At 46.0% G+C, this 135,192-nt stretch overlaps 3 protein-coding genes and 1 long non-coding RNA gene across 21 annotated transcripts; 3 read left to right on the plus strand and 1 right to left on the minus strand.

Annotated features, from left to right (window-relative positions):
- The first annotated feature begins 15,035 nt into the window (after positions 1-15,035).
- TM9SF4 (transmembrane 9 superfamily member 4) lies at positions 15,036-70,125 on the plus strand. Of its 5 annotated transcripts, XR_014073792.1 has the most exons (19): positions 15,036-15,066; positions 35,098-35,211; positions 39,961-40,060; positions 45,573-45,741; positions 45,841-45,970; positions 47,188-47,311; positions 48,610-48,728; positions 48,833-48,944; positions 50,211-50,281; positions 56,604-56,736; positions 57,494-57,575; positions 57,671-57,746; positions 60,422-60,505; positions 62,303-62,478; positions 62,928-62,991; positions 64,179-64,298; positions 65,069-65,158; positions 65,308-65,562; positions 68,142-70,125. XR_014073792.1 is itself a non-coding variant. In XM_081559575.1 (18 exons), the coding sequence occupies exons 1-18, from the start codon at positions 15,052-15,054 to the stop codon at positions 68,289-68,291; spliced, it is 1,929 nt and encodes a 642-aa protein (XP_081415701.1). In that variant the 5' UTR covers positions 15,036-15,051; the 3' UTR covers positions 68,292-70,125. The 5 variants fall into 5 exon arrangements, 4 of the variants coding, with proteins under 4 accessions (XP_081415701.1, XP_081415703.1, XP_081415702.1 ...); XM_081559575.1 differs by lacking the exon at positions 65,308-65,562; XM_081559577.1 differs by lacking the exon at positions 65,308-65,562 and having other exon boundaries at positions 45,617-45,741.
- Positions 70,126-77,728: 7,603 nt separating this feature from the next.
- Positions 77,729-88,744, minus strand: PLAGL2 (PLAG1 like zinc finger 2). Of its 9 annotated transcripts, none has more exons than XM_081559586.1 (5): positions 88,652-88,744; positions 85,683-85,815; positions 83,624-83,683; positions 83,120-83,492; positions 77,729-79,783 (listed from the first exon to the last, which is right to left on the minus strand). In XM_081559586.1, the coding sequence occupies exons 4-5, from the start codon at positions 83,377-83,379 to the stop codon at positions 78,553-78,555; spliced, it is 1,491 nt and encodes a 496-aa protein (XP_081415712.1). In that variant the 5' UTR covers positions 83,380-83,492; positions 83,624-83,683; positions 85,683-85,815; positions 88,652-88,744; the 3' UTR covers positions 77,729-78,552. The 9 variants fall into 9 exon arrangements, with proteins under 9 accessions (XP_081415712.1, XP_081415708.1, XP_081415713.1 ...); XM_081559582.1 differs by having other exon boundaries at positions 87,542-88,725; XM_081559587.1 differs by lacking the exon at positions 88,652-88,744 and adding an exon at positions 86,683-86,751 and having other exon boundaries at positions 85,683-85,831.
- An 88-nt stretch (positions 88,745-88,832) lies between these two features.
- Positions 88,833-113,691, plus strand: POFUT1 (protein O-fucosyltransferase 1). Of its 6 annotated transcripts, XR_014073794.1 has the most exons (10): positions 88,833-89,084; positions 90,685-90,806; positions 95,239-95,421; positions 96,575-96,687; positions 103,587-103,656; positions 104,457-104,649; positions 106,056-106,298; positions 109,672-109,906; positions 111,041-111,177; positions 112,960-113,182. XR_014073794.1 is itself a non-coding variant. In XM_081559592.1 (8 exons), exons 1-8 carry the CDS (start codon positions 88,952-88,954, stop codon positions 109,695-109,697), a joined length of 1,083 nt encoding a protein of 360 aa, XP_081415718.1. In that variant the 5' UTR covers positions 88,833-88,951; the 3' UTR covers positions 109,698-113,691. The 6 variants fall into 6 exon arrangements, 4 of the variants coding, with proteins under 4 accessions (XP_081415718.1, XP_081415715.1, XP_081415717.1 ...); XR_014073793.1 differs by lacking the exon at positions 103,587-103,656 and having other exon boundaries at positions 109,672-111,177; positions 112,960-113,691; XM_081559592.1 differs by having other exon boundaries at positions 109,672-113,691.
- A 13,982-nt stretch (positions 113,692-127,673) lies between these two features.
- Positions 127,674-133,533, plus strand: LOC145533072 (uncharacterized). The gene is made up of 2 exons (XR_014073795.1): positions 127,674-128,886; positions 130,276-133,533. It is a non-coding gene; the product is annotated as an uncharacterized LOC145533072 (long non-coding RNA).
- The last annotated feature ends 1,659 nt before the right edge of the window (positions 133,534-135,192 follow it).

Below are 135,192 nucleotides of genomic sequence, written 5' to 3' on the forward strand. Positions count from 1 at the left end.
CCAGGGGAGAATCATTCCCTTGCCTTTTCCAGCTTCTAGAAGCTGCTCATGTTCCTGGTTCCCTTCTGGTCATCACTCTAAATTCTGTTTCTGTCATCACATCTCCTTCTCTGACTCCGACTCTGAGGCCTCCCCCTGTTACTTGTCAGAATCCCTGTAATTACACTAGACTCACCTGGATAAGCTTTGCTGATAGCACAGTTGGTAAAAAATCTACCTGCAATGAAGGAGACCCCAGTTTGATTCCTGGGTTGGGAAGATCCGCTGGAGAAGGGATAGGCTAACCACGCCAGTATTCTTGGGCTTCCCTTGTGGCTCAGCTGGTAAAGAATCCACCTGCAATTTGGGAGACCCGGGTTTGATCCCTGGAGAAGGGAACGGCTACCCATTCCAGTATTCTGGCCTGGAGAATTCCATGGACTGTATAGTCCACGGAGTTGCAAAGAGTCAGATACGACTGAATGACTTTCACTTTCACCTGGATAATGCAGACTAATTTTCCCATCTTCAGTTCCTTAATCACATTTGTAAAGTCCCGTTTGCCACATCAGATAACATCTTTGCAAGTTCCAGGAATTAGAAGGTAGACATCTTTTTTTTTGGAGGGGGACTATTATTCACCTGTCACATTGGATGGGTTTTTGTCTCCAAGGAGCTGCATGTGCCAGGATGACAAGAATGACTTTTCATGATCTGGAACAATGACTCTCCTGCCAAGCCATGTTTTTATGCAAATTGATTGGTTTGAATCTCCCTTAGGCTGGGGGCTGCCTATAGTCCCTGCATTTCCCATGGTCCAGCAGCCATCACGGTTGTGATGGAATCCTACAGTCCTACAGTGGAAACATGGCTGCTGAGAAGTATCTGCTACCCTGAGTGGGAAGCTCTCAGAGGAGGGGAGGGGTGGGGGGAGAGGTAAGAAGGAGGCAGAGAAGACAAGGAGGCAGTGGGGTCTTCCTGCATGTTGTCTTAGTTGAAAGTCCCCAGTGGTTAGCCTTGTTGTAGATGGAGTGATAGGAAGAGTTGGACCATGGGATGGGGAGCAAGTGATACCCTTCTATATTCTTGTATCTCCTGAAGGATCTATATCCTTTTGTGATGCACCCACCAGAGTCCCATGAAACCCTATACCGACTTGATTCTGTACCCCGAGTAGCACAGAGTCTAACCTTAGGCACTGGGTGTAAGAACAGTGGAAAATAGAGTGTTTTAACTTATGTAGCTTATAACTGAATTTCTCTCTTGCTTCCTGGTTTGGGAACACGTCTTTGGGTCTCTGAAAGCAGAGCCCAGGGTCCTGTGATAGGAATTTGCATATATGATTGGTGGCATATTAGATTGCTGTTCAGTAATCCATAAGAGGAGTTTACGTCCCTCCCTGCCCCACTGGTGTTGAGTTTGGCCATGGACTTGTTTTAGCCAATGGGATGTTAGCAGATATGATTAAGCAAAGGCTAGAAATGTATTTGTGTGGCTAGGCTTGCCCTCCAGCCTTTTGACCTGAGATGAACAAAGTCCAACAAAGATGAGCGACATGTGGAAAAGATCTGGACCCAACCTGCAGCTTGGATTTAAACCCAGCTGAGCACAGCCTCGATCAACTGAAACCCAGCTGCCCTGTGGACATGTGAGAGAGAAGGAAACACTTATTATTATAAGCCTTTGAGTTCTGAGGACTTCCCTCATGGCTCAGATGGTAAAGCGTCTGCCTACAATAAGGGAGATCTGGGTTCAATTCCTGGGTCGGGAAGATCTCCTGGAGAAGGAAATGGCAACCCACTCCAGTATTCTTTCTTGGAAAATCCCATGGACGGAGGAACCTGGTGGGCTATAGTCCATGGGGTCGCAAAGAGTCGGACACGACTGAGCAACTTCACTTCAGTTCACTTTGAGTTCTGGGGTTGTTTTGTTATGCAGCCTTATTATAGAAATACATGACTGAGACATGATCTCAAAAGGTGAAATCTAAATGGACAAGATCAAGGGATCAATTCCTGCCTACCTGCTCTTTCCATTTATACTGCCCTCTGAACCCCACTAGCCTACACTCTGCTTTATCCCTTTGGTCACAGGAAAGATTGATGAAAACACAGGGATAGGCACAGCACCAAAAGTATTCTCCATGAAAGAAAAAAACTGATAAATTGGAATTTATTAAAATTAGAATTCTGCTCTAAAACATTTAAAGAAAATGAAAAGCTCCAGTCTGGGAGAAAATATTTGCAAAACACATATCTGGTAAAGGACTGATAGCCAAAACATACAAAGAATTCTTTAAAAATTCAACAATAAGGAAACAAACAACCCAATTAAAAAAGTGGGCAAAAGACCTAAGCAGGTACCGCAAGAAGATAAGCAGATGGAAAATAAGCATATGAAAGATGCTCAACATCATATGTCATTCAGTTCAGTTTAGTCGCTCAGTCGTTTTCGACTCTTTGCAACCCCATGAATTGCAGCACGCCAGGCCTCCCTATCCATCACTAACACCCGGAGTCTACCCAAACCCATGTCCATCGAGTCAGTGATGCCATCCAGCCATCTCATCCTCTGTCGTCCTCTTCTCCTCCTGCCCCCAATCCTTCCCAGCATTAGGGTCTTTTCCAATGAGTCAATCTTTCGCATCAGGTGGCCAAAGTATTGGAGTTTCAGCTTCAACATCAGTCCTTCCAGTGAACACCCAGGACTGATCTCCTTTAGGATGGACTGGTTGGATCTCCTTGCAGTCCAAGGGACTTGCAAGAGTCTTCTCCAACACAGTTCAAAAGCATCAATTCTTCGGCACTCAGCTTTCTTCACCGTCCAACTCTCACATCCATACATGACCACTGGAAAAACCATAGCCTTGACTAGACGGACCTTTGTTGGCAAAGTAATGTCTCTGCTTTTAAACATGCTAGCTAGGTTGGCCATAACCTTCCTTCTAAGGAGTAAGCATCTTTTAATTTCATGGCTGCAATCACGATCAGCAGTGATTTTGGAGCCCCAAAAAATAAAGTCTGACACTCTTTCCACTGTTTCCCCATCTATTTCCCATGAAGTGATGGGACCAGATGCCATGATCTTAGTTTTCTGAATGTTGAGCTTTAAGCCAACTTTTTCACTCTCCTCTTTCACTTTCATCAAGAGACTCTTTAGTTCTTCTTCACTTTCTGCCATAAGGGTGGTGTCATCTGCATATCTGAGGTTATTGATATTTCTCCCGGCAATCTTGATTCCAGCTTGTGTTTCTTCCAGCCCAGTGTTTCTCATGATGTACTCTGCATATAAGTTTAAAAAGCAGGGTGACAATATACAACCTTGACATACTCCTTTTCCTATTTGGAACCCGTCCGTTGTTCCATGTCCAGTCCTAACTGTTGCTTCCTGACCTGCATACAGGTTTCTCAAGAGACAGGTCAGATGGTCTGGTATTCCCATCTCTTTCAGAATTTTCCGCAGTTTATTGTGATCCACACAGTCAAAGGCTTTGGCATAGTCAATAAATCAGAAATAGATGTTTTTCTGGAACTCTCTTGCTTTTTTGATGATCCAGCGGATATTGGCAATTTGATCTCTGGTTCCTCTGCCTTTTCTAAAACCAGCTTGAACATCTGGAAGTTCACGGTTCACGTATTGCTGAAGCCTGGCTTGGAGAATTTTGAGCATTACTTTACTAGTGTGTGAGATGAGTGCAATTGTGCGGTAGTTCGAGCATTCTTTGGCATTGCCTTTCTTTGGGATTGGGATGAAAACTGACCTTTTCCAGTCCTGTGGCCACTGCTGAGTTTTCCAAATTTGCTGGCATATTGAGTACAGCACTTTCACAGCATCATCTTTCAGGATTTGAAATAGCTCAACTGGAATTCCATCACCTCCATTAGCTTTGTTCATAGTGATGCTTTCTAAGGCCCACTTGACTTCACATTCCAGGATGTCTGGCTCTAGGTGAGTGATCAAATCATCGTGATTATCTGGGTCATGAAGATCTTTTATGTACTGAACTCTACACTCAATTTTCTGTAAACATAAAACTGCTCTAAAATGAAATTCTATTAATTAAATAAATATGGGGATAGATTTTGGGACACCAATTTTATGGGAAAACTGCATGCACTCCTCCCTGGAAGATGTCAAAGAAGGCACAGGTAAGATGCTCTTTCTAAGATAGTCTTAACTTGCTTATATTTTCTCTAGTTGTAGCTTTGAGTTTAAATATAGAAAAAGCACTTGTTTCCCCTTGTGATTTGTAAAACTGCCTCTCCTCATTCCCTTACCGGGGCCCTCAATTTTGTCATGGATCTGTCCTCATCACAACAGGTCCTACTATAAGGATCTACCAGTTTTCATTTTGTTTGCATCCTTTCCCTTTCTGAGGTCGGCAGTGACTGCTGGTTGTCCTCATATCTTATCCATGTTCCCCCTCCTGCTAGAGGAATAGAATTTTATCAGGGACACAATTCCCTGGAATGAAGATTACATTTCCTACTCTTGCAGCAAAGTATGGTAGTGTGATTAAGTTATGATCAATGAGTTGTAAGTGGAAGTGTGGTGTATCATCTTCCAAAATCCTTTCTTAAAAGACAACTAACATGGGCTCTTCACCTCTTATTTTTCATCTCTTCCTCTTTCTGCCTAGAATGTACATGTGAAGGCTGGAGCTCTAGCTGCCACCATGGGCTCTGATGAAAATGAATTAATTCTAGTGATGGCAGAGCTGGGTGAAGCCTGAATCCCTGAAGATGTTTTAGGCACAGCCTCCACATCAGCTAAGACAGTCTTCCCTAGACTTTTCACCTTGGTGGGTGTGACATGCACTGTTGGTATCCTTACAGTGGACTGAACTTCTAGTTGTTGTCATCTGCATCACTGTGCCTGAGAACTCTTTTTCTAAAACTGCAAAAAGCTTCAGCTGCCAGTGTTCCCAGAAGGCCCAAAGTACCAAGGAATTAACACCCTGTGGGATCAGTCTGAAACTAATGACCTGTTCCCTCGCCTTCTGGGTAGAATAACTCTGAGGTGTGTGTTTTGCATTGTTTCCCAAGTTTCCCCACAAGATTAAGCTTTTCACCACGGTAGTAACTTGCTTGACAACATATGCTCTTTAAATATAGTTCCAAGTATTCATTCCAATGAATGTGGGTTGACAATGTCATGTATATTTATGAATCAGATGAACATGAAATAATGAAGGCATTCATATGTCAGAACTTCACTTGCTAGACAATGATACAAGCAACTTCTTTTTCTTTTTTACTGGAGTATAGTTGCTTTACAATGTTGTGTTTTTTTTTTTTTTACTGTATAGCAAAGTGAATCAGCCATACATACACACATATTCCCTCTTTTTTTGGATTTTCTATCCATTTAGGTCACCACAGAGGATCAAGTAGTTAGAAAAGTGTTATTCTAGGATACATGTACCCCAATCTTCACAGCAGCTCTATTTACTATAGATAGGACATGGAAGCAATGTAAATGTCCCTCAACAGAGGCATGGATAAAGATGTGGCACATATATACAATGGAATATTACTCAGCCATAAAAAGCAATGAAATGTGCCATTGGCAGAGACATGGATGAGCAACTTCTTTGCTGAATAAAATGTGTCACATTTTTGTGCTGACCACAATGTTTAACAGCTACAAACACATAGCTGTTAAAGTTTAATCTGCGTTATTGACACTTGATCACTTTAAGTCTAAGCTGGGGTTTGGCAAACTAGATTCTGTTGGAACACAGCTCACTATTTATTGTCCGTAGCAGCTTTTGTACTACAAGGCCCAGTTGAGTAGTTGTAACACAGTCACATGTTCTGTAAAGCCTTCAGTATTTACCATCTAGCCCTTTACAGAGAATGTTTGCTAACAAAGCAAAAATTCAAGCCCTGATTTGTAGCATTTGCTCATTTCTGTGTTGTAAATATCCCCACCAGGGCCAGTTTCAGGCTGCCATCCAGAACTGCATTGTTACTTTCATGGGCTTTAACCAGTCTTGTCTTTGTAGGACTCTTCCTCCATAAAACATACATTTCATAAATATCTATACAACTACTTTCATTTATAAATACAAATTGAAGTCAACAGCTGCATTGATATAAAAATGAATATACTGGGAATTCCCTGGCAGTCCAGTGGTTAGAACTCAGTGCTCTCACTGCTGGGGCCCATGGCCAATCCCTGGTCAGGGAACTAAGATCCCACAAGCTTTGCAGCATGGCCAATGGATAAATAAATAAGCTCTGGTTTTAAAAAGCAGAGTGCTAATATTATATATGAAAACTTTCACTTCAACCCCAATGTTTATTTTTACCTTCTGATTTTAAAAGAAATTATTTCTTTTAAACATTTTCATGGCCACTAAAAGTATGGTGGGCCTTGGGCACTGTACCTATTGTGTTAATGCATAAACTGGCTCTGCTACAATCCAAAGCCACTGAACACAGAGTTGGGAAGAGATGTGTAGTAGCACATGAATTAAAAGCATTCTGTTGTAAATATAAAATAGATGTAAATAAAATCAGGAGCTTAGGGAATAGTAAAATTATTAGGAAATGATGAGTTTTGAATGTTTCATGTGTGTGTGTGGGTGTGTGTGCTCAGTCCCTCAGTTGTGTCTGACTCTTTGTGACTCCATGGACTGTAGTCCGCCAGGCTCCTCTGTCCATTGGATTCTCCAGGCAAGAATACTGGAGTGGATTGCCATTTCCTACTCCAGGGGATCTGCCCGACCCAGAGATCAAACTCGCATCTCTCGTGTCTCCTGCACTGGCAGGAGGATTCTTTACCACCGTGCCACCTGGGAAGCCCTTTGAATGATTCATACTTTTGTTTTTAATACCATTTATTTAACTTTAAATTAATTTAATTTTCAATAATGCCCATGTTCAACAACTGGCTCACAAAATTCCTGAGAATTTAATGATCAGTTTTTGCAAACAGGAGCTGGCTCCTCCAAATGACTGCCCTCTGGTATCCCTTTCCTTCCTTTTAATTATTTTAAATTACTCCCTTTAAACTACTCTTGCTTAGACAGCAAAAGAGACATAGATATAAAGAATAGACTTTTGGACTCTGTGGGAGAAGGCGAGGGTGGTTTGATTTGAGCCAATAGCATTGAAACATGTATATTACCATATGTGAAATAGATGACCAGTCCAAGTTCTATGCATGAAACAGGGCACTCGAAGCTGGTGTACTTGGACAACCCAGAGGGATGGGTTGGGGAGGGACGTGGGAGGGGGGTTCGGGACAGGGGGACACATGTACACCCATGGCTGATTCATGTCAATGTATGGCAAAAACCACCACAACATTGTAAAGTAATTAGCCTCTAATTAAAATAAATAAACTTTAAAAAGTTACTCTTGTTTGAATCCTTGTGTCAGAGTCAGCTTCTGGAGGAAACCAAACTAAGACAGAAAAGTAAGCATCTATTTTGTTAAGCCACTGTTGTTTTGGGGGGGTCTTCCTTATAGCCACAGCTGTTCCCAACTGATAGAGTAAGGCCTGAGATTAAATCATAATGCTAGTATTTTTTTGAGCACATACTTAATAGAGACACAGTTGGGTACACCACAGACCCAGTGTAGGCTTTCTTATTGGAAGAAAAACAATAAGAAATAACCAAAGTATCTCTCCCCACCCCCAATCCAACCATCTGTGTGTGTGTGTGTGTGTGTGTGTGTGTGTGTGTGTGGCAGGTAACAACTCTCTGAGGTGACAGCTGAGCTGAGACCTAATCATGAGAAGCAGCTAATCACACAAAATATGAAGAGTATTCCAGGAAGAAAGGTCTGCAAGTACAAAGGCCCTGAGGTGGACATGAGCCTGGCAAGTTTCCTGGGAGGTCTGTGTGGCTGGAGACTTCTGAACAAAGGGGACAGTGTGGGAGTCAAGGCCTGATCATGCAGGCCCTTGCAGGTCATGGTGAGGGCTTCAGATTTTAACTGGGTAAAGTTTTAAACAGGGGAGAAACACAGTTGATTCTTGCTTTTTAAAAGATGATTTTGATGGTTAAATGGAGAAGAGAGATGAGAGGTGACAAGAAAGGCTATAAGAAAACAAGGTAGGAGGCCATTCCAGATGTCCAGGTGAGAGATGGGAAGGTGGCCTAGGCAATGATGGAGTCATGGATTGTGACAAAATGACCGCCAATGAATCATGCCTCCTTGAATTCATGCCTTTGTGTGGTTCTCTCTCACTTTGACTCTGGATTGATCTTGTAACTCATTTTACCAATAGATTGTGGCAGAGCTGATGCTATGGGATTTCTGAAGCTTAAGTCTTAGGAAGAGCCTAGCAGCTTTTGCACTCACCCTCAGGGACCCCTGAGACCACACTGTGAAGAAGCCTAAGTTGCCCTCCTTGAGGATGAAAGACATGTGGAAAGAGAGGCCCTTTTGATAATCAATACTAACCTTCCCAGACACATGAGGCACTTTGGATCCTCCAGCCCCAACTGAGCTAACAGACGAGAGTGTGTGCAAGATCCATCAGAATTTCACAGACGGTCGACTCACAAAATCAAGAGAAATAATAAATCACTGTTGTTCTGAGTCACTAAGTTTTAGGATAGTGCATTATGTAGCAATAGATAACTGACACCAGTGTGAGAAGGACACAGATTAACATATCCTACCCTGCTCCTTGGAGATATCTAAGGATCAGATTGCTTCCTTTAGGTCCAGCCCCACCTTTCAATTTTCCTTAGAGAAGCACTTTTGCAGGAGTCTGCAACTACGTCCATCTATATTCCTATAAGAACCCTTTGGTCTGGGTTTGGTTTTGTCTGTCTGGATATACACAGAGGCATGGACTCGACTCAGTGGATTTGAGTCAAGCCTTATCCTCCTTCCAATTATCTGGGTTACCTTGTCCAACTTCCTCAACATCTCTTATCTTAATGTTTCCATCATTCCAAAGGTAAAAAGGCTACTGACCTCAAAGCAGTCATAGCAAACATGCACATAGCACTTACCATGTGACAGGCACTATTCTAAGCTTTTGACATATATTAGCTTATTCAGCCCACATAACCATCCAATGTGGTAAGGTCTTTCAATGATCTGTGCTCTACAGATGAGGAAGTTGAGGTTTAGAGAGGTTAAACAACTTTCTCGTCTTCACACCCATTAGCATGGTTGTTATTAAATACAACAACAATGACAATGATGGAAAATAGCAAGTGTTGCTGAGGATGTAGAGAAAATAGAACCCATGTGCACAACTGATGGAAATGTAAAATGGTACAGCCACTGTGGAAAATATAATAGTATGCCAGTTCCTCAAACAGTCAAAGATAAAATTACCATATGATTCAGCAACTCCACTTTTGTGTGTATACCCAAAAGAAGTAAAAGCAGAGATTTGAACAGATATGTGTACATTCATGTTCAAAGCAGCATTATTTACGATAGCTAAAAGGTAGTCTTTGTTGTTGTTCAGTTGCTAAGTTTTGTCCAGCTCTTTGCAACCCCCATGAACTGCAGCACACCAGGCTTCCCTGTCCTTTACTTAATTTCCCAGAGTTTGCCCAAATTCATGCCCACTGAGTCGATGATGCCATCATCTCATTCTCTGTCATCTCCTTCTGCTCCTGCCCTCAATCTTTCCCAACATCAGGGTCTTTTCCAATAAGTCAGTTCTTCATAGCAGATGGCCAAAGTATTGGAGCTTCAGCATCAGTCCTTTCAGTGAATATTCAGGGTTGATTTCCTTTAGGATTGACTGGCTTGATTTCCTCGCTGTCCGAGGGACTCTCAAGAGTCTTCTCTAGCACAATTTGAAAGCATCAGTTCTTTGGTGCTCAGCTTTCTTTATGGTCCAACTCACACATCCATATGTGACTACTAGAGGAACCATAGCTTTGACTATATGGACTTTTGTTGGCAAAGTGATGTCTCTGCTTTTTAATACACTGTCTAGGTTTGTCACAGCTTTTCTTCCAAGGAGCAAGCATCTTTTAATTTAATGGCTACAGTCACTGTCTGCAGTGATTCTGGAGCTCAAGAAAATAAAATCTGTCAGTGTCTACTTTTTCCACATCTATTTGCCATGAAGTGATGGGACCAGATGCCATGATCTTAGTTTTCTGAATGTTGAGTTTTAAGCTAGCTTTTCCACTCTCTTCTTTCATCCTCATCAAGAGGCTCTTTAGTTCCTCTTCACTTTCTGCCATTAGAGTCATATCTGCATATTTGAGGTTGTTATTTCTTCCGACAATCTTGACTCCAGCCTGTGACTCATCCCGTGGGCATTCTGCATGATGTACTCTGCACATAAGTTGAATAAGCAAGGTGACAATATACAGCCTTAACATACTCCTTTCCCAATTTTGAACCAGTCCATTTTTCCATGTCTGGTTCTAACTGTTGCTTTTTGTCCTACATACAGGTTTCTCAAGAGACAGGTAAGATGGTCTGGTATTCCCATCTCTTTAAGAAATTTCCACAGTTTGTTGTGCTTTCATGTAGTCAATGAAGCAGAAGTAGATGAGTTTGTTTTTTTTTTTTTATTTTTTGGAATTCCTTTGTTTTTTCTATGATCCAACTAATGTTGGCAATTTGATTTATGGTTCTTCTGCCTTTTCTAAATCTAGCTTGTACATCTGTAAGTTCTTCATTCACATACTGTTGAAGCCTAGCTTGAAGGATTCTGAGCATTACTTTGCTAGCGTGTGAAATGAGTGCAATTGTGCGGTAGTTTGAACATTCTTTGGCATTGCCTTTCTTTGGGATTAGAATGAAAACTGACCATTTCCAGTCCTGAGGCCACTGCTGAGTTTTCCAAATTTGCTGGTATATTGAGTGCAGCACATTAACAGCATCATCTTTTAGGATTTAAAATAGCTCAGCTGAAATCCCATCACCTCCACTAACATTGTTTGTACTAATGCTTCCTACTGCTAGTTTTCTGAATGTTTCGCATCATGTGAAATGCCGGGCTGGATGAAGCACAAGCTGGAATCAAGACTGACAGGAGAAATATCAATAACTTCAGATATGCAGATGACACTGCCCTTATGGCAGAAAGCGAAGAAGAACTGAAGAGCCTCTTGATGAAAGTGAAAGAGGAGAGTGAAAAAGTTGGCTTAAAACTCAACATTCAAAAAACTAAGATTATGGCATCTAGTCCCATCACTTCATGGCAAATAGATGGGGAAACAGTGAGAGACTTTATTTTGGGGGGCTCCAAAATCGCTGCAGATGGTGACTGCGGCCATGAAATTAAAAGACACTCGTTCCTTGGAAGAAAAGCTATGACCAACCTAGGCAGCATATTAAAAAGCAGAGACATTACTTTGCTGACAAAGGTCCATCTAGTCAAAGTGATGGTTTTTCCAGTAGTCATGTACAGATGTGAGAGCTGGACTATAAAGAAAGCTGAGCATTGAAGAACTGATGCTTTTGAACTGTGGTGTTGGAGAAGAGTCTTGAGAGTCCCTTGGACTACAAGGAGATACAACCAGTCCATCCTAAAGGAGATCAGTCCTGAATATTCACTGGAAGGACTGATGCTGAAGCTGAAACTTCAATACTTTGGCCACTTGACGTGAAGAACTGACTCCCTGGAAAAGACCCTGATGCTGGGAAAGATTGAAGGCATGAGGAAAAGGGGACGACAGAGGATGAGATGGCTAGATGGCATCACCTACTCCATGGACATGAGTTTGAGCAAGCTCCGGGAGTTGGTGATGGACAGGGAAGCCCGGCATGTTGCAGTCCATGGGGTTGCAGAGTCAGACACAACTGAGCAACTGAACTGAGCTGAACTGACCCACTCCAGTATTCTGGCCTGGAGAATTCCATGGACTGTATAGTCGATGGGATCACAAAGAGTCAGACAGGACTGAGCCACTTTCACTTTACAACTGGTTATATCTTTTTTTTTGTTTGGGTTTCCCTGGTACTGCAGCTGGTAAAGAATCCGCCTGCAATGCAGGAGACCCAGTCTGATTCCTGGGTTGGGAAGATCCCCTGGAGAAGGGAACGGTTACCCACACCAGTATTCTGGCCTGGAGAATTCCATATACTGTATAGTCCATGGGGTCACAGAGTCGGACACAACTGAGTGACTTTCACTTTAATGGGCACAGAGTTCAGTCTAGGGTGATAAAAAGCTTCCAGAGGTGGTGGCGACTGCACAGATGGTGAATGCATTTGACACCAATGAATTGCACACTTACAGGTAATAAAAATGGTAAATTTTATGTGATATATATTTTGCTGCTGTTGTTTAGTTGCTAAGTCACGTCTGGCTCTTTCTGACCCATAGACTGTAACCCGCCAGGTTCCTCTGTCTATAGGATTTCCCAGGCAAGAAAACTGGAGTGGGTGGCCATTTCCTTCTCCAGGGGATCTTTCTGACCCAGGGATAGAACCCATATCTCCTGTACTGGTAGGCAGATTCTTTACCACCAAGACACCAGGGAGATGATGTGTATTTTACCACAATTTTAAAAAAAATGTTAAGAGAAAAAAGAAATTTGCCCCTACCATGGAGCCAGTGGGTGATGGAAATGGAATCTAAACCCAGGCAGTCTTGCCTCAAGATTCTGATGTATGCGTGTTACTAAAGGAGACTGGGTCATGAAAGCCTTTTGGGAAAAACAGAAGATATGAAGGGGAAAATGGAAATAAACAAGGAATAATATACCATTCATGGAGCTTCGTTCCTTATGATTCAACCCTCTTTTGACTCCAGAAATGATAGGAAACACCCAGGACTCAAGCTCCAGAACTGGTTGCAAGTTTAGAACCTGTGGCTTACTAGCTATGAAACTCCAGGGAAATGCTCCTCCTGCTTGCTTAAGTTTCTTCTCCCTTGGGAATTTATCTGTTGTGTTCCTCTTCAGGATGGTTGTATGAGTCACAAGAGTTAATAGGTGTGTGTTTTGTTTTAATTGCCTATTGCTTCATGAGAAACCACTCCAAAATTGAAAACAACTGGGCTCAGCTGGGCAATTTTTTGTTGTTATTCCGTATGGTGTCAGATAAGGTTATGCATGTAGCTGCAGTCAATTGGCAGTTCAGCCTGGGTTAGCATGTCCATGATGACTCCATCCATATTTTTGGTAGAAAGCTGGAATTTCTAGAGTACCTGGAAATGTTGGCTGGGCCTCCCTCCCTCTCCATGTGGCTATCAAGCCTGGTAGCCAGACATCTTTAGACCCAAAATGACAGAAGCAGAAACTGCCAAGTCTCTTGAGGCTTAGACCCAGAACTGGCAGAGTCATTTGTATCACATTTGTTGGTTAAAGCAAGTGATGTGACCAGCCAGACTCAAAAGGAGGAGAAATAGAGTCAACCTCTTGGTAGGAGAAATAGTATGCTCATGAAAAGATGGAAAGATCTGTTGGCAGCCTTCTTTGCCTGGCAATCAACCATAGCCCTGCTCCTAGGTGGGGATCAGAGTTCAGCTGCCCCCTGCTAAGAGGTAGGACTAGGCAAGAGAGCCTTATGAGTAGTTTTGCTGCTGCCGCTGCTAAGTTGCTTCAGTTGTGTCCGACTCTGTTACCCCATAGACAGCAGCCTACCAGGCTCCCCTGTCCCTGGGATTCTCCAGGCAGGAAAACTGGAGTGGGTTGCCATTTCCTTCTCCATGATGCTAAATGCTGCAGCACACAAATGTTCAATACGTGATATTAACCATTATTAATCTTTCACAACTTTTCCTAACAGTTGCAGATAGCACTGGTACTGTATCCACTTTACAGTAATACATGGACCATCTGAACTTTCAGATCTCTCCCAATTTTAACACCACAACTTCTTGAGTCCCCTTTTCTAGCTCCTGGAAACAGGCTTAGGAAGGTGGAGTGACTCAAGTCACACTCTCAGGTAACCAGCACAAGGTGAAGTCCACATTCAAAGCTGTCTGCCCCCCAACTAGGCTCCAAGATCAGTGCAGATGGCGACTGCAGCCATGAAATTAAAAGACGCTTACTCCTCGGAAGGAAAGTTATGACCAACCTAGATAGCATATGAAAAAGCAGAGACATTACTTTGCCAACAAAGGTCCGTCTAGTCAAGGCTATGGTTTTTCCAGTAGTCATGTATGGATGTGAGAGTTGGACTACAAAGAAAGCCGAGCGCCAAAGAATTGATGCTTTTGAACTGTGGTGTTGGAGAAGACTCTTGAGAGTCCCTTGGACTGCAAGGAGATCCAACCAGTCCATCCTAAAGGAGATCAGTCCTGGGTGTTCATTGGAAGGACTGATGTTGAAGCTGAAACTCCAATACTTTGGCCACCTGATGTGAAGAGCTGACTCATTGGAAAAGACTCTGATGCTGGGAAAGATTGAGGGCAGGAGAAGGGGACGACAGAGGATGAGATGGCTGGATGGCATCACCGACTCGATGGACATGGGTTTGGGTGGACTCAGGGAGTTGGTGATGGACAGGGAGGCCTGGTGTGCTGTGGTTCATGGGGTCGCAAAGAGTCGTACACGACTCAGCGACTGAACTGAACTGAACTGAACATTAGTTAATTGGATTCTCATCATAAACCTATAATGAACGTGTTAAAATAGTCTCCTTCCCATTTCACAGATGAGAATGAGGCAAAGCAAGGTTAAAAAAAAAAAAAGGATCGCACCCACATAGGGATCAGAGTCTTTTGGAGACAATACTGGATAGTCAAGTAAATAATTAAATATATTAATTACAAATCATTCTGCTAATGGAACCCTGGTACGGATCCCACTCCACCAAATCAAGGGGCTCAGGTAACCCTGGCAACGGATCTTCCTGCCAGTAGTAAAGATGGAGCCCACAGAACAAGCACCTTTACGCACACCGCTATTACCCACAATGCAGTGTCAGCCAGGGAAGGCGAGGGGCCTGCCAGGAGTTAACATGGTTTCCGTAGTTACACCACCCTGTCTTTTCACCTAATCAGCGACCTAACTGCCCAGACCAGGCTACCGATCAGGAGCTAAGTCTTCTTTGCGCCTCCACTCACCGGGACCACAAGAACGATTGAAACAGGGCAGCACCTCGCGGAGGTAAACTCCGTAACCAAGGAAACACTACTTCCGCTGACGTCATCACGGCGACACGTGGATCCAAGATGGCGGCGGCGATGGTGAGTGAAGGAGACTCCGGGAGCCGGAGATGGAGCGGGCCGCTCTGGGGGAATCCCAGGACCTTTTGGCGTCCCATGCCTGGCCCGATCCACTGCAGGGACCCCTAGCTCAGGCCTGAAGGACATCCCTGATTGGGCTTGTCTCCCCCAAACTCCCCGTCCCCGGCCTTTGCCCCGCACTCAGGCTTGTCAAGGCCCGAGGTTTTGGGGGAGGCTCTGGGTCGGAGGAAGGGTCTCAGCTACCACCCTAACCGGTTCCTATTCTAGTCTTAGTCTTTGACTCCTGTGACCCCCATTTTCCAATTTTCACTTTGCAATCCTCACCCCTTCAAAGAGCCCCCGTTACTCCCAGTTTTGCTCCTCCCTCTCACGTCTGTACCCTGCTTTCTCCGCCTCCCCGCCTCCCCACTATCTTGACCAGTCCGCAGATGCGTCCTCACCTCTCCCAGCCAGAACCCTGTCCTCACGTCTACCGTTAGTTGTCCCCACTGCGCACCTGTCTTGACTGCCGATACCCGGAAGCATGCCTTTACCCACCCACCCCCCGCCCCCATTGTCAATCCCCAGATCCTTCGCTAATCACGACTCCTCTTCTCTCAATTCCAATTCCCTGCCTCTCTCCTAGGGATCTTTTATCCCACTGGTTGTCAAACTTTCCTGTGCATAAGACTTGGGGTGTGTGTGGGGAAGCTTGTTAAAAATACAGTTTCCAAAGATTCTAATTCTGTTGGCCTAGGAGATGCCTAGGAATCCACACTTTTATAAGCACTCTAGTGATTATGATGGAGGTGGTCTATTGTGAAAAGCACTATGCCAGTGCTGCCTGGCCCGCTCCTCTTCACATGCCCCTACAGGGCTACACAGCTCTTTAGGATAAAGCGTTTGTGTGGATAAGCTGTACCCGGAAAGTGGGTCAGAACTTGCTGGCTTCTGGTATAGAATGCTGGAAGTAGATCTGTGAAAAACTAGCCCTTTCTTCTTCCAGAAGGTCGGCTCACATTCTGTTTGTCAAGAGACCAGAACCAAAATTGAAGTCACTTAGGCCAAAGTGATTTTGTACTGTTCCTGTATGTTGTGTCCTCAGCAGAAAATTTCATCCTGGGAGTGCACACAAAAGACATTTGACTTTCGTAAAGGAAGATTCTTGTTTCAATTCTTTGGTATTGATTTTTTCCGAACAAGGATAGGTTACTGGCTGATAACAAATTTCCCTCCTTCTATTAACCAACTGATAAATTATCCTTTTTGTTTAATAAGGGATTCCTTATTTAGAACCTCAGAGGTCAGGTAAAAGACTTCACAGCCTTGCCTGACATCTGTGGTCTCAGACCACAGAAAAAAATCCCAAAAGTGGTATGTTGAAACCAATTTTTTTTTCTGGACCACTTTGAGAACAAGAATGTCATAAGAACTTAACATGAACAGGAAAAGTCACACCCTCTTTTGCCACAGGGAAGGAGTTCAGTAAAGTGGCATTTATAGCATTGCACTGGGAAATTCTTGCTCTGTTCTGAGGTTTTAAGAGGTAATAAGTTAACATATTTCTGGTACACATTATTTAATCAACAAATACTTGAGTGCCTGCTCTGTGCCAAGACCTAGGGATGTACTGGTGAGTTAGAGGGTCAAGGTCCCTATGCTTGTGGAGTTTTTCTAGCCTGAGGAGACAGTAGGTAAAATACACGAACAAGGTAATGTCAGATAGTGTAAGTGTGAAGAGGGCAAGGTGACGTGGTAGTAATTGGGGGGTGACGGGGTGGTGCAACTGCTTTGGATTACATGGTCAGAGAAGTCTTTTCAGAGAAAGTGACGTGAGTTGAGACCTGATTAACAAGAAGGAACCAGCAATGCAGAGAGTGACCCAGGCAAATGAGATGGGAAGTATAAAGGACTAAGGTGGGAAAGAGTATGTTTGAGGAACACAGAAGGCTGGAGGGGCTGAAACACGGTGAGGAGTCAGGGTTGGGGGTGGGGTGGGGCAAAGAATAATACAAGATGGAATCAGAGAGAGGCAGGAAGAGCTGTGTTTCTAGAAGCATGCCTGTAATTGTGGGTTGTAGTCTACAGTTTGTAAGCTGTGGATTGCATTTTGAAAGACTGTTCTTTTACAGTGCTTGCCCTTCCCACACTTTTCAGAATGTTATGTTAAGGAAGCCAGCTTGTTCTCAGTCTGCAGAGAAACCATGGAAAGGCGTTTGGATTTTATTCTAAGCACAGTGGACAGCAAAGTGATTTTGTGTTTGTTGTATCCCCTGGGAGTATCATCCTCTGCTTTCATGATGAATACTATAAACTGATTTTCAGAAAGTGAAGGTGTAATGTATACAGGGACCCACAGAGGCACTTTTAAGAGGGCACATGAGCAGCTTCATGTTTGATGCAATAGTGAAAAGTCACGGAAGCACATATATTACCAGGGGATACGATGTGTGACTGGCTGGGTGGGCAGATAAACTTGAGCTTGATCTGTGTGAAGCCCCTTATTTATAGGGAAGTCAGATCAGTCCCCGCACCCTCGTACAATAAGTTGTTTCACAACTGCTGGGGATGGAAGTGTGTGGGTCTGCTTTGGGTTGTCTGGGTTTCTGAGGCAAGTCATACAACCAAAGAGGAACCTAGCTAATAGATTCAGCGACCGTGGGAAACATGCTGGCTTTTGGTTTATTCTTTTATTTTGAAAGTTAGGGTTGTGGGTGCAAGTTTCAAGTGATATTTATGGGTTTTTACCTCCCTCCCTTTCCTTAGTGATTGGTTCTTCTTTCCCAGGGGTCGGCTGCCACCTCCCAGATCTGTGTTAGCACAGTGAGTGTTTCCTGAACTTCCCCAGCATAGGAGTAGATGGCTGGTGTAAACTGAAGTTCTCTGTAGTTTTCCTGCATTCTTCCTGCCCTGGATTTAGGTGACTATAAAGTTAAACAATACCAAATTGCTCTAGCTGGGTCTGAGGTGAGGAGCAGGCCCATATCTCATCCTTTATAGAACTGTTGAGCATATGGAATATGCTTTGAGGAATATTGTTTTGGTGGAACTTGGGAAGTGTCCATTGAGGACATTTGTAGACATCTCAGGAGTCTGGGAGAAGGCAGTGGCACCCCACTCCAGTACTCTTGCCTGGAAACTCCCATGGACGGAGGAGACTGGTAGGCTGCAGTCCATGGGGTCGTGAAGAGTTGGACACGACTGAGCGACTTCACTTTCACTTTTCCCTTTCATGCAATGGAGAAGGAAATGGCAACCCGCTCCAGTGTTCTTGCCTGGAGAATCCCAGGGATGGGGGAGCCTGCTGGGCTGCTGTCTATAGGGTCGCACAGAGTCGGACACGACTGAAGCGACCTAGCAGCAGCAGCAGGAGTCTAGAAACCTCTGTTGGGAAGATAAAACTGTGTGTATTTCTCTCACACATTGTTCATGCTGTTTGGGGTTTTATGTTTTTTCCTTTTTATTGGATTATAATTCATATAACATAAAATTCACCCTTTTAAAGTTTACAGTTCAGTGATTGTTAGTATATTCACAGACTTGTGCAACCTTCACCACTGTCCACCTCCAGAACATTTTCATCACCCCAGTAAAAAAATCCATCAGCAGCCACTTCCCACTCCCCCTTCCCTCCAGTTCCTGGCAACCACTAATATACTTCTGTCTGTATTTTTCTGTTCTGGACATTTCATATAAATGGGATCAAACAATATGTGGTGTTTTGTTATCTGACTTTTTTTTAAACAAGGTGTAATGTTTTCAAAGTTCATCCATGTCATAGCATGTGTCAATATTTCGTTCCTTTTTATGGTCAAATAATATTCCACTGTGTGGATAGACCTCATTTGGTTTACCTTTTCATCTATTCATGGATTTGGGGATTGTTTCTACTTTCGGGCTGTTATGAATAATGTTGCTGTGAACATTTTGTGTGCAAGCTCTTGGGTAAACATCGGTTCTCCGTTTTTTTTGGTTATATACCTAGGAGTAGAACTGCTGGGTCAGTTCTCACTGTTCTGAGCTTGAGTTTGATCCAGTCCAGAGGCAGGGGAATGGTCTGAATGACCTCTAGGTTCCTTTGATCAAACGAAAGCCGTGCTAGCCAGTTCCTTCCTCCCACTGTCCCCTTGCCCCCGGGCCAGTCAGAAGCACAGGAATCGTGTTTTGTGATGGAGTCTGGATGATAGAGGTCTGGGACAGAAGGCAGGAGGCCTGGACTCTGCCAGCACTCCTGTGTTGGCAAGTTGCTGTCTCCCCGGGGCCTCACCTGTGGGTGGCCAGCGGCTCATTGAGGAAGAAGCAGCTGGGGCTTAGTCCCAGCACTGCCACTGGTCTATCAGGCGGCCTGGAGCAAATTACTTGGTGTTAGTCATCTGTTTTAGCACAGGTCATATGTGAAATGAAGATTTAGACTTGAGGATTTCTAAATTCTTCAGTGAAATTTGTAAAATCTTCAATGAAATTGAAGATTTCAACTTGAGGTTGAAAATTTTGTGGCTTAGAATACTTGCATTCATGGTGATTTTTGTTAATATGCCTATAAAATCAGGTTGATTTTTTTTTTTTCTGTGATCTTAGTCACTGGGGTCTTTCCAGGCTGCTGTCTGTTGGTTGTATTGACTGTTCTCTCCACTTGCTCAACCTGGCACGTGTGTTCTGTAGGAGCCGCTGTGTCCTTAGAAGCCGAGGCGCCAACACCAGTCCTTGGTACAGATGTGTTTCTCTGAGAAATCCGTTTAAAGGAGTGCCCTTAATCCCCCCAGGAAGTCCAAGGAAGGCAGAGGTGGCATTAAGTTGCCTGTTGGTTTCTCTTTTACAACTTGGACAAAAGTTTCCCTTTGATCTCAGTGAAAAAGAAGCAGGTCACAGAATGTTGGAGAAGGTTGAGTTTTGATCTCTGGACACTGGCAGGAAGGTGGGAAGGACCCAGGATGAACAGAGCCATCTGGCCATAGGTGAATGGTAGGAGCCACCTACCGCCCCAGACCTGCTTTGATCTTGAACCATTTGCTGACGCTGATAGTTCTCAAGTGGGACATGGTTTCGGACACTGGGACTTCTCGGTTCAGTCCCATTCTTCTTCATTGCTTCCTTCTCTGCTCTGTACCATGACTTCTCACCTATCCCCAAGCATTAAACTGACAGACCTCCCAGGGTTTGAAATCTGAAGGTTTTGTATTCAGAGGGTATGCTAAATGCTACTAGCAGTTCTTTAGAAACAAAATCAAATCACAAATTGGAGCTGAATTCGTAAGCCAGTTTAGAAGAGAGTCTGGGTGCCCTGGCCAGTCACTTAGTATCTTTGGGCCTCGGTTTCCAATGAAGCAGATCTCATGCTATGAAGTGACAGTTTATGGAGCACATCTTTACATGGCTTTGATTGGGGTTGGGGGGCAAGGAAGAGAGGTTGGCAGGCACAGGACTTTACGTTTTTTTCCAGTTAGTTGCCAATATTTAATAATTGGGAGATTTCACATTACAAAAGTTCTGGATTTTCATTTTTTCTTGAAAATTTGGGCCCAAATTTCCCATAAAGAACATTCCCTGTGCAGGACCCAGTCTTCCATACCTTTTGGCTTATTCCTTAGCAGCGTCACTCAGTAGGTAATTTGCATGGCCTTTCTAGGGGGTTGAATTTGCAGCCCCTGAATGAGGTGGTCTCTCTATAAAAATCTTCCTATTTTGACATACGGATTCAAAAGCAATATTTAAAGTTTGTGGTAATCCCCTAGGTTACCTAACTTTGAGGGGAAAATTTCTGTTCACAAGATACATGTCAGCTGATAAACCATATGTCCATCCGTTATTCCATCTAATGTTTACAAAAGCCCATTTTACAAAGGAAGAAACTAAGACTTAGTCTAAGGACATGGGCTAGAATCTGACACTGATTGGTTCTGTGACTTTGGGCCAACTATTTGCTTCTTTAAACCTGTTGCTTAAAACAAAATCTTTTTTTACTGTGGTAAAATAGACATAAAATGTATCATTTTAACTATTTTACATGTACAGTGGCATTGCGTGTACAGTGGCGTTAAGTACATTCACATTATTGTGCAACCATCAGCACCATCCATCTTCAGAACTTTTTTGTCCGGATCAGTTTTCTTATTTTTAAAATGAGGATGAGACTCTCGAAGAGTTGTGACGATTAAATGAAACGTGAGATGAACACTCTGTAATGGTTTCCTACTCCAGGGTTTGAAGTCTTTAGGAGATGAACTATCTAAGCCTGTTGCTTGGGCTAACAGAGTATTTAATAAATACCCAAGGTGTGAGGGAAGTTCCGTGCATTTTTAATGTTTTATTTCTGCACTTTCTGGCCTCAAAGTCTGGGTCTGGATGTCTTCTGCTTGGTGAGGGTAGTTATTAGTTTCACCTGGACTTTCACACAGCCTGCTGTTGGTTGTTCCCTACCCCCAAAAAACACTTTTGAATCTTTTTTGTGTGTCTCTGCCCAGTAGTTACTTGATGTCTGTGGAATCTGAAATAAAGGCTACATTTTCAGTCTCTCGTGGCTAATTTTGGTTCTGGATTTGTTTTTCTTCCTGAGGTCTTTAGCTCCATGGAGGCTGCTTGGTAAGTGGTCTTTGGCTGTCATTAGCTTTCCTTCAAGTATGGTTGAATTCTTAGGGAGCTTTAACTGATTAGGTAATTGATTTCAGTTAACTGTTGGCAAACTGTGCCCCAAAGTCTTTTTCTTTCTCCTCCCTCCCCCCCACGCAAATCTGGGGAGCAGTTACTGAATGATCTTGAAATGATGATTTTATCTTTGAAAAGGAAAAAAAAAGAATCTAACTTACTTTTAAGGGAAGGTGCAGCTTTTGCAGCAGGAAAGGCATGGAATAGGAACCTGGAAGGCTGTTCAGATTGGCCACACTCGATACTCAGATGCTGTTTATGGGGAAGAAGACAGCAAGGCAGAGGGCTCCAGAAAACAAAAGGTTAACTTCTGGCCACAGAGAGTATGAGTGAATGAAAATTTTTCAGTTCTCAGGGGAAACTTCCTATTTTCTTTGTAAGATGTTAATTGTTCATACCTTTCAAACTGATTGGTGCAAAGTTGGGTGGGGGGGTGAAGGGTACTTTTGGGTCCTAATAGTTCTTCATTTGGCTGTTGTTTGGGAGAAGTTTTTCTGTGTGCCCAACCCCCAAGAATAAAATAGATAGGGAGGGCAAGACCTTGATTCTTAGGTCTCTTGAGCTTTATGACTTTCCTAGTCACCTGTTTGCCAGAGATGGAGTGTTAGATTACAACACAAGGGCTTTTAGATTATCATCACCTTGTTCCTTGACATCCTGCCTCTGCAGTCTTGTAATTTGGAAACCAAGTAAAGCAAATAAATTGAATGGACTGGTTCACCTCTTCTAGGACTCCCACTCCGTTCATGGGTCTAAACATGCAACAGATGTTTGCTAAATACTTAACTGACTTTTCAGACAGTCTCATGCAAGAGTTTCTGGTGATCAATTAAAAATTAAAGGAAGATATAAAGGGATTTCCCAAGAAGCAGGTACTTTGCTTCTTCCTAATTTCCTTACAGAAATGAAATAAGTGTCAAACATCCTCTATCAGGCTGTCAAGGGCTACAGAGGTAATTAAGTCAAATGATCACAAAAAGTTAATATGGGATCCAGTACAGAGTTCTTTAATCAAGGGCCTGTGAACTTCTGGTCCTTTGATCTTGTTGGACTCATACGGCATATTCTGCATTTTGGAGTGTTTTTTCCTGGGAACAACTTCTGTAACTTTTTAAAGATTCTCAGGGGGATTTGCAACACTTTCCCAAAATTAAGAATGACTGATCTGATTTGGTACAGATCACACACCTGGCTCCAGAATCTCCACTGAATCATTCTTATCTGTGTGTGTGTGTGTGTGTGTGTGTGTGTGTGTGTGTGTGTAATAAAGTTTTATTAAAGTATAAAGGAGACAGAGAAAGCTTTTGACATAGGCATCAGAAGGGGGCAGAAAGAGTACCCCTCATTCTTACCTTATAGCTCCCATTTTCTGCCTGTCTTCAGGGGAACTTGCCCAAATGCTTTCAGAGGCAACCTTCCCCTTCCTCAAATGTCAATGTATGTATTTTAAATATAGGTTATCCATATACATGAAAAAAAGCATAAACGTTACAAATGAAAAGAAAGTCACTCAGCTATCCCCTGTCCACTCATCAGGTGTACTCTTTGATTTTTTTAAGAAAAATATTTCTCCAGAACATTTTTATGTACATAAAACATCTTTTAAAAAAATAATCTGCTTTTTAAAAAGTAGATGTTTTATGTACATAAAAATGTTTTTTTGCTAGCTTTTCTGTGTAGGTCTGTGGTCCATTTTGTTAATTGTTGTACATTATGTCAGGTTCCTTTTGCACATGGCTACCAAGTTGTGCAAGCACCATTTGTTGAAAAGACTGCCTTTTCCCTATTAAATTGCCTTGGCAACTTTGTTGAAACTCAGTTTACTGTAAATACAAAGATTTACCTCCAGACTTTTAATTTTGTTCCATTGGCCTTTTATGCTTATCCTTATCACACTGTCTTAATTACTGTAGCTTTATAATTGCTTAGAAATTGGGTAGTATAAATCCTTTAGTTTTGTTCTTTTTTAAAGTTATTTTGGATATTTTGGGTCCTTTGTGTTTCCAGGTAAATTGAAGGATCAGCTTGTCAGTTTCAATAAAAAAGCCTGCTGAGATTTTGATAGGGATTGCGCTGAATCTATAGGTTAGTTTGGGGAGAATTGCCATCCTAACAGTACTGAGTCTTGCATTTCAGTATGGAATGTCTCTCCAGTTATTTAGATCTTTTTCATTTTTCTTAGCAATGTTTTATAATTGTCAGGATACAGGTCCTTTTTAAAAGCATATTCCTAAATACTTTATTCTTTTTGAAGCTACTGTAGATGAAACTTTTCTTAATTTTATTTTTGGGTTGTTTGTTGCTAGTGTATAAAAATACAAGTAATTTTTATATATTGATATTGTAGTCTGTGACCTAGTCCAACTTGTTTATTAGTTGTAGTTGTTTTGTGGGTTCCTTAGGATTTCTTGATACAAGATATGTGATCTGCAAATAAAAGGACTTTTTTCTTTTTAATCTGGATGATTTTATTTTTAGCTTAGAGCGTATCATTTGCATTTATAGAGCAATGTTGACTAGAAATGACAAAAGTGGACATCCTTGCCTTCTTCCTCATCTTAGGAGGAAACATTCAGTCTTTCATCATCAAGTATGATGTTGGCTGTGGTTTTTTCAAAGCTACCATTTATCTGATTGAGGAAGTTCTTTTTTATTCCTAGTTTGCTTAGAGTTTTTATCATGAATATGTGTTGGACTTCATCAAGTGCATTTTCTGCATTAATTGTGATGATTGTGTAGTTTTTGTTTTTTATTTATATGATGTATTACATTATTTGATTTTCAGATATTAAGCCAACGTTGCATTCCTGGGCTAGAACGCACTTGGCTGTGGTGTGTAAACCTTTTTCTGTATTGCTAGATTCAGTTTGCTAGTGTTTTGTTAAGGATGTTTCCATTTGTGTTCCTGAGGAATATCGGTCTGTAGTTTCCTTTTCTTGTGATATCTTCGGCTTTGGTACATTCTTTTTAAAAGTTTATTTAGACAAATGAGATTATAGTATACATTGATGTGCATCTTTATTTTCTACTTAATAATTTACGTTGGCAGTCTTTCAGTAATAATTCTACCTCCCAATTAAGTTTATATTGTGCTAAATTGCTCTTCCCAAATTTACCTATATCTAGTGTATTCAGATTTTTTTTAACTTTTTGACTCTGATAGGTAAAAAAGATGTCATTATTTTCATTTGTGGTTTTTAGATTATGAATGATGTTGAGCATCTTTTTGTGTCTGACCATTTGAACCTTTTTCTCTTTAATGGCCCATTCTTATTCTTTTGCGTTATTTGTCCTTTATTGGTTTGTAAGAGTTCTTGGTGTATTGAAGAAATTAGTGCTTTGTCAGGTGTGTGCGAAATATTTTTATTCAAATTGTCGTTTTCTTTTTTTACAATGAATTTTTTTTCATTTTCTTCCTTTCTATATATTCTCTTTCTCAGTAGCTTCTGGATTTTGTTTTCTTCTTAGAAAACTTTTCATATCAAGATTGTGTTAAAGTATATATATTTTCTGGCTTCTCCAAGCCAGGCTTCAGCAATACGTGAACCGTGAACTTCCAGATGTTCAAGCTGGTTTTAGAAAAGGCAGAGGAACCAGAGATCAAATTGCCAACATCCGCTGGATCATCAAAAAAGCAAGAGAGTTCCAGAAAAACATCTATTTCTGCTTTATTAACTATGCCAAAGCCTTTGACTGTGTGGATCACAATAAACTGTGGAAAATTCTGAAAGAGATGGGAATACCAGACCATTTGACCTGTCTCTTGAGAAACCTGTATGCAGGTCAGGAAGCAACAGTTAGGACTGGACATGGAACAACAGACTGGTTCCAAATAGGAAAAGGAGTACGTCAAGGCTGTATATTGTCACCCTGCTTATTTAATTTACATGCAGAGTATATCATGAGAAACGCTGAGCTGGAAGAAACACAAACTGGAATCAAGATTGCTGGGAGAAATATCAATAACCTCAGATATGCAGATGACACCACCTTTATGGCAGAAAGTGTAGAAGAACTAAAGAGCCTTTGATGAAAGTGAAAGAGGAGAGTGAAAAAGTTGGCTTAAAGCTCAACATTCAGAAAACTAAGATCATGGCATCTGGTCCGATCACTTCATGGGAAATAGATGGGGAAACAGTGGAAACAGTGTCAGACTTTATTTTTTTGGGCTCCAGAATCACTGCAGATGGTGATTGCAGCCATGAAATAAAAAGACGCTTACTCCTTGGAACCTAGACAGCATATTTAAAAGCAGAGACATTACTTTGCCAACAAAGGTCCATCTAGTCAAGGCTATGGTTTTTCCAGTGGTCATGTATGGATGTGAGAGTTGGATGGTGAAGAAAGCTGAGCGCCGAAGAATTGATGCTTTTGAACTGTGGTGTTGGAGAAGACTCTTGAGAGTCCCTTGGACTGCAAGGAGATCCAACCAGTCCATCCTAAAGGAGATCAGTCCTGGGTGTTCATTGGAAGGACTGATGTTGAAGCTGAAACTCCAATACTTTGGCCACCTGATGCGAAGAGCTGACTCATTGGAAAAGACCCTGATGCTGGGAAAGATTGAGGGCAGGAGGAGAAGGGGATGACAGAGGATGAGATGGTTGGATGGCATCACCAACTCAATGGACATGAATTTGGGTGGGCTCGGGGAGTTGGTGATGGACAGGGAGGCCTGGCATGCTGCAGCTCATGGGGTTACAAAGAGTCAGACATGACTGAGTGACTGAACTGAACTGAACTAAATATTTTCTTCTAATATTTCTCCTGTTTCAATTTGTACATTTCTTTCCTGTCTTCTTCAGTGCCAAACAGGTTGGATAGCTCTGTATTTAATATTTAGTAGAATTAGTCTGCCTTCAAGTAAAAGATAAGTGTGAAACTGACTATAGTGATTTGGTTATTAGTAGAAAAGCATTGAATTGGGGGAGGGACAAGGAAGGCATAGTATTGAAGAGGAAAAGAATTAGAGAAGGAGGGTAAAGGGAGACAAAAAGCAGTTAATCTGTGGCATCAAGTTCTTCTTTGGACACCTCTAATCATGACCTAAAATTATCTCTGAGCATGGCTCTCACAGTGGGGACAAACTTCTGATCACCCCGCTCTGCCAGGTTTGGTAGAGTTGGACCTTCTTTACTCTGCAGATAACTTGCTGTGTGACCAGGTCACTTCCCCTCTCTGGCCTCCTGATTATGTGACCCCGTAGGGACTTCCCTTGGGGCTCAGATGGTAAAGAGTCTGCCCACAGTGCTGGAGACCCAGGTTTGATCCCTGGGTTGGGAAGTCCCTTGGAGAAGGAAATGGACAACCCACTCTGGTATTCTTGCCTAGAGAATTCCATGGACAGAGGAGCCTGGCAGGCTACAGTCCATAGAGTCACAAAGAATTGGACATGACTGAGCAACTACACTTTGACTTTCAAGTTCTTCAAAAGATGTATTTAAGGAACCCAACTCGCGGTGGAACTTTGCCTTGTTTTGTTCTACCTTGAGGCAGCTTGGGTTGATGGAACGTCCCACAGTTTCAAAGGAATCATGAAATACTTGAGTTTCCTGGGAGATCATAAGGGTTCTGATTCACTTTCCTCACTAGGGTAGGGATATCACCTTCCTCCTCCTTCCTTGTCACCTCTTTGTTTAGCTCTGATTATGGCCTTTTCCTTAGCTAGGTAACTCTCTTGTTGGAAGTTTCCTCAGAATGAGCATACATCTTCCTCCTTGCAGTGTGCTCGTTGGTCCTGCCTTCCAGTGCAACCCGGAGCAAAGCCACTCTGCCTTATCAAGCACACTTAATGTGGGCTGTACTTAGTCCTTACTACCATCATCACTGTAGCACCCTGCCATGAGTTTAAGTATTAGTTTCCTAGTTTCTTATTACAAATCAGAAACCTGAGACTCAGAGTTTAAAAAACTTGCCCAAAGACACACAGCTCGGAAGTGATGGGTCAGGACTTTGCTTTCATATCTGTATGACCCCCAGAGCCTGTGCTTTTTCCACTACACCCATGGTTCTCAACGTGTGATCCCAAGACAAGACCAGCAGTTCCAGCATCTCCTGGGAACTTATTAGAAGAGCAGATTCTCAGGCCCTGCTCCAGAACTACCAAAGAAGACGTTCTGGGAGGTTAGACCCAGGAATCAGCTTGAATAATCCCTGCTGGTGATTTCCTTGCCCGCTCAAGTTTCTGAACCACTGCCTACCATTCTGCTCCCCCACCTGGCTGCTGCTTCTATTCACATCTGACCAAGAATTTATAGGTGACTTCACTTATTCTTGTTAGTTGTCATATCTAGGGCTGGGTATTACAATGTCTCTGGAGCAGAAATGTGCTGCACACACAACACCCTCCCCCCAAACACATACACGTACTCGCTTACCAGAGTAATCTTTACAAATGCAGATATTCCTTTCCTCCTTAAAGTTCTTCAGGGTCTCCCCAGTGCACGGAGGACAAACCCCAAACTCCTCAGTGTGGCTTTTGTGTGATGTATCCCTTATGTACCTTGCAGCCCCCTGTCTGCACAGACCTATTCATGCTTGCTGCTTACAGGATGATCCATGAACTAGAAGTGCTGTCATCACCTATGAGCTTGTAAGAAATACAGAATCTCCACCCCTACCTCTAGGCCTGCTGAATCAGACTCTGCATTTTAACAAGACCTCCAGGTGATCTATATGCACGTTAAAGTTCAGTAGCACCAACCTACACCTCACCTGCCAAAAATTCCTTATGGTTGCCTCCAGGCCTTTGTGCCTGTGTTTCACTCTTTATGGAGCAGTTTCCCCTTCCCTCTCCTTTCCCTTGGAGTAGACTTGAATTCTTGGATTGACACCCACCCCTCCAAGACTGGGTGGGCTTGTTGCTGCTCTTGTGTACTCCTTAGCCTCTTAGCTGCTAGGATAAGAGACTAGGCCCTCCATAGCAACTGGGAACTAGCATTGCAGTTGGCTGATGATTTATCTGTCCCCCAACTGGCTCGTGGGGGTGCATTCTGTGAGGCTGGCACAGTGCCTGACATATAGTAGGTGCTCAGTGTAGTGAACTGATTTCTGTTCTGGTTAGAGCATGGACCTCGAAGAGAGACTGCTTTCATCTCTGAAATGAGAACAGTAAGAGTCTCTGCCTCATATGGTTGTTGTGAACATTAATTGTGTTGTTGCATGAAAAGAACCTAGAACTGTGCCTGGCACATGGTCAGTGTCCAGCAAATGTTAGCTGACATTGTTATCACTATCATCATTACATGTGCATCATCTTATAATGCAGCTCACCTTCCTGAAAAGAGTATGCTGTTTCTCTACATTCAGATCTTGAGCAAGTTATGTAATCTCTGGGTCTCGGGTTAACTGGCAGTCATCTGGGAAATGGTGATAGAAATCCCCAGGTAGTTGTAGTTGTGAGAATGGTGTGAGTCAGTGTTTGTAAAGTGCTTAGCACAAAGTGGGGACTTGGCACATGGAAGAGGCTGTACCACAGTGCCTTGTACTTACTTTTAGATGCTTAGTGACTCTGTGACTTCTTGTTACTTTTTAATGTTGTTTTCCACCAAGGTGAGTATTTTCCATCTTTTTGTTTGTTTGGTTTTTTTGTGTGTACTTGCTCCATTGGTTTGAGACTTTGGAATAAAAGTATATGAAGTCTTTCAGGATTTGCTTTTCATTCTTCTGCCACCTGAGGTCTCATGGAGCCCTTCAGTTCCTATGGGCAGTGTCTCTCTGCTGAGATTAGAGGAGTCTATTACAGAACTGGAGTAACTTCTTAGATTTAATTGGCTTAATAGCCATAAGAGATTGTAATCGTCTGCCCTGGCCTCAATTGACAGCTATCAGATAAGGCACAGAGAAGGCAATGGCAACCCACTCCAGTACTCTTGCCTGGAAAATCCCATGGATGGAGGAGCCTGGTAGGCTGTAGTCCATGGGGTTGTGAAGAGTCGGACACAACTGAGCGACTTCACTTTCACTTTTCACTTTCATGCATTGGAGAAGGAAATGGCAACCCACTCCAGTGTTCTTGCCTGGAGAATCCCAGGGACGGTGGAGCCTGGTGGGCTGCCGTCTATGGGGTCGCACAGAGTCGGACACGACTGAAGCGACTTAGCAGCAGCAGCAGCAGGTAAGGCAGATCTGGTGTTGAGTTTCCTAGGAAGGGAAATTTAGAACACACACACACATACACACACACACATATATATTTAAATTTTGTTGAAGTATAGTTGATTTACAGTGTTGTGTTAATGTCTGCTATACAGCAGGGTGATTCAGTTATACATATATATTCTTTTTCATTATGGTTTATCACAGGTTATTGAATATAGTTTCTGTGTGGTACAGTGGGACACTCCCAATCCTTTCTTCCCTCCTCCCCATTGGCAACTACAAGTCTGTTCTCTATATCTGTGAGTCTGTTTCTGTTTTGTAGATATGTTCACTTGTGTCATATTTTAGATTCCACTTGTAAGTGATATCATACGGTATTTGTCTTTCTCTTTCTGACTTACTTCACTTAGTGTGATAATCTCTAGGCCCATCCATGTTGCTGCAAATGGTATTATTTCGTTCTTTTTTATGGCTGAGTAATATTCCATTGTCTGTGTGTGTGTGTGTGTGTGTGTGTGTGTACGTACATTTACATATACCACATCTTCTTTATCCATTCATCTGTCAATAGATGCTTATGTTGTTTCCATGTCTTGACCATTGTAAATAGTGCTGCTATCAGTATAGGGGTGAATGGATCTTTTTGAATTATAGCTTTTTTCTGGATATATATCTAGGAGTGGGATTGCTGGATCATAAGGAAACTATTTTTAGTTTTTTGAGGAACCTTCATACTGTTTCCCATAGTGAGTGTACCGATTTTCATTCCCACCACCACCAGCACTGTAGGAGGTAGAAGATATATGTTTTTGATTAGCAAGAAATAATGATGTTAACTGTGGGCTTTTCATATGTGGCATTTATTGTATTGAGGTAAATTCCTTTTATGGGCTTCCTTGGTGGTTCAGACAGTAAAGAATCCGCTTGCACTGTGGGAGACCTGGGTTCGATCCTTGGGTTGGGAAGATCCCCTGGAGGAGGGCATGGCAACCCATTCCAGTATTCTTGCCTGGAGAATTGTATGGATAGAGCAGCCTGGTGAGCTATGTTCCATGTGGTTGCAAAGAGTTGGTTATACCTTTTTTTTTCACTTTGAGAATTTAAATCATGAATGGATGTTGAAATTTGTTAAATACTTTTTCTGAGTCTGTTGAAAAGTTTGTTTTTTTTCTCTCATTTTGTTAATGTAGTTTATCACATTGATTGACTTCTGTTGAACCATGCTTATATGGTGGGCGTAAATCCCATTTGATCTTAGTGTATGCTACTTTTAGTGAGGTATTAGATCCAATTTGCTGGTATGTGGTTGAGGATTTTTACATCTGTGTTCATCCAGGATACTAGCCTATAGCCTATAGTTAGTTTTCTTGTGGTGTCTTTGTCTGCTTTTGGTATGAGGGTGCTACTCACCTTATGAGTTTGCAAGTGTTCCCTCTTGTATTTTTGGAAGAGTTTAAGGATTAGTATTAACTCTTCTTTCAATGTTTGTTAGAATTTACCTTTAAAGCCATCTAGTTCTGTACTTTTCTTTGCTGGGAGATTTTTGATTACTGATTCAGTCTCCTTTTTATTCAATTTGTTGACCTATAAGCATTCACCATAGAACCTTATCCTTGTTATTTCTTAGGCTTCTGTTGTAATGTCTCCTCTTCCATTTCTGATTTTGAGTTTTTTTCTCCTTAGTGTTGCTAAGGGTTTGTCAGTATTATCTTCTCAAAAAACCAACACAGCTCTGTTATTTTTGCCCTATTTTTAAACATTCTCTTTTTAATTTATTTCTACTCTAACCTTATTTCCTTACTTCTTCTAACATGGGCTTAGTTTGTTCTTTTCCTGGTTCCTTGAGGTGTAAAGCTGGTTTGTTTTTTACTCCATTCAGCCGCTCTGTGCCTTTTGATTCAGAATTTAATCCATTTACTCTCCAGGTTAGTCTAATGTGCATCATGGTTGAGAACCACTATCTTGGATGTACAGATAGGGTATAGACATAATAGATGTCTCAGAGAGTCTCAAAGTAGGTCCTTGGACGGGTGGGAGGCACCACAAACTCCTTAAATTTGAGGATTTGAAAAAAAATCAGTTATCAAGGGGATATAGCTAAGATTAAGAAGCATAGTATTCAACGTCTATGTGAATGAATGATTTTATGTTTTTATAGATCAGAGGTTGCTTGATGCTTATTATTAGCTTGTTTGATAAGGGTTTATTGAGTATTGAAAGCCAGACAAGTGATTCGTGTAGGTGGAGAGATAGCAGATACTTAAACCATAATACACCATGAAAAGTGCTAATGCTGCTGCTGCTAAGTCGCATCAGTCGTGTCTGACTCTGCGCGGCCCCATAGACGGCAGCCCACCAGGCTCCGCCGTCCCTGGGATTCTCCAGGCAAGAACGCTGGAGTGGGTTGCCATTTCCTTCTCCAATGCATGAAAGTGAAAAGTGAAAGTGAAGCCACTCAGTCGTGTCCGACTCTTCACAACCCCAAGGACTGCAGCCTACCAGGCTCCTCCATCCATGGGATTTTCCAGGCAAGAGTACTGGAGTGGGGTGCCATTATTGCCTTCTTCGGAAAGTGCTGATAGTAGTGTGTTAAACAAGTACAGATTTAAATATTTGTCAAGTAACTTAAGTAGCCATCTTTGAACATATATAGATGTGAAAGTTCGTTTGGGAATTGGGTAGTTTCCAATTTCTTGCCTTTAGTGTTGTCATAGAGATATTCACAAAGAGCCTTAAAAAATAAGGAAAGGAGAGAATAATTCCTCCTGTGGAGATCTGAGGAGTTCTTGAAGGAAAAAACATTACCTACACAGGACCTCTGAGTGTAGGTAGGACTTGAATAAGGTGAGAGCAAGTGTCAGAAACAACCTGAGCAAAGCCCTTGAAGGCAGCCTCACTTGGGCAAGTCTGCTCACCGAGGACAGGGACAGCCTCAGGGTCTTCCTGAAGGCTTAGAAAGAAACAGTGGGAGTTGCTGGAGCCAGCAGGTGGAGTTCCTTCCATACCAAGCTAGAATTGGCTCTAATCTGGGTGTTCAGAACAGTGATGTTTTCTTTTGCCTAATTTATTTCATTATTTTTCTTAAGTGGTATAAATTTGTATAATCCCCTAAGAAAAACTGGAAAATACAGATATGTTGTGCTAGTTGCTCAGTCACATCCAACTCTTTGCTACCCCATGGACTGTAGCCTGCCAGGCTCCTCTGTCCATGGGGATTCTCCTGTCAAGAATACTGGGATGGGTTGCCATGCCCTCTTCCAGGGCATCTTCCCAACCCAGGTATCAAACCTAGGTCTCCCTCATTGCAGGCAGACTCTTTACCATCTGAGCCACCAGCGAAGCCCAATTACAGATATACAAAAAAGGAAAACATTGCCTTATTTTCTCAAACATAACTTTAAAAAGAGGAGCAGATCTTGCTGAGCAGGGTTCTATTCCCTAATTTTTCTACTTAAATCTAAAGCTCAAATATTCCTACTGAAAAAATACATCATCCTATTTAATGACTACATAAAAGGATAGGTGGATACCCCATAATTTGACCCATTCCACTAATATTGGATATTTTACTGTTGTAAGTTATGAACTATTTTAAATAATCCTGTGGTGAACATTCTTTTATGTACATTTTGGCATTTTGTTGTATTTTTCTTAACATGTCTAGAAGTATTGGGCTGTCCAAGAAGTTCATTCGAGTTTCCTGTATGAGCAGGGTCAGTGTGCAATTCTGGGGGGCTTTTGTTACAGAGTGCCAGATTGCCCCCCCAAAAGTGTTTCAGTTTATAATCCCTCCAGCCATATGAGAATATCAAAGCAGTGACATTGTAATAGCTAAAACTAACAATATCATCTTGGTATGATCATTAATTCTAAACCAAATTTCTGAATTGCTTTTGGTTGCAGAAATATTAAGAATCTGGCATATTATGGAAATCATCCTTTGCCATGGTTCACCTGTTGATCCTTCCTCTAAGATAAATTGTTTTGTGGTTTGTTGATGGTATCTGGATTACCTGTTTTCTGTATCCTTTTCAAAAATTTAGAGTTAGCTTATTATTTTTAAGTGACTTTTGGATGACAGTTTATATGCCAGTAGTACAGGATTTGTCTTTCTTGCATTTTATTAACTGGAATTCAGGTTCAGAGAGGAATTAGAGGCAAAGAAAGGACAGGATTTATTTCTCTCACACAAATGCACACACAGTCTAAGGACTGTCCCGTGAGGCCTAGCAAAGAGAGAGCCGGAATCTCCTGATGACTGTTCAAGTGAAGGAAGTCCTCCACTTGATGGAGAGGAGATTGGATGCTGGTAAGTAGCCCACAGTCAGTAGGCTTTCTGTCACAGAAAGAAAGAATAAAAGTCTGTTTGTTGTTGTTGTTGTTGTATCAAGGCAGGCCCATACTTCTGAATGCTTCCCTTTGTATGTGCATAGAATATCTCCAGAGGGATTTTCAAGGAACTGGTGCTAGCAGTTGTCTACGGGGAGCTGAAGAAGGAGGAAGATTGTTTTTCATGGTTGTACCCATTTTTACTGTTTGAATTATTTACTGTATATGTTTTACTTTTTCAAAATGTTTTAAAATCTAGTTATTTTTTAAAAAACTCTCTTGCCCATGGTTATGCAATATGTTAATGTTAGAGGAGACTGGATGAGGAGGCCATTTAGACAGCTAGTCAGTGGGGGCTTTTCTGAGGATTTGAGAGAGGCCTGAATGAAATAAGGGATGGGACATGAGCCAGGCAGGCATCTGTGGCAAGGACATTCTGGAGGAGGGAACAGTGAAAGTCATGGCCCGGAGGGTGCAGAAGGGCTCGCTGTCAAGAAACAGTAAGAAAGCCAATGTAGCTGGAGTTGAGGTGGAATATGGGAGGTGGTGGGGTCAGGACAGTTTTGGAGATGGCTTGTAGAAGGATACATCAGTAAATACGAGCTCTCTGACAGCGGGAGCCCATTGCTGTGTAGAGAAGCAGAATTAACGGACATTGTGAGCTTTGTTTCCCACTGGCCTGTGGGACAGTGATACTCATGAAGCAGTGAAAGGAACATTGCTACAGAAGTGGGGAGCCCTGGCTCCTGTATTAGTTTGCCCAGATGTTAATTACCGTGCTCAGTTTGTGGCTTATTTCTGGAAGTGCAGAATCAGTGCCTTGTATCACTTTTGGGGGCACTTGGATGGCAGTTCTTGGCGGGGGTGCTCAGGCTTCTCAGAGTGGAGGTAAGATGGGGTCACTTACAGCAGGCATGACGGTGCCGCAAAGGGTTGTTCACTTCTTTCCCCTGGTCTGACTGCTGCCTCTCTTCTTCCAAGCAGGATTGGTTACCGTGGTCCCTACTGCTTCTCTCGCTCACATGTGACACAGGGGCCTTCTATGTTCCTGGGGTCGCACCAATCAACTTCCACCAGAACGACCCTGTCGAGATCAAGGTAAGTGCGTTCCGAGTCTGTGGGAGCCTCTGTGCTGGGCCAGAGGACCTGGCTGCAGGAGCACAATGAGTGGTCATGTCCCTCCTGTGGTTGCAGAGATCACAGACCAGTGCTGGTCAGCCTGAGAGCAAGAGGGTTCTCTGCTCGGAGCTGGAAGTAGTTCGCCCCCTCCTTCCCCCAGGGCCCCACAGTTCCAGGATCTCCTGCTCTCCATCTCCCTCTGGGTCTCTCGGCATGTCTGCCTGTATGAGTGCGTTCTCTCTCTGTGTTCCTCTCTCTCTTTCTCTTTGTTTCTGACTCTGCCTCTATTTCTGGTTCTTTCTGTGTCTTTGTTTCTCTACTTTCACTTTCACAGGTGTCTCCATGGCTTTCTCTTGCACTCCCTTCTGTGTCTGTCTCTCTTTCTGTGTCTCTGTCTCTCTACCTGCCTCCTCCCTGGTGATGTTTCTGCCTCTCTTTTTGGGCTGTTCTGTCCTCCTCTTGGGCTTCCCAGGTGGTGCAGTGGTAAAGAATCTGCCTGCTAAGCAGGAGACCTGAGTTTGGTCCTTGGGTCAGGAAGATCCCCTGGAGAAGGAAATGGCAACCCACTCTAGCGTTCTTGCCTGGGAAACCCCATGGACAGAGGAGCCTGGCGAGCTACAGTCCGTATGGTCGCAAGAAGTCGGGTGCAACTGAGCACACATGCACGCACATCCTCCTCTCTGTCACCAGCTTTCTCTGCATAATTCATATCATCTGTGCGTACGTGGCCTATTATGGATTCTGTTTTTTCAGTTTTAGCTTCTGCCAGGATTCTGTGGTTTAGTATTTCTTAACTCTGCACTGCATATCTGAGTGGTGGTATATGAGATGATTTTAAGTTGCTGACAAATATGTTTTAATAACTGTTTTCTTTTAATTATACTAGAAAATATAGCCATTACTTCAGCTCATGATTTCATGACTATCGTTGCTTTTCCATTTTTAATAGCGATGAAATATTTGTTTCTTAAATGAGTGTATTTATCTAAAAATGAATCATACCCAAGCAAATAGTAGAATAAATGTTAGGTAAATAGGGCAAGTCAGTACATGAATGATTAGGGTTTGGAAAGCATTGCCCTAAATCAGAGTCCAGGCCACCTCACTTCAGCCTAGGTGTCCACTTCTGTGTCAGTCACTTGTGACAGGGATTATGGGAGAGTCATTTTAAAGTATGATTGATCAGGGGCAGTGGACAGGCTGACACCTTGGTTAATGTCTCCTATAACAACAGACTGACACAGTGACATTCTCAAAGCCCCATATAGGGCTAGGGGTTGATGGTGGACCTTTTCGTATTTAATTTTCTCCAGAATCAAACTCTTAAGGTGGAGATTTGCTACATGAGATTTATTGACTAGGCGCTCAGGGTCGGCACTTGGGAAAGAATGAGGGAAGCAGGACTGAGCAGAGGGAGACCTTGAACTGTGATACAGCAGAGTCCCTTGGAAAACTCTGGCAATGCAGTGGCTGGCCCTGCAAAGTTGTCTCACATTGAGGCGAGAGGACCAGCCACCAGGGGAGGGCTGTGACCTTGTACCAGAGCTCCTGGCTAAAGGGACTCCCCTCTGCCATCACCCAAATACAACTGTTCCTAATACTTCGGGATATTTTTCTTAGTCTTTTTCTGTGTGCAGTGTTTACAGTGTAGTGTACTTGGCATTCTCAGACTTCCATAAACCCCCAGCTTCTTGACTATATCGGTCCCCCATAGGCAAAATAGTTGAAATTTTTAGTAGTCCTTCAAATCCTTAGCAATTCTGTAAAAAGGGCTAGCAAAACTTACAAAGTTATGAAAATAAATTCTGCTCCTAAAATGTATGTTTCTTACTTCATTATTGTGTTCTTGGGAAACCACATCTCTACTGATCTGTGCAAAATCAAAGCAGTGGGATTGTGTGAAAATACAGTTTTTATCCTGTTGAAGCATCACGGTGTTCAAAAGGGGGAGCAGAAGACCAGAGGATCCTGAAGGGCTGTGACGTGCTGTCATGTACTAATATGCCTTTGTTTGCCACCACATTTTGGGTATTTGCAAAATTATGAATTGTTACATGTCATGCTTACTTGGGGCATTAGATTCAAGCAACTTTGCATTATCTAGGGGGAGTTAACTGGTTTAGAGGTTAAAAATATGATACATTTGTGGAAAACCGAAAACTACCAGGAATCAAGTTCTATAAGGGCTGGAATTTTATCTTTCTTGGTTACTGCTGTGTCACCAGCTCCTAGTACATAGCCTGGCAGGGTGGATAAATACATATGATGAATTACTGTTAGAAAGTACATTTAGAAGTATGTAGTGACAATGGCAACCCACTCCAGTACTCTTGCCTGGAAAATCCCATGGACGGAGGAGCCTGGTAGGCTGCAGTCTATGGGGTCGCACAGAGTCGGACACGACTGAGCGACTTCACTTTCACTTTTCACTCTCATGCATTGGAGAAGGAAATGGCAACCCACTCCAGTGTTCCTGCCTGGAGAATCCCAGGGACGGGGGAGCCTGCTGGGCTTCCGTCTATGGGGTCGCACAGAGTCGGACACAACTAAAGTGACTTAGCAGCAGCAACAGTGTAACAAGCAAAGGCACCATTCCATGTGTTGCATTGCTGTGAGCATCCCTCTTTCTTGGAAGTCAGTTTGTAATTTGGGGGGGCAATAATCAAAGTAACACTTACTGAGGATTATTTACATGCCAGGCATTATGCATGGCTTACCTCAAGATGCCCCTGTCAAGAGCCCTCTGAGGCAGATACTGTATATTTTAGAGATTTACTGAACATTTTACAGTTATGAAAACTGAGGCCCAAGGAAATGAACCATTTTGCCCAAGGACACATTGTGAGAGAGACATAGGGTTAGTTTCAGAGCCCAGGTCTTCACTACTGCAGGACCCTTCCTCCCAGTGCCTCAGCCAGAAGCCCCCTCCAGAGCAAAGCTTGTGGTGTGGGGAAGGCTGGGTGGTTCTGGCTTCAGTCCTGCCAAGCTGGGTATGTGAGAACATACATGTTGGGTGGGAAGAGAGAGGGTGGGAGGGGACATAAAGGTGAGACTCAGTCTCTTTGTAATGTGGATTCTTTTTTGATTGTCCAGGAGGAGAGACTATTACGAGACACAAAATAATAGGCAGTTATAACAGATAATAACTTTTTGATTATTTTGCCTCAGGCAGTTTGTGAAATGCTTAATAGAGGCCCCCAATTCTCAATCCAACATCTAAAAAAGCTCTGAAACCAGAGTTTTGCTAAATTCATTGTAGGCAAGACCTGACCTGAATTTTTTGTTGACTTTATTTGTCCCACTTGGTATCATTATTTTTATATTTCTTTGTACAAACAGTCATTGAATATGGGGTACTACTCCAGACCCAGCTGGGAGGTGTTATAAAACCATGGTATATTATACCACATTGCTCTGTTAAAATTAGAAGAATTCCTAATTCCAAAACAAGAGTTTTAAGGTAAGGATTGGACCTGGATTTTAAAAATTATTTACATTTTCAGATGGTGTATGAGGAATGGTCATTAGTGTCTAAATATTTAAGATAATTTTAGTTGCATTTAAAATTTATTTTTTGCAACATTTTGATTGGTTCTGTTTTATCCGTGTTTTGGGGAGTAGTCTGTGGCTGTCACTGTTTCCAGAGTTACATTCTTGCATCACTTCCTAAATGTTCTCCTTCATGGTCTTCTTAAACTTCATCTTAAACGGTTTAATATTTAATTGAATGACAGTTTATGATTTATTGACCAATTTCCCATTATGGGGCTTTTACCTGTTTTTCCACTTTTTTTCCTCTCTTTTTCCATTGTGCAAACATTTGGTGAGCACCTACTATATGCCTAGATCTGTAGGCACAGTGGTTACATAAGTGAGCAAGATACATATGGTACTTGCCCTCATAAACCTTAAATCTTAAATTCCAGCAGGGGAGGCTGATTTCTTTGGGAAAAAAAAATCAAATAATTATATTTTATCAGACATGCTACAAAGATAACTAGGAGTGTTGAAGTAGAGGAAATGGGGGAGTTCCTTTGGTAAGATGATTAGGAAAGGACTCCAAGGTGAAGAATTTAAGCTGAAACCCCAGTAGCTCAGCAGTAAAGAATCTGCCTGAAATGCAGGAGACAGGGGTTCGATTGCTGGGTCAGGAAAATCCCCTGGAGAAGGGAATGGCAACCCACTCCAATATTCTTGTCTGCAGAATTCCATGGACAGAGGAGCCTGGCGGGCTACAGTCCATATGGTCGCTAAGAGTCGAACATGACTGAAGCGACTGAGCACGCAAATGTGAGAAGGAGTCAGAGAATCAAGCAGAGAGGAGCAGGGTTCCAAGCTGAAGGCAGGAGACCACTGTGATTAGGAATGAGAAGTGAGCTTTTTGTTCCTGAAGTGTTTTCCCTCATTTGGAGTTACTTCCTTAGGAAAGATACCCAGAAGTGAAATTATAGGGTCAAAGAATATCAACATGTTAAGGACTCTGAGTATATGTTGGATTTGGTTGTGATTTTAAACAAAATCTATAATGCAGTCTGAAACTAGTGAGCTGTGAAATAATTCAGAATTGTAGAGTATATTTATAGTGTACCAGAGTTGTATCTGCTGCAGTTAGTTTGCTTTTTAGATAATAATACCGAGTATACTGAAAATGAGTGGGTACCAGGGAGGATTATTGAAAGTCCCCTTGATTTCTGGGTTGAGGAATAATGGCCTCTCTTGTCCCACCAGGCTGTGAAGCTCACCAGCTCTCGAACCCAGCTACCTTACGAATACTACTCGCTGCCCTTCTGCCAGCCCAGCAAAATAACCTACAAGGCAGAGAATCTGGGTAAGTTCTTCTCTGGCACTACTGTTACTCTGTCCCAAAGAGGAACTCAGATCTTTTCATAATGATAATAGCAATTAACCCTTAGATAGCACATACTGTGTGCTGGACGCCATTCTACATAGTTTGTTTATATATTAGCTCATTTAATCCTCATAACATCCTGAAGGAGGTAGTTGTGATATATATTACCATTTTTACAGATTAAGTAACTTGTCATTGGTTATACTGTAAATTCGGAGAAGGCAGTGGCACCCCACTCCAGTACTCTTGCCTGGGAAACCCCATGGATGGAGGAGCCTGGTAGGCTGCAGCCCATGAGGTCGCAAAGAGTCGGACACGACTGAGCGACTTCACTTTCACTTTTCACTTTCATGCACTGGAGAAGGAAATGGCAACCCACTCCAGTATTCTTGCCTAGAGAATCCCAGGGACAGAGGAGCCTGGTGGGCTGCCGTCTATGGGGTCGCACAGAGTCGGACACGACTGACGCGACTTAGCAGCAGCAGCAGCAGCATACTGTAAATTAATAGCTAAGCTGGACTTGGAATCTGTGTAGTCAGGCTTCAGAGTTGGAGCCCTTGGCTACTGTTCAGACTGGTTCTTCTTGATTTCCAGATATCCCCTTCTGTCTCTCATGGCTTCTGTAACCTGCTCTCCTTTTAATTAAGAGTGAGTGATTATCTCTGGCCCTGATGGAAGCAGACATCACTATAGTTCTTGCTAAGCTGTTTAGGCCTTGCCTCAAATAATGTGTGAAGCAGCCAGCACAGTGTCTGGCATATGTGTTCATAAATAGCAGCCATTTTACTTTAATTCAAATAATTCTTCATTTGGTAGAATTTCAGGCTTAAAGGAAAAGATGTTTGGAGGACTCTGTTGAGGACATGATTATTAGTACTTACTCTGTGCCTGTCTCACTTTAAGTCCTGGAGATAAAAAATTGGAAGGATGTCCCTCCACTCCCCGATTTCAAGGAAATGAAGAGATTATCCTCTTCTCTTACAGCTTAGGGAGGGGGAAGGAGAGAACTGGTTATTGAGCAAGCTCCTAAAAAGGCCGCCTTCTCTGTCAGGGCTGCACATGGTTCTGATGTTTCCAGAACCTCTAGCCAGCAGCTGTACCTACTGTTGGGTATTGGGCATCCCAGGCCAGCTGGGGCAGACCTTGACCTAAAGCAGGCAACACCGCCAGTCCCCAAGTCTCCCCTGATGCTGTTGAACGGAGGTTGATCTCAGGGCCCAGGCTGTTCCTGCTTACCTGCTGCATACCCTTCTTTTCTTTTCCTGTTTTTTAAAATAATTTTATTGTTATTTACTTTTGGCTGTGCTGGGTCTTTGTTGCTGTATGCAAGCTTTCTCTAGTTGCGGCAAGTGGGGACTACTCTCTAGTTGCAGCACTCGGGCTTCAGCAGTTGTGGCACATGGGCTCAGTAGTTGCATGTGGCTCATGGACGCTACCGGAGAAGGCAATGGCACCCCACTCCAGTACTCTTGCCTGGAAAATCCCATGGATGGAGGAGCCTGGTAGGCTACAGTCCATGGGGTCGCTAAGAGTCAGACACGACTGAGCGACTTCACTTTCACTTTTCCCTTTCATGCATTGGAGAAGGAAATGGCAACCCACTCCAGTATTCTTGCCTGGAGAATCCCAGGGACGGCGGAGCCTGGTGGGCTGCCGTCTATGGGGTCGCACGGAGTCAGACACGACTGAAGCGACGCAGCAGCAGCAGCAGCAGCATGGACGCTACAGTTGGGCTCAGTAGTTGTGCATTGGCTTAGTTGCACTGCAGCACATGGAATCTTCCCAGACCAGAGATCAAACCCACGTTCCCTGCATTGGCAGGCAGATTCTTAACCACTGGACCATCAGGCAAGTCCCGCTTACCCTTTTTCTTCTCTCCACACCACACCATGTTCCCAGCACCTTGCTGCTACCAGGAATCCTGACCTGCTTTGTCCTCCAGACCCCTCACAGCAGCTCCTCCCTTCCCGTGAGCTGGTGTGGATTTGTCAATAACCCAAAACTCAACAGTTGGGCACATCTCAGTGTGATACTAGGTGACCTTAACCTCTGTGAAGCTAGGAAGTGTTCCTTCCTCACAGAAATGGAAACTACAGTGTACAGAAGTTATCCTGCCACACTATATCTCATTCCATCTTTGTGTAGTGCCTCCCTCTGTGGCCTAGGGGCTCTTTGAGCAATGCGATCATGCCCTACATTTCTCTGTCTTTCTCTGCCACTTCTGACCCAGCCTCTGACACATCGTCATCCAGTTAAAGTTAAATGTCCTCTCTGAGTGAAGCAGAAACAGCCTTGATCGAATGCCTGTTGGGTTGCAAGCCTTGTTTTCTTCGTCATCATTATCATCACTGTTAATCCTTACATGGCTCTCACAGTGAGCCAGGCATTGTTCTGAGCCCATCTGTGCTTTAACTTAGTTAATTTTCACAACAACCCTCTGAGGTAGCTACTCTTAAAATCCGCTTGTCATGGACAAGGGAAGTGAGCCACAGGAGGTAAAGTCACTTGCCTCAGGTTACTCACCGAGTTGGTGGCAGAGCCCAAGAACTGTGGCTGCAGGGTCCATAGCCTCAAGCAGCACAGTCTGTGCACTGTCTCACTTGGTTGCCAACTGTGACTGCACAGCCAGGTACGCTGGCCTCCATGCCAGAATAGAGGGCACAGCAGCTTCAGAGGTTTAAAAAAGTTGCTTATGGTCAGTGGGTGGAGATTTTAACCCAGGTTTGTTTTGTTTCTTTTTTTAATATTTATTTTTACTTACTTATTTGGCTGTGCCAGGTCTTACTTGCGGCGTGCAGGATCTTGAATTGCAGCATCTGGGATCTAGTTCCCTGAGCAGGGATAGAACCCGGGCCCCCTGCGTGGGGAGCACAGAGTCTTAGCCACTGGACCAACAGGAAGGTCCCTTAACCCAAGTTTTTTAACTCTAAAGCAGTTCTTTCTGTTGACAGCTCACCTGGTAAAGAATCTGCCTGCAATGTAGGAGACCTGGGTTCTATCCATGGGTTGGGAAGATCCCCTGGAGGAGGGCATGACAACCCACTCCAGTATTGCTTGGAGAATTCCATGGACAGAGGAGCCTGGTGGGCTACAGTCCATGGCGTTGCAAAGAGTTGGACAAGACTGAGCAAGTTAACGCTTTGACTTTCACTTTTCTGTTGTCCAGACTGCCTTTTCCAGAAAGCTTCATTTGGGCTGTCTGAGGGCTGTGCTCCTGATTCTCAGAATGCTGCACTGATGAAGATTCATATGGCTGGGGATGGGGGAGTCTGTGAGGGGACGTCTGCAGCAGATGTACTAGAGGACAGTGTCATTCTCTCTTCGAGTGTCTACTCAGCCTGCTGTTCGTTTAGTGTGGCTAGCTGACTGCTCCCAGCTTTAAAAATTAAAAGGAGTACTTCACTATTAGAAATGAGCTGTTCTGGACCACTGTGTCCTCCTTCTTGGTTTAAATCTAATTTCTAAATATCAAGAAGTGATACTTGATCTGTAGCCCTGTTCCTCTCTCTGTATATTCTTCCTTTCCTTAAGTGAGTCCTTCATTGACCTCACTGAAGACAGGTGGGTGGTAGGGCATGCGGTAGAGGAAGGAGCCCAGGGGCTTGAACTAGAACTTGGTTGTAGAAACCTCAGAGTCCTTCTGATATGCACCCATCCTCACTCATCCTTTGTATCAATCAGCACCAAGCCCCCTAGATTTCACCTCCTTAGTAGCTCCTGAATCTGTATACTTGTTTCCACCCTCCCCACACCCTAGAATGCAGTGACCATCACTGCTTGCTTGCATAGTGCCTGCCATCACCCCAGATAGTTCCTTGCATCTCTGATGTTTTCTTGACAAAATAGCCAGACTGATCTGTTACCAGAATCGGATAGTCTCTGCTGCCCCATTAGAAACCCTTTATTGATTTTTGTTGCTCTCTGGATGAAGATCAAACTTCCTGTGTGGCCCGCAGGCCCCCTAAGGTCCAGCTCTGGCCAGTCTCTCCGATGCACCTCAGGTCACCCTTGCTGTCTACACTGCAACCACACAGGCCTCTCAAGTTTACCCTGTCATCTCCTCTTCTCCCTACTCTTCCCCTCAGAAAGGAGCGTTTACACATACTGTTCCTTCTGTCCAGAATAGTCTTTCCCTATCTTTTTGTCTCTCTAATCCTCTCTTCCTTTAGAGCTCACTTTAAGCATCACTGTTTCCAAGAAACTGTCCTAGACCTGCTTCCCACATCTAGAGCAAGTTCCTCTTATTATACTATATCTTCTCATCGTCCTGATTATTTAATCAGTGTGTTCCCACTAGACCATAAGCTCCATGAGTATGTCTGTACAATATTGTGTCTTCAGAGCCCAGCATATAACCAATACCTAGTTTAGGAAGGAACAAATGAGCAAACAAACAAATGACCAGGCCAGGAGTCCCACATCAGGCAGGTCCACTCTGACAGGCAGCTGTTAGACCAGGTGTGGGTTCCGGCATTAGTGCCGCCTGTGGGCTTTGGTTGGTCTCCTTCAGGTCGCCCCAGTTCCTCATCATCCCAGTAGAATTGTCAGAATGGCTCCACATGAAAGCGCTGTTGGGTTTAGACCCTGACTGCTTGGTGCCTGCTCACGGGACACCTGGCAGCAGATTTTTCTGAGGTCATAGGCGTGCAAGGGTGTGCCAGTTCCATAAGTAAGAAGATGTTTTGGCTAAAAATCTCCAGTGCTGGATTTTACACTACCTCCCTCCCTGCCTAAACCAGGATCTGAAGACACAGAAATAAATTATCTGCCCTTAAAGAGCTCATAATCACGTAGCAGGGCAGAAACTTTAACCATCGGTACATTGTGCAAAATCACATCACTGCCATATGAAAAGGTGCAGAGGTGATGATGGTGATAAAAATAGTATTTGTTGCCTTCCTGCTCTGTGCCTGGTACTTTATTTCTCACTATAACCCTGTGAGATGGGTACTATTATCCGCATTTTGCAGATAAGGAAGTTGAGCCTCATCAAGGTTAAATAACTTTCCAGGACTGCTGAGCTAGTAAGCTACAGAGCTACGGTTCAGTAATTCTCGCTTCACGATCATATGATGCTCCCTCTGTGCTGAGGACAATCTAGGGAGAGAGACGAGCTCAGCCTCAAGGAGGTCAGGAAGGGCTTCCAGAAAGTGGAATAAAAGCTGAGCCTGAACAGGTTGAGAAAGTTTCCCAGGCATGTGGGGCAGGGAATGGCAAAGGAAATGATAATGCTGCCCAGAGACATGGAATGACGGGGCATGTTTGATGTGCCCTGAAGAGTCTGGGGGTGCTAGAGCACAAAAGGGAGGAGAGGGCAACAGGTGGAGTCAGGTGGGCAAGCTTGGCCTGAAAAGGCAGGGTAGCACATTGAGTTTGCCAGGCTGCAAGACTCCTGGAAGCCTTCTAGGTGGGCCCTGTGTCTCCTTGGGTCTGCTGACCTCAGCAACCTCGGGGCTGAAGCTCTGAGCTCCATCTGTCTCTCTTATGGCAGGAGAGGTGCTGAGAGGGGACCGGATTGTCAACACCCCTTTCCAGGTTCTCATGAACAGTGAGAAGAAGTGTGAGGTTCTGTGCGGCCAGTCCAACAAGCCAGTGACCCTGACTGTGGAGCAGAGCCGGCTTGTGGCCGAGCGGATCTCAGAGGACTACTACGTCCACCTGTGAGTTGTCCTCTGCTCCCCACCAGCCTCGAGTTCCCGTAGGGGAGGGCACTGAGGGAGCGGCGGTCTGAGGGACTGAGCGGGGCCTTGGGTTTCCAGCATTGCCGACAACCTGCCCGTGGCCACCCGGCTGGAGCTCTACTCCAACCGCGATGGCGACGACAAGAAGAAGGAGAAAGATGTGCAGTTTGAACATGGCTACCGGCTCGGCTTCACAGACGTCAACAAGGTACGGGAATGTCCTAGTGTGCTCAGAGGGCCGGGGGAGCCACGCCTCAAAGTCATGAGCACTTGGGGCCCCAGGGAGGGGGAAACATGCAGCTCTAGGCTTATAACAGAAAATATGGGGATGGCCATGGCAAGTTCCTCCTGGTGCCCCCAGATGTGGTCTGTCGGAAGTTTGGGTGCTGTGGGCAGGGCACTAGCAGGTGCTACACAGGAAGTGGAAAGCACAGTGCCTAAAACCTCAGATTCTGTATAACCACATGATCATATGGATTATAAGAGTAATTCTGCCCACCCCACCCCAACCTCCAAAAAATATGGAATTTCATCAGTATGTTAGCGAGAGAGCTAAGTGGTGGTCAAGAGCATACAGGTTCTCTGGATTTTGAATCCTGCCTTAATAGTTGATGAGTGACCTTAATCCTACTTCTTTCACCTCTCTAAGCTTTGTGTTCCTTTTCTGTAAAATGTATGTGATAGCCATACCTGCCCTTTGTGGGGTCATGCAGAGTAAATCAGAAAATCTGTGTAAGCGCACTGCAGCATAGCTGCTGAGAAATACGCTAGTGGTGCTGATTGTAACGGGGATTCTCTTTTATTTGTCGTTTTCTAAACTGAACACATATTACTTAAGAAGTAAAGAACAAACACATTTCTTTCGAGGCACGGTCCCTGTCCTCTGAGGGCTTCTGTCATAACGGGAGAGAACTGACAGTGTAAGACCCAGTGTTGCCCAATCCCAACCTCATGGGCAGTGCCAGAGGAGTTTGGAGGAAGCGTACGGGCATTCAGGTTGTCACGGAGGAGGTGGGCCTTGAAAACTAGATAGGCTTGAGCTGAGTGAAGTTGGGATGGCATTCTAGTTGAAGTGAATCCCATGAACAGCATTCAGGGTGGGGACCATTCATGAAGCAGGGAGAGATCCAGGGGGAGCAGGTGAACTAACCTGTCTTGAGAAGGTGACGACAGCCCAGTATGTCAGGGTTACAGAACAGAGGGCCTTGAATACCAGCCTGTGGGGTCTGGACTTTAATAAGCCCCACTGAGCCCTGGAGGGTTCATGAGTAATGGATGACTAGGAGAGCAGTGTATTTGGAAGGTTGGTATGGCTGGGTCTGTTATATGAGGGAAGGGACCGAATACCTGGCTGGTCTCCCTGTGTGGGTTTGCTGGGGGTTCCCTGACTCCTAGCTCCTTTGTTCCCTCTGTTGCTCTGTTTAGATCTACCTGCACAACCACCTCTCGTTCATCCTCTACTACCACCGGGAAGACCTGGAAGAGGACCAGGAGCACACGTACCGCGTCGTCCGCTTCGAGGTGATTCCCCAGAGCATCAGGCTGGAGGGTGAGTGGGTAGGTGTGGCCAGAGGGCAGGGCTGGACGGGCCTGGGCTTCCATACCCAGGGTCTCTGCACCTCTGACCCCTGACATGGCTAACAGGGGCCATGTGTGGCACAGGGGCCCAGCCAAGCTAGGGTCACTGCATTCCTATTAGAGAAAGCAGGGACGAGGGGAGAGCTGACACGTTGTGTCCTGGCCTGGCACCTACCGGTTTACCTACTCCGGCCACCGGGGAGGTGCGTGCTGATTATGATGGGAACCGGAGGCTCCGAGAGGTCAGTGACGTGGCCACGACCAAATAGCAATCAGGCTTGGCTGGACCCATCATAAGAACCAGCCAGCTAAAGAACAAGGGGCAGAGGTACAGACAGAGCTGTTGGGCAGCCAGTCTCAGTGTTTGTGCTTCTGCGGGTGAGTGATTGGCATAGACTAAAGTTGGCCCAGGGTCAGCCGTCCTGTGGGAATTTGAGAGCCCAGGCCCAGCCCTCTGGGCCTGACTGAACCTAGTCTAGCTTCCCCTCGCCTGGCAGCCCTTGCTCACCACAGAGCGCACTTCCACTTAGTAGGCCTGGTCTTCTGTCCACCGTGGTGGTGGGTTTCGGAATTTTTTTTTAAGGTGTGGAACCTGGTATTCAAACAAACAAAATCATACTCAGAAGCCTCTTGTAAAATGTAGACCCTGTGCTTTCGGGGCGCCAGACTGCCTCTCCTCCCGCCAGTGTCGTGGGTGCAGCCTGACGTTTGCTGTGTGAGTGTTTGACAGCAGCTGCTGCCCCCGTGGTTCTTCGAGGTTAGAGACCCTGTCTTCTTTTCTCGCTGTTTTTAGCCCAGTACTGGGTAGATAGTAGGCCCCTGCTTATTGTATGTTTGTTACTGAATGAATGGACGATAGCAGGATGAATGGATGAGTAAATGAAGGGAGAAAGTGACTGAGGACTGATTGCTAGAGCGCCGGGACTCTGAGGACTGAGGGAGCGAGGAAACGTGTGAGACAGTGGGCTGGTGGTGTTTGCGTGTTGAATGGGACTGACTGAACGAGCAGGTGGATATTTGCTTTGAGTGAAGGAAGAATTTGTTTGACTGAACAGGGACTCAGACCCTCTCCCTGCACACACCTCTCTGCAACCCCTGAGGCTCTTTGAAAAGTCAGGGCTCCAGGGAGCACAGTTTTAAAGCTGTTGTTGCTAGCTCTTCTCCCAGCCTCCTCTCAGCAGCATACCACCCCCATGTACGCCCCCAGAACAGTCCATGGGTAGTGGCACCCGCCCTCCCAGGAACAGACTGAGTCTCTGTCTTTCACAGACCTCAAAGCAGACGAGAAGAGCTCATGCACCCTGCCTGAGGGTACCAACTCCTCGCCCCAAGAAATTGACCCCACCAAGGAGAATCAGCTGTACTTCACGTACTCTGTGCACTGGGAGGTGAGAAGGGGCTGCAGCCCACAGCTGTAGGGGAGGAGGGCTCGACTGGGTGGGAGTGGTCAAGCAGGAGGCCTGACTCTCAAGCGCTTCCTCCCCACCGCCAGGAAAGTGACATCAAGTGGGCCTCTCGCTGGGACACTTACCTCACCATGAGTGATGTGCAGATCCACTGGTTTTCTATCATTAACTCCGTTGTGGTGGTCTTCTTCCTGTCAGGTGAGAGCTGTGGACTGGAGGGTGGAGAGAACAAGGGGCTGAGGGCTGAGGGGCTGAGGTGTCACGTCACTCAGGGGGGACTTCTAGGGTGTTCTTGGCACCAAATGTGGGTCAGAAACGGACATTAGGGCTCTGTGGGGGCATCAGGTACACAGAGGTGAACAAGACTTAGCCTCCACTCTGGAGGGCTCTCCGGGGAAGACCGCACCTCTCTTCCCACACACCTTTGTTGGTTCATTCAACAAGGGTTCGTCATTGCTCACTCTTTTTGGGCCCGAGCCACGTGCTGGATCTCGTGTTGAGCAAACCTAACCCAGTCTCTGCCCTCACCATCTATACTCGAGTGGTGGGAGAGAGACAGAAAAGCCCCGGAGCGATGGAGTTCCAGGTGGTGCTAAGTGCTAAATGAGGAGAGGGTGAAGGCTGCCTTAGAGAAGACCTCTCTGAATGAGGCCTCTGAATTCAGAGACCCAGGGAAGGACTCTTCTAGCCAGGGTCACACGGCCCTGCTGTGGGACAAACTTGGTGAGAAGCCAGATGACACGAGGGCGGGAGGGCGGTGGACATAACTGATCTTTTCAGTATCAGAGAGGAAGTAAAGATAATGCTGTCTTCATTAAACATTTACCCTGGGACCAGCTGTGGTGTTAATAAACACTTCACAAGCCTCCCCGTCATTCCAGCCAAGCCTAAAAGCATTAAGTTAGCTCAGGGTCCGATAATCCATTGTCTTAGCCGCTACACCGCTGCCTAGAGAGAAACAGCCCGTGCCAGTGCCGATGGGGGCCTCTGAACTGTTTGGGGTGTGTCGAGAGGAGATGTCTTGAAGAGTGAGTAGGAGTTAAGGCAAAAGGAGTAGCCTGGGTTATAGGCACACAGGTGAGAGGGAGATGGGCCGTGACCTGATAACCAAAAGCAATAAATAACCAGAGAGGTGAGCCTGGAAGGAGGAGAGGCTGGGGAAGTTAGAAGGACCGATCACTAGAGGAACAGGGATGCTGTTCTCCCTAGAGTGGAAGCAGTGTCCTGTTGCAGCCCCCACCAATGAAACTCATTCCTCCCCTTCCGACTTGAGGGGTGACCCTCTGTTTGCTCTTCCCCTGGTTGCTGAGCTGGAGCCCTGCCCAGGAGAGGACCTGAGGCCACTGCATAGCCAGTTCCCACTCGAGAAAGCCACACGTGCTGGGGGGCCAGCAGCACAGAACACTCAGCTGGCAGTGCTGACGGCTTCTCTCCCCCCTCCCCCTGCCGCCCCATTTGTTTCAGGCATCCTGAGCATGATTATCATTCGGACCCTGCGGAAGGACATCGCCAACTATAATAAGGAGGATGACATTGTACGAGGTCTTGGCTGGGGAGGGATGGACTTGCAGAGGGAGGGGGGTCTAGCAGCAGAGCTCCAGACCTACCAGACCCAGACTGGGAGTGGGGGTGGAGGGTTGTGTGATCATTCATAGCAAAAACGTTGAAAGTATTGAAAAGGAAAACAAAACGTTTAATGACTCAAAGTGATTGGGATAGATTTTCTCATTTTCTTTTTCTTTTTTCTTTTACTTTATGTATTTATTTTTGTCTGTGCTGGGTCTTCATTGCTCCACACAGACTTTCTCTAGTTGTGGTGATCGATGGCCGCTCTCCGTTGCAGTGCGAGGGCTTCTCATTGTGGTGGCTTCTCTTTTTGCAGAGCACAGACTGTAGGGCGCACAGGCTTGGTTGCCCTGCAGCACGTGGCATCTTCCCAGACCAGGGACTGAACCTTTGTTTCCTGCATTGGCAGGCAAATTCTTAACCACTGAGCCACCAGGGAAGTCCAGCTTTCTAATTTCCAAGCTTTCATAATGGAAGAAAACTGGATTGATTTGATGACATACAAATATTGTATGATATTTGATTGATATTGATTTCACATACATAATCCTGTATGTCAAAATAAACAAAACAGAAAAGTAAAATGGCAAACAATATATGCAACAAATTTTTTAGAAGATGATAGTTACACAATTTTGTAAAGTAATTATCCTCCAATTAAAAATAAATGTTTTTAAAAAGGAAGATGATGGTTAAAAGAACTGGTATAAAATCTCTTAAAAAAACACTAAAATTCTCTAATGTGTTGATGAACAAAAAATACAGACAAGAATACATGGCTAATAAACATGTGAAAAAGCGTTTTTACCTTAGGCATAAGTCCCCAACATGGGCTTCCCTGGTGGCTCAGTGGTAAAGAATCCACCTCCCAATGCAGGAGACGCGGGATCAATCCCTGGGTTGGGAAGATCCCCTGTAGAAGGAAATGGCAATGCATTCCAGTATTCTTGCCTGGGAAATCCCATGGGTAGAGGAACCTGGCAGGCTACAGTCCATGGAGTTTCAAAAGAGTTGGACACAACTTAGCAACTAAACAACAACATCAAGCCCCCCACATGCAGTTTCAATCATGAGAAGACAGTTTTGGACCTTCAAATTAGCACAGCTTTGTATGTGTAGTATTAATTGTTGGCAAGGTTAATGTGAAGTAAGCACCTTGCATGCCACCAGTGCAACTGTAAGCTGGTAGTTTTCTGAAAAGTAGTTACTTGACAGTTCAGTTCAGTCGCTCAGTCGTGTCCGACTCTTTGCGACCCCATGAATCGCAGCATGCCAGGCCTCTCTGTCCATCACCAACTCCCGGAGTTTACCCAAACTCATGTCCATCGAGTCAGTGATGCCATTCAGCCATCTCATCCTCTGTTGTCCCCTTCTCCTCCTGCCCCCAATCCTTCCCAGCATCAGGGTCTTTTCCAATGAGTCAACTCTTCGCATCAGGTGGCCAAAGTATTGGAGTTTCAGCTTCAACATTAGTCCTTCCAGTGAACACCCAGGACTGATCTCCTTTAGGATGGATTGGTTGGATCTTGCAGTCCAAGGGACTCTCAAGAGGCTTCTCCAACACCACAGTTCAAAAGCATCAATTCTTCGGTGCTCAGCTTTCTTTATAGTCCAACTCTCACATCCATACATGACTACTGGAAAAACCATAGCCTTGACTAGATGGGCCTTTGTTGGCAAAGTAATGTCTTTGCTTTTTAATATGCGTCTAGGTTGGTCATAACTTTCCTTCCAAGGAGTAAGCGTCTTTTAATTTCATGACTGCAATCACCATCTGCAGTGATTTTGGAGCCCAAAAAATTAAAGTCGGACACTGTTTCCACTGTTTCCCCATCTATTTCCCATGAAGTGATGGGACCAGATGCCATGATCTTAGTTTTCTGAATGTTGAGCTTTAAGCCAACTTTTTCACTCTCCTCTTTCACTTTCATCAAGAGGCTCTTTAGTTCTTCTTCACTTTCTGCCATAAGGGTGGTGTCATTTGCATATCTGAGGTTATTGATATTTCTCCTGGCAATCTTCATTCCAGCTTGTGCTTCTTCCAGCCCAGCGTTTCTCATGATGTACTCTGCATATAAGTTAAATAAGCAGGGTGACAATATACAGCCTTGATGTACTCTTTTTCCTATTTGGAACCAGTCTGTTGTTCCATGTCCAGTTCTAACTGTTACTTCCTGATCTGCATGCAGGTTTCTCAGGAGGCAGGTCAAGTGGTCTGGTATTCCTATCTCTTTCAAAATTTTCCACGGTTTATTGTGATCCACACAGTCAAAGGCTTTGGCATAGTCAATAAAGCAGAAATAGATGTTTTTCTGGAACTCTCTTGCTTTTTCGATGATCCACTGGATGTTGGCAATTTGATCTCTGGTTCCTCTGCCTTTTCTAAAACCGGCTTGAACATGTGGAAGTTCACGGTTCATGTATTGCTGAAGCCTGGCTTGGAGAATTTTGAGCATTACTTTACTAGTGTGTGAGATGAGTGCAATTGTGCGGTAGTTCGAGCATTTGGCATTGCCTTTCTTTGGGATTGGGATGAAAACTGACCTTTTCCAGTCCTGTGGCCACTGCTGAGTTTTCCAAATTTGCTGGCATATTGAGTGCAGCACTTTCACAGCATCTTTTAGGATTTGAAATAGCTCAACTGGAATTCCATCACCTCCACTGTCTTTGTTCGTAGTGATGCTTTCTAAGGCCCACTTGATTTCACATTCCAGGATGTCTGGCTCTAGGTGAGTGGTCACACCATTGTGATTATCTGGATTGTGAAGATCTTTTTTGTACAGTTCTTCTGTGTATTCTTGCCACCTCTTCTTAATATCTTCTGCTTCTGTTAGGTCCATACCATTTCTGTCCTAACCCTAATTGACAGTAAGTTTCATAAACTGTCAAAAAGTTAACTTTTTTTTTAAAAATTTTTGGCCGTGGCATGTGGGATCTTAGTTCCCTAAGCATCAAAACCACAAAAATTTGATCTAGAAATATTTATAGCAGACTTCTTCATAATTTAAATAAACTGAATATAGCCTGATATCCCATAATAATAACTTAGTTATAGTATAATATAGCTGTACAATGAAAAATTGTACAGCTATTAAATAGTAATTGTAGAGAGTGTTTACTGACATGAGGTAATGCTCATAACCATCCCTCAGCTAAAAATAGCCAAGTAAATACAGTATGATCCCAGTTTTACTGTTAAAAGCTATATATACATACACACATGTACATATCTAACGGGCTAAGGAAATAGATCAAAACATGGTATTGTTAAGTATATAAATCATTTTCTGTATTTTTTTGGTTTATTTTTTAATCTTTAAATGTTTACAAGTTTTATGTTTTTTGTTCAGTCTTTCTGGATTTTTAAAAAATTGTCTGTGATACACATTTACTACTTTTTGTTCATTTGAATATCATACCAAAAAAAATTTTTTTTTACTTTATTACACATGTAAGAGCACGTACAGACGTACCTCAGAGATATTGTGGACTCAGTCCTAGGCCGTCACAATAAAGTGATCATTAAATAAAGCAAGTGAGACAAATTTTTGGTTTCCCAGTGCATATGAAAGTTATGTTTATACTATACTATGATCTATTAAGTGTGCAGTAGCAGTATATCTAAAGAAGTACCTTAATTTAAAAATACTTTAGGGCTAAAAAATGCTAGCTGACATCTGAGCCTTTACTTTTTCATTATCTTTATCTGGCCTCAATGCTAATGGCTGCTGACTGATCAGGGTGGTGGCTGCTGAAACTTGGGGTGGGTGTGGCAATTTCTTAAACTAAGACAGCAGTGAAATTTGCTAAATTCTCATAGCATCTTCACCAGGAGTAGATTCCATCTCAAGAAATCATTTTCTTTGCTCATCCATAAGAAATAGCCCCTTACCTATTAAAATTTTACCGTGAGATGGCAGCAATTCAGTCCAGTCCTTAGGCTCCGCTTCTAATTCTAGTTCTTTTGCTGCTTCCACTGGATCTGCAATTACTTCTGAAATCTTGAACCTCACAATTTCATCCATGAAGCCTAGAATCAACTTCGTCAAAAGTTCTATTAATGTTCATATGTTGACCTCTTCTATGAATCGCTAATGTTCTTAATGGCATCTAGAAGGTGACTCCTGGGACTTCCCTGGTGGCCCAGTGGTTAAGACTCCGTGCTTCCAGCGAAGGGTGTGCAGGTTCAATCTCTTGTTGGGGAGCTAGAATTCCACATGGTGCACAGTTCAGCCAAAAAAAAAACAAAAACCAGCAGCATTAGAATGGTGAATCCTTTCCAGAAGGTTTTCAATTTACTTTGCCCAGATCCATCAGAGGAATCACACTGTCTTATGGCAGCTATAACCTTATGAAATACGTTTCTTAAATAAGACTGCAAAGTCAAAATAATGCCTTGACGCATGAGCTGCAGGATGGATGTTAGCAGGCATGAAGATAACATTAATCTCATTGTACATTTCCAGCAGAACTCATGGGTGATCAGGTACTTTGTCAACGAGCAGTAATATTTTGAAAGGATTCTTTTTTTTCTGAGCAGTAGGTCTCAACAGTGTACTTAAAGTATTCAGTAAACCACATTGTAAACAGATGTGCTGTCATCCAGGCAGAGTAGACTTAACGTAATTCTTCAGGGCCCCAGGATTTTGAGGATAGTAAATGAGTACTGGCTTCAACTTAAAGTCACCAGCTACATGAACCTCTAACAAAGAGTCAGGCTATCCTTTGAAGCCAGGCATTAACTTCTCCTCTCTAGCTATGAAAGTCATAGATGGCATCTTCTTCCAGTCGAAGGTTGTTTTGTCTGTATTGAAAATTTGTTTAGTGTAGCTAGATCTTCTGGATAACTCGCTGCAGTTTCTCCATCATCACTTGCTTCACTTTGCACTTTTTTGTTATAGAAATGTGGCTTTTCTCCTTAATCTTCATGAACCAACCTCTGCTAAGTTCAGACTTTTCTTCTGCAGCTTCCTTACCTCTCTCAGCCTTCACACAATTAAAGAGGGTTGGGCCTTGCTCTGGATGAGGCTTTGGCTTCACGGGATCTTATAGCTGGTTTGATCTCTCCAGGCCACTCAGACTTTCTCCATAACAGCTAAACAGCTGCTTTGCTTTCTTATCACTCCTGTATTCACCAGAGTTGGACTTTTAATGTCCTTCAAGAACTTTTCTTTTGCGTTCACAACTTGGCTGATTATTTGGTGCAAGAGGTCTAGTTTTGGGCCTGTCTGAGCTTTTGACAGGCTTTCCTCTCTAGCTTAATCATTTCTAGCTTTTGATTTAAAGTGAGAGACATGTAACTCTTCCTTTCACTTATGCATTTAGAGGCCATTGTAGGGTTATTAATTGGCCTAATGTCAATATTGTTATGTATCGGGGAGTAGAGAGGCTGGAGAAGAGGGAGAGAGATGGAGCAGCTGGTTGGTGCGGCAGTCAGACCACACGTTTATTGATTATTTGCCATCTTTATGTTTTTGGCAGCCCCAAACCATTGCAGTAGTAACATCAAAGATCACTGATCCTTGGTGGTCCAGTAGTCTAGGACTCTGTACTCCCAATGCAGGGGGCCCAGGTTCCATCCCTGGTGAGGGAACTAGAGCCCATATACCACAACTAAAGATCCTGCGTGCCGCAACCTGTGTGCCACAGCTAAGACCTGGTGCTGCCAAATAAATAATTTTTAAAAAAAAAGAGATCACTGAGAATAGATCACTCTAGCAAATATAATAATAATGAAAAGTTTTGAAATATTGCGAGAATCACTGAAGTATGATACAAAGACACGAAGTGAGGAAATGCTTTTGGAAAAATGGTGCCAGTAGACTTGCTTGCTGCAGGTTGCTACATACCTTCAATTTGTGAAAATTACAGTATCTGTAAAGTGCTGTAAAATGAAGCACAGTAACATAAGCTGTGCTTATATCACTTTTATAATCAGTAAAAAAAAATAATAATAATAACTTGCTTCTAAATATACCACTCAAAAACTATCACAGCATTTTAGTGTGTTGGTTTGCATTATTTTTCCGTGCAGTAGGTTTTTGGCGTATGGAGAGGAAATTTTCCTTTGCTACGGCTGTCTGCTCATGTTAGTGGTATCCTTTCCCCACGTGACGGTTCTCTGGGAAGTATTCTCACGTCACTCACACTCCTGTGTAAGAGTGGAGTTGATTGACACACCTGAGGGACCCTCAGCCCCGATCAGGGGACGTGAGTCCTAGGAGTGGTCCCTGCAGGAGCTGCCTCCTCCGGAGCCCAGGAGGAGCCTCACTTTCTGGCCCTTTGCTGCAGGAAGACACCATGGAAGAGTCTGGCTGGAAGCTGGTACACGGTGATGTCTTCAGGCCCCCCCAGTACCCCATGATCCTCAGCTCCCTGCTGGGCTCGGGCATTCAGCTCTTCTGTATGATCCTCATCGTCATCTGTGAGTGGGCCCTGCGGGGCTGGGGTGGGGCGGGGGGAGCAGCACAGGCCTGAGTCTGAGAGAGGAGTGGGCTTCCCTTCCTAGGGCAGAGGGACTTGCCAGCATCTCTGGGCCAGACAGAATCATCTGTCCCAGCAGAAAGGCTGGTCCTCTCAGCCACAGGCCCCAGTGCTTTGCTGCTCAGATCTTTCCAGCACCATCCATAGCCCCCCCACAGCCACACTGCCAGTGAAGCCACAGATCAGCATGGGGAGGTTGGCCTCCTTTTGCAGCCAGGCATTATATGACCTACCCCTTTCCACGCCAGGATTAGACTGGAATCAGGTCTCTTTTCTCAGAAAACACCCCCCAAAATGATTATATAGTGGTTATAGACAGTACTGAAGTCAGTCTTCCTACTTTTCTTTTTTTGTTGACGTATAATAACTGCTGCATCCCTCTGCACCCCAGCTAAGACCCAGTCCTCTCCTGTGGAGAGGAGGCCAAGGGGAAAGGGAGCCTCACTTAGCCTCCCCTGCCCCGTCAGCCTCACCCAGCCTCCCCTGCCCCGGCAGCCTCACCCAGCCTCCCCTGCCCCGGCAGCCTCACCCAGCCTCCCCTGCCCCGGCAGCCTCACCCAGCCTCCCCTGCCCCGGCAGCCTCCTCTAGCCTCCCCTGCCCCGGCAGCCTCCTCTAGCCTCCCCTGCCCCGTCAGCCAGGCCAGCTGGGGCCCGGGGCCTGGGGCCCTGACTGTCCCCCCTCCCCACTCCCTCCTCAGTTGTGGCCATGCTCGGGATGCTGTCGCCTTCCAGCCGGGGAGCGCTCATGACCACGGCCTGCTTCCTCTTCATGTTCATGGGGTAGGTGTGTCTGAGGGGCTCCTGGGGCTGACGCAGACGGCCTCCGCTTCAGCTAACAGGTCTCCTTGGTGTGGACCCCTCCCGTTTACCCACAGGGTGTTTGGTGGATTTTCAGCCGGCCGTCTGTACCGCACTCTGAAAGGCCATCGGTGGAAGAAAGGAGCCTTCTGTGTAAGTGTCCCAAACTTCCTCCCTGTGCTGGTGGGGAGCTGAGGCACTTCTGGGCTCCTCGGGAGCAGCAGAGGCACGTCCTGGGGGGTGTTCAAGGCCAGAGGCTGGGCAGCAGCACGAGGGGTGTGAGGGGTGCACCCAAGGAGGAGCGCTGGGCTCTCACCTCACGCATGGGTGCTTACCTCTGAAGGCCTTAGGTGCCACATCGATGAAAAGAGGGAATTGAAATAAGGTGATTTTTAGCCTGCGTTGTCCCATGGCTCAAGAACAAGTAGAAATAGGGAATTCAGAATAATAGGAGTTAGGCACCAAGTCCAGGTGTCAAAAGTTTAAGGTCAAAACCTGATCAGCAGGGCTGCTGGGAGAACACCCTGCCCAGCAGAGTAAAGACAGAATTACCTGCCACAGGTGGGAGAGGCCGGGCCCCACGTCACTGTCAGCCTGCTTGCCAGACTTGGTGCCGCCGTTTCTCTTGAGTAAGGTCAGCTCCTGACAATCGCTGTCCTGGTGGTGAGGAGAGTTCTTGGCAGCAGAAGAGAGGAGAACACTTGGGAAACAGGAGGATACCTAGGAGTCCTGAGCCCCTTCTCCTAGAGCAAGTGAGCCCTTAGAGGACCAGGGAAACCCCTCGTGCCAGACTGGGAAAAGCCTCTAGACCCAGCCTTCTGAAACCATTCTCACAGCCTTTGAAAGCTCAGGAGAACTCAGGCTAGCCCAGCTCTGGCTAATACCCTGGCACTTTGTAAGCCCTCAGTATGGAAGAGCTGCAATTGTTCTGGAAAGATCAAAAAAGTTTCCTGAATTCGTCATGCATCAGATGTTTTCCTTGGGCCGCTGTGTACTGAGAGCCAGGGATCTTCAAAATTGTAAAACCCAGCCCTCTTCTCCCCTGGTGAGACTTCCCTGATGAAGTCTCCCACCAGATACCCTCCAAGTCTCCCTGGGTGGGTCCCAGCACAAACCGTCTGCCAGCATCCACCCCCGCATCCCCTCATCCATCAAGTGTGGATGGTTCTCCTGCCAACTAGTGCATGAATTCCTTCCCATCTCCATCCCCAGGACTCGTGGCCACGTTCAGGCGTCTTTGACTTTCTCATGGACCCTTGGCTATGCTAGACCTCCCCAGTTTCCCTGCAAGATTGTGACCCATCCCTGGTGTGGAGGTCTGCCTCCCTTCCCAGGCGGGCTTCTGCTGCAGTCATGCAGGTGTACGACCATGCCTCTCCTCTGGCACCTGTGTGGGTGGCTAAGTCTTAGCTCCCTCCTCCTCCCCCAATTCTGACTTTAGTGTCCTCCTTGGCACCCCAGAGGGGCCGGGGCAAAGCTTGTGCCTATGAGTGCCCCGTGTGTTGTTCTCCATTTGTGGATCTGGACTTTTCCCCTGCTCTTCCTCATATCTAGCACAGTGACCAGTCCATAAATTTCAGCAAGGAGGACAGACAAGGAATTCCCTGCTACACAGCAGAATAAACCAGGACAGACAGGAAGGAGGAAATGACATTTGAGCTGGGCCTTGGAGAGGAGAGTTTCCATTGGATGGAAGCAGCCAGCTGGGCAGCCTCAGGTTCTGGAATCTCCTGGATCCCAGTCCTGGCCCAGTTCTCTCCTTGGTTGGTAACCTCGACCAGCTCTCTTGAGCCTTGCTTTCCTCATCTATCCACTGGGGACTGGTGTCTCCAGGTTGTTGTGTGGATGCAAGGAGACTGTACATGGCAGGTCACCAGTTCAGCATTGACACTCAGGAAGTGGATACCTGAGATGCTATTAACTGTACCTTTGATAAAGAGCCAGAGTCAGAGACATGGAGTGGCAGTGGCCAGTTAGTGAGTGTGGGAGGCTACGGGCCAAAGATATAACTGGCCGTGAGGCTGAGCGCCAGATTGCAGGGTGCCTCAGGCATCATGGTGGGTGACTGTCTTGGGTGCTTGGACAGCCGCAGTAGTGAAGGAGTCTCAACTGTGAGTCTAGAGCTTTGGTTCACTGTGCCTGAGCCCCAGCCCCGGAGATCCTGACTGGATATAATACCCTACAGGGGGTCAGAGGCAGGGCCTCTGCAGTCAGATAGCCGGGGTCTAAACCTCTGGTGCACCCTTAGCTGACTGTGTGAAGTTGGCATGGGGGTTATTTAACATCTCTGGGCCTCAGTGTCCTCTTCTTAAAAAGAGAGAGTGGTGGTTCTTCCCATCTAGGCCTGTAGTGAGGGTTAGGTGAGATCATGCACATGGAGGCCAGCACCCAGTGCCCTTAAGACTCAGTTAAAGCTTCCCTACCACTCTAGACGGTTTGGGTTGAGGTACAGACCAATGTGTTAGTAAAAGTTCTATCTGGTCATTCCTATTCAACAAATGCTTACTGAGCACGCCGTGTTCTGAGTGCTGGGAGCACATCGTTGAGCAGGACACAGTCCTCCCAATACCTCACGTCTGTGAGGGTCACAACAGCACAAGATCACGAACTTGAATGAGGGCAAGGGAGGAGTGGTCCAGGGATCTAAAAGGACAGAGCAGGAGGCCCGCGTAGTCTAGAGGTCAGGGAGTGCTTTTGGAAGGGATTATCTTGGCGCTGAGTCCTCCAGGACAGGAGGGCTTGGGAACCTCTAGTCTGGGTGCCCCGACTAGGGAGCAGGTGAGAGCCCACTAGACGCAGCTCCCCAGCCTGATGTCTCTTGCTTCCAGACGGCGACACTGTATCCTGGCGTGGTTTTTGGCATCTGCTTCGTATTGAATTGCTTCATCTGGGGAAAGCACTCATCAGGAGCGGTAAGTGCCCTCCCCAGCCAGGGAGGGCCAGCTGTGCTCAGGCCCATCCCCACAGGTGACTTCCTGCTATTTCCTTCCCTTTTCTGAGTCCCCAGAGGTCTGTTCCCAGCCCTGGGGGCTGAGGGCTGGCCAGGGTTTCCCCAGCCCTGTGCATCTATCTGCCCTGACCCTCCCATGGAGTCTTTTCAGACAGCTGCCTAAAGCTCACTTCTCTAAAAGAAGGTTTCCATAGTCCAGGGGCCAACTGGGGAATTTCCCTTGTCTCAACCAAGGGAAAGCTGCCTGGTGTGACTTGATAAGGTCAGGATCCCAAAACAAGGCTCTCCTCGTCATGTCCCTGCCAGCCCCCGTACGAGGATTGTAGACTCAGTTGGAGATGGGGAGATGGTCTTGATTGATGAGCTGCAGGAGAGGTGGGGTAGGCATTTGCCATCCCAGCCTCAGTGGAGGGAACTGCCTCCCTCTCACTTATGTACCCATTGAAGGGCCTTGGGTGGGGCCCACAGTCCAGGCTGCGGAGTATTGGGTTCTTCCCAGCGGTCCAGGGAGCTGCCCTCAGGAAAGACCGGGTCCTGTTCTTCCTCTCACTTCCTCTTTTTTATACCTGTCTCCCTTCTCTCTCTCAACATTTTTCTCCCAATTACCAGCTGCTCATCATAAACACTCTTTGTAGAAATTTTGGAAAGTACAGAAAAGTTAATATAGATCTTTAATATGTTTTTACAGTCTTTTTTTTCCCTTTGATCGCACTGTGTGGCTTGCAGGATCTTAGTTCTCTAACCAGGGATCAAACCTGTGCCCTCTGCAGTGGAAGCACAGAGTCCTAGCCAAGGAATTTCCTATTTTTGGAGTCTTCTAACCTCTTTATGTTGTTCATTCGCTAACTCATGTCCAACTCTTTGTGACCCCATGAACTGCAGCATGCCAGGCTTCCCTGTCTTCCACTGTCTCCCAGAGTTTGCTCAAACTCATCTCCATTGAGTCAGTGATGCCATCCAACCATCTCATCCTCTGTCTCATCTCAATCTCTTTTTAGATGTAATTAAAATGGAATAGTGTAATTGTAAAATCATAAAATAATAGCAAACATATAGTGCTTACTTTGGAATAAGTTTTGTTCTAGATACTTTACAAATACTAATTTATTTCTTTCATTTTGCATGAAAAATGTAAGACTGCAAATGGGGATTAAAGAAGAAAATGAAAAATCAATTGCAGTCCCCCATACCCCATCTGAGGAAGTGCTGTTAACTTTTTGTCATAGGCCTCTCTGGGCGTGTATGCATATTTAAGTATTGGGGTGTTTTCATTAAAATGGAGTCCTGTATATACAGTTTGATATCCTGCTTTTCACTTAGTGGTATAGTGTGGTGTTTTCATTGAACAAAATTGGGAACACACTATTTGTGTACTTCTGGTTTTTTTTTTTTTTCCACTTAACATAGCACATGTAATTTCCCTTTATTCTGGCCCTTCATCTCCCCTTCCGGTTCTCAGGCCCTCCCTTGTTCTTTCCCCACATCCTCCCTGGTGACAAGCTCCTGTGGGATGCCGTGGTTCCTTCTTCACTTCATGGCTCAGCTGGTTCTCCATCTGCCCTCTACTTTTCCCAGGGCTGGGGTCTACCCTGGGATGGTCTGGCCAGGAGCCCTGTGTGGGGTGTGTCTATAGGAGCTTCCCTACCATGGTGTCCTGCTGAGCCCTTCCTGCCCTGGGACCCAAAAGGTCCCCCTCCCCACTGCACAGCCCCAGCCTGGGCTTCAGGGCTCGTGGAGCCTCACAATGCTGTGCCCACAGGTGCCCTTTCCCACTATGGTGGCCCTGCTCTGTATGTGGTTCGGGATCTCCCTGCCCCTCGTCTACCTGGGTTACTACTTCGGCTTCCGTAAGCAGCCATATGACAACCCCGTGCGCACCAACCAGATTCCCCGGCAGATCCCCGAGCAGCGGTGGTACATGAACCGATTCGTGGGGTGAGTCTCCAGCAGGGGCCAGGCAAGGGCTTCCAAGCCGTCTCCTTGGGAAGACGTGGACGAGGGTACCCTCCCCGGCAGGGGCTGCACTGTGGCTGGCTCTAGTAGACTTCATAAGAGCTCAGCTTCTCTCCAAGATAGAGAGGACCAAGTTGTAGCCAGACTAGGTGCTGGCCATGGAGGGGTGGGGTGGAAAGGTGCAGGGTGACAGGTTACTGCTACCTAGTACCTTGGGCAAGTCACGCCCCTTCTCTATACTTCAGTTTTCCCATCTATAAATGGGGAGAATGATGCATACCTCTTGAATGGCTGTAGTGGTGCAAAAGCATGCCAAAGCACTAGACCTACCCCACTGTGTTAGCACTCTCGTTCTCACTGGCTCAGGAGGGAGCCCGAAGCTTCCAGTGGCCCAGGTCTCCCAGCAGTGTTAACCCTCCTGTTCTCTGCAGTATTCTCATGGCTGGGATCCTGCCCTTTGGTGCCATGTTCATCGAGCTTTTCTTCATCTTCAGTGTGAGTACTGCTACCTGCCCCCACCCCTTACCTTCACCCGCACCAGCCTTGTCCCCACCCCTCTGCTCAGGTGCTCTGCCACCTACTGCCTATGAAATTTCAGACAGAAATTTTAACCTCTCTTAGCCCCCATTCTTCACCCTAAAATACAGTAACAGTCCTGCGTCTCATGACAGCTTGGAAGGTGAAGTGAGATGTGCCATGTGTACAGGGTCTGGTGTGGGAGGGGCTCAGTGAATTTCTGGAAGCTGCTTTGGCTGTGTTAGCAATATTGCCATTAGTCACCACCTTTATTAATAACATTGTTGCATCTGCTTTGATTTCTGGGTCCGCACATGTCTTTACCTGTCTGTTACTCAAAACTGCTAGGAAAGTGTGGGAAATGATGCTTAATTCTCAGGATCATCATGAGGCTGGAACATGATAATGTCTGTAAAAGGCACAGTGCTTGACATTTTGGGCAATGCTTCTTAACTCATGGCTGCCATTTTAATGACTGCTCCTCTCTCAGGCCTGCCCAGATGAAAGCTGGCAGAAGGGTTCTTCAGAGCCATCTAAGGCCAGCTGACCCAGCTTGGTGTCCAGCACAGAGAGAAGGCTTTGCCGTAAATCAGTGCTGGACAAGCAACCGCACCTCTGCAGTGGCCCAGCTCGCCCAGCTGATACCCCCTTGCCTACCCAGCCTTGCCTGGGATGGGTTGGCTGCCTGCCCAGGGGGCCACCTCTATCCTGTTTTTTTGACCCAGGGCCAGTCACTGACCTCTCTGAGCCTTGACTCCTTCACTGTAAAAGGCTACCCTTTCACAGGCTGACATGTGGAGTTGTGTGTGTAAAGCATATAGCACTGTGCCTGGCACATGGTGAGCCACCCCAGGTAGTGGTGGCTGCTGTGTAATTTTGATTGGGGTGGGATTTGTTATTTTCTACAAGCTGTTGAGTTCAGGCTAGGGCCCATCCATCGCAGGATCAGCCATGCCCCAGCCCCTCCCTAGGGACAGTCTGGCTCACCCTCTGCTCCAGAGAGGAGAGACCAGGCCAGGCACAAGCCAGGACCACAGGCCCCAGTGGTGTCATGACAGTTCTCCATTCCTGCCAGTCCCAACTGAGGGATGGAGTTTCCAAGCACGGGCAGGAACTGCAGGGGCAGGGGGCGGACTCACTGAAGGCCGGCTCTGGTGTATCCACAGGCAATCTGGGAGAATCAGTTCTATTACCTTTTCGGCTTCCTGTTCCTCGTCTTCATAATCCTGGTGGTGTCCTGTTCACAGATCAGCATCGTCATGGTGTACTTCCAGCTGTGTGCAGAGGTGAGGGGAATGTGGCCAGCACTTGGGGGCAGGGGGAGCTGGGGCCAGCATCGAATGGGTCAGGGAAACTGGGTTTCCCATGTGGTCCTGTGTCTTCTGAGGCCTTGGGCAAGTACGTCACTTCCTCTTGCCGAGCTTCCATTTGTTCAGCTGTAGACTCATTGTGGGGGGAGGTCACCACAACCTCATGACAGTACTTGTGAGTCCTTGTGAGTACTGAGGCCACTCCAGTAGGGATTTCTTCAACAGCTGGCACCGTTTGGGTAACCTGTCCTCTATCTGGGGACTAGCTCTTGGCAGAGCGAGCAAAGCCAGGGCTCTGGGACAGCCAGCCTGGGCTGAAACCCTGGCTCCTCCAGTAGCTCTTGGACAGTCATTTACCTTTTTGTGCCTTCCGGACCTAACTCAGAGGGCTGTTCCACGAACTCTGAGCTGATTCACAACAAGCACCTAGAACAGGACGTGCCATGTGGTGAACGTTTGCTCACGAAATGCTAATGTTGTTAATACTGTTCTTGCGTTGTTGATTTTTTAAATTGAGATGTAATTTATTAACAGTAATATTCACCCTGTTTAGTCTATAGTTGTGTTAAGTTTTTAGAAATGCATGCAGTCATGTAACCACCATCACAGTCAAGGCATAAAACCTTCACGTGACCCCAAATATTACCATCCTTACACAGGGTCTTTAAGCTCCTCAGGCAACTGTGAAACTTGGGGAAGAGAGTCTGCCTGGAGACAGCAATGACCCTTCTTTGCTTCCTCCTCAGGATTACCGCTGGTGGTGGAGGAATTTCCTAGTCTCCGGGGGATCTGCATTCTACGTCCTGGTCTATGCCATTTTTTACTTTGTTAACAAGGTACCACCCTGCATGAGGGAGCCCCCTTGCCCTTTCAGGGCAGGACTGTAGGGAGGGGGTGCTGGGGAAAAACCTCTAGTGTCTAAATCTTACTTTTCTACCAAGAATGGGGAGGACCAAGGTCATTCTAGAACTGTTCCTGCTCTTAGAACAGAATCTTTTTGGAAAGAGAATGTGTTTGGGTGACAAAGCCTTCAGGATAAACAACAATGAGAATGTTGTATGGAGAACCTGTGAGATGACAACCAAAGCAGAGCTAAAAGGAACTGCATCACCTTACAGTGCTTTTAAGAGGAAGTAAGGTGTGTTCACCTCAAGAACACAGAGAGAAAAAAAGAAAAAAGACAGGGGCAAAAAAAACAATAACATGAAAGAAGAAATGTAAATGAGAGGAGTTACAAGAGGTAAGAACAGAAACTGCTAAAGTAGCCTTTAGCACTCAGATTGAGGAACTCAGCTGTACTCACAGAGCTCACTGTCCCCAAAGGGTGGCTTAAGAGTCCAAACAGATCCCCACCCCAGGTTTGGTAGATGTGTGCATAACACAGAAATCAGATGGGCCACTGAGGGGCGTCTGGGGTTGCTTTGGTGGACCCCATGTCACCTCCGGGACTTACACAGAAGACGATCTTACCCGCTGTAGTTTGGGTTTCCAAAGCAAGAAGTTCTCTGCTTATAAGCAAGCTGTATTCCCAAACTAAACTAGAGCCATAGGCTAATGGAGTGAAGCTTGGAATTCCCTTTCCCAAAAACATCAGGTTGGAAAGGACTGTCCAGATATTTGAGTGCAGAGTTCCACCCCTGCTCCCGGTTCCCTGACTGGCCCCTTCTCCAATGATCCCAATAAGGGATCGCCTCGCTAAGGAGTCAGTCAGTGGTGGCCTGTGGGCTAGCAGGCCTGTTGCTGTAAACAGTTTTATCAGTGGTCGTTCATTTACATGTTGTCCAGGCTGTTTTTACACTACAGCAGCAGAGTATTGTAGTTTTGACAGAGACCACATGGCCTCAGCTGTTGGCTTGGCCAAAAAGTTTGATGGGGTTTTTCTATACTAGCAGCTAGAAAAATACGAATGAACTTTTTGGCCAACCCAGTATAATCTCTCCCTTTAAGAAGCAGCTTGCTGACCCCTGCTCTAGCACATCAGTGACTGAGGGCATTCCCTCCTGATGCTCCCATTCTCTTTAGATAGCTCCTATCATTTAGATAGCTCCTTGATTCACACTGAAATCTACCTTGCTGTAAATTCCATCTTCAGACCAATCTTATACCTGGAATCCTGCAAAACAAATATAATTTCCCTTCTCTGCAGCCCCTATTTATCAGAATGGAAAGTGACCAAAACCCAGTTCCAGCTGGCTTAAGCAACAAAAGAGAATGTTTTGGCTTATGTAAGTTTAATAAGAAGTTGAAGTGCAGCTTCAGGCTTGGTTAGATCCAGCAGCTTAAATGGTATCAGGGCTCTGCGTTTATACCTCAGCTCTGTGTGTGTTTTCTTGGCTTCAGTCTGCAAGTAGGATCTTTTCACAAAATAGAAGGATGGCCAGTAGCAGCCGTAGAGTCTCTTCTCAGCTTTGCAGCCCTAGAGATAAAAGAACGTGTTTCCTCTGTCCTCATGTTATCAGTCCCAGGGAAGATGCTCATTGGCCCAGGTTATACGTCACCCCTCACTGTTCCTCATGTCCAGTAGGACGGTGTACTCTGATTGACTGGCTTAGGCTTTGTACTGTACTGACAGCCCCAACAGGACCACTGAGTAGGGAGTGGTTACCTAAGACCCCAGAAAAAAGGAAGACAAGAGCCAGTGTTGGGCAAGCGAAGCCTGCTTCCATGGCTGCCTACACAGTGGTCACATCTCAGCCTCCTGCCCTTCCTGCCTCTGCCTGAGGCTTTCTCCTCTGCTCTAAAGCCAGCCCAAGAGCCTTGTCTGAAACATGATGGCCTTGGCCTTCTGAACTCTAAGGAACTTTCCAGCACTGCCTTTTTGCCTCATTCCTTTTCTGGTTTTACCGCTGGATTTACCACTACTCTTCCCCCCATCACCTTCACCCCACCTTCAGCCACAAGAAAGCTCATAAAAAAAGAGATGGGTGGTTGAGCTGGAAAACATGGCCTTCATCCCCCAATTTGAGGCTATTTGACTTCAGGGAGATGGTTTCAAACAGTGACCCTTACTGTTTCCTTGTGGACTCCTGGCATTTTGTGATCATGTGTCTGCCCAAGAGCCCTGGAACAGGCCCCACTCAGGCCCTGGTGGGCAGGCAGGTCTTGATACCAAGGTCCCAGATTAGCTCCACTTGGCCCAGCAAAGCCCACCACATGATAGATTCCCTGGCACCCCTGCCCAGGTCTGAGAACTCTGCTAAGGAGTTCAGATGCTCCAGGATCAACTCCCTATGACTCCCCGTGAGATGGTAATAAAAGTGACAGAGCGCGTTCAGGTGGAGAGCACCGTAGGCTGAGATAGGCTCACAGTGACTCTCTGGTCCTGAAGTCAGGAGCTGTGAACTCCTCTCTCCTCCCCTGACTTCTGTGCTCCAGCCATCCACGAGTCTCACTGCACTGTTCTGGGGACATGGAGGGTGGGGAAGTGACAGCTGTGGCCTTTCCTGCCTTCGTCATTCTGGCAGTGGGCCCTGAGGTCAGCCCCATCTCCCAGTGAGCTCCCAGGCCCTTCCCCAGGAAGACTCCTACCCCGACAAGGAATGGCCTGGTCAGTGGATTTGGGCCTTGGGCTGCTAGCCTTCTGACTCCAGGTTCAAATCCCAGCTCCTCTGTAAAATGGGTTAATAACCCACCATAGTGGTTGTGAGCATCCAAGGCGGAGCACGGACCCTGGTGCTGATGAAGGTTCACCCTGGCTGCGCGCCCCACCTGCCCCTCTCTGCCTGCCCATGAGGTCCCTGCGAAGGTCGGGGGACACCTGGGTGGCCACAGCAGGCTGGCACTGAGAGTGTCCCCCTTCTCTCCCCGTTCGCACCCCAGCTGGACATCGTTGAGTTCATTCCCTCTCTCCTCTACTTTGGCTACACGGCCCTCATGGTCCTGTCCTTCTGGCTCCTCACGGGCACCATCGGCTTCTATGCAGCCTACATGTTTGTCCGCAAGATCTACGCTGCTGTGAAGATAGACTGATGAGGGTGGACCATGGTCTGGCCCACTCCATCCACGGACAGGAAGCCGCCCCGCACAGGGAACTGCAGGCATGTAAAATAAAACAACTCCTGCTCGTTTGGAATGTAACTCCTGGCACAGTGTTCCTGGATCCCGGGGCTGCGTGGGGGGCGGGAAGGCCTGTAGATAAATCTTGCATTTTTCTTCATCATCTTATTGCAGTTCTATGGGGGATGAGTTTTTTGTGGGTTGTTTTTCTTCAGTGCTAAGGAAGTTCCCTCCAGCAGGAACTCTCGGACCTGTTTATTCAGGTATATTTTTGGTTTGGGGTTTTTTCCCTTAGTTTTTTTTAACAAATGGATCCAGGATGGATAAATCCACTGAGACATTGGGTTCTGGTCACTGTCTCCACCTCAGTTCCTCAGGGCTGTTGGCTACCCCACGACTAACTGGAAGAGGAAACGCCGGGGCTTCAGGGAGGTTTCTGAGCCTCTCACTGCCCATCCTCGCCATTGATGCTGCAACAAAGCACAGCTCAGCCCGGACTCGCATCCTCAGTGCCAACCAGCCTCTTCCAGCCCCTTCCACCCCCTATTCCCTCCTCCCTAGCCTCCTCCCAGGGCTGCTCAAAGCAGGGCTCCCCACCAGGCCTCTCGTCATCTTGTCACTGGGAGCAAGCCCAGATCTTGGTTGAGCCAAGGAAATCCCCCAGAAGTACTGGGTACCAAGTGCCCCAGGACAGCAGGAATCGCCCCTGCTCAGAGCAGCAGGAGTTTGCTGGACCAGAGAAGAGACTTGCAATGAACTGTCTTTTGTGCCAAGAAACCCTGGATCTGGGGCCAAGTATTTCCAGAGCCAAACCAAGCATTCACATGTCTGTCTGGATGAGGGTCCTCACCGCTCAGATTGCTCCTCAGTCCCTTCCTGGGTTGGGGGGAGGGTGTGCTGCTCTTTGCAGTGTGTGCTGGTGGGAGGCCCTCTCCTCCCCCGCTTCCAGGGCAGCACAAGGCTTGGAGACCTCAGATCTCCTCTTTAGGTGGCTGGGAAGAGGCATTCTCTCCCTGACATCCCCCAACCTCAGTGCCCATACACAGCTCTTGTAGCCAGACCCCGCCCCTCCACTTCCTGTCTGAGCTCTTGCCTCCTTTGGGGAACACCCAGAACACTACTTGCAAGAAGGAAGGTGGAAAGTAAGTTGTGTCATTCCTTCCCTGAGTCCCAGGAACAAGCAAGGAGCCTCCTAAGTTAGAAAGAGGAGCTGACACGGATGCCTGGCTTCTTCATCAGCACCCCCTCTTCCTAACCCCTGCCCTCCCCCATGCCTGTCACAGACCTTTGCTCTCAAGTTGCAAGAGACCAAACCCACCCTAGGGTTAGGGTTTAAGTAACAGCCACTCACCTTTGCTCCAGCCCCATTAGGACCCCCACCACAAGTCAAAGCTCAGGATGCTAGCTAAACTAGGAACATACCCGCCTCACCCCACCCCCAGATTCTCCCAGCAGCCCTCACCAGCTCCACCAGTCAAACCAGTGATCTTCTCAACCTTGCCTCACAGTGACTCCGCAGTACCAAGCGGCGTCCACCAAGAATCAGGTTGGAGGAAAGGGAACCCAAGCAGTAGAGTATGATAATGGAGTCTTGTTCATTCACATCTTGAATTTTTTTCCCTAAGAGATTCTCTTTTGGGGGGGAGTGGGTAAACAGACTCCTCATAAACAGTTCAGACATCAATTTTTCTGACTTTTTTAATCATCACCTTTTTTTTTAAATTAATCATCACCTTTTTTTTTAATTACAAGACGCCTGTATGCCTTTTTTTGGTCCAATTGTAAATAAATATGTCATTGTCCTGTTGTCATGTCTCTTGACTCTCTCGCAAGGGTTACAGGTCTGAGGTGACACAGATTTCTCCCAGTGGGTTGAGCTGAGTGGTTTCCCTTAAAGCTCAAGTCTCACATCAGGCTTTCTGCTGCCCTGCCTGGTGCACGTTCAAAGCCTCTCCCACCTGCCCAGCCCCTCCATACTGAATCACTCAGCATGCCCCTCTGGCCCCCCAGGTAGGAAATGGCAAGTAAGTGTGAGCTTTGGTAGCAGTGAGACCTGGTTTTTAAAGGATTCCCAGCTCTAATAGTTTGCTGCTCACTCACTTCACCTGTCACATGAGACTCCTTCAGTGTCAGGCAATAGAAACAGGTCACACTGCCCCAAGCACCAAGGACTGATTAGCGCATAAGTCATCAAGGAAAAGAGTGGTTTGGCTTCAGGTCTGGATAGATCCAGGGGCACAAAAGATAGCCTTAAGATTCTCCCTGTCTCCACTCTGCTTTTCTCTGTAACATTTTATCCCATTGTCAACAGTCTTCCTTCCTCTGTAGGAGGCTGGGAGAGCATGGCATAGATCAATCTAGGCCTACATTGTGCTGTGTCTAGTCACTCAGTCGTGTCTAACTCTTTGTGGCCCTATGGATCATAGCCCACCAGGCTCCTCTGTCCATGGGGATTCTCCAGGCAGGAATACTGACTGGGTTGCCATGCGCTCCTCCAGGGGATCTTCTCAACCCAGGGATCAAACCCAGGTCTCCTGCATTGCAGGCAGATTCTTTACCATCTGAGCCACCAGGGAAGCCCAAGGCCTACATTAGCCAGCCAGTTAAGAAAGCCCAGAAGAAAAAGACTTCCCATTATGTTAGTATATTCAACATAGAGAAATCCCAGGAAAAGTCTTTAAGGGGCCCAGCTGGGATTATTGTTTGTACATCTTGGACCAATCACTACATCTAGGGGGACTGAGTACTATTAACAGGCTGCATACTCCAAGGATATTGGATACTGTGAATTTCTGCCCACCAAAGTCACATGGAATGGGTGATAAGGAAACAACGATTCTCCACAGTAAGGGATGCACGGCAAACAAAAACAATAGTTGCCTGTTAGGTCCACCCAGTCTTAATGCCAAACCAGTGAAAAAGGTGCTGGTTGCCATTCATGGGATACTTCTGTGTTCCAGACACTGCGGACACTTTCCATATGTTAGCTCATTTAATCTTGAATATGATCCTCTGAGGCATGTTCTGTTATTAGCCTCCTTTTACAGAGGAAGTTACAAGCTCCAGTGTTAAGGTTGACTGCTGGGCCATCCCATGGCAGGTGAAAGCTGTAGTAGTACTCAATTGAAGAAGCCAGCCTCCAAAACCCGTTCTTCCAACCACTTCTATAGCTGCCTTTTTAAAACTGTGTTTATTTATGTTTATATTTTTAATCATAATTAACAGAAACTACACAACTTGATAACGTTTGCACACACACAAACATATATATATATATTTGGTCATGCTGTGTGGCATGTGGGATCGTATTTCCCCAACTAGTGATCAAACTTGCAACCCCTTGCAGTGGAAGCACAGTCTTAACCACTGGGTCATCAGGGAAGTCCCATGTTTTGACAAATATACACACCATGAAGCCATTACCACAATCAAGAGAGTGAACACATTTACCAACCCAAGTTTCCTTATGTCCTTTGTAATCGTGGCCTCTAGCCTATCAGGAAGGCAGTGACCCAGAAGCCAGAAATATTCTGGATGATGTAGCTCCTTGGGACCAGGTGCAACTGGTGCGTGCTCCCAGAGCTGCGCTCCAGTCGTAGGTAGGCCCTGTCTGCCTGGGCACTCACGGCCTCCTGCTCCCACTTGACGGCTTCCAGCGGGTTCACCTGCCACCAAGTTCAGGGGCCCCAGGCCTTCCTGCGCCTCCGCTCCCACTTCTAGCTTCTCCTCCCCCAGCAGCTTCTCCGCCACCTTCACCGCCTCTACCACCGCCTACTTCCCCACGCGCCCCCCACCTCCGCCTCCTCCATGAAGATGGCGCCCTTCTTTCTCAGTCGTCACTTCCTCGGCCTTCCCGCCGGCTCCAGCTCGAACCCCCCACCCTTCTGTGCGACAGATTGCTGGGGCGCCGTCCCCGACAAGGCCGGTTTTCCGAGCTCAGGTCAGTGGCCGCGGAGGCCTCCTGCTGGCGCTCCCGGACAGGCGGGGCGGCCCCAGGGCGGGCTGTGGGGTCTTGGGTGCCCGCGTTCCCCAGCCTCTCGGGCCCCAGACGCGGGGACCCGGCGAGCGGCGGTTTCCAGGCCCCCCAAACCCTCGTCCGCCATAACCTGCAGGAGCCTCGAGCCTGGAGGGGCTTGGGGCTTGGGGCGACGCAGCGGATTCCGCGCGAGAGACGGCTGGGCGGCTGGCGGCGATCCCACCGGACCGCTTGCTGGAGGCAGAGAGGCGCGGTCTTCTCCTACGGGGCTCGCCCCGCCCCCTTGCGCCCCCACCCCTTTTCGGATGTGATTCACAGGGGTTCCCTAGCTAATGAGGGGCGAGGGACCCGGTGGAGGGGCAGGGGGCTGCGACTGCAGGCACCCAGACAGAAGAACTAGGAGTCGGGGGTGGAAAGGGGGTGATGTGCAGGGGTGTAGCAAGCACAGAACAGCTCTGAACAGGGACCCAGATAGAACCTTCCATCAGAGCCACCATGCCAAGCAGTAATTTTCCCACCTGCGGTGGACAGGTGGGAGTTGCTTGGTGCCCACACTCTACCGTGGCCTTGGGGTAGCTTTGCAGATGATAAATTACTCAGGCAAATGCAAAGGACTCAAGAGGTATCCTTCGGTCTGACCAGACTGAAACCTGTATAGTAGTTGTCGGGCACACGGAGGTGCTCAAAATATTTGTGGAAAAAGGAAGAAACAAAGTTGAAGTGGAAGAATAAGGGACAAGGCAAGTTCTCAGAATCAGCCAACCAGGGAGCAAGTGGGTCTCTGCCTGGTTGCCCTCCAAGAGCTGGATCCTCATGGGCTGGTGCGCTGAACATTGCTTTACCTCCTTCTAGGACTGGGGGCTACCCCTTGTTCTGTTCCATTTTACAAATGTGAACTCTAGTCTGAAGTGCAGGGCCTGTGCCTGGATAGTAAGAGCCTGGGTGGACCAGTGCCTGCAACCCTAAACCTGCACATGCCTGCAGTCCTGTTATCTCAGCTCCCCAACTTGTGCCCCATGGTGGTCAGTACACCTAATACTCCACCCCCTCACCTGGAAGTCCTTGCCACCTCCTCCAGAAAGCCTTCAGCTTCTTCCTATCCAATGGAAAAGATGGCTTTGAGCCGCCAGACCCACTCCCAGGAATGCAGCTCCTGGATGGCAAAGTGGATGTCTTTGGGGCCCTAGCAGAGGTCTGACCCATTGGGATGGAGTTACTCAAGTCACAGGCTGAAGAGATGAAGGGCCAGCCCACTGCCTTTGTACATAAAACACTTGTTAACACACATTAACATGGAATGTCCCCATAAAGTCTTGGGCTGGACTCTGGAGTGATTTGCACTGCTTCGCTATGAAGCAGACCACAGAAAAGCAAGCTCAGTCTGAGCCCCGGATGGGAGGATCTCACTCAGTACAAGGGATGGGGCTCAGAACAATGATGACCGCCTTCGATGGACTGGCCAACCAACAGCAGGTGAAGCCATGACTCCTTTCAAGAATCTGTCTGAACCACATGGGTAGGCACAAGTGTGGGCAAGGTCAGGTCCTAGCTCTGTCACTGACCAGCTATGTACCTTGAGCCATGGATGACGTTCTTTTCTTGGACAACCAGCATCCATTCCTCATTCTAACAGTACCCCCAAAGTTCCTTTGAGAAAACATTCCTCCCCTTGGCTCAGTCTTGTCACCACTGGTCCACAGTGACTGGCTTGGGGATGGCACAGAACACCATCAAGGCGAGTAAGACAGATGCTTACAGGGCTTCTGTGAATAAAAGGACTCCTCTCTCCTTAGAGAGCCTGGAAAGGGTCCCTTTCCGTTCCTGGTCAGCACTGTGTAAGAATGACTGGAATCGCGGCAGCATGCTTCAATAAAGGGACAAGCCACATGCAAGGGCCTGAATATGGTCACAACTGCACAAATATGGCAGAAACAGGAATGCTAAGGCCTACTATGTCTGAGTTGCTGAACGAATACTAACGTCAGGACTGCATTCTATCTGGCATTTGCAATGATATGAAATTTCATTGAGTCCATTTCATTTTTTCTGATTCTTGCATCCAAGATTATTAAGTGATGGCATGATGCCACTTACCTCAAAGATCTTTCATTTCAAAGCACAGAGTTCGTAGGTGCTAATGTGAAGGGTTCTTACTGTCTGCTCTATTATACCCACCATCCCCTTGGATGCTAAAGATGTCTAGACTCCATTTCTTCCTCAGGTTCTCTTCAACCCCTTCCCAATGAGACAGGTTCACAACTTCCAAACACATCATTCAGAAGTTTTTAATAAACAACTTCATTATAAAAACTTTTTTTTTGAAAATGTAATTTCTGTAAAACATTGAAAAATCTACTTTAACAAAGATAGGCCCTGTGCATTTTCTAATGGCACTTATATTTTACAATTAAAAACCTTGTTTTATATAAAGCCAAAAATACTCAAGAGGTTATTCACTGTGTTTACAAAGTGCTAGAAGGTTTTGTCTTGTATTTTTCTCTCTTTAAATAATCTGGTATTATGAAAGAGTGGCTCCAAAGCCTTGACCACTGGGAGAGAGGGAGGGGGGTGTATGAGAAGTGGTGTTTCAGGAGTTCCAGTGCCAAATGGTGAGAGTTGGAGAGGTGCATTATGGGGAGAATCTGCTAAGGAAGTAGGCGAACATCTGAAGAAATTGAACTAGAACATTTCTTTTCAAACCTCTCCACAGAGGCACTTGATTACCATGGTGGATCCTCCTCCTGTCAGAACCAGTACACCCCTTTCCCTCGCCAGACCCTACTTTCCAGTGGTAAGGTCACAGCCAGTTCCTTCCACAGCAGGTTCAGAGCTCCAGGAGAGGCCAGGGTGGGGTCCCAGAGGAATCTGGACTTTCTGGCCAACACCTGCCTAAGGCAAAGCTTCTTATTACATAAATATCCTTGTTAAAAAGCAAAATATTGATCCTGTACAATATAAACTGTTAAAAAAGTCGTGCTTAAAAATAGCTCCTAGATAAGACGGGAGATGGAGGGGGGCTGGAGAAAACAGCTACCAAAAAGAAGGAGGCGTAGGGACTTAAAGGGCTACTAGGGGAAAGTTTAGGGCAGTAGAAGTTCAACTTAAGACAATATCTACGAGCAAAAAGGGAATCACACCTGCTTCCCAGATTTCCATGAACAAAATGCCATCTGTAAAAGGTTATGGGGAAAAAACTCATTGTCCCTCTCCCCTCTCCCAAGATGTGCAGATCCTCTGAGCTGACCCAGCTGGCATGGTACCCCCTGGCCCCCCAGGACTGCACTCAACCCTGACTAGCTTCTGTGCAGAGTGGGAGGTGCCTGCCATTGTTCAGGGCAGCTCATCGCTGACAGAGGTTGGAGGCGGTGGCGAAGGGGACTTCACCCCTTTTCCTGGTCCCTGTTTGGTCTCTGCCAACATGCCATGGCTCCTGTCCTGGGCAGAAACCCCTAGGCTCTCATGGCCTCAGTAAAGGTAATGAAGTCGGTTTGGTACTGAGTAGGATAAAGCTATTCTTATCCTTTGAACAACAGATCAGTAAGGACTTTTTTTCTTTCTTTTTTAATTTTGGAAAGGGAGGTTTAAGAAATTGCTGGGTATCTACAGTCCAAAAAAAAAGGTAAAGGCAGATGTTCCTCTGCACCAGCAAAGTTCACAGTGATAGGAAAATTCTTTGTGGGGGGGAAGGGCATTGAAGAAAGAACAGGAGGAACAGGACTGGAAGGAAGAAGAGGGGAGGAGGGGCAAGGCCCCAAGTTACAAGGTTTTGAAGTTGCTTTGCCTGTCCTATGAGTTTCCCAGCATCACTAATGGGGGAGAGAATTCAAAGAAGGGACAGGAAAGAGCAGGCAGAGAAGGGATTCCTCTAACAGTCCGAGACTTTATATTTCATAGCCAGAGGCCCCTTTACCTCTGTAAACAAAAGGTGCAGAAAAGGTAGCAAGGAGGGGTGAGGGTTGCTGGGTCTAGTGATGACGGTCAGAGACGACAAGGACAATGGCGGCACTGAGTCCCAACTGGGTCCTCACATACCATTTCCTATATACGAGTCCCAATAACATGCATAGCATGCAGAAGGTGGCTGCGTACCAAGGTGGACGCTTTTAAAAGTAAACCTTAATTAGTCCCTGGGACTCACTGAAGCTAATTTTTAGAAGCAAATCACCTAGTCTGATTCTAATCTTGCCAGACATCTTTATATCTGGTTTTGTCTTTTTTTTTTTTTTTTAAAAAAAGGTATCCCAAGCTAGCCTGCCTAAATGAAAACATGTTTATTCACTCCACATTGCTTCCAATCAAGGGCCAGGAAGCTACATTTTAAGGCTTTCACCTCAAAGAAAGAGTACTGGCCTGTGCTGAAGCAGAAGCGTGGGTCTTGGACCTGCTCAGTTCCTGATGATAAACCAAAGTGATTTCTAGACAGGAGGGGGATGGGGAGAACTGGGAAGAGGCTGAGGCAGTTCCTTTGTAGTCTGTCCTGAAACCCTAGTGAAGAAGCCAGAAGCCAGTATGAGGCACCTGCTGAGAGAAGTGCTCAGAAACTGCTGGCTGCCATTTGTAGGAGTTAACAGTAAAGAGGTAGAAGTGTGTTTCTGAATCAGAGTGGAAGTGTCTCAAGAGGGCCCCATACTGGTGGTCCCTGAGCAGCCTCCCTTCCACGAGCGGGAAGAGCGAAGCCCATGCAGAACTGAGATGAAGCAGGGGTGAGGTTCAGTTGGGCAAGAGCTGTGCTGTCTGCAGCAAGGGAGCCCCACAAGTCAAAAGAGAATTAATCGTTTATTGCAAGAAAACTTGTTGAGTACTGAGGGCAAAAGTGAGAGGGGCCACAAGAGGAAGGTGGAAGTTCTTTGATGGAGAGCAGAGAAGCCTATGCACAGTGGCCTTGAGTCCACAGGGACTGCAAGGTGGAAGAGAGAGGAGGAACACTGTGGAGAAGAAAAAAGTTTGGTATGGGAGGCAATGATGTATACCTCCCATGATACATCCCATACATGATGTATAACCCCCATACATGATATGATGATGATTAGGACTTAACTATCTGCCCAGTCCTAACTTTCTGAAAACTCTTCTTCCAACAATTCCACAACTTCCTGAAAATGGGACAGGTAGGAGAGACATATAAGGGGCTCACACCCTCTCCTCTGCTATCCACACCAGCCTAGAACCTGGATCCCCCCTTCCAAGACCAATAACAACTCATGATATTCAGGGTAGGGATTAAGGAACAGGGGGGCAGGGGGAGTGGAAGTGGGCATGCCTTTCATTTCTTTCCCTCTCTCCAGTTCAAAAGGAGGAAGAGGGGGTCATGATGTACTTGAAGAAAAACAGAATTGCAGACCTGTGAGAAAACTGCTCCAATCTTCTTGCCTGTCTCCTGTGGACTCTGCCAAGGAAGGCAAGAACAGACACAGTCATGGAAGATGGCAGAGACTGAAGCAGTCCAAAGTCAGTTTATTTCCCCACAGGGGAAAAATGTGACCTCAAATGAAGAGAAGTCGGGACCCGACTCCGCCTTGTAAACAGGGCTCCAGTTAACACCAGGTACCAAGTGGTTCTGGCTGGTGCCAACTGGAATGGACTGGTGGGAATGGATTCACGGTGTGTAAACAATGTTCACTGCAATCATTCTAAGGCTAACAGCTCAGCAAGGGAGGTGAAATGATGTGTCTGAAGCGACTGTGTAAACGGTACCGTTGGCTGGAAAACACTGACTGAAAATGGAGGCGTCAGGACAGGAGGGATGGAGGTAATGGGGAACCACAGGCAGAGGCCTTCCCTCCTGCCTGTTGACTGGAAGCAGGCGATGGACCCTCTGCAGGAGGGCCTGACCAACTGCTGTGGGGTCTGCAGGCTGGGACCAGAAGACAGGCTTCTTGGGCTACTTCTCTCGAGGTCATCCGAAGTAAAACCCTCTGTGTCTTCAAGAGACCTCTCCCTTCTTCAAAGAGAAGGTTCCGATGCTTTGGAGAGGGAGAAGGCTAGGTGTGGCTCCCGATTCAGATTTAAAAAAAAAAAAAGTAAAAATACCTGAAGTCCTATTGTATGACATCTTTTCATGGGATTGGGGCTCAAAAGATTCCTCCTGGAACTAATCCTGGAGCTTAAGCCCCCAAACCAAGTGCTCCATACAGATACTGGAATTGTTTCTTTTTGAACCCAGCTCTGAAAGCTCAGCTGCCTTCATGGGGGATGCAGATGGGATAGGTACTGAGGCTCTGTGACAGAGCCAGGACTGAGCTAAGGGCCTCCTTGCGGCTACTGGAATGCCTGGTGGAAACGAGGCAGGGTCGTGGTGCTCAGGCCAGAGGTGAACACAGGTGGCAAGGAGTGCAGTGGCCCAAAGTTCAGCGGTCCCCCAGCTCCTGGGGAATCTTGAGGCTGAGCTTGCAAAGTGGTGAGCAGGGGCTGAGCCTCAGCCTGGGAGTAGCCCATGACCAGGCCTCCTGTGGCCCCAGGTGGGTTACATGGGGGCAGGTTGAGAGGAAGAAAGCCCAGTAAGTGGGAGAAGTCCACATTAGCAGCGCAGAGAGCCTCAGAGAGGTTGGCGGGGCTCTTGGTGAGCAGTGCTTCATCTAGGAGGGCCGCAGCTGCCGCCGGCTGAGGTGAGGTGGGCTGGGGTTCAGCGGATGAGAGAGACAGGCTTCCAGGAGGTTCCGCCAGAAAACTATCCACCTCCACTTTGGGCAATTTGTCGGGCAAGTATGAGGTAGATCCAAGCTGGTATTTTGGAGGAAGCTGAGCTGGGGAAGAGATAGGTGAGGATTCCAGAGGGTAGCTCATGCCCATGGGCAGCGTGTTGTGCACCAGGGAGTGTGGCACGCCCGCACTGGGCATGGTAGGGATGTGGGCACCATACATGCCCATGGGCAACATGCCAGGGAAGGCCTTGGCCCCCATCACGTCCCGAGAGGCCATGCACAGCACGGGGCTCAGCTCCTCCTTCACGTTGACTGTGGAGCTGCAGCTGAGTAGGCCTAACATGTCCACTGGCTCTGTCTTGATCTTGAGCAGCTCTTGTGAGTGGCTCTTCTTGACATGACGTGTCAGGTGGTCTTTGCGGCCGAATCGCTGGGCACAGTACTGGCACAGGAAGTCCTTCCGGCCTGTGTGGACCACCAGGTGCCGCCGCACATCCTTACGAGTATAGAACCGCCGGTCACAGTGGTCACAGGGGTGCTTCTTCTCCTTGGCACCACCTGCTACCCGGCGTGAGTGGGCCTTCAGGTGCTCCAGCAGGGCCTGGGTACTCTCGAAGGTCTGCAGGCACACCTTGCAGCTGAGGTCACCACTGCTGGCGGCATGCATGGCCAGGTGGCGCCGGTAGCCCAGCTTCGTATTATAATTCTTACCACACTCAGAACAGTGGAGGGCCTCCTTGTTGGGGTCATGGGTCTGCAGGTGGTTCCGCAGATGATCCTTGCGGTGAAACATCTTATCACAGTACATGCACTGGTGGGGTTTCTGGGCTGAGTGGGTGGCCATGTGCCTGCAGGCAGGGATGGAGGACAGAGGAGAAAGAAAGGAGATCATAAGGGCTGGTTAGACAACGGAGTTGTGCACTCACAGGCAGCTAGACACAAAAACTGTGGTAGAGGCATGCGACGGGATGGAATACCATGCCAACTACATTCTATCCTCTACCATCTGCAAAACCACGTGCTGCTATTCTCTGCAGCATTGATTTCAGTAGCAAAAATATCAGGAACAATCTAAATGTCCATCAGTAGGGAACTGGCTCAATAAGTAATTCTCCATAAAAATGACTCAACTTTTTTTTTTTTGGCTGTGCAGCATGTGGGATCTTAGTTCCCTGACCAGGGATGGAACCCAGCCCCACAGCAGTGAAAGCATGAAGTCCTAACTACTGGACCAACAGAGAATTCCCACCTTAACTTTTAAAAATAATGACAGCTTTATATATACAACAGGTAATAAGCTCCTAGATAAAGTGGGAAAAAGCTATGAGACAGAACAGTGCCTATGGAATGGTACCATGCATTGGAAAAGAGAGAAAATTTATGCATGTTTGCTCATATGAGCTTAAAATATTTCTGAAAGGATACACAAGAAACTAACATTGGCTGCCCATGGGGAGAAGAAAGGGCAGCTTTTCTGGGTGTGATGAAGAATTTTCATTGTATACCTTTTGAATTTTGAATTACGTGAATGTATTTCCTTTGCAACAAAAAGTGTATTTATAAAAATTTAAATGACACAATAAAGGGAAAATGAAATATATCTAAACTTCCTGATCTGGAACAATCTCCCAAGAAACAGCGAGCCAAGTCAAAAGAGGAAGTTCAGTATGGTGTATGTAACACAATCCTCTGTGAAAATAAAAAAGGAAGGGAATACATGTTTGAATGTCTCAAGAGGGATACACAAAGAACTGACCCCAATGGTTGCCTTTGAGGAGAACAGTGGCTTCAAGTGTGACAATTTATTTTTCACTGCATGTCCATTTGTACCATTTAAACTGTTTGCCATGTAAAGCATTTAAACATTTCAAAAGATGTGTTTGTGATATGGGACCTCAGTGCCCCTTGGTTTACCTGCTTCTGCTCCTATCTGGCTGGAAACCAGCTCTGAATCCAGGAACTACAATCCAGAGCTCCATGGTATTCAGAATCAACTCAGCAAAACTTTGAGGTCTCATCGTTTACAAGCCCTATGTGAGCTGTGTCATTAACCCTGTGTTCCACATAAGAAGCTGACGCACAGTACAGCCCCACCCACCAGTCAGTAAGTGGCAGACAATGCATTTAAACCCAGACCGTCTCAAGACCTGGATTCACTTAGATATGCCACTGCTGTCTCTAGCACAGCACCCAGTGATTCTTTCTACCTGGAAGGTATCAATCACACCCATTACCCTCATGTTCTTGTGAGTGCTCACACCTGTAAAGGTTACTATTAATCTCCTGTGACATAAGTGGCATGGTAACATATGAGAGGAAGATGCTGAGTGATCCACAGTCTATTTCCCTCATTTTGAAGGTGAGAAAACTAAGGCCCAATGAGGTTTAGTAATTTGCCTAAAATTCTACGGTGACTCCGGGTGGAGTCAAGGCTCCTGTCTCCTGGCCCAGGACCTTTCCTGGAGCCTCCCACTGACACTCAGACTGCCACTAGGAAAGTCTACGAGGACACCCCCAACTGATATCCACCTAAGACACAGGAGCACACAGAACCGAGGCATTCCTGAGGACCAAAGAACTGTCACGAGGGCCATCCTGGTCACATACAACCCTGTTACCTGTTTTAGTTCCTTCCTATCAACTGTTTTCCAGAGAAGGAACTACAGGCTTTCTGTGGTCATCTTGTTCACGTATCTACTCGTGTGCTGTCGGTCCCTGCTATTAAGACAGTAAACTCAAGGAGGGTCAGCACCCCCCACCCCTGCATCTATCTGGCTCACTGATAGGAACTGTCTGTTCCTAAGACTGAACGCTGCCTGGTGTGTGACAGGAGATCAATAAATGATAGTCAAGGGATGAATGACTGTGCATCAGGCAGTCTGCATCACTGGTAAAGGGCACATTCATGGTCCTCTGATGGAAAGGCAAGGATAAAATCAAAATTACTTCTGAGCAGGCCCTGCTCCCTTCAAAGCTGCTCTGTCATATCTGCTTTACATCAGGGCTTTCACATTCCATTTCACTTTAGAAAGGGGTTCTTGAGCTTACAAGTTTCAGGAAATCTTCTAACCCAGAGGACATCAGGGACTCTACAGAGACACAAGTAATCATGTGAGCAATACAACCTTGGGTAAGTTAACTTCACCACTCTGAGCCTGCACTTTACAATTTACAGATTGGACTATAGGGTCTCCTTTTCTTTCTAAACTTCTAAGGCTGATGCCTAATTTGGGGCTAATATTTTCACCATTACCTGACACAGGTAGGGAAAGTAGCACAGGCATACCTTGGAGATATTGCAGGTGCCAGCCCATTGCAATAAAGCGAACGTTACAGTAATAGGAGTCACATGAATTTTTTGGTTTCCTAGTGCATATAAAAGTTATGTTTATACTATACTGTGGCCTATTAAGTGTGCAATAGCATTACAGCTAAAAAAACAATGTATATATTTAATTAAAAATACTTTACTGGGGACTTCCCTGGTGGTCCAGTGGTTAGGGCTTCACCTTCCAATGTAGGGGGTGCAGGTTTGATTGGGAGCTACAAATCCGTGAGCCTCTCAGCCAAAAAACCAAACCATAAAAGAGCAGAGGCAATGTTGTAACAAATTCAATAAAGACTTTAAAAGAACAGTCCATATCACCTTTTAAAAAAATTATTTAAAAAAAAAGAAAAAAAATATCTTATTGCTAAAAAGTGCTAGTCATCATCTGAGCCTTCAGCAAGCTGTAATCTTTTTGATGGTGGAGGGTTTGAAATACTGTGAGAATTACCAAAGTGCTTCACAGAGACATGAAGTGAGCAAACACTGTTGGAAAGCTGGAAAACTGGGCCAACTTTCTTGACTGAAAATTGACACAAAACTTCAATTTGTAAAAAAAAATGTAGTATCTGTGAAGTGCAATAAAATGAGGTAAGCCTGTATTGGAAAAAAAAACAAAACTCAATCTAATCTGTCCATGGCTATCTGATATTGTACCCATCAGAGTCTAGTATTTGAAGAAAAAATACCACCATGATTTTTCAATGAGTGACCTCAAATGGTTGACGTTTAGGATACATTTATGGGACAAATTAACCTCTACTCTTCTGCCACAGATAAAGCCCCACACTCAGTGGAGTCTCTCTAGCTTTATCCCTGGGAACCTCAGGGCAGGAAGAGGTATGGAAGCATCACCTACCTATACAGCTTGTACTTGGAGGCAAAAGCCTTGCCACAGTGCAGCTGAGGGCAGTTATACGGTCTCTGCTCTGGATGGGGGAGGCTGTGAGGCCTCAGCTTCTCCCCATTTGAGAAGGGTGTCCCCGAGATTTCACATTGGCACTTCACTTGACTCTCCGCCTCTCGGCCCCGAGGCCTGGGCACTAATTTCCAGCCCACTTCCTCCTCCTGCTTTGCATCTTGAATCCAGTGGGGGACGCTGGTGAAAAATGTGGTCATGGCAAGGCTAATGGCGAAGGGCCATGTTATTGAGAAAGCCTCCCCATCAGCTCCACAGGGCTCTGTGCTCTGTCACAGCCTCCAACGCAGCCTTCAGAAAACAATCTCTTCACCTGAAACATCAGAACACCTGGTGTTAGGGAGCCCAATACCATGAAAACATGGGCTCTGGAGGCAGACAGAGCCCCAGTTCCATCCCAGCCCTTCCACTTTGAAGCCATGTGACTTCTAGCCAATTACTTACTTCCCTGAGCTGTTTCCTCATTTACAACATGGGCTTAATAATCTCCCACATCATAAGGACCTTTTGAGGGTTAAATGAGATAATAAATATAAAGCATTCAGCAGAAGGCTGGGCACCTAGTAAGTGCTACATGGTAACTGTTATTACTAGTACCACCTAGGCTAATAGGAAACGGGATAATAAGAGAAAGTAAGAGCCCTAAACTCCCTTTCCCTTCTAACTTCACTTTTACATCCTTTCCACTAAATTTAGACAGCAGCACCTCCTCCTCCTCTTCACCCTACCTCCTCCTCACTTTCTACAATTCTCCTCCTCGTGGAGGTGCTAAGGAGCAATAAAATGCCCAAAAGGCATCAGAAGAGAAAGAAGCCTTTCCTTAGGAAATTTACACCCTGGAGAGTCAGCCTCTGCGCCAGATGTGTTTCTCAGCAGTGCATCAACATCAAGAGGTTCATTTGAAGAGGCAACAGCAGACTCAGCATTTCCACTAAACCAGTACTCGTCCCATCCTGCCCTCCACCACTACTCTGGGTCTCTTGGTCTCAGGACCAAAACCACACTTCTTTAGCAAAGTCCGTCCAATAACCAAGGTGTTGAGCGGCCCTTCCTACAGACCCTCATAGAACACATGCATGTCTCCATTGTGAACAGGTAACATACTTGCATTAGAACTCAGACTCCACCACCAAACTCAAGATACTTTGAGAGCTCAGATCATATCTCTTTCATCTCCATACACCTAGCATCTAGAAAAGGACTTTCAACTTTCTTTTAGATGAGTACATAAGTCACTGAATGCAAGTGGATTCTTACAGGCTAACATGCTCAGGAAGTTCTGGTTTAAACTGAGTTCCAAAGTGGGGAGCCAATATCTTGAAGTCTTTCTACTGGGTTGTGGGGGAGCAGGTGAGCATAGGTGACACAACTTCTTTCCTGACATCAACTCAGAAGAAAAGAAAAAGGGCATTAATTCTCAAAAGCAGACCCACATTCACACTAACAAGCTCATCACACAAACAGGTTACCAACCTCAATGTAACTTGCTACAACAGGGGAATTTCCTTTGAAGAGCTCATGCCAAAATTTGGTCATGAGGCTTTTCCATGTGAAGGGAGCAAAACGGGTATGTGGGGATTGTCCACGAGAATCTGGGGAGGGCTCCAACTGCACAGACTAGCTGTGGGCCAAAGAATGCTTGCTCAGCTCATTAGCACCTGCTGCTCACAGTGACCATTCAACCAACAGGCTGGCTGTGAACGAGATGATGGGATCAGCGGGTTCATGCCCGAGAGAGCTTTGCTCATCATTAACATGAGCTATGTCCTGTTCAGGAACCATTCCTCTTGTTGAAGAAACACTACAATGTAATATGATAAACAATTTCCCATCACGAGTGGAGACGTGCCTAGAAAGATCTGCACAAAGGCGGCTGCATTTTGCATGACTCATGTGCTAACACTAAAAATGAGTCCCACTTGAGCCTTCGAATCATGGTATATTTGCCTACTTCATGATAAACCTCAAAGGCCTCTGACGTCGGGCTTTTATTGTTTAAGTCCCTCCTTCTTCCAAAGGGTGGGATTACCTGTTTATAATACCAGTGATTACTAGGCAGCTTGGAATTGGGTAGAGAACGAGAACAAATTTGAAAATCTAGTTTGGAGGGAATTTCCCCCACCTTCAAAGTCCCCCACCCCACACATGAAATCAGGCACCTCCGCCTCTGGAACGCCGGGAATGGCAGCCAGAGGGAAGCGAGTCGCATCACTCGGCTGACGTGAGAGGGAAGCCTAGCCCTGGAAATTCCGCACAAACTCAGAAAGAGAACAGTACGTCCCCCACCTCCCACACATCCACCTCATCTGTTCTCCTGAACAAGCACAAACAAGACAGAGCAGTTTAGTATGCTGCTACTGAAAGAGTGAGTAATGGGCTTCTAGGAAAGAGGCTGGTGGCGGCTAAGAAGAGCTCACGAGGTTGCACTGATAGAAGTAAAGGAAGGCAGCAGCCATGTGCTTGCTCTGATCTGCACGTATTGGGGCTTTGGCTTTACTGTTACCTTAGGAATCCTTCAGAAAATCTAGTTTTTCTCCCTCTCTCCTTTGTCTGCAAACTCCTCTCATCCAGGAAGATTCCTGGGCCGCTCCCACATTATCCGAAGGCCTATTTCTTCGGATTTCTTCTCCACAAAACTGTGAAAAAAAAATCCTGCTTCTTTCAAAGCTGTTCTTCTGGTCTCACACTCTAACCTTAACAACTGTAGAAGCTGACAGAACCTGTTCCCATAAAACAAACACAATCAATCCCTCCCACTTACTGGTATAACTCGGTATATTTTCATCCTAAGATTCCTTCTGGCGCCTGATCTCAAGAGGGAGGTATTGTGGAAAGAACCTTGGACTTGCTATCAGAAGAGCTGCCACTTACTGACTGTGAACCACGGGTAGGTTAGTTTCTCTGAACCTCAGTTTCCTCAATTTCTAAAAGAGAGATTAGCTCTCCTTACCTACCAATATTCTAATGGAAGATTCAGTGAAACAACACTCCTGAAACGTCTGACATAATATGTGTGAATACAAACAGTGCAATCTCTGAGGTCTAAATTGTGTCTCCTTTTCGGCACAGGGCCTGAGTAGTACGTTTTTTTCCTCCCTTAATGTGACTTCTCAGGCCTCAGAGTGAGTTTCCTTCCCTTCCCAATACCTCCCCAGAATGCAACCTTCCTCTTTTCCCCCACAATTAACCCTCAGCACATCCCCCGGAGCCAGTCCCCCTTTACTTTATCTTTCTCCAGCACCATATCCTGGGCCTGAGTTCCTTCAGTTTAGGAATCTCTTCTATTATTAACGCTCCCTAGTTAAAAATTCTCTATGGCCCTCTTGGAAGCTTTTAAAGGAGGCAGATTACTCCCTCATCTATCTGTCCTCTGCTGTGTGCCATGATGTCTGCTGCCCTCTGATGAAACTATAGTTTTTATGGTGTTACATCATCTCTATAGAAACTGCATTCTTTCTCCATTATTAGCTTGTTTCCTCATCTGTAAAACTAAAAATACTTACCTCACAGGCTTGTTTTAAGGATTATTTTAGTCAGGTATGCTAAGGGCTCAGCATTCGGCTTGGCTTGCACTAAGTACCCAACAAAAGGCAGCGATTATCTTTGCTTTTGTATTGAGTTGCTTGTTCCCACCTTTGCCAGAGTTGAATTCTCCCAAATCTCCCCCCAAACTGTTAAGAAATAGCCCCCCTGCAGCAAGGAAAGGGTTAATCTCTAAGTGTTCTTAACTAGAGACCCACAGAGGATTAACAGCTCCACTTCAGTGACTACCCTAAAATAGCTTTTATCCCTCCTGCCCAAGAGCTACTTGGGGATCTGAAGAACTCAATTCAACACCTGCCGAGGAGGAAACACACCCAGGAACTTTCCTTGGGGTGGACAGACTCTTCCCCTAAGCAGAACCCAAAATAGCAACTGGGAAATTATAAATAGAGATTAAAAAAAAAAAAAAACAAGTCCTGACCTGGGCAAGGAAAGATATACTGACTGGCTGGAGAAGGGCAAGAAAGAAAGGGGGGAATGGGTATAACTGCCTCGCAACCGCCCCCCCTCCCCGCCACACACACACACACTCCCCAGCGGTGAGAGAATTAAATTACAGGGAGGCTGGGGAGTCTCAATGGCTTGCATCATTCCAAGAGACATCAAACAGGATTAACAGGGGTTGGATTTACTCCCGGGCTGCTAGTTCTATCAGTGTAGATGAACCCTCTTTGGAGTCCTTTTGATTCCCGATTCCGTCTGATTCCCCATGACTCCCACTCCTAAGGAGGTCTTGAGCAAATGGCTGCAACTCACAACAGCCCCATTTTCACCAAAAGGAAACCTGATTAGACCCCCACCCCAATCCGGTGGCCTCACCTTGGGGGGTTGGGTTAGAAACCCCAGGCTAGGCTCTTTCCGAATCCCAGGCAGACAGGTGGGAAAACACACAAGCCAGGAGACAGAAACACTTGTAGGTTAAAGTACCAACTCCCCACACCCAATATCCCATTATCTTGCACCTTGCAGGTCCATTTTCCCCACCGAGACGGGGCTATAGCCTGGGACAGGATTTGCAGGGGACAGCTTGGCTCCTGGGCAGTTTCTAGACCACCATACTGCGTGGCGGGGAGGAGGGGGTGTGAAACGCCCCGGGACGGGGAGGGCTGCGGGTGGACGGCTGCCAGACAAGGGACAGAAATTCAGGGAGAAGACTGGAGGAGGTCTCAGGAATGGGAGGGAGGGAGGGAGGGGCGAGTTATCTGAATCCCAAAGAGACCCCCACCACACCCACCGCAAAGAAAGAGAGACGGGCTGGGGATGGTGTACACCGGCTGGAGGGTTAAAGGGGCTAAGATAAAAGGCGAATTCCCTGAATTTCAAGAGTCTCAAAATGGTACCGAGGGGAAGCTGTCTAGGGGTTGGGAGTAGGATCGCCGAGGAGGAAACTATGGGTAGAGCTCATCTGGGTTCCCCAGAACCAAATATTTGAGGGAAGCCTCAAAAAGGGTTATGTGGTTCTGGGAAATGAAACAGGGGAAGGAGCGGACTATATGGAACAGTAAAGGGGGTTATGTGGGTCCGGGTAGGCGTGTCTGAGGGGAGGGAGCAGGTGCAGCTTATCTGCGTCCCCCAGACCCGGGTCCCTGGTAAGGTCAGCTGCGCGTTATCTGGGTCTCCAGGGAGCCTGGAGGGGTCGGCAGTAGAGGACCTCCAGGGCTGAGTCTCCCGGTCTCGACAGGGAGGGGGCCAGAGGGTTTCTTCGAGTCCCCAAGACCCAGGTATCGGGTCCGAGAAGAGTTTTGGTCACCCCGGGGCCTATCTGGGCCGGGCTGGCGTAGAGGGGGCCTCGGGCCGGGGGTGTGGGCGACCGCGCTGACGGGCCCACGATGAGGGGCGCTGCCGCTCCGGGTGCCCGGCGCGCGGGCGCAGCGAGACGGCCTCCCGCCCCGCTCCCTGCCGTCCCCCGGGGTCATCGCCGGCACTCACCGCGCTCCGAGCCCCGCGCTGCGGGCCGGGCCGCGCTCGGGCTCCGCCAGGCCCGCTCAGGCCCCGGTAGTGGCGGCGGTCGGGCCATTGTGCGGTGCATTGTGGGAGCCGCGCGAGCAGCGCTCGGGCCGTGGAGGGGGCGGTGCCGCGGGATCTCTATGGTCCCGCCCGCCCGCCGGCTAGAGCGGCCGCGGCGGCGCGCGGGCGGCACGCGGGGATCGCCGGGAGCGGGGCGGACGCTTGCGCTCTTCCTTCCCTCCCAGACTCCGCGCCGCAGCGCGCTCTGGCTTTGGAGCCGCTATGGGCGCCGCCGCGTGGGCACCGTCGCTCTTGCCACCGCGTGTGTCTCTCCTGCTGCTGCTTCTGCCGCTCCCGGGGCTGCCCGTGGGCTCCTGGGATCCGGCCGGTTACCTGCTCTACTGCCCATGCATGGGTAAGGCCTCCCCAGCCTTCTGTCCAAGTGGGGAAACTGAGGCCCGGAAAGGAGAAGCCACTCCTCAGAGGCGCCCAGAGACGCCTTGACAGTCCGGGAACGGACTCCAGCGCCGGGCAGGGCCTGCTGCTCGACTTTCTGCCCCTGTGGCAAGGACACTGAGAGGCTTCTCTGTCCAGCCTTCCATTTGGCAGATGAGAAAACCGAGGCCGGGAGAGGTTACGACGTGTCTTGTGCAAAGCCTGAGCCAGCCCCGAGTCCAGTAAATGGAGTTAGTGGGGTAGGGCTTGATGTCACTGACCCAGCGCTGGCTCTGGGCGATTCATTCAATACATGTTTATAAGGCACCTACTGGGTGCCCAGCCCTGTTCTCTGCTCTAGGGATACGGTGGTGATAAGACAGAAAGCTCTATGCCCTTGTAGAGCCTTCATTTTAGTCGATAAAAACAGACCATAAAAGATAGGCATAAAGAGTAAGTAATTGCATAATATCTTAGAGGCGAGTAAGTGCTATGGGAAAATTAAAATAGAGCAGGGTAAGGGAGAATCTAAAAGCTGGTAGAGGGGTGCAGTTCAAATGGGGGTAGTGGAGTGTCATTTTAAAGTCACTCCTTCCTAAAACGCTCCAGTCTCCTGACCATGATGATCTGTCCCTCTGCGCATCATCTCCACCACACCCTTCTCCCCAGATGTTCCAGTTGCAGGCGCAGTTATCCCTTTCTGTTCCTTACACAGGCTCGGTCTTGCAGCCTGCGCTGTTCCCTCAGCTGGGAACACCCTCCTCTTGCCTCTGTGCCAGACCAACGGCTTCCCATCCTCAGGCCACAGCTTAAAAGTGTTGCCAGAAAGGACTTCAGTGACCTCAGCCCAAATAATCTCATCAATTTTCTCCATCACTGAACATATTTGTTTATCTTTACTGTCACCCTACTGGGACTGCGAATGCCTTGAAGGCAGAGACCTTGGCTTGCATGCTCATTCCTGTGTCCCAGCAGTAGCAGAGATAGTGACATATTGTTGCCTCTTAACAGTCTTTGTGGAATGAATGAATGGATGCCATGCTGGGGAAGACAGATACAATCAGATAGGGCCCTTGCCCCTGAGGCATTCACAGGCTGAGGAAAGGGCCAAAGGCCAGGAAATGGGAAAGGACATTCTAGGAAGAATGGAAGAACCACAAGTAGCTCATCCAAGGTGGGAGACAGAGGATGGGGACTGAATATGCCAGAGGGGTCATGAAAAGATCCCAGTGGGTGAGGCATTGGAGTTACCCCTTCGTGTACAGAGGGGAGGAAATAGAAGGGCACCCCTGGCTGATGGAACAGCAAGAGTGAAGACATGGGGGTGGGGATGGGATGGGAAGTACAGAGCATGTTTGGGAAACAGCAAGAACCTGGAATGACTGAGGCAGAAGAGGCAGGGCCTGAAGGGCCTTGACCATCAGACCCAGGAGTCCAGACTTGGTCCCATGCTGCCAGCTCCCCTGGCTCTCCTTGGTATCCTGGTCCGCCCCATCCCTGGCTCCGCATCCTTTCTGAACCTTGCATACCCCAAGCCCTCAACGCCCCAGTCCTCACTTCACCTGCAATATACCATCCAGGGCGCTTTGGGAACCAGGCTGATCATTTCTTGGGCTCCCTGGCATTTGCGAAGCTGTTGAACCGCACCCTAGCTGTACCTCCTTGGATTGAGTACCAGCATCACAAGCCTCCTTTCACCAATGTGAGTACCTCCTGCCTGTGTTGGCCCTTGTCTACCTTTCCCTAGTCATGCTCACCTCTGCTTAACTCCAAGTCCTTCTATAGGCTTTATCTCCCATCCCCCTGAGTTTGCCATATTCACCACCCAGAACTGTCCTCCCTGGCTAACTCGCTAACATTCATTCAGCACCTGCTTTCTGAGCACTGCATGAGGATTAGTTCTTTTCCCTCTCATCACATTTCTATTAAGAAACAGGTTTAGAGAGGCTAGATATCTTAACACACTCACACAAGCAGAGCTGGAATTCAAGCCCATGTCTGTGTGACTCCAGAGCCTGTGACTGGAAGCTCCAGACCCCATTTCCAGCCTTGTCTGGTCCCACCCATTGGTCACAGGTGATGGGTGCTATTATCAGTTATGAGGGAGAAACTGAGGCACAAGTTAGTTAATAACATGTCCAAGGTCACAAACTAGAGGAGTCTGACTCTAGCACCACCTCCCACCTCATCAGCAGGTCCCTTAGAATGAGAAGTCCAGCATCGTCTTAATTTCTTGCATATTCTTTATGACTTCCACTGGCCTGATGTCTGTTTTTGTTCACATTTTAACTCCAGGGGCCTGGTAGTGGGAACTGAGTTAATATTTAGTGAATTAGCTTTGAAAGTTCTTAATAAACTTCAAAAAGTTATGTGCAAAACACCCATATTTCTTTCTTACAGCCTTTTCTCTGCATAGTTTTTATTTTTTCCTGTGTATGCCATTTTTAGAGAGATTTTTCACAGAGGATAAAAGCCAGAGTACTGAGGTCACAGCCTGAGTTGGCCACTTAGTAGCTGTGTAACCTGGTCAGGGTACTTGACTTCCTTGTGCCTCAGTTTTCTCATCTTTAAAATAGGCTGGAAATAATTATTGCTCCTTCCCTCAGTGAGTTAGTGATGGTGGTATCCCTCCCACTTAGAATCAGCTGAGCCGATCAATGTAAAGTGCTTATGATGTAGAGAGTCCTCACTAACTGGGCGCAGTTGATGCTCTGACTTTGCATTTATTGTTACAGTTCAGACATGGCCCATTCATCTCCTTCTGGTTCACTTGCCTTCTCTTGCCTTGCCTTCTCAGCTAGGAGTCTTTCGGAGTCTCCTTTTGCTTTCTACAGGTTACTCAACCTACTCCAGTTGGACTTTCCTTCCCCAATGGGACTGTTCTCACAGAAGGTCACTAGAGACCTCAGAATTGCCAAATCCAGGGGTCATTTCTCAGTCTCTTATCTCATCTGACCTCCCGGTGGCACCAGGCCCCACAAGCCTGTCTCCTTGAACTTCCTTACTCCCCTGGCTTCTAAGACACAGCCTGTTCCTGCTTTAGCCTGACCTTTCTGCATTTTCCTCTTTGTGCTGCAGCAAGGGCTCCTTTTTCCCCACCCATTGTTTAAATATTGGTGTGTCTCCTCTTTCTGTTCGCTTGTTAGCTGTGTGACCTCAGATGAGTTATCTAGATTCTGTCCGCCTGGGTTTCTTCATAAGTAAACTAGGGATGGCTGTATTCCTACCTTTCACAATGAGATGGTCAAGTCCATGAAACATGACGAGTATAGCCCCTGGCGCTAATCCAGCACTCAATAAATATTAGTTGCTTTATTACCATTATTTGCTTTGCTCTAAGTTTCTGTTGACTCTTGCAGCTTTCATTATTCTCCACGTACCTTCCAAATTTATCTATGGCCCTGACTCTCTGACCACAGGCCCGGTGTTTCAAACTCCTCAGCCCTTGAGTCTGCTTGGATGACCCATAGAGCCAGCACTTTCCCCTCAAACCTGTGTTCCTGCCTGTATTTCCAGCCTTAGTTTACCTCCATTCACCTGGATACAAAGCCAGGAACCTAGACATCATCCTAAACGCTTCCCTTTACTCTGTACTTCCCCTTTCTTTACATTTTCTAACCTGTCCATGCTTCCCAATCTCTCAGAGTTAGGAGAGATGCTCAGACATACGTGTTGAAACAAAACAACAAAAATACATGTTGAATGAACTGTTGTTTTGTTGCCAAGTTGTGTCTGACTCTTTGCAACCCCATGGACTGCAGCACACCAAGCTTCCCTGTCTTTCACTATCTCCCAGAGTTTGCTGAAACTCCTGTCCATTGAGTCAGTGATGCTATCTGACCATCTCTTCCTCTGTTGCCCCATTCTCCTCCAACTCATGTTGAATGAATACTTGAACAAATAAAAGGACCATCGCAGTAGCCTCCTAATCTTTCTCTCCCTCCTCTAATCTTACCATCAGGACATTCTCTCTTCTGTCACCAGAGAGATCTTTCAGGAAGGCAGATCTCATATTATTTCTGCTTAAAATCCTTTGCGTGACCTCATTGCTAATAAGTAAGGTTCTCAAAAGTCTGCTTGTTGGAACACCAATGGCTTATGTAGAACTGATGCAGTGGTTAAGTCAGTTTGGGAAATTATGTTCTCAGTTCTTCATTCCCCCCAAATTTGGAGATTCAAAATGCACGTTAGCGTATTAAAGGCCCTGAGAAGTCCTGTCATAAAGAAACCTGCTTAACGTAGCATTTCTCAGGCCTGTTTATTTCTGGAGCCTTTTTATTGCAGAACCCTTTACCCACCTGAACTGGTAGAACATGCTTGGAAACTCTGACCTATAGGATAAAGTCTAAAGTGTATTTCATAGTGTTCCAAGAAATTTTCTTAAGTCTTGAAAAATGCAGAGATTAATATAATCACTATCCATGTAGTCACCATTAGCAATGATAATCATTAACATTTTCTTGTCTTTGCTTCATCTTTTGTTGTTGTTGAGAAAAGACACAAAAGGTTACAGATAAAGTTGTTAAAAGATAAAGTCTATCTTGGTTCAAGGCTACTCCTAGTTCCTCCCCCACGCTCAGAGGCAACCACTATCATGGACTTAAGTGTCTTTTTTTTTTTTTTTTCTTTCTTATTTTTTTTTCTTAGTGTCTTTTGGTGGAACTCCTTCCCAGTTCTTTCCAGTACTGCTTCCATTATGGCACTGAGCATCCTTTATCCCTCTCCTCGTACAAAGGGCAAGAACTTGTCTAGGGCAAATACCTAGAGGTAGAGGGTGCATTTAAAATTCTATTATTAATAGATGCTCTAAGAGGTTATACTCCAAAATAGTGGCTCTAAAATGTATATCTCTACTATCAGCTCTATCTTTTCCAATAATTAGAGTTAAGCTTTTTTAAAAGATTTATTTATTTTATGTATTTTTGGCTGCGCTGTGTCTTCATTGCTGCGTGCAGGGAGTGGGGGCTACTGTTGGATGTGGTGCGCAGGCATCTTGTCACAGTGGCTTCTCTTGTTGCAGAGCATGGCTCTAGGGTGTGAGAGCTTCAGTATTTGCGACATGTGGGCTCAGTAGTTGCGGCTCCAAGGCTGTAGAGCACCAGCTCAGTAGTTGTGGCACACGGGCTTAGTTGGTCCGCAGCATGTTGGATCTTCCTGGATCGGGGATCAAACCCATGTCCCTTGCATTGACAGGTGGACTCTTAACCATTGGACCACCAGAGAAGCCCAGAGTTAAGCTTTTAAACTTTTGTTGGTCTCTTGGGTAAGAAGTGGTGTCTTGTTGTCATTGTCATTTTCTTTTTCCTAATTCTAGTGAGCCTGCACATCTTTTGAGTGTATTAGTTGTTTGGGTTCTCTTTGCTGTGAGCTGCTCATTCCTATCCTTTCCTGCCCACGTTTTCTTTTGTGTCATTTGTCTTCTTTCTTACAAATCAGCAGGCATTTTTGAACATGAGGTACATTACTATTTGTCCTTTAGTTTACAGATGTTTTCTCCCAGCCTCTGGTCTAAGCTTGGTGTCCTTTGTCAAAAGTTTGTCACTGACATGAAGTCTAAGCTCTCTGGGTCATAGAGTGTACGGATTTTTCTTTTTTTAATAAAAGAAAATGTATTTATTTTTGGTTGCCCTGGGTCTTTGTTGCTGTGTTTGGGCTTTCTCTTGTTGTGGCGAGCAGGGGCTACTCTTAGTTGCGGTGCACAGGGCTTCTCGTTGCGGTGGCTTCTCTTGTTGCGGAGCACAGGCTCTAGGTGCACAGGCTTCAGTAATTGCAGTACACAGGCTCAGTGGCTGTGGTGTGCAGCTCTAGGGTGTGAGGGCTTCATTAGTTGTGACACATAGGCTCAGTAGTTGCAGCTGTTGGGCCCTGGAGTGCACAGGCTTCAGTAATTGAGGCTCAGGGGCTCTAGAGTGTGGGGTCAGTAGTGGTACACAGAGCTTAGTTGCTCTGTGGCATGTGGAATCTTCCTGGGCCAGGGATTGAACCCATATCCCCTGCATTGGCAGGCGGGTTCTTATCCACTGCACCACCAGGGAAGTCCTAGAGTATATGGTTTTAATGGATGTCTTTGAAGCAGCCACTAGGATACTGAGGGAGGATCCTCCACCCCTCCCTTTTCCCCACTTTTCCTGCAGGTCCATGTGTCCTACCAGAAGTACTTCAAGCTGGAGCCCCTCCAGGCCTACCATAGAGTCGTCAGCCTGGAGGACTTCATGGAGAAGCTGGCACCCACCCACTGGCCCCCTGAGAAGCGGGTGGCATACTGCTTTGAGGTGGCAGCCCAGCGAAGTCCTGATAAGAAGACATGCCCCATGAAGGTGGGTCCCGTGGGTCAGGGGGGCCCTTTCTGCCTGTTCCAGTTCCTCTAGGCCCTGAGACACTGCAGGATAGCAATATGTGGGGGAAGGCACCAGAAGAGCCTGGAATAGAAAGATGGAGATTTGAGCCCCACTTCTGGCATTTGTCAGCAGTGTCACTTTGGGCAGAGGGCTTTACTTCCTTTGAGCCTTTATTTCTACCTACAAAATAAAGACACCAGTCCCTGCTGTGTCTTGCTCACAAAGTATCATGAGGGCCAGGAGTAAGAATGCTTGTAAACTGAAAAGTACCACATGAGTAATGATAACTAGTACTCACATAGCACTTATAACATGCTAGGTACCATTTTAAGAGCATTTCACATATTATCCCATTCAGTCCTTCAGCTGTTTCATGAGGCAAGTACTATTAATATCCTCATTTTATAGAGAGGACACTGAGTGCAACAAGGAAAGGTTCAATATTTTGCCCAAAATCATACAGCAAATAAGTTGTGGTAAAATGACTCCATTTTCCACCCTCCTAATTTGTATACTTTCTTGCCTCTCAGCAGGTAAATGCGAGGCTGTCATATTTATCAGAAGTCTGTAAATTTCTGGCACTTTGGGAGTAAGACAATCCCCAATATGTCTTTCAGTGTTTAAAGTCTGGGGAGGGTAGGTGGACAAGCCATGAAATTTGAAAAAAGGAAACCTTGCTTTCAGCCCCAATATTGCCCTCACTTGCTCTGTGAGCTTGAGCCAGTGTCTTACCCTGTCTGGGCCCTGGTTTCCATCTTGAAAATAAGAGCATGGATTAGCTGATCTTGAAAGTCTCTTGGAGCTGTTCGTCCATGGTCCCAAATCCAAGGTCAGCTCCCTCCCCAGACCCCCACCAATGCTGCAGGATTGGCAGGATATGGCATGTGAGCAGGAAAGACTCCTTCAGATATTGTGGTGAACATTTCCTGCTGAAAACCAGCCTGGAGGCTGAGCCGCCCTCCTCAGCCCCCAGCCCAGGAATTATGAAGTGACATTCCTACTGTCCCATCCTATGAGAGTATTTCAGACCAAGTCAGATAGTACAGGGTTTCCCCATCCACAGTTCCTTGGCCCCAATCCCACCTGGCTTTCCTTCCTGCCCAGTAAGCATTTGGCCACTCTCTTTCTCCAGGAAGGAAACCCCTTTGGCCCATTTTGGGATCAGTTTCATGTGAATTTCAACAAGTCTGAGCTTTTTGCAGGCATTTCCTTCAGCGCCTCCTACAAAGACCAGTGGATCCAAAGGTACGTGGAGGGGGCATTGTTGCTGGGATTAGGGGAGGAGTGGGGGGCCCACGGGCATTCAGCACTTTCCTGGTCCTCTTCCCTCTACCACACCCTGCACCCTGATGTATGAGATCAAAGGTGCGGCTGTTCTGTCTGTTGAACTTGGGATCCTATGTGATCTGTTCCCATCTCAACGCCTGACACGGTGGGACGTTGACCTGCCACGAGGTTGAGCAAGAGTTTATCAGCCGATAAAGGATGTCATAAAAAGAATATTGTGCAGTCACATGCATCTCAATTTCCTCCTTGAGGCGTGAGAATCACTCCCCTGTTACCTTCCTCTTCACAAGGTGAAAATTGGAAGCCTCTTCTAGAGAAGAACAGCTTCAGGTGCAGACTGAGAAATGATGTCATCCTGATAATAATTGGATGTGCTTTATTAATTGCGTTCCAGTAAGCCCTATTTAAAAAAAAAAATAGGTTAGCAGGGCATAGGCACAGGCTGTGAAATATTTATAGAGCGTCTGTCACGTATGAGACATAGTGCTCAAAGGCCAGAGGTGATACATAAAAATGTGGAAGACCCAGTCTCAGCCTTCAGCTGCCTACAGTCTAGATAAAATGATGACACTAACATAGTACACTTGCCATTGATGCTATAGCGTGGCCAGAAAGAGTAGGGGCTTAGACGTCAGACCTGGGTTAGGAGCCGTGAGGGGCTTATGAATTCTTGTGTAGTCCCAGCAAGGCAAAGGAAGACTGATTTACCATTAGACAGCCCTGAGCTCTCATGCAGCCCTTTCTTTCTCAGATAACCCTCAGTGAGCTGGTCAAGCTGTCTGACCTGAGCTTCCTCCTTGGTTTAATGGAAGGAGCATTATGGTATCTGCCTCCTAGTGTATATATCACATGACACGTAGTAGAGGGCCAGTCCGTTGTACCTTTCACTGTTACTCACATGCTTTATTTTATTTAAGCCTTTGAGATATTTCATGAAGTGGGTATTATGATCAATTTCCATTTGACTGGTAAGGAAACTGAGATCAGTGAGGTTATTTAAATAACTTGCCCAAAGTAATGCAGCTGTTGAGTGGGCAGCTGGGGTCTGTGTGTAAGGCTTTCATAGCTAATAAAAACTAATATTTATTTAGTGCCTACTGTGTGCCAGTTGCTGTCCTAAGTCTTCTCTACCTGAGTCTTCCAAGGTAATAGCTCATTTAATACAGTCACAAGTCTGTGACACAAGTGTTATTGTCATCTCTGCTGCACAGATAAGGAAATTGAGGCAGAGAGAAGTGAAATCACTTGCCTGAGCTTGATGCGGCAGAGCTGTGATTTGAACCCAGGCCACCTGACTCCAGAGCACCCGTTCTTCATCACTATGGAGAAAAGAGCTGTGCCTTAAACAGCTCCTAGTTCCTATTTGGGACTTGCATTCAGAGCTAGTTCATGAGCTACTAAGGAGACTCAATCCTGGCAGAGTCTTACGCCCCTCATAGTTGATCCTGCATAGGAAATTGTTGATTTCCATTTAATTACCTGCTTGGTCCTCCCCATTCAGCTCTGAATGAACCCAGAGCTATTGCCGGAAGGCAAACTGTCCTCAGAGGATGGAGATTTGCTTCTAAAATGCTAGGGGGGAAAAATGACACCACTTCTAAAAGCAAATTCCAAAAAGCCGAAAAACGCACAATCCTGGTTGGAGAAGGGACAGTGCTACATGGATGCATCAGTCGGACAGTGTTACTGAAACACTTGTTCATGGCCGCCACATGGTCTTGTTTGAGTTGTTGAGTTGTAGGAATTATGTAAGGGCTTGGGTAAGCTTTTGCCTTTGAGCCGACTTTTTAGGTATACTTTCCTGCTGTCGGAAGTTGTCCTTCCATTGCAGGAGTATGGGTGTCGGGGGAACAGCACTGGCAAGAGTCAGATGCTTCCCTGCTCACTGGGTAACTGCAGGTTGCTTCCCTTCTCAGGCCACAGTGCTCAATCTATAAAATGAAGGGATTGAGCAAGATTGATCATTTTCTTTCTTTTTTAAACAATTAGTAAGATAACATTTGTTTTTTTATTTGTTTTTAGTTTTTAAAATATATTCATTTATTTGGCTGCACTGTGTTTTAGTTGCAGCATGCAGGATCTTTATGGGCTTCCCTGGAGGCTCAGTGGTAAAGAATCTACGTGCACTGCAGGAGACTCAGGTTCAATCCCTGGGTTGGGAAGATCCCCTGGAGAAAGAAGTGGCAACCCACTCCAGTATTCTTGCCTGGAGAATCCCCATGGATAGAGGAACCTGGTGGACTACAGTCCATGAGGTCACACAGAGTCAGACATGACTGAGCATGTGTGCATGCGTACGTGGGATCTTTAGTTGCAGCATGAGGGATCTAGTTCCCTGACCAGGTATTGAACCTGGGCCCCTTGCATTGGAAACAAAGAGTCCTAGCCACTCCACCACCAGAAATGTTCTAAGATCAGTCATTTTCAAACTGTTCTTGGAATTTTAGAGTTGTGGAGAAGTGCTTGTAGTGCCATGGCAGGGCCAAGTTGGAGCTGTTCAGTTCCCCTCTCCCACTACCAATCAGTAACCCTCTTGTATATCAGCTAAAAGTTTCGGTGGTCACAGGTCTGGGTGTACCAGGTTTAAATTAGATACCTGTAAGAGAAACCGCCAAATAACAGCAGACTAGCAAGACAAAGGTTTATTGTTTTCTTATGTAAAAAAGGACTGCAACCCAGGGCTCATGGCAGCTCCCTTGTGTCTAGGAATTAGGCTCCCATCTCTGCTTAGCTGTCCCATTACCGGCTTTTATCCTTAGTGTCACCTCATGTGTCAAGATAACTGATGAAACCCCAGGCAGCTGGAGGGACAAAAGGGGCAGAAGACGGGCCCCTCCTCACTTTTCTAAGGAGCCTGTCTTACAGCTTGCTTACACCAACTCATTGGCCAGTACTTAGATGTGCAGCCATACCTAGCCCCAAGAAGTACTGAGAAATGTATTTTGGGCTTCTGTGTGTCCAGCTTGAAACTTGGGTTCTAGAAGAAGAGAATAAGAGTTATTTCTTCCCCACCAAGTGATTCCCCACTGAGGATCTTTCCATCTCTGCTTGTTCTGAATCTGTGAATACCCTGATGGAGGTTTAATTCAATAGACATTTATTATTTATTGCACTTTCACTCTTGGAAGGCTGTGAATCATCAGGCTGAACCATTCTCTTGGCATGAAGGCAACAGGTATTTGAACATGTGGCTTATCATTCTCCCTGGCTGCAGCCTTCCTGAGTGGATATAAACAGATGACATGCAATTGGCAGGGCTGAAACCTGAAGGATGAGAAGAAGCCAGGCATGAAGAGCTGCAGAGAAAGGCAGTTCTTCATGCCACAACCAAGAGCTAGACTCTGCCTTGTTCATGTACCTGCATCCTCTGTACCCTGCACAATGTCCATTCACTGGTGTCTGTTGGGCACACACGTGGGTGCTGTGCATGGAGAAACCTCAGCTTGGTAGGGGTGTCTCAGTAGAGTCAGTGTAATGGTAAAACACCCCAGAGGCTCACTGCTCCCCACAGTAGGAAAGTGTACCTTATTCAGCTGGATAGCTACCAGGCTCAGGGCCTGACTTAGGGTCACCAGCCAGGGATGTGAACAGATGGAGCTAGTCAAGCTTTTTTTCCAAACAAGACCCTCATTCCCCACTTTGACTCCAAACACCAGTATCCTCATTGAGAGTAAAGGAGCGCATCAATTTGGCTTCTCACTGCTTGGCATTGTCAGTAAGGATGTCGCATCCAGATCCAACCAGGACGGCTATGTGAGCTGATCCAGATCCAGGTAAAGGGGGTACATATTCCAGACTTGGAATTCACCAAGGGTCAGCAGCAGATTCTTTCTAGGAGGTCAAGGAGGGCAGAGGTCCTGGTTTTATCCTAATGTTCCAGCCCCCTGGGAAGTCACAACTTTTTCATTTGAAGTCCTTTAAGGTGGCCTCTGAAAGTCACTTAAGGGCCTGGCCCGTAGTAGGTACTCAGTTACTGTTCACTTCTTCCTTTAACCCCTGACTACCTGATTTGGTCTTTCTGTGAGATTCCTGGCCATTCATTCATTCCAAGTATATTCATTGTACCTACTATGTGTTGAGGCCTGCACTGAGACTGGGAATCAGAATAAGCGACAGATTCACCTTTTGAGGGACTTATTGACCGGGTGGGGGAGCTGGGAGTGAGGTACAATAGTTAAAAACAAAGGCTCTGGAGGAGACTGCCTGGATTCAACTCCCTGCTCTGGCACTTCCTAGCTGTGTGACCATGGGCATGCTACTTAACCATTCTGTGTCTCAGTTTCCTTATCTGTGAAGTGAGAATAACGGCAGTACTTGCCTCATGGGGGCTCTTAAGAGACTCAAATGAGTTAATGTACAGAACGTAACTGGAACACTGCCTGTCCCATGTATGTACATACAAAATTAAACTCTGACAAGACCAGTGTTGTTGGATAGAGCCAGGCTGTGGATGAACACTTGGTCATTGCTTCCTTGGCACAGGGCTTGCACTCGTGTGTGTGGCCTTCACCGTGAATGAAAGTACTCGGGGTCTAGCCTCATGTCAGTGGACAGGGAAGGTGGTTACTGAGCACATCATTGTGCAGGAAGCAGCAAAGGAGAAGTGGGAGGGAGCCCACTCCCAGGAGCTGAGGCTTGGGTGTGGCAACTGGTCTTGGAAGTTTGGAAGTGTTTGTGGTGTTTGGTCAGGTGTGAATAAAGAGTGGCCCATCCATTGCAGCTCTTTCGCATGGGGGAAGGATTGGAACGGCCTCACTGACCAGCAGGAGGGGACTAGATAGAGAAACTGATTTCTTCATGCAGATGGAAAACTTCAGGAGACGTTAACATGATCACATGATCCACACCATCAACATGGCCAAATCTCTACAACAGAGAGTTAAATTTTTTAAAAGTTGTCCATCAGCAGACGAATGGATAAGGAAGCTGTGGTACATATACACAATGGAATATTACTCAGCCATTAAAAAGAATACGTTTGAATCAGTTCTATTGAGATGGATGAAACTGGAGCCCATTATACAGAGTGAAGTAAGCCAGAAAGAAAAACACCAATACAGTATACTAATGCATATATATGGAATTTGAAAGATGGTAATGATAACCCTATATGCGAGACAGAATAAGAGACACAGATGCATAGAACAGTCTTATGGACTCTGAGGGAGAAGGTGAGGGTGGGATGTTCTGAGAGAATAGCATTGAAACATGTATATTATCATATGTGAAATAGAACACCATTCCAGGTTCGATGCATGAGACAAATGCTCAGGGCTGGGGCAATGGGATGACCCAGAGGGATGGGATGGGGAGGGAGGTGGGAGGGGCATTCAGGATGGGAAACACATGTAAACCCATGGCTGATTCATGTCAATGTATGGCAAAACCCACTACAATATTGTAAAGTAATTAGCCCCCAACTAAAATTAAAAAATTATTAGCTCATTCACAACTAAAAAAAAAAAGTTGTAATACATTACATGCAGTATGATGACAATGATGGAGATGGTGAGAGTCAGAATTTTGTGAGAGCTTTCTACATGCCAAGCACTGTTCTAAATGCTTTGCTTGTATTAATCCATTTGATCTTCTCAACAGCCCTCTGAAGTGGGAACTGTTATCAGCTCTATTGTACAGATAAGAAAACTGAGGCACAGAATGGTTTTAGTCACCTGCCCAAGTTAGTGACATAGCCAACATTAGAACAAGGTCGTCTGGCGCTATAATGCATACTTTCACCGTTGCACTGTGTACACAGCACACAGGATAATACCTTTTTATACAAATAGTGAAAGTGCAACCGTTCATAAAACCACAGTATCTTCTGGAAAGAGGAAGAAGAGGGAAAGAGACCATAGGATAGAGCTTTTATTTAGGTGTATATTTTTAAAAATCTGAAACAAAGTAAAGTATTAATATTTGCTAATTTGGGTCACAGGTATGAGGACTGTTAAAAATTATTTTCTCTTTTCCTGCATGCTCTGAAATATTTAGTGATTTTTCACTAAAATTTTTATTGAGGTAACTGTAGGTTCATGTGCACTTGTAAGAAATATTAATAATACAGAGAAATCCCAAGTGCCCTTTACCCAGTTCTCCCCAGTGGTAACATTTTGTGAAACTAGAGTACAGTATCACAACCAGGATGTTGACATTGGTACAATCAATCCATCTTATTCAGATTTCCCCAGTTTTACTTGAAATTACTTCTCTGTGTGTGTATATTTAGTTTTATTCAGTTTTATCATGTGTGTATGTTCATGTATCCATTACCACAGTCAAGATACCGAACAGTTCTAACATCACAGAGGTACACACACACACACACACACACACACACACACACACACACACACACACACACACACACACACACACACACACACACACACACACACACACAGCCTAGTCCCTGGTGGCCACTAATCCCATCTCCATTTCTTTTTTCTCTACTTTGTCATTTCACAAATGTTATATAATAGAATCATTCAGTGTGTGACCTTTTAATATTGACTTTTTTCCACTCAGGATTCCCTTGAGATCCGTCCAAGTTGTTCCCTCTATCAACAGCTGGTTCCTTCTTATTGCAGTAGTGTTCTGTGGTGTGGGTTTGTTCTGCAGTTTGTTCAACAAGTCACTTGTTGAACGACATCTGAATTGTTTCCAGTTTTTAACTATTATGAATAAAGCTGCTGTGAACATTCACATACTAGTTCATGTGTCAATAGAGGTTTCCGTTTCTCTGGGATAAATGCCCAAGCATACAGTTGCTGGGTCATATGGTAATTGCTTGTCTAGTTTTATAAAAAACTGCCAGACTGTTTTCCAGAGTGACTATACCTATTTCATAATTTTAGGGAAAGGATTCTGACTGGCAGAGGGAAGGCATACCAGGTGGAGAAGTCTGCGGAGATCTGGAGTTGGAAAGTACTTTGCAAGTTTATGGAACAGTGGGGCATCTTGTGTTGCTGGAATATAGTCTGGCCTTAGCTAATGAGAAGACACAGGTTTGCTCTTCACTCATTCAATCAACAAATCTTTGCTGAGCTCTTATGTGTATCTAGACACTGTTCCAGGCACACAGAGATACTGCCTTCAGAAGCCTGAGTCCAGCAGAAAAGACGGGTGAAATAATTACAAGATGCACTGTGAACAAGGGACAGGGAATGATAGGGCCATCTTCAGACCTCTGGTGCTTTCATGAAAGCAGGGATCATGCCTGTCTTACTCTCCTCTGGGCCTCAGCACTTGGTAGGCAATCAGTAGATATGTGTTAAGTGTTGACTGAATGATCTCATCCACTGTACACGCTCCCTGTGAGTGTGATCTGTTAGCAGCTGCACTTCCTAATCCCACCGTGTGGGTAAAAGGGCAGAGACTCAGTCTAGACACCCCACCCTGGAGTGAATTACTGCACCACAGATTGGAAGCCAGCATGACATACAAAGGGCTGGAATGCTCTACTGTAAATTTTTAATTGTTAAACAAGCAAAGAAGGTTGTAAATTCCTCGTGGCGGGACAGTATTGCACATTGTGGCTGTTGCCACCGCCAAGGTCTCTTATCAGCCCGTTGGTGTTTCACAACCTCTCGTGCTTCTTGCATGTTACAGGGGCCCCTCTGCAGGGTCTCTGGGACGTGGTGCAACGCCATCCTTTTTCCCGTGGGGGTGGCAGCCAGACTCTCTGTGTGTCCTCCGTCTGACTTCTCATTTTGTCTGCTGCCTAGATTTTCTCCAGAGGAACATCCAGTGCTTGCCCTGCCTGGTGCCCCTGCCCAGTTCCCTGTCCTGGAGGAGCACAGGCCTCTCCAGAAGTACATGGTGTGGTCAGACGAGATGGTGAGGACAGGGGAGGCCCAGATCCGCGCCCACCTCATCCGGCCCTATGTGGGCATTCACCTGCGCATTGGCTCCGACTGGGTAACTTCCCCTTTCATCTCATGGCTGGGTTGGACGTATCCATGAGCAGGGCCCATGTCTGTGACATTGAACGCTGAACCCATTGCACCAAGTCCTAGCCAGGGCAAAGAGACCTCACTCGGCCAAGTTGATGGGGCTATGACCCACAGTCCCACCATGGACACATCTGAAATGTGTCTTCAGAGTGCTTGCTTGGTAGTTCTCATTTTTAACAGTTGCCCTTTTTTCCTCATTTCACAGATGGGTAAACTGAGGTATCAAGCTAGGCTCTGAGTCAGGCAGCAAGCCAGAGAGAGCCCACAGTCTTCTGCCCCAGTTCAGTGTTTAGCCAGTCGACTCCTTATTGAAAAACAAGCTCTGGAGGTTGGGTGGGGCTCCCAAGAAAAGAAGATATCATCCTCCAAATTCGGCAGTTGCTTAAGTGTGCAGAAACCTCATCAGGTTATCCTCCCTGTGAAAATAACCAAAGCAATACAGACAATCTCCTTAGTTTACGTAAGAAGATATGTATATATGTGTATGTGAGAAATACTCATTAACGGAAACTTGAAAAATACTCAGAAGTATGGAAATTAGATCAAAACTCATTCAGTGGCATTTGAGGAAGCAGTCACATCCACACGACCCCCTTCTTGCTCCTCCACGAAGAAAAGGAGCCAGGACCTGTACTCTCCTAGGACATAAGAAAATATAAGCTGCTTTTTTTTTTTTTTTAATCTAGCATAATGCTAATACCAAACTCATTAAAAGGTCAACTCAGGAAAGTAGAGTCCATTCTCACTAGTGAACATAGCTGCCTAGATCCTAAGTAAAATATTACCAAGTAAAATCCAGTAGCATATTAAAGAACACGCAACACAAACAAGTAAAATTTATCCCAGTGATGCAGTGAAATTTATTATATTAATGCCCAAAGAAGAAAAATCATATAGTCATCTCAGTGGCAGCCAAGAAAGCACTTGGTAAAAAGTCAACACTCATTTATGATTTAAAAAAAGAAGAAAAACAACTCGTAACCAACCGGGAATACAAGAGGCCCACCTTAGCTTGATAATGGCTATCTCTCCGAAACCCACAGCAAACATGCACTTCTTGGGGCTATCAGAAGTGTTTCCACTGAAGTCAGAAATCAGATGAGGCTGCCCATTATCACCACCACAGTTCAGAATTCTGCTGGAAGTCCCAGATAATGCAGTAAGACCAAGAAAAAAAAAATTGTGAAAAGCCAATATCCCTTACCAGAAATAAGCACTGTTAACTGTTGATACATTTCCCTTTTCCTCAGTGGTTTAAAAAAAAAAAAAAGTTGCACTCTTACATCGCCTGCCTTTTTCCCTTTCCTGGGCTCTTACTTCTGGGGTTGTGGGCAGTGGCTGTCTATAGCTCTGTCCCCACCTGCCCCACAGAAAAACGCGTGTGCCATGCTGAAAGATGGGACTGCCGGCGCCCACTTCATGGCCTCCCCACAGTGTGTGGGCTACAGCCGCCACACCGCCGCCCCGCTGACCATGACCATGTGCCTCCCCGACCTGAAGGAAATCAGGCGCGCCCTGAAGCTCTGGGTGACGGCGCTGAACGCCCAGTCAGTCTACATCGCCACCGACTCAGAGAGTTACCTGCCCGAGATCCAGCAGCTCTTCAAAGGGAAGGTACATGGGGTGTGGGCCTGGAGAGAGAGCAGCCGGAAGGGAATCACAGGAAGCGCCAAGGTGCTCCCTCCGCTCCCACCTCATGCTTCATGTTCCCCCACTGCCAGGCTTTTGCTTGAACATCTTGTTCTCTAGTTCCTGCCCTTCTTTAAACCCAGCTCAGACACCTCCGCCGGGGTTCTGCAGGCTTCCCTCCACTCCTGTTGCTGCTGGATCCCTACTGGGAGCTGTCACAGCACTTCATCACTTCTCCTCCTGAGACATCTAGACTGTGAGACTCGTGTAGAAACATGTCTTATTTCTTCCCAGGAGCTGTGGCTCCTTGAAGGCAAGATCCAGGGTAGACTCACTGTTCTGTTCTTTGGAGTCTAGCCTGATACTTTGACCTTCTCCAGGGATGAGACCCCGCCTTGCCCTCACCAGTGGCTAGGACAGTGCCTGACACATGGTAGGCTCTTGGTAAATGTTTAGTGATTAAGGATGTTGAGTGGGCCCTGGGGGATGGGGGTTGGCGGGGGGGGCGGTCCTGTGCCACAGAGGGATTAAGAGCATGGACTGTGGAGCGTAGGGTCTTGGGCTCTCCTCCCTGTGCAGCCTTGCACAAGTTACTTCACCTCTCTGTGCTTCTGTTTCCTCATCAATAAAATGGGACTGAGAGTAGTTCTATCCCGTGGGATAACTGTGAAGATCAAATAAGAAGAAGCTAAAACTTGCGTTGTTGCGTTGCGTTAGTTGCTCAGTCATGTCCAACTCTTTGCACCCCATGGACTGCAGCCCGCCGGGCTCCTCTATCCATGGGGTTCTCCAGGCAAGAATACTGGAATGGATTGCCATTCCCTTCTCCAGAGAAGAACAAGGTAGCTGAGGTCAAAGGCTGTCCCTGTTCTTTGACCACTGGTACAAAATAAGTTCTTGATAAAGTTAGCTGTCATTGATAGTAGAAGTAGGTGGCTGGTGAATACAGGAAAGGCTCTTTTGTGCTTCGTAAATGCTTAAGGAAGGGGTGAATAGTAGGGGTTTGGCATAGGAGTAAATAGTAGAACACGCTTGGTACTGTGTAAGTGAAGAATAGGTAATAAGTAATTATGTATTGGTAAAACGGTGGAGTTAATAGTGAACATTTAGTAAGACTTTGGAGTGCATAAAGCCCCTAAATGCTTGTGCAGACCTTAAAAGACAGGCATCTGCTTTCTAACAGTGGGTGCCCTTGGCTTTATGTCGAGGGGCTCTCTTTCCCTCTTTTATGGGCTTGTTGAGGAAGTACCTTGTAGAGGAAGTGCCAAGTCACAGCATTCTGGTCCCCACCCACCCACTTTATAGAAGAGTATCAGAGCTGGAGACCTTGGAGCACCTCTGACCCAACCTCTGCATTTTAAAACTGAGGAAACCAAAGTCCCAAGAAAGGATAGAATTTACCCAGGAGGTCTCAGCGCTAATTTTAGTGGGCATGACACAGAGTGGGTAAGTTTCAGGGCGTGGGCGGAATTGTTCAGGGGATTTTGGCCATGATTAAGCTGGTATTATTTTTCTGCTACCATTTGAATAGCAAGATGATGATTTTTGTTACATCAGAAATCTCTGTGTGACAGCAAAGCACTTTTCAGCCCCAGCTCTGCCCACACCCACTACCTCTGTACTAAATGGAAGGACTTGGAGAGTCCCAGGGAGTTTTTTGTGAGTTTTTAGAGTTGGTATACTTGTTACACCTTGAGCCTCTTGCCATTTCTATTTCCTGTTCCTGTGCCACTGTTCTTGCCCTTCTCCACTCCTCACCTCCTTTCATGGGCTCAGCCTACCCTCTCTTGTGAACTAAGTCTTGCTCATCCATTAAGCTGGGGCGGTGCTGAGCCGGGGATACTGATAAATAAGATGTACTGCTGCCGTCTAGGGCTCACAGTCTAAACTCAGGAAAAGAGACTTGCAGAGACTTATAAGGTATGCCACAGGAGAGGGCCAGGCTTGGGTATGGGGGCTCATTCACTCACTTGTCCAGTCCCCAGATGCATATTGAGACAGACACCCGTCAGAAATGACCAGCAAACCAACACAGCCAGGTACAGGAAATGGGTGTTAACCAGAGAATCACTGAGTGAAAGCTACACACGAAGGAGATGTGTGCTACAAAGTAAAGGAACTTGGTTCTGTGCAAGTACAGAGCAGAGGAACCTGGACTAGGCTGAGGGGGCCAAGGAGGGCTTTCTTAAGGAGATGAGACTTGAGCTGCAGAGCGAGAGTTAAGTAGGAGTTAACCGGGCAAAGAGACAAGCACCCCTAACAGAGAGAGGAGCATGTGTCAAGATCCTGAGATAGAAGGGAGCCTGGTGTAAAGTGGCTGGAGCTCAAGGTGGAGAGGCAGCTGAACAGGCCTTTGGCCACATTCAAGATTTGTAGTCTTTCTCTGCGGAGCAGTAGGGCACCAGTTAAGGGTGCTCAGCTTGGGACAGAGAGAGGGAGGAATAGGGAGTAGGGGAATCTGTGAAAGGTTTTTTTGGCTGCTTTCCTACGGTATCTGGGCTTCCCTGATAGCTCAGTTGGTAAAGAATCTGCCTGCAGTGAATGAGACCCGGGTTTGATTCTTGTGTCGGGAAGATTCGCTGGAGAAGGGATAGGCTACTCACTCCAGTATTCTTGGGCTTCCCTTATGGCTCAGCTGGTAAAAAATCCACCTGCAATGCGGGAGACCTGGGTTTGATCTCTGGGTTGGGAAGATTCCCCAGGAGAAGGGAAAGGCCACCCACTCCAGTATTCTGGACTGGAGAATTCCATGGACTGGATAGTTCATGGGGTCACAAAGAGTTGGACATGACTGAGCAGCTTTCACTTTCAATTTTCCTTTGGTAAGCAGACCAGTAGAAGAAAAAATTATGGTGACCAGCCAGGGAGTGGTAATCCATCAAGAGAAAGGTTCACCTTTGAGGACTATCTCAAGGATAGATTGGACAGGACTTTAGTCTCAGAGACATCCAGGCAGCAGAACCTGGTGGGTGGGGTGCTCTTTGGTCAGATCGTGGTTTGGTTGGAGAAGCCAAGCTCCTGAGGCGAGGGCTTTATGAAAAAGTCAGACCTTGAACTGAGCCTTGAGAGAATGGTCAGGACTGCGATGGATGGGAAAAGGCATTCCTGGCAGAAGACACCAATGAGCAAAGGCAGAGTGGGAACAAGTGGTGTGTGTGTGGAGCTGAGGGTTCGGGTCACCATCTGCTAGGCAGCACTTCTCTCAGGCACCCCAGCCCTACATGTTGACCCTTTGTACGCCTCCTTCTGTCTGTGACTTCAGCACAGAGAACAAAGGTGAGGGGTGGCTGCAGGCCATGACGGATCCAGCCACTTTGTCCTGAACCCTGGCTAAATCGCCCTGCCCTTCCTCCTGCAGGTGAAGGTGGTGAGTCTGAAGCCTGAGGTGGCCCAGATCGACCTGTATATCCTCGGCCAAGCTGACCACTTTATTGGCAACTGTGTCTCCTCCTTCACTGCCTTCGTGAAGCGGGAACGGGACCTCCATGGGAGACCATCCTCCTTCTTCGGCATGGACAGGCCCCCTCAACTGCGGGATGAGTTCTAATCCTAGCTGAAGCACACCACCAGTCTAAGCTGTTCCCTCCAGCCAGGTCTGGCAGCTAGAGGCACTCCCAGGGTTGATTCCCCAAAGATCAGAGAACAGAGAAAAGTACCAGGGACTTCCTGGAGGAGGAAGACAGTCCATCTCCCAGGACACGGGACTTCCAAACTCCTAGTGGCCAGACATCTCCCTTTCTCATGTGCTCCCTGCTGCTTCTCCTGGGAATTTCTCACACCAGCAAAGTAGTCTTTTGGTCTGCCCTGCTCTGAGGAGGCTGAGATGCTCAATTCTCTTCAGAGAGATTTTATATATAGAAAAAGACAGATTTTTATAGTTTTGATACAAGATCATGACTCCTCTAGAACTCTCCCTTATCGTAAAAAAAAATCAGTGAAGTTCATTAACGTAGGTACCTAAAGTGACCTTAAAAGAATGTGGAAAAGGCTAGGGGTGGGTGAGTGTATTGACCGCTTTACCACATGATCCCCCAAAGTGGCCCTCAGGCTCATCCCCACTGCCTGGCCTGAGCCACTGTCAACCCCCACTTCCTAGGCCATTTCCAGGGTTTGGGGCACAAACAGTCTTCTCTGTCGTAAACACTATGCACAAAGTTATCGACCACAGTGCTGTCAGTACGCGCTCAGATGGCTAAGTGCTGCTCACACGGCTCATTCCCAGCAGGGAACACCCGCCATCAAGCCAGGCTTTCACGGTGTTGCTCTCAGAGTCTCTTGGTAGTTGGTGGCTTGCCCCAAACCTGGCACCATCGGGGTTTCATAACACATCACCAGGGCCAGGGCTTGCTGGCCTGGCAGGATCCTTTTGAGGTCTCTGTTATCTCCTGTCCCAGAGGGCCTGGTTGTAGAACTTGGTCATTAAATTGGTCTCCAGGGCCTGTCCTCCCAGCCTTCCTCCTGCAGCGGGAGCCTTCCGACTGTATCCTCACAGGGGAGTGGTCACTAAGGCCCTGACCAGATGGAAGATGCTCAGTACCCAGGAGCCATCGCATTGCATTCCTGGGGTTGTCTACTCCATCCCATCCAGTATAGTCTCAGCCAAGCCCATGAGGCCTAAAGTGTTACAGTTGTGAGTTCTTTGTCTCTCAGATGCTGTACTGGTAAAAATCCATGACCCCCGAGACCCTGTGATTTTTCGGTCTTGAGGAAATTCTCGATTTCCTCAGGGTCACACGGCCAGCAGTGGTCAGCCCAGATTTGACCTCCAAAGGCCAGTGCTATTGGCCAGCCTGCTCTGCTCCTCTGGTTCACAAGACCCGGTTTACTCTGTGTGTGCACCATGGAGGCCTCAGATGGAGAAACGGTCAGTGATGTTTTGTCCGCATTGGGCTCTACCTATGGGTTTGCCACTGCCAGGAGCCTTCAGGGAGGGAGAATTGCAAGAAACAGAAAGCCCACCTGAAGCTTACAGTTCTCTTGGGTGGTTCTAAAATTCATGTCTGTTACCTGCTGATTACTTCCCCACCATGTGACCTCCCTTGGCCTTCAGTCCTGGGAAAGTGGAGGAGACTCGGATGAAAGCCAGTCCCAGAGCTCCACACAGCTGTGTCCCGTGGGTAGCCTTTGGGAAGAGATGCCTTTTTATTCAGGGCATACTGGATCAGAGGCTGCAGGGCGACAAGGATCTCAAACAGCGAAGATGGCATTTGCTGCTTAGAGCTGCTGTCAAACTTTTAATACAGAAAGGGCATTTGTATTTCCCCTCTGGGGAAAATATTTTAAATCCTGGGTAGACTCAGAGATAGTTTATCTGCTCAGACTTGTTCATGATCCTCACTGAGGGACATGGGAGCCCCTGCCTCCATTGGGCGGTTGAGAAGGTGTGGCTCTCTGACCGATGTCATTTGCTGCACACACTTGAGAGTCTGGGGCTCAAACAGGCTGCCCAAATCCTCTTGATGAGCGTCGGCAGTCATAATAGCTTGTGTTTCTGGAGGTGAGGGCGCTAGAGCTGTAGTCCGATTCGGTGTGTTTTGTAGGCGAGCACTTTATTCCTTTGACCCAGTTTCCCCACCTATAAAAGGGTGATAAAACAGACGACGGGGTTGTTGAATGGCCCCAGTCAGATAAAGGGAGTATAAGGCCCCATTGTAAACTTGAAGGAGACAAAGGCGCATACGTGGCTGTTGGTTAGTGTGACTGCCTCTGGTCACACGCCTCCTCTCTGCCGGCCACTGTGCTTGCTAAGTATTTTATGGATGTTCCCTGGTTTAACCCCCACCTTAGCCCTGGGAAGTAGAAACTTACTCTTTCTGCACAAGGCAGGATTAACCCTCGGAAAATTCTCAGTTTCCTCAGGGCCACAACTGGTAGTGGTCAGCCCAGATTTGACCTCCAAGGGCCAGTGCTGTTAGCCAGCCTGCTCTGCTCCTCCGGTTCACAAGACCCAGTTTACTCTGTGTGTGTGCCGTGGAGACCTTGAATGGAGAGATGGTCAGCCGCCTTTTGTCCCCAGTGGGCTCCAGCCGTGGGTCTGCCACTGCCAGGAGCTTTCAGAAAAGGAGGATCCCCCAGGAAAGAGAAAGCCCACCTGAAACTTAGAGTTTTCTTGGGTGGTTACTTAATTCAACATGCTTTCATTCAACAGGTGTTTATTGACCAGGTGCCAGGCTCTGTGCTGGGTACTAGGGATTTAGCAGAGGATCAGACATAAATTCTTTGTTCTCAAGGAATTTGCATTCTAATAAATAGAAGGCATAATAAGCAGATGTATCGTGGGAGGTGTTAAGTGCTATAAGAAAACTAAAAAGGCATGGTGGGTGCAGAGGGGGAGCAGTGCTGGTTTAGATGAGCTCAGGGAAAGCCTCTCTAAAGAGCTGTTGTGGAGGGGGGTATGCTCGTTCAGAGTTTTGGAGGCAGCGCAACAGCAAGTGCAAAGGTCCTGAAGCTGGAATGAAAACTAGCAAGGAGATCAGTGAGACTGGAGTGGCAGAAGTGAGGCAGGGAACAGGGTAGATGAGAGCAGGTGACATGACCCGTCCTACAGCCTGGTTAAGATCAAGCCTTGGCTTTTATTTGGAGAAATGTGGGAAGCCTGTGGGGTCTGAACTAAGGAGAGTCATGGTCTGATTTACATTTTTTGTAGGCTGCCATGTGGAGAGGAGATGGGAAGGAGGAAGAGTAGAAGCAGGGAGACCAAGATAGAGGTATCACAGGGATGCCCGCAAGAGAAACGATTGGGCTCAGGCAGAGGTCGTGGCATTGATTGTGGTGGAAACTGGTCAGACTCTGGATATATGAAATGACTTCAAGTTTCAATCTTTTTTAAAAATGTAAATCTTTACATAGTTTTAATCACGTAGTATATACAATTTAATGTCCTGGTTTTTTTACTTTATAGTGTATCATGTTTTCCATGTTGGTACATGGTCTGAATAAGTGTTTTTAACGATATAAAATTCCACTGAGGGGTGTCCCATAGTTTATTATGTCTCATAGTTTATTGTTGTTTTATTATGAGAACTTAGTATAGTCCCAGTTTTTCACTATTATTATTTGGAAAATATTTTTATTTGTAACTTTTTTTTTCTGTTATCTAACATTTTTATTAAGATAAATTCCTAGAAGTGGATTTGTTAGATAAGACTTAAAAATAAAAGCTACTTTTTGGGAATTCCCTGGCAGTCCATTAGTTAGGACTTCACTGTCTCACTGCTGAGGACCTGGGTTCAGTCCCTGGTTGGGGAACTAAAATCCTGCAAGTTACATGATGCAGCCAAAAAATAAAATTAAAAAAATAAAGCTGGCTTTTGGAAAAAATTCAGATATACATGAAAATTGTAATAAAATGAACTCTCAGGTTCAACAATCCTCAGCATTTCACCAGTCTTTTTTCATTTACTGTCTCATTCCCAAGTCCACATACTGGAGACTTTTGAAGAAAATCTGAAATATGTTTTGAAGGAAGAGGCAGCAGGGTTTGCTGACATACTGCAGTGGAATTAGGAGGGAAGAGGAAGTCCACAATGCGCTGAGGTCTAGGGCCCAAGCAACAAGGAGAAGTTGTCCCTGACTTGCAGAGTGACCTTGATGTGGGTCACTCACCTCCGAGTTCCAGATGCTAATGGTGGTCTCCGGAGGATCCTTGGAGAGCTGGTTAATATGGCAGATTCCAGGGATCCACCTAAGCCTGAGGAATCAGAATGTCTGGTATGTAGTGCCCAGGAATCTGCATCTTAAGATGCACCTTCAAGTGATTTTGATGCCCAGTAGCCTAAGACCTACTTAAATTGTAGTCCTTGGACCTGCAATGTCAACATCCCCTGGGGCAACTTGTTTGAACTACAGACTCCTAGGCCCCACTCTGGACCTGCTGAATCAGAATCTCTGCAGATGCAGCCCAGTGATCTTTTAACAAGTCCTCCAGGAGCTAAAACTTGAACACCACTGATCAGAAGGTCGTGGGGGTGATGCACTGTGGTCAGCCAGCCAGCAGGCACTCATGGAGGGCCTTCCCTGAGGCCTGGCACGTCTTGAAAATTCCACCAAGCATAGTCAGTGGTGTGGCTCTGCGAGGTCCCCTGTCATGCTCAGTTTGTTTTGTAACATTGACTTTTTTTTCTCTTTATTTTGCACTGGGGGAAATATTATATACAGCCCTTGATTTAATGGAGTTCATTGTTTTAGTTCATTGTTTCAAACTTACATAAGCAAAACAATGAGAGTTACACTTTTTGAAAATTAAGTAACTACCAGTAGAGAGGGTTGTGGATTAGGCAGAAATGGAGAAACTTGTGTTCAAAGGAACCAAAGCTGGGAAATGCTGTCCTGATACATCACAGACCCTCCAAAAGCATGGAGGAGAATGGACAGGAAGGAGAAATGGGATACAGGGTAAAAGAAAGCTGAGCTCTCATTTCCATGTTCTGTTCACTTCAAAGAAGCTTAATGATAATAATAATAATTCTTCCCTGGCTCGGAAATAAAGATCCTTTCCCTCTGTTTTCTCTTTGTCCTCAGTGGGGTTAACAGAAAAAAACCTGAAGGCAAATCTTGCTCTCTGGATTATGTTGTCAGAATTAATTCAGATTCTTGCTTGAAACCCTATTTATTTCAAGGTTGGGACCTTTGCCTTGAAATAACATTATTTAAGGACAAGCAGGTTTGTTTTGTTTTTACAGCTAATCCTTTATGGATCATCAGCCCAGGACGCCAAGCCCAACCAGGTAAAGAGCAGGAAGGGAAAGAACAAAAGGCATTTCCTATAAACTCACTCCTTCCCCACACTCGATGACTCAGCCCACCCCAGTGGGAAGAGGGAAGCCTAGGAGGACACCCCATCCCTCTTTGAAGATCCACCTCTAAAAAAAACTGGTGACACATTCATTCTCTGCAGAGTGGGGCTATTTCCCACTTTTTCTCTTAACAGAATACAAGATTGTTTAGGAGGTCCAGGGCACTAGCAGAAGGAGAGGATTCTTTTCAGCAATTCTTCGGTCCTGTTAACAATGTCAAAGAGAAATTCTCAGTTTAGTGCCAGTCGTTAACTACTCTACCACCTGCTAATCCATCCTGCTAACGGGGCAGACTGGGAGTCAGACATTAGCTAGCCAGAATTTAGTAACCCTGTTTTGCTTTCAGTATATTTATTTTGGGGATATTTTGCATTTGTATGTTTTCAATGACAGATGTGATTTAACGTTTCCTTTTAAGTAACTTATTTAGGTTACAAAAAATGATTTAGAGAAAAATACTAAGTAAATGATGTGTTGTGAATTATGAAGATCAAGGTTAGGAAACCCTCACTCACCTTTACCTTTTTTAAAAAAATCTAATAGCACCATTGTAGCAAATGGTACATGAACAGCCAGCTTTATTTAAAAAAAAATTCTTCCTTATTTGGCTGTGTCGGGTATTCTTCCTTTACTTATTTGGCTGTGTCCGGTCTTAGCTGAGGCATTCAGGATCTCTAGTTATGACATGTGGACTCTTAGTTGCGGCATGTGGAATCTAGTTGCCTGACCAGGGACTGAACCCAAGCCCCCTGCACTGGGAGCAAGGAGTCTTAGCCACTTAGCCACTTAGCCACTTAGCCCGGAAAGTCCCTCAGCCTTATCTTTATATGAAGCCCCAAAGACCCTCAGAATAGGACCAATGGGGCTCTCAGGGGAAGAGGCATTTAACCTTTTTGAGGCATCACAAACGAGGCTGCAATGAAAAACATGGAACAGGTGCCATTTCCCACGTGTGCAAATACATCAGTAGCATAGGTTTCTAGCAGTGGCATTGGTGGGTCAAAAGAGAGTGCACATTTGTCATTTTGATTGGCATGACCACATTGCCCTCCAAAGAGCTTGTGCCAATTCATCCTCCCTGGCTTGGTGCCTGTTCCCTACACTGTCTGGCTTCATTGGTTTTTGATGTGGCTTAGGGATAAGCCACTTATCTTGGGTCCAGACACTTTGGTTTCTGTTCTGGTGGTATATTATGATGGCTCTACACAGTCCAGGAGATTTGGGTTTGAACCCCAACTCAGCCATTAACTGCTGTGTGACTCATTCAAGTTAGCCTATCTGAGACTCAGTGTTTGCATCTGTCAAATGGAAATAATGTCTTCAGTTGAGTCTCAGCTTCCTTTAAAGTCAAGTCCCAAAGTATAAAGGCAAAATTTATTCTTTCTGCCCTAATTTGTTGAACCTGTATATGATATAACTTCATCCTACTTTATAGGGTCATTGTGAGAATTTAAAGAACGCTATTACCAGAGTACCTGGCACATCGTTGATGCTTGACGATAATAGTATTATTTCACAAAATTGCAAAATCATCTTTCTAAGGCTCGGTTTCTGAACCAGCAGCTGACATGGGGCTGCCAGAGAGATGCTAAAGGGCACGGAAATGTTTTGGAACGATTGCAAGGGCTCCAGATATGGGGGTTAAACTTTAGTGGCACTCAAGAAACCTCACCAGGCACCGCCTGCTGGAAGCTTTCTTGACTTCTGTCCTTTGTGTTTCAATACTGTGTTAGCCCACTGGGAGACCATCTTCTCCCAACCATTGCTGGTGAGCGAACAGGAGCTGAACTCTCAGCCAACTGGGGAGATGGGCCAATGGGAGATACCCCACTCCTGCCCATATTAGGCCAGTGATATAAGGGGAGGGTACAGTGAACTGTCTCTTTGTGGCAGGAAAATCCCCAGCCCTCTCTCTTTAAAAAAAAAAAAAAAATTATTTATTTGACCATGCTGGGTCTTAGTTGAGGCACATGGAATTTTGAGACACAGCATGTAAACTCTTAGTTGCAGCATGTGGGATCTAGTTCCCTGCATTAGGAACTCAGGCCCCCTCATTGGAAGCATGGAATCTTAGCCACCTGACTACCAGGGAAGTCCTCCCAGCCCTCTCTGAACTCTTGTCTCCTCTTGAACTAGAAAATGAGGACTTTGGATTGGTTGATTCTTTAGAAAAGGCACTAGGTTTGATGTCCCAAGGCTTGGGTGCACAGACTAATATTAATCTAGTGTGTAATCATTGGGACTCAGTGTTCTCATCTGTAAAATGGGAATACAAATTAAACCACTGAACCATTATAAATTGAGTCCTTCGCCTCATGGAGCTCACTTTGTAATGGGGGAGAAACAGATAAGAAAAGAAATGCGTATATAAAGTATGAGGAGGTCATGAAGGAGAATGAACTAGGGTAGAGGGAAGGAGAGTGGCTGGGGTGGTCAGAGAAGACCTTTGTGTCCAGGTGGCATTTGAGTGAGACCTGCAGGGGGTGAGTGAGTGTATGCATACTTGGGAAGAGCATTCCAGGTAGAAAGAATAGCAAGTACAGAAGCCCTGGAGTGGAAGCTAGCCCGGCATGTTTGAGGGACAGGAAGGAGGAGAAGTGGGTGAGGTATGAGGGGGCATGGACGAGATCTGAGTGGGCCTCATCTCTGGCTTTTATGTGAGTGATGTGAGAAGTCACTGGGAGGTCTTGAGCAGAAGAGAGACATGATCTGACCTATATCTCAGGACTGTCATTACCTATTGTGGATGGTGACTACAACCATGAAATTAAAAGATACGTGCTCCTTGGAAGAAAAACTATGACAAACCTAGACAGCATATTAAAAAGCAGAGACATCACTTTGCTAGCAAAAGTCCGTCTCGTCAAAGCTGTGGTTTTTCCAGGAGTCATGTACGGATGTGAGAGTTGGACCACAAAGAAGGCTGAGCATCAAAGAATCGTTGCTTTCGAACTGTGGTGTTGGAGAAGACTCTTGAGAGTCCCTTGGACTGCAAGGAGATCAAACCAGTCAATCCTGCAAAATCGATCCTGAATATTCACTGGAGGGACTGATGCTGAAGCTGAAGCTCTAATACTTTGGCCACCTGATGTGAAGAGCTGACTCATTGGAAAAGACCCTGATGCTAGGAGAGGTTGAGGGCAGGAGGAGAAAGGGATGACAGAGGATGAGATGGTTGGATGGCATCACCAATTCAATGGTCATGAGTTTAAGCAAGCTCCGGGAGATGGTGATGGACAGGGAAGCCTGGCGTGCTACAGTCCATGGGGTTGCAACGGGTCAGACACAACTGAGCTACTGAACAACAACAAGTAACCCAAAATATAGTCTTTTCAAGCATCAGTAATCATATATTCTCTCTCACAGTTTCTTTGTGGGTCAACAATTTGGGAGCAACTTGGCTGAGCAGTTCAGTTCTGATCTCTTGTAAGGTTGCAAGGAGATACTGGTCAGGGCTGCATTCACCTGAAGGCTTAACTGTGGCTGGAGGGTCCATCTCCAATATGACCCACTCCAGTGACTGGCAACTTGGGGTTGGCTCTTGGTGGCTCAGCTCCTCTCCACAGGCTTGCTTGGCTGTCCTCACAGTGTTGTGGCTTGCTTTCCTCAGATAGAATGATTCAAGAGACATAGACAGAAGCTGCAGTGTCTTTTATGACTTAGCTTCAGAAGTCATTTGCTGTCGCCTCTACCACTTTTATTGGACCCACGGGCCAACCCTATTCCATGGGACTGCACAGGCCATAAATACAAGGAGGTGAGGATCTCCATAGGCCACCTTGAGACTGACTGCCACAAGGTTTTTGTTTTGTTTTAATTAACGCGGTAAAATTTTTTTTTTTTTTTGGTGTATAGTTCTATGAATTTTAACACGTGCACATTTGCGTAACCACCACCACAAACAGGATACAGAACAGTTCCATCATCTTTCAAAAAGCCCTCCAGTTTCCCTTTGTAGTGAGTGACACACTCTCCCCACTCTTAACCTACGGTAACCACTGATCTATCACCATTGGTTTGTCTTTGAGAATGTCATAAATGGCATCATGCAGTAGTACGTCAACCTCTGAAACTGGCTTCTTTCACCCACAATAATGTCCCTGAGAGTCATCTAGGATTACAGGTTGTTGTTTAGTCGATAAGTCATGTCCAACTCTCTTGCAACCCTGTAGACCACAGTCAGCTAGGCTCCTCTGTCCGTGGAATTTCCCAGGCAAGAATATTGGAGTGGGTTGCCATTTCCTTCTCCTGGGGCTCTTCCCAACACAAGGATTGAACCTGTGTATCCTGCATTAGCAGGCAGATTCTTTACCACTGAACCACCTGGGAAGCCCAGTTGCAGGTATCAAATAGCTCATTGCTTTGCATTGCTGAGCTTTGTGAGGATATACCACAGTTTCTTTACTGATTTATCCACAGAAGGGTTATTTCAAGTTGGGGAGTGGATTATGAATGAAGTGCTGTAAACATTTATGCACTGTACTCCTTCTCCCAGCCTTCCACTGCTCTGCTGACCTTTTGATACTGTACCATAGATCTCATGGACCGTGTTTATTTTTTTCTGTTGTTCAGATTGGGTAATTGCTATTGATCTGTCCTCAAGTTCACAGATTGTGCTATCTCCATTCTACTGTTTAGCCTACCCACTGAGCTTTTTTTTTTTTTTAAGATTTATTCATTTTGATTAATTTTATTTTCGGCTGTGCTTGGTCTTTATTTCTGCATGTGGGCTTTCTCTAGTTGCGTAGGGTGGTGGCTACTCTGACTTCTCTTGCTGTGGAGCACAGGCTCTAGGCTTGAGGGCTCAGTAGTTGCAGCTCCCTAGCTTTAGAGCACAGGCTCAACAGTTTCGGCTCAGGAGCTTAGCTGCTCTGCAGCATGTGGGATCCTCCCAGACCAGGGATCAAACCCATATTCCCTGCATTGGCAGGCGGATTCTCAACCACTGGACCACCAGGGAAGCCCTCCATTGAGTTTTTAATATCAGTTATTGTATGTTCCACTTCTAAAAATTTCCATTTGAGATATTCTATTATGAAAAGCTAAAGAAAGCTAGACTCTATCCTTACTCTGTTGAGTATTTTTTAAAGTTGTGGTAAAACATACATAAAATTTACCGCTTTAACCAAATTTAAGTATACAGTTCAGGGCATTATGTATACTCACATTGTTGTATAACTGTCACTACTCACTCATCGCCAGAATTTTTTCTTCTTTCTGAATTAAAACTCCATACCCATTAAACATGAACTCCCCGTTTTCTCCTTGGGGTATTTTTGTAATAGCTGCTTAAAGGTCTTTAGATCATCCCAGTGTCTTGCTGTTGGCATCTTTTCATCGACTTTCCTATGCTAGTAGAGATTTTCTACTTCTTTGTATTGCGGGTAGTCTATCCTGGACGTTTTGATTATTATGTTAATAGCCTTTAATCTCACTTAAATCGCACAGAGAATATTGATCTTTATGTCTTAGCAGGCAACTGGCAAAGTGGGTTCAACTCCTGCCTTCTGTGGGTGTTGGTTCCAATGTCAGTTCTGTTTTCAAACTCTCTCTGGTGCCATGTGCATCTGCTCTATGTGTGGGCCACTTTTGGGCCTTTCAGAACTTGGGCAGCAGCCTCGCTCGTGATTCAGTTCTCCAAGTCTGTGGGGAGCTGTTTAAGTGAGATCCACTCATGTGCAGCTAGTGGGTGAGACCAGAAGTTCACAGATAACTTTATGGTGCCGCTATCCCAAACACCTGCCTCCCTGCTCTCCCCCTGGGACTTTCTGGCTCCCTGAGGCTTTATTTACTGGACTCCGACGCACATTTCCCATGACTGCGCCCAAGTAGAGGGCAAATCAGTAGTGGTTCACCCCACTCAGGACCACAGCTCCTCCAGTTAGAGAGGAACGTTTTCCTTCCTCATCTTTTGAGGCTCCTGGAGGCACCTGCCACCACCTGTGCCACCACGGATGGGCTCGGGACAAGGACACAAGAGAATGGAGAAAGGGAAGGAAATAGGACTCTCCCCGCGCCCCCACCCTGGTCCTTTTGAGTGCATTGAGGCAGCCCAAGGAATACCAGAGAGAAAAAGCAAAACGTGGGGACTTCCCTGGTGGTCCAGTTGCTAACACTTGGAGCTCCCAATGCAGGGGACCCAGGTTCGAACCCTGGTCAGGGAACTAGATCTTATATGCCACAACTAAGACCTGGCACAGCCAAATAAATAAAAATCAAATAAATAAAATACATATCCTTCAGTTGAAAAAAAACATGTAAACTCACTGCGGGATTGGTGATCCTTGAATCGCTCTCTTCCTCGATCTGCCTTCTATTGCTGACTTCTCTGAACTCTCAAGAGCTGCTTGTTGCCCCTGTCCAGCGTGTGGAGCTGCATTCAGCAGCAGAGGCAGGGTGGAGATTATTTCTCCATCTTACCAGAAGTGGAAGCACCACCTCAGGTCTTGCATCAGTCTGCTGGCTGTAAAGTGGACAATAGACAGATGGGGGCCAGATTGGCAGCAAGGAGGCATGTGAGGATATCTGGGGAAGCTTCACAGAGAAAGAGAGGTGGCTGTTTTCAAAAGGGTAGGTTGGGGGCAGAGCATTCGGAGAAGAAGGATTGGCATGAACAATGTCTTGGGAGGTCAGAAGGGCAGACCGGGAAGTCTGGGGTGAGGATACAAGGCTGGAGCAGGTTAAAGCCTTGGAGAGAATGCTGGGGACCAGGCTGGGACTGTGTGTTGGGAGGTGTATGGTTTAATTTCTGATTTCTGTGGGTCAAAGAAAAAGATGTATGTCTTCACACCAATGTTTTCCACTGGTGTGCAAGGAGGGGAATCCCCCACCCTCACTAGAGACAGGATGTGGAGATGCTCGTGGGAGATCGAGGCCATGGCAGGGAAAGGTGGCATCAAGGCTGAAAAGGCCCAGTTCCTGTGCAGAAAGAAGGGCATGACTTATAGCTTGGAAAGGGAATGCCATATTACTGCAGCCTATCTTCAGTCAGATAGTCTATAAGAGGAGCCAAGGGTATCTACTTCTGTATCCCAGATAATAAACCTAACATTTCCCAAGGGCTTTCTGTAAGTTAGCTGGGGGAGGTGGGAGAGGATGGGGGGACCAGGTGTTTACAGGTAGGAGTGACAAAGAGCTTTTGCGATATCCTCTTTCACATGTTTAAAAATTTTAAACCTTGTGTACTAGTTATCTGTTGGTGTGAATGAATGAACCCTGAAACTCAGCAGGTGAAAACGATGAGCATTTATTGCCTCACCCAATTTCTGAGAGCCAGGAGTCTGGCATCAGCTTAGCTGAGTGGTTCTGGCTCATGAAGTTAGAGTCAAGAAGTCATCCTTGTCTGTAGTTGTCTGAAGGCTTGACCGAGGCTGGAGAGCCTCCTTCCAAGATGGGGCATTCACATGGCTGCAGACAGGAGGCCTCAGTTCCTCACTGACTGTTGGCAGGAGGCTTCAGTTATTTCCCCATGTAGGTATTTCCATGAGGCTACTTTTTTTTTTTTAATTAATTTTTATTGGAGCATAGTTGCTTTACAATGTTGTGTTAGTTTCTGTCATACAGCGAAGTGAATCAGCCATACATATACGTATATCCCCTCTTTTTCAGGTTCCCTTCTCATATAGGTCACTACAGAGTACTGAGTAGAGTTCCCTGAGCTATACAGTAGGTTCTCATTAGTTACCATTTTATACACAGTAGTGAACATATGTCAGTCCCGATTTCCCAATCCATACCTCCTCCCTTTCCCCTCTTGCTGTCCACACTATTGTTCTCTGTGTCTGTGTCTCTATTTCTGCTTTGCAAATAAGATCATCTGTACCATCTTCCTTCCTTGGTATCTCAGATGGTAAAGAATCTGCCTGCAAAGTGGGAGACCTGGGTTCGACCCCTGGGTTGGGAAGATCCCCTGGAGAAGGGAATGGAAACCCACTCCAGTATTCTTGCCTGGATAATCCCATGCACTGTATCCCACCAGGCCCTTCTGTCCATGGACATTGCAAAGAGTTGGACACGACTGAGCGACTAAGCATAGTACATTGGTTAAATCAGCCACAAGCCCACTCAGATTCAAGGAAAGAACACATAGATTCTCCCTCTCCATGGGAGAAATGTTAAGGACTCTGAAGCAATTTTTTTTTAAACTGCCATAATTAGTTTTATAATTTTAAAATCTATTTTAAATAAAGAATGGGTGATAAAGCATTGAGGCTTCATTTCCTGAGACAATTGGTTGAGACCATCTAGCCTCATGCACATTCAGCTGCTACATCCCAGACTCTTAGGTCCTTTATCTTTTTGAGCCCAAGCATCTCAGGGAAACTAAGATACCTTGGCTGTTACAACTTATAGTTCTTTTTTTTCTTTTCAGTATCTGGAACCAAGCCCTTTATGTAAATATTTATGTCTGGATTTATTTGTTCCCCATGCCTTGTTCCAAAAAGGATTTGAGGAAGCTTACCAGAATTCATACAGCATAATCATATGATTAAAATATATAAATAGATCAAGAAACCAAGGTAAAGGGAAGGAAAGGTTGAAACAGTAAGTTGAGATCAGAGGGGAAGTTAGTTCTTGACAATACATGCTGTAGCCTTAAGTAAATATTTGGCATTGCAGGGCTGGAAAGGATTGTATATGCTATCTGATCCCAGTTAGTTCTTGCAATCTCTTTCCAGCACCTGCACTAAACGTCAGTATGCACATCTCCAGTGATGGGGAACTCATTACACTGCAAGGAAACTACAACTATCAGAAATTGTGGACCCAGGAGTCACAAACTCACATGCTTTTTTGAAGGCCAAGAAGTCGAAGAAAATAAATGGGATTTCCCTGGCAGTAGAGTGGTTAACACTCTGTGCTTCCAGTGCAGAGGGTACAGGTTCGATCCCTGGTCGGGGAACTAAGATCCCACATGTCATATGGCACACCCAAAGAAATTATTTTAAAAATTAGGTAGGTCTGCAAGGGACCAGGGAGCCAATGGCAAAGTGGAATGCACACATTGTGTTTAAGAGAGGCTGTTGCTACTGCCCCCAGCCAGTTATTGCCATGTGGGAACCCAGACAGTGTGGCCGAGTCTTAGGAAATTTTTTTTTTGGCCACACGCCTCATGACTTGTGGGATTTTAGTTTTCCGACCAGGGATGGAACCCAGGGCCTTGACAGTGAGAAAGAGTCCTAACCACTGGACCACCAGGGAATTCCTTGGATATTTCAAGAGAAGCTGAAAAAACCAATTGATAGGAGAAATCTGCTAGTTTTTAAATGTTGGCAAGTGGTTCTCTGGTTTTTTAAATTTTTATTTGTATTTATTTATTTATTTTTGGTTGTGCTGAGTCTTCGTTGCTGTGAAGACTTTGTAGTTGCGGAAAGCAGGGCCACTCCCTAGATGTGGTGTGCAGGCTTCTCATTGCAGTGGCCTCCCTTGTTGCAGAGCATGGACTCTAGGACATGTGGGCTTCGACAGTTGCAGCACATTGGCTCAGTAGTTGTGGCTTCATGGCTGTAGAGCACAGGTTCAATAACTGTGGCGCATGAGCTTAGTTGTTCCACAGCATGTGGGATCTTCCCAGATCAAGGATCCAATCCATGTCTCCTGCATTGGCAGGCGGATTCTTTACCACTGAGGCACCAGGGAAGCCCTCTCTGTTTTTAAAATATGTAGCAGACCAGATAAAACACAACTGTAGTCAGATGCTGCCACAGTCTACCAGTTTGTGGGCCCACAGATACCAAAGTCATGGGCTTTGAAACTGGATTAGAACAGACTGACTCTGACTCTGCCTCTTACTGGGTAATGATTTGAAATCTCAGTTCTCTTCTGTAAAATGGAGATCATAATAGTTTCCACCTCTTAAAGATGTAGATATGGGAAAAGATCGGCTATAAAGTATTTACCACAGTGCTTGGCATAAGGAAACACCACATAAATAAATAAATAATCTATAGTAGTAAGTGAAAGTCGCTCAGTGGTGTCTGACTCTTTGCAGCCCCATGGACTGTATAGTCCATGGAATTCTCCGGGCCAGAACACTGGAGTGGGTAGCCTTTCTCTTCTCCAGGGGATCTTCCCAACCTAGGGATAAACAATAAATAAAAACAAATATTTTAAAATGAATATGCAGTGGTAAATAAATGCAATAAATAAATAAATTGTTATGAAGGCCTCTCTTGGGCTTCCATAAACTGTTTCTAGCTCTGCCTGTGAAGGTAATTTTTGATAAGGATGGTTAAGGTAAGTTGCAAGGTTTTAAAGAAGGTGTGTGCGCATGCTAAGTCGCTTCAGTGGTGTCTGACTCTTTGAGACACTATGGACTGTAGCCCACCAGTTTCCTCTGTCCATGGGATTCTCCAGGCAAGAATACTGGAGTGGGCTGCCATTTCCTCCTCCAGAGGATCTTCCTGACCCAGGAATCAAACCTGCTATCTCTTAGGCCTCCTGCATTGGTAGGCGGGTTCTTTACCACTAGCGCCACCTAGGAGGCCCTTTAAAGGGGGACTTTGATTTTAATTGTTAGACGTGCAGTTCACATTTTCCTCTTAGGTGTCAGCACATATGGTAAAGAATCTGCCTGCAATACAGGAGACCCAGGTTCGATTCCTGGATTGGGAAGATCCCCTGGAGAAGGCAGTGGCTACCCACTCCAGTATTCTTTCCTGGAGAAGTCAATGGACAGAGGAGCCTGGTGGGCTACAGTCCATGGGTCTCAGAGTTGGACATGACTGAATGACTAGCACTTAGTTACTTACTTAGTTTTAATTGTTAGAAGTACAGTTCACATTCTCCTCTTAGGTGCCAGCACATATAACATTTCCCTTTGAGCAAGGCTGAGACAAAACTGAGCTGAAAGAGGAAGCTTGCAGGATCCTATTTTGGAGTGGAATGGGGGTGGGTGAGGGGTGATGAACAGAGATCTGTCATGTATGAGAAGAAAGAGGGGTGCAGGGGAGAGGGAATTCCAGGGGGGAAGGACCTCTGGAAAAAAGGCACAAAGAGGCCCGTGGGCTCATAGGGACAGGCCAGAGAAACATGGGAAATATGGCCAACAGTGAGGTTGTCAGAGCCCCCAAGCTCTGTCCCTGAGAGAAGGGGAGCCTCTGGAGAGTCAGAGACAGGCCAGGCAGATGTGCAGGTGTAGAGACTGAGTAACCGAGACTCACCACTTTGCAGGCAGTAATGGGCTGAATGGGCCTCCCCAGGCTTCATCTCAAATCACTATGAATTTGTGTCTGCTTTCCACAAGTCTGGAAGCCTCAGGAGAGGAGGAAAATAGGCTATTTTTTAGTCTAGAGACACATCCAGTATTTGCAGAAAACTTGAGAGAAGTACAGGGATGATGAGCTGGAGCCACCTGACTGTAGGCAGAGGAAAGAGTGTGGGCTGTGGGTTCATGGGACAAAAATGTAACCTTGGCCAGTTTTCCCACCTATAAGGTAAGGATGATAAAAGTACCTTCAGAATAGGTGGTTGTAAGGATTGACATACTTGACTTACTGTAAATGCTCCATAGATGTCCTTTCCGCTCTCCCGTGGGCTTCCCCATGGTCTCCTTACCCTCGGCCACCACCTTGTACCTGTGGATTATCTGTCTCCATTCTTAGCCCAAGTACTCCCTTTCTTTTCATCCCCTGATCCCACTTTCCTACTGGTCAGGGATGTGCCTTTGAATTTCTTTACTTCTGATTCTCCTTGTAAATAGCCAGAAGACCACATGTAGTTGATAAATGGCAGAGTTGGGTCTTGCATCCAGGTCTGAATTCTCAGTTCATGGGCTTTCATATCACACCATGCTCCTTGGGCCTGTGCTCGTCGCTCAGTGGCTGTGAGCAATCAAGTGTCTTTTCCAAGGCCTCACAGCCGTCAGTGGCAGGACTGAGATCCAAACCCAGATCTGCCTGCTTCCAAATCTGGGGATTCCCCCTTACTTCCACTCCCCAGTCCTCATATGGAGTCTTCAGTTGCCCTTTAGAATAATCACCCTGCATCTCCCGTAAGCCATTAAGTAATGGGGCATCTCACTTCAACATTTCTGTTTTAAAATAAAAAATAATTAATTTATTTGGCTGCACCAGGTGTTAGCTGCAGCACACGGGATTTTTGATCTTTGTTGTGGCATGCAGGATCTTTAGCTGCAGCATGCAGGATCTTCTTCCCTGACCAGGGATTGAACCCAGGCCCTTGCATTGGAAGTCAGCGTCTTAGCCACTGGACCACAAGGGAAGTCCCATACTATAGCATTTCATTAGCAACTCTCCCATAGGAATTCTGCGAGGTCATCCAGTAGGAGTCACACCCAGGTTGTAGGTGAAGAAACTGAAGCTCAGAGAAGGAAAGCAACTTATTCAAGGTCACACAGAACTGGTAGAGCCAAGATTCCCCATGCTTCTGAAGTCCAAGCTTAGTGCAGAAGCTATGTCTTAGTCATCCTTAGGTGTCCTGTTGCTCCTAAAGTGATGCCCTGCCCATAGTTGCTTCAGTAAATGCTTTCTGATGGGTTGGCCATTGCTATGTGGGATGCCATCTTTGTGCAGAGCCTGAGTCGTGCTGTTCCCAAGGCATCAGAGATGTCCTTGCTGCTCAGGGAAGGGAAAGGGAAGTGATGGACCTTCATCACCCTACAGGTAGTGGTCACCTCAGGAATTATAATCACCAGGATCAATCAGAATGATGGTCTGCCAATGATATCCTTCGTTTATAGTTTGTTTATTTTTCAAGAGTGTGTTTTTAGAGACGGATTGTAGGTTCACAGCAAAGTTGTCTCCTGTCCCCACATGCATAACTGCCCCCATTATCAGCATCCTTCACCAGAGTGGTACATTTGTTACAACTGATGAACCTACTTTGACACATCATTGTCACTGAAGGTCCATAGTTTATGGTAGTATCCGCTTTTGTACACTATGGTTTTGAACAATCTATAATGACATACGTGTGCTTGCATGCTAAGTCACTTCAGTTGTGTCCGACTCTTTGCAATCCTATGGATGGTAGCCAGCCAGGCTCCTCTATCCTTGGGATATCCCTTCTCCAGGGGATCTTCCTGGCCCAGGGATAGAACCCGAGTCTCTTATGTCTCCTGCATTGGCAAGTGGGTTCTTTACCACTAGTGCCACCTGGCAAGTTCATAATGACATATATCCAGGATTATAGTATTATGTAGAGATATTTTCGCTGCTTTAAAAATACTCTGTGCTCTACATTTTCATGCCTTGCCGCTAACCCCTGGCAGCCACTGATCTTTTAACTGTCTCCACAGTACCTTTTTCAGAATGGCACATAGTTGGAATCATACATTGTGTAGCCTTTTCAAATTGACTTCTTTCCCCTAGTAGTACACATTTAAGTTTCCTCTGTGGCTTTTCATGGCTTGACAGCTCATTTCTTTTTAGCAATGAATAATAATATTCCATTGTCTGGAAATTTCAGTTTATTTATCCATTCACCTACTGAATGAAATCTTCAGTGTGGCTTCCAAGTTTGGTAATTATTAATAAAGCTGCTATAAATATCTGTATGCAGGTTTTTGTGTGGACATAGTTTTTTGCCTCCTTTGGATAAATACCAAGGAGCATACTTGCTGGATTGTATGTTAAAAGTATGTTTAGTTTTGTAAAAAAAAAAAACAAAACCAAAACTGCCAAACTGTCTTCCAAAGTGGCTGTACCATTCATTTTGCATTCCTGTAAACGTAAACGTGCATGCTCAGTTGTGTCAGACTCTTTGCGACTCTTATGGACTGTTGCTCACCAGGCTTCTCTCTTCATGGGATTTTCCAGGCAAGAATACTGGAGTGAATTGCCAATTCCTCCTCCAGGCGACCTTCCTGACCCAGGGATTGAATCTGCATCTCCTGCCTCTCCTGCATTGGCAGGCAGATTCTTTAACATTGGCCACCAAGGAAGCCCCGTTCTGCATTCCCACCGGCAGTGAGTGAGAGCTCCCACTGCTTCACGTTTTCACCAGCATTTGGTGTTGTCACTCTTCTGGATGTTGGCCATTCTAATAAGTGTGTGATGGTAGCTACTTATTATTCACAATAATATAGTTCTGCTTACTATATAAAATTTAGAAAATACAAAAAGTGTTAAGAAGAAAATAAGAATAAACTATAATGCCAATACCCAAAGGTAATGACCATTGTAAATATTTGATGGATATACCTCCAGCTTTTTCTGCACACGTGCGCACACACACACACACACACACACACACACACACACACACGCACACCTTTCTTTTTAAACCAAATGTGTGATCAGACACGGTAGCTTACCTGTAGCAGATATTGTGGTCGTCTACTCAACACATTCACACTTCTTCCTTGTTCAAAGAACTTCAAAAAATTTAATATTTATTTGTTTGTTTATTTTTATTTTGGCTGCACCAGGTTTTAGTTGCAGCATGAGGGATCCAGTTCCCTGACCAGGGATTGAACCTGGGCACCCTGCATTGTGAGCGTAGAGTCTAAGCCACTGGACCATCAGGGAAGTCCCTCAATTCTGTTTTTAGGTAGTAATGGAGTTGCCTTAATTTTAGAGAAGGTTCAGCCTGTCTAGGGAAAGGAATCATGACTGATCCGGGCCACTCATGTTCATCTTATCCCCTCTCTATTAATAGATTGTATTGGTACAGTGTCCAATTTGGTTACCATTGCCCCCATGTGGCTTTTAAAATTCAAATTAAAATGAAATAATATCTAACATACATGATTGTGGCTACAGTATTGGACAGCACGGACACCGAACATCGCTGGAGGTGTGCATGTGGCCCACTTCTGGCCAGGAAACATGAGTGGTGTGTTTGCTGCCTCACCTTGCCTGGATGGAAAGACAGCCTCATTGGGTTGAAGCCTCTGTCCCTGTTTCTTCCCACCTAAGATGCTGCTGTGAGCATCTGATGCCTGGAGCTGCCACCTTGCAACAAAGCAACAAGTGCAAGGACAAGAAAACAACTTGTGTGGTATGGAGGTAGAATAGGATGAAAAGAACTAAAAGCCACTTTTCTTTTTTAAAAAACTTGTGGTTTAAATATACATAATATTTACCCTCTTATTCTTGTTCCCAGCTAGCTCAGACAGTAAAGAATCTGCCTGCAGTGCAGAAGACCTGGGTTCGATCCCTGGGTTGGGAAGATCCCCTGGAGAAGGAAATGGCAGTTCACTCCAGTACTCTTGCCTGGAGAATTCTATGGACAGAGGAGCCTGGCAAGCTACAGTCCATCAGGTTGCTAAGAGTCTGACACAACTGAGCAACTAACACACACACACATACCCTCCTAACCATTTTAAGTATCCAGTTCAGTAGTGTTAGGTTCATTCTGGTCATTGTGCAGCCAGTCTCTAGAATGCTTCATCTCTGGAAAATGAAACTCTGTGCCCATTAAACAACAACTCCCCATCCCCCCATCAGCCCCTGACAGCCACCATTCTATGGTTTTAGACTACTTTATGTACCTCATGTGGGAGAAGGAAATGGCAACCCACTCCAGTATTCTTGCCTGGAGAATTCCACGGACAGAGGATCCTGGTGAACTGCTGTCCATGGGGTTGCACAGGGTCGGACACGACTGATGAGACTAAGCATGCATGCATGCATTAGAGAAGAAAATGGCAACCCACTCCAGTATTCTTGCCTCAAGAATCCCAAGGACAGAGGAGCCTGGTGGACTGCCGTCTATGGGGTCACACACAGTTGGACACGACTGAAGAGACTTAGCAGCAGCAGCATGTACCTCATGTAAGTGAAATCATATAGTACTTATCTTTTTGTGACTGAATGACTTCACTTAGCATAATGTCCTCAAGGTTCATCCATGTTATAGCACGTATCAGAATTTCCTTTTTCAGGCTAAATAATATTCCATCATATGTTTATACTATTATTTTATTTATCCATTCATCCATTCATGGACACCTTGGTTGCTTCTACCTTTTGACTATCATGAACAATGCTGCCAAGAACATGGAGTGTACAAATACTTCTTTGGGACCCTGCTTTCAGTTCTTTTGGGTGAATATCTAGAAGTGAAATTGCTGGATCGTATGTTAATTCTATTTTTAATTTTTTGAGGAACTCAATGCTGATTTCCACAGCAGCTGCACCATTTTACATTTCCACCAACAGAGCATAAGGATCCAACTTCTTTACATCTTTGCCAACACTTGTTATAGCCCTGAATTTATGGTTTGATTTGTATTTCACTAATGATTGATTTTGAGCATCTTTTGAGCATCTTGTCACATGTCTGTTGGTCATTTGTATACCTTTTTTGAGGAAATGTCAAGCCTTTGCCTAGTTTTTAATCGAGTTATTTGTTTTTTATTGTCGAGTTGTAGGAATTCTTTACATGTTCTGAACATTAACCCCTTATCAGATATATGACTTGCAAATATTTTCTGTAGGTTTTCTCTTTCATTCTGTTGATTGCCTAAGGGACTGTTTCTTGATGACCACCATGGGACATTAAAAGTTTTCTTAATGGATATACATATCCTACTCTCCCCCTCATTATATTTTCTCGAGCATTCCTACGTATCATTTGATGCTCTTCAAAAAATATTTTCAATGGCAGCTTTACATTCCCTATTACTGACATATCAATAACTTAGTTTATCTATCCATTCCCCTAATGTTGGACATAATAAGTGAGTGAAGTGAAGTGAACACTGGACATAATAAGTGTAAATGAAGCTGGGATTAACATGCTTGTGTCTAAATCTTTGGGAGCATCTTTCATTATTTTCTTGGAATTGATTCCTAGAAGTGGTATGGGCTGACTCGAATGGTTCTTAGTCATCATGTTCACTTTCCTTACAATTTGTGCCAATTTCATCCCATCAGCAGTGGGGTGAAAGTGCTCTTCTCTCCTTTCTCGCCAACACCGAGTATTATGCTTTAAAATTTCTAATTTAAAAGTGAATGGTGATAATATTTGCTTTTAAATACCTGTGTTGTGCCAGAGGATGAGAAACAAGACAAAACCCTGTCCTGGGACATCGATTGTAGTTCTAGTTCTGTCATCAGGCTTCTACAACGTCCTTCTGGCTCTGAGATTTTAAACATCATTGGTTTTTCTTCATCTTCTACCATTTACGGTGACTGACAGTTGGAAATGCAGTTTCCCTCCCATTCTCTGGGTGAATTCTCACAGCAACCTTGCAGGAGGCATGTAGAGAAACAAGGTGCAGAAGGTGAACAAACTTGCCCAAGGTCGTACAACCAGTTAAGTGCCTGAGGAGGAAGCATTACTGGCCAACTTCCATCTGGCTTTCTTCAGAAAACATCAAGATGTGAATTTAGAAGACATTAGCTTGATTCCCAGCCCTTAGAGCCTGCTTCAGATCCCAGCGTCTCATCCATACTGAACCTGGGCACTCAGCCAAGCGAGGACCATCAAGTATTTCTCAGGTGCTTGGCTTCTGTCCAAACCCAGCATCTTGTTTCTTCCTGAAAGGGGCGCTGGGATGCCACCTCTTTGCATTCTCATAGATCATTCCCTTTGCACTCTTTTTTTCCCATTGACATGTACTTAACATAACATTATGTTAATTTCAGGTGTGCAATGTGACGATTCCATATTTGTATATATGTGTTGCAAAATGATCACCACAGTAAGCCCAGTTAACATCTGTCACCACACACAGTCACAATTTTTTCTTGTGATGAGAACTTTCAAGATCCAGTCTCCTAGCTTCTTTCAAATGTGCGATACAGAATTACTAACTCTAGTCACCGTGCTATACATTACATCGCCATGACGTTCATTTTATAATTGGAAATTTGTACGTTTTAACCCCCTTCACCTACTTTACCAACCCTCACCCCCTGCCTCAAGCAACCACCAATCTGTTCTCTATATCCATGAGCTTGGTTTTTGTTTTGTTGCATATTTGTTTTAGAATCCACACAGAAGTAAGGTTATATGGTATTTATCTTTTTCTGCCTGACTTATTTCACTTACCTTCTCCATCTTTTTACACAATCCCTTTCCAACCCTCTTCCCAAATTGATACGAAATTTCCAAGAAGACTAAACTCTAACTCTAACTAAACTCTAACCTCCTTACACTGCAACTATTGTTTGCCTAGAGGAAGCCATGACCCTCATTCAATAAAGGACGGAAAGAGAGTCACCATTTTTTGGAGCACCTACTAAGTGTCAAGCACTGTTCCATTCTGTATGTCCATTATCTTCACAATAAACCTGAGCAGTGGCATTAATAGCCCCATTTTTCAGATGAGGAAACTGAGTGCCACAGAGATAATGTGACTTGTACTGGGACACTCAGCTCTCTGGTGGAGGTGGAACTGGGATTCAAACCCAAGGCCATTTGGACCCCACAGTCATGCTTGTCATTTTTCATATCCCAGAGTTGTGCTATCCAATACGGTAGCCACTACCCACTCCTGGCCATATAAACTTAAATTAATTCAAGTTGAATAAATAAAATTCAATTCCTCAGTAGTACCGGCCACATCTCACTCAATAGTCATACATGGCTGGTGGCTGTATTGGACATCATTAAATATAGAATTTTTCCACCACTGTGGAAAGATCTGTTGGATAGCACTGCTCTGGAATGTCAAGAAAAGAAAGGAAATTTGGTGATTTTTACTCTTGCAATGGGGAGCTAGCCATCTGCCATTTGTCAACCCTGTATGGAGTCTATCAGAAGTTATCTTCCCTGGGTGAGATCAAAATAAAATTATCCATGGGTTTCTGGGCTGTGTTCAGTCTTTCTCTTGGTTTGGGAGTAGACTGTAAGCTGGCTCCACTCATTTCCACCCGGGACAGGTGCCCACAGATCTGTGTCCTTATACCCCTTCTGCCCCTAACCCCTAGGTACCCAGTGCCCTCCTCTGTCACAGGGGATTCATGATGCTCCTGGCCATTAAAATGAGATGTCTTCACAAGACAAGTCAGATGGGGACTGAGTAAAGTTTCACAATACACTGGGCTTCGTTCCAGCTAGGTGGCCACTGGCTGCATGGAGGCTGCTGGGGAGAGGTGTCTTTACTGAGTGACAGTGAGGAGGACTGATGGAGATCTTTGGTAAAGAGATGTCTGGTTATAATTGGATGTTTTCTGGCCTAAGAATGGAAGGAGAAGGGGGCAACAGAGGATGAGATGGTTGGATGGCATCACTGACTCAATGGACATGAGTTTGAGCAAACTCTGGGAGATGGTGAAGGACAGGGAAGCCTGGCGTGCTGCAGTTCACGGGGTTGCAAAGAGTCAGACACAACTGAGAAACTGAACAACAACAGAATCCTTTTCTTATATTCAAGAAATTCTCATTTTGTAAATGAAGGCAGAGTCTTCTCCCACCATAGAAGCCAAAAGCCAGATATTTGCCTTTATAGTTTCCACTGCAGGTATGAGATGGGCATGTGAGTCAGACTCAACCATTCAGAGCTTGGGTTACAAAGAAGCTGAGACTGCCAGCAAACCTCATGTGGAGGGTAGATGAGAATGATGTTGAGATAGTGCCCATGGCCAGATATCTGTGGTGAAAGTTGGGTACCTAATGTCCTCACCAGACTGACTCAATAGTATATGGTGTCACATGACTGGTCTTGTCATTCCTGCCCACTTCTAGAAAGTTTCCTGATGAGTTTTGAACTTCTTTTGTTTGTTTGTTCCAGGTTTTAGTCGTGACATGTGAACTCATAGCTGTGGCACGTGGGATCTAGTTACCTGACCAGGGATTGAACCTGTGCCTCCTGCTTGGGGAGTGCAGGGTGTTGGCTACTGGACTATGAGGGAGGCCCTTGAACTTCTTATTTAATGAATTATATTTCTGCTTATCATCAGCCAGAGTTGGTTACTATTGCTTAAAATGAACTGACACAATGGTGCTCACTGGAATTAGACCAGATCATTTCTAGGCTGGAGTTTGCTCTGGGGGGGAGCTGGAGCGGAGGGGTCTCTGCTTTGGTCCACATGATATCTCCATATCAGGACCCACTCATCCTGGCCCCACTGGCCTCTTTCCCTGCTGTTGAATTCTCACCATCTCTCTTCTCCCTCAAACTTAGCAAGTCTCCAGAACTGGGAGCTTGGGAGCTCTGCTCTGACTTGTAA

This window comes from Giraffa tippelskirchi, chromosome 13, assembly GCF_054371585.1.
Source record: "Giraffa tippelskirchi isolate mGirTip1 chromosome 13, T2T-mGirTip1v1.2.pri, whole genome shotgun sequence".
NCBI classification, from domain to species: Eukaryota; Metazoa; Chordata; class Mammalia; order Artiodactyla; family Giraffidae; genus Giraffa; species Giraffa tippelskirchi.

Coding starts and splice junctions, on each gene's coding strand:
- POFUT1 (XM_081559589.1), top strand. CDS start 88,952: ATGGGCGCCGCCGCGTGGGCACCGTCGCTCTTGCCACCGCGTGTGTCT. Junction 95,422..96,574: donor AGAAGACATGCCCCATGAAG/GTGGGTCCCGTG, acceptor CTCTTTCTCCAG/GAAGGAAACCCCTTTGGCCC. Junction 106,299..109,671: donor AGCAGCTCTTCAAAGGGAAG/GTACATGGGGTG, acceptor TTCCTCCTGCAG/GTGAAGGTGGTGAGTCTGAA.
- PLAGL2 (XM_081559579.1), bottom strand. CDS start 83,379: ATGACCACATTTTTCACCAGCGTCCCCCACTGGATTCAAGATGCAAAG. Junction 79,784..83,119: donor TCCAAGTACAAGCTGTATAG/GTAGGTGATGCT, acceptor CCCTGCCTGCAG/GCACATGGCCACCCACTCAG.
- TM9SF4 (XM_081559575.1), top strand. Junction 45,742..45,840: donor GAGGACTACTACGTCCACCT/GTGAGTTGTCCT, acceptor TTGGGTTTCCAG/CATTGCCGACAACCTGCCCG. Junction 57,747..60,421: donor GGAAGAAAGGAGCCTTCTGT/GTAAGTGTCCCA, acceptor TCTTGCTTCCAG/ACGGCGACACTGTATCCTGG.